The sequence below is a fragment of the Ceratotherium simum genome, chromosome 11, assembly GCF_057802395.1.
Source record: "Ceratotherium simum simum isolate JZ-2026a chromosome 11, ASM5780239v1, whole genome shotgun sequence".
In the NCBI taxonomy this organism is placed as follows: Eukaryota; Metazoa; Chordata; class Mammalia; order Perissodactyla; family Rhinocerotidae; genus Ceratotherium; species Ceratotherium simum.
In genome coordinates, this window is record NC_141910.1 from 34926209 (window position 1) to 35039762 (window position 113554).

Genomic DNA, 113554 nt, shown 5'->3' on the forward strand with positions numbered 1-113554 from the left:
GGAAAGGAAAAGTAATCATAGTACATTATATGACTCAGCTACCAACAGCATTTGAGTAATCATAATAAAGTATGTAATGAACACTGACCTAATCAAAATTTTGATGTAACTAGTTTGAAGAGAAGACAGGAAAATAGAAAGTACATATGTGTATGTGAGTGGTAGGGAGGGGAAGGCAGATGAAACAGAGGCAAATCCTCATCTTCTAACGGTGAAGTCAATTGATAATGCCAACAGGAAAAGCAAACATAACATGCAATTTGAAACTATGGAGATAGATACCAAAACAGTGAAAGTGGTTTTCTCTTGGAGCATGAAAAGGGGGGTAGGATCAGGGGACTGTTTTTGTTTTGCCTTGTTTTGTTTTTTCTTTGTAATAGGTATTTTAGAACAGCTTGACTCAAACTAAGTTCATAACTTTGGTAAAAATACAGACATTTAATAAAAAAAGTTACAGACTCCATGTATTATCTCTCACTTGCTGCCCTGAGACAAGCCCAGGGCAAGATGGATAACATAGGACAGTATGATCACTTTGTTGTCTCACTAGCAGGCCGTTAAGTCCTCAAGGGCAGCCAGCATATCTGTTTATCCCAATCTCCTCAGCACTGAGCACACAGCCAAAGCCCGGCACATATTTGCTGAAGGAATGACCAAGTGGGTTAGCCAGATTTAGAGGTCAGTGCTCACCATCCTCACAAAGGTATGCATAATTGAAGTATTTACAGGTGAAATGACCCAATGTCTGAGAATTGCCTGAAATACTCCAGGAAAAGAAAGAAGTGTAGGAAAAAGATTGACAAGATTGGCAAAATGTGCATAATAAGTGATGGGACATAAGGGTTTCTACTAGTCTCTCTACTTTTGTGTATGTTAGAAAATTCCCTTAAAAACAGAAAAATAACAACACCATGGCACAAATATATTTAATTCAGAATTTGGTAGTTAGGAAGGTTTGTATAACAGGGAATAAGTAAAAAAAAAAAAACGAAGAAAGAAGAAGAAATGAAGAAGAAAAAAAGCACGTCAAAGGCCAACATTGTGCCAGGGCCATTAGCCCAAGAAGCTAACTAAAAGCCGACTGAAAACAGGGTTAAGGGGCATATGTCTTAATGAAAACACGGAAAGTTGAATGAAGTGCTGGAGTTACTGAGAAATTTAATATTTTATCCTTCAAATATATGGTAACTGCAGGAATAGAACTGAATGCCCTCAGTGTAAAAGGCTCACACTACAGTAGTGAATAATCCAGACTCTGGAATCAGACTAGCCTGGATTTGAATCCTGGCTCACATGTACTGGCTGTATGATCGTGGACAAGTTGCTTAGCCCCTCATAGCCTTAGTTTTCTGTCTGTAAAATGGGGATAGTAATAGCACCAGTGAGACACAGTTAATGGAGGTTTAAATGAAATAATACATGTCAAGTCTTACCCATGCCTGACTTACGGTCAATGGTTAACAACGATGGTTATTATATGCCTTGGGAAGGGATTCTGCCAAGAGAGCAACAATCCTAGCAGTTAAGTTAGAAGGAACAATTTTGCCAGGGAACAAACTGCACCCTCTACAGTCCTGTCCCTCAGCTGTCCCTCAGCCCTAGGAAACCTCCCAGGATGCACTGACCCTTACAGAATGGCCAAGCAGTCCACAAGTACACCTGTGGGTCTGTGGGGCCAGAGCCTTGCAGGGCACTAGGGGCGGCTGGTCGGGGAGCTCTGGCAGGTCACAGCTGGTGGGAGATACAAGTCTCAGCCACCAAAGCAGAGAGGGAAGCAATCCCAAGATTCATGTTGTCTCCAAGAGAAAAACAGGCCCATCACTCAGGAGAAGTGAAACTTTTCCTGATCCGGAGGTCTGAGGGTTTTCATAAAGGTGGAGGGAGAGTTCACTGGGGGGGTGGAAAGGAATGAGGAGAAAGTGAGTGAAGGTCAGCTGTACGTGTCTCCCATGTACACACTACTACTGGACCGTGCCCAGCAGGCGCTGAGGAGCCATGGTGAAGGCTTTCCATCAGGAAAATGGCTCTGCTGAGATAGGTTTTAGAAAATGGTCTGGTAAAACGGGTAGGAGGTCTGGAGTACAGGAAGACGAGATGTCTGGACAACAGGTAGCCAGGGCTCAATTCAAGAAGTAAGGAGAGGTTAGAATTGAGAGATACTGCAAAGGCAGGAAGATTCAATAAGACAAGATAACCACTGAGACGTGCGAGGCGAGGAGGAATCAGAGGTGACTCCTAGGTCTCCAGCTAAGTCACAACTAGGTGGAAGCTAGCTGTTCCTCCCTTGGTCTTCCCTCTCGGGCAAGTTTGTTCAGGCCAAAATCCTTAGCTTCATTTTTGACCCCTCTCTTTCTCTCACACTCCACATCCCGTCCAATCAACATTCATTCAACAAATAGTCACTGAATGCCAGGCAGGGCTCTAAGTTCAAGGACAGCAGTGAACAAACCAGATGAAGGCCTGCCTTCATGGAGCTCTATCTTCTGGAGGTGGAGACAAGCAATAAATAAGATAAATCCACAAAACATATTGTCGGTTGGATTAAGATAAGTAGAAGGAGTAAAATAAAGCAGAGAAGAGTAGTAGGAGTGTAGGCGGAAGGAGTTGCAATTTTGGATAAATCTGTCAGCAAATCCTATCGACTCCATCCTCAAAATAAATGCAGAAACAGACTTCACACAACATCCACTGCCACCAGCCGGTCCAGGCCGCCATCATGTCTCCACAGCCTCCTATTGTTGCAGTGGCCTTCTAACTGGTCTCTGCTTCTACCCTTGCTCCCCTACAATCAATTCTCAAGATAGCGGCCAACAGTTCCATTAAAACACAAGTCAGATGATGTCACTCTTTTGTTCAAAATCCTCCAAAAAAGGAATAGAAATAATAGACTAGAAATGCCAAAAGGGGTGTCACAGAACACGGAAATGCCAAGGCCTGGCAGGGGCTGGACACCCTGAGTTTATGGTGGAGTTGGTTGATGTTTCCATCACAGTGCCTGGGGGCCTAGGCACAGGTGCAGTGAGAACAGCTGGTTCAGTGACAGAGAATTGGAAATGAGCAGGTCACAGAAAACAGAAAGGGCAAAGGGGCTGGGGACTTGAAGGGCCAGGAAAAATGGGACTGAGCTGACTCACCCAGAGATCCCCAGGCAGGATCCAAACACTTTCCTTACTGTGAGGACTGGGCATCACAGCCAGAGTCTCTCTCTATGGCAGACAGCCGAGGACATGCGCAGAGGCCAAGGACTGCACAGGGGAGCTTTATTCAGGTGAACCAGAATAACGCATTTTGGAAGGTGACTAGCAACTGCCTAGAGAAGAGGCTCAAGGGAGATGGAGCTGCGGTGGGGAGGAAGGGCTTTCAGGAACATCTCAACTAATCTGAGGACTTGGACGGGGGGTGAAATGGGTCTGTGCAAGCAACTCACTCAGAAGAAGGGAGCAATATATTTAGGACCTTGGGAATGGGGGTGCTGGGAGAGACACCACTGAGGTATACATTGAAATGACACAATGTTTATGAAATAAACCCAGGGGAGCCTGAAAGGGCTCAGGGCCCTTGCTTGAAGGATGGTTACAGGTTCCTCTCAAGGCAAAACTCAAAGCCTTATAAAGGATTAACCATATGATTTATTCCAATTTGGGGAATTAGAAAGATTATATCTAAGTCAATTGGGATTTGGTAAATTGTGTAAAGCATACTTTAATAGGTTTCAGTTTCCTTTATCAAATTTTCATAGAGAGACTGAAAGTTTGATATAAGTACGAATTTATTGACATCAATTTCTTAAGCTATTATTCCAACACAGAGAGGATGCTGAAGAGCTGAAGACAATGATAATAAACCCACAAGATCTGAAGTTTGCAAGGCCCACTCCCTCCATGAGAGAGCGAGCGAGGGAATATATGAATAAGTCTTCAAAAAGAATCTGGAGACTGCTTTCAATTATAGCAAGAAGTAATGACAGTTTGACAATTTAAGCATTTTATCCAGAAACATATGTCTATTTCATAGATACCAAATCAATTACCATATAATTGAGTTTGAAAATATACAAAATATTTGTTGTTCTTACATACTGAAATTAAAACCTAATTTGAAAAAGTGCACAGTAAAAACAGCGTAAGGAAACCTACGATATCCATGGTATGTGTATTGTTTTCCATTTTACTGTCAACATCAAATTCTGTATTTGCCTTACTGGTTACAAATATATTTTAAATGTTTCAAGGCCATTTACAACACTGACTACTTTACTAGGTCCGACAACACTCCAGCTTCCTGAAGGCGGCCAGCACTGGACGTGGAGTCTCGGCCCTGCAGCAGCAGCAGCTCTGGAAAGAAGTCGCCCACCAGTATGTGTCAACTATCGACTCTTGTTCTTTTTAGAATTTCCCTGTGCAAAGAAAAATATCAACAATAAGAACAAAAACTTCTAGAAAAATCATTCACACAGTTTAGAGACCAAGCTGTCTGGAAGCCATATTTCACTTACGAAAACTTTAGCTTCCAAGAGGGAGAATAGCTGATAAGCTTGCATGGCTAACTTTTATTCGTAATCACAATTCAGTTTGTTAGTTTTAACTCTCCCCACTTTCTATGTCCGTGGACCTGGGGGCTGAGGAGAGCCAATAGAGAAAGAAAAGAAAGTTATCTTGGATTTATTAAACCTCAAACATTCATTTTGTTCCAAAGTCAAAGGAGTTTATAATTTCATGAAGCTGAAAAAAATTCTTTAGCCTAAACATGTTTCTGTGTTGTTTAAATAAGCACCTTTTAAAGGTCTTAATAGGTACTAATTTTGAATATGTGCCAAGTAACACCCCAATGGCAATGACTATCTGTCAAAAGAAGCTCAGATACTGGTTGAGAACCAGTTAGGGGAAGATGTCTTAACTGATTCCCAATTCCCTCACACATGGAGATCTGGGCTTTCCAGTTTTGTGTAACTTTCCTTCTTTCTGGAGAAGTTCACTTTTTAGGAAAACATTCTAATTACATTCTTATACTCAACTATTAGATACAAATACATTTTTTTCATGTAAGTGAGAAATGCTTGCAGAATACAAACATTAAGAGCAAGATAATAGCAAACCAATGGTTTCAGGATGTTTACTTAGTATCTAATGGAGACCATGTCAGCTCAGCCATAAGATGATGCTATAGCAATCTAAATTACTAATAAACGGGGGGGGGGGGGGGGGCAAAATATAGGGATCATAGAATGATCAAAGAAAGGTTAACAATATAAACTTCAAAGTAAAGAATAATCTCTGACTCAGTGTTTTTTTAAGGACAAGATTAAAAAGTTCTGAGAAGGCTTAAAAATTCCCTACTTCTAAAGTGGCTGCAATACAATTAATTACCTTCCTGACAATGAGCTTTGCTGTACTTGACGTTAACCCTTCTCAATTCAGAACCGAATGCCTCCTGAGCTCTGGAGTCTGAGAAGTTTCCCTATAATCACTGCTACTTCTTTTCAAATGCTAGCTGCTAAAGCAGGCTTTCTCATACCACTCACACTAATGTGTGTGCTTTCTACATGTGTTAGCTATTGCCCTGCTGGGATAGCAAGAGGCCAAAAGGGGTAAAGGAGGCGTTCTTCAAAAGGACCAACCTCCCATCCCCAACCTCCAAGCTCAAGTTTCCCAAAGCACAAATAACTGGAGAACCATAATCAGAACCACATTGGCTGGTTACAATCATCACGAGATGTCCCAGAAAAGCATCATGGACACTCTCTGAAGCAGCCAGACGCCAATCAATATCATAAAACTACACTGAGAAGCAAAATTATATAATGCAGATTCCAATGCATTAACATGATCTATTTTCCAAGGAGACACCAACGGAGCAGAATGCTGCTTTGCACCACCACTAGCAGATGCTAAAATAAAGCTCTGGTTTGTTCATCTCTATTACCTCCCCAGTGCTAGCACATAGCAGGAACTCAATGAACGCCTGCTGGATCAATAGGGGCAGCAGTGGATTTCAAAGCACGAGACTGGAGACAGTAAACCCAGGCTGGTGGTGGTACAGTACTGTCTGAGTTACCAGAATGTACCAAGCATCTGAGATGATGAATGGAATCAAGTCCCTGGCCTCCTGAAGCCCACCTTTCATGGTAAACGAGTATGTTTATTATTATTACAAAGAGACATGATACATAGATATGCATTTCAACATAAAAATACTACCAATATCTACTGACCACCGCCTGGACAAGCAGAGGCTTTACGGGAAATGAAATCAATGAAATTTTTGGAATTAAAAGGACAAGACATTCCTAGGTTATATGAATGTGTATGAGAATAAGTTTGCTAACGGTTATCCTTCAAAAGCAACATTTTAGATTCATATAAATAAAGAGTAATCCCCCTTATAAATAAACCCTCTAAGAGTCCCCCTAACTGATACAACAGTAGCAGAAAAGCCAAAAATGCCAAAAAGCAAGGGACACAGTATTAGGGTCTCAGAGGTCAGACCTTCTCTTAACTTATAACCCAAACAATCTTAATTTGACTTTGGATAAGAGGACAAGTGATATTAAGAAAAATGATTTATAAACACTTTAAATCTCTTAACCTTTTGCTCCTGAAATGCAGAACAATGAAATACCTTATATTAAATACATTATATATTAAATATTATGTTGCAGAGAGACTCCTCCCCCCCTCCATACCTTACTGGACATCTTGAGTGTGTCAATCTCTTCTCTCTGTTTAGATAACGTCTCATTCATGCTGCACAGGTGGTCACTCATCATACTTAACTGATCCTCATAACTCCTCTTGGTAGTTGTCAGTTCATCCTAAATGGCGAAAGAAAAGAGGAAAAAAAGAAATAAGAAAACTCAAAACCCCCTAGTCATACCACTCTAAAGCTTTTGTAATTTATAAAAAAAATTTTGCAAAAGCAACCTACCAATATGACCTATCTGATCAATTAACATGAAGGTTAAGCCACAGGCCCAACAAGAGAACAAAGCTAAAAGAAATGCGGAAAAAGTTTTTCTCAGCCTTCAAAATATGTTCTGAATTTCTTCATAAAAATGAGAGTTTTCTGGGCCGGCCTGGTGGCTTAGCGGTTAAGTGCACGCACTCCGCTACTGGCGCCCCGGGTTAGGATCCTGGGCGTGCACCGACGCACCACTTCTCCGGCGGTGATGAGGCCACGTCCCACATACAGCAACTAGAGGGATGTGCGGCTATGACATACAACTATCTACTGGGGCTTTGGGGGAAAAAAAAAAAGGAGGAGGATTGGCAATAGATGTTAGCTCAGAGCTGGTCTTCCTCAGCAAAAAGAAGAGAATTAGCATGGATGTTAGCTCAGGGCTTATCTTCCTCACACACACACACACAAAAATGAGAGTTTCCTTCTATGCCAGGTATAGAATTGTCACAAAAAACAAGAGGGCTACATGATCTTTCCAAATCCCCTCAGGTTTCCAAGCCTTTGGTGATGTGGGGAAGTCTGTCTCTGGCACAATCCCACCATCCCAACACCTCATGGCCCACGGCCCTCAGGGCAGGACCCTCCCTGGAAGAATTTGTCTCTCTTTCCATCTCTCACACACTCTGGCCTCTTAATATCTAATCCTGTGCTCTTAGCTAATCTGATAAACTAATCTGAAACTAGGAAGAAGTGCGTGGTGCTGTGCTAATGTACTTTTTCTTTGCCTGTAGCATGTTTATATTTAATAGAGGCTTTCTGGAAACGAGGCTTTAAAACAAAGCAGTAAGTAGGAATATTTTGCAGCCCTACCTTTCAGTTTAGGTCAGTTGTATGAATCAGTAAAGAGAAGGAACAGAGCACTGGGAATAGAATAAGCCCTACAGCCCCCCATGATGGAGAATAACAGGGAGGAGGAGAAAAAAGGAAGGACTATGGGTAAGTGTTATTTAAGGAAATGCTGACTACAAAACTATTTAAAATTAAAATCAAGTCAGAAAACAAACAATACAACCACTTTTTGCCTGACATCTTTAAAATGAGTTAGAAATAAAGTGGTTAGAAAAATGTATGTCTAGAGGTCAATGCCACTACTTAGAAAGGAAATGCTCACTTTGCTGCCCAAGAATTCTTAATGACATAAAAACATACTAATTTCAAAAACACATTAAAACTGCTAAGGTAACACTCATGAACTCACCTGAAGTCTGCTGATGTTCTGACTGGCGACTTTCATCTCTTCTGTCAGTGCCTCTTTAGACTTCTCAGCCAAGGCCAGTCTTTTAGAGAGTGCTCGGCACTGTTAAATCAGAAAACATCCCATTATCCCAGGCAGCATTTCCCAAAGGCAAATTTACCAGAAAACAATCCCCAAAGCCAAAAGCCTGTCTTCCCTCTCTCCCTTCCTCCACAAATATCTCTTGAATACCTACAAGCCTTGTCCCACACATTAGCGTACACATAAGGAAGACATGGTCTCCACTCTCATCATTTTAACAAGGAAAAAAAAAAGTCTACTAACCCAAACTCATCATTATTTTTTTTTCCTAGCTCTAGCCTGATGACCAGCAGTTACAAAAACATAAGTTTTCACATTTACCCAGGATTCATTTACACTCACTCCGAATGAGAAAGGAAATGGTTATTTCAAAAGTTAGCAGTGGCTTCTGACCATGCAACATGGATCCTAAGATACTTTTCTGGTGTTTTAAGTCCTTTATTAGAGACCACATTCATCACAGGAACGATTAGAGCTTGACAGTCCTACTCTACAGATTATGCTCTCTCTACAAGAAAAAAAAGTAAGTGTAGGACTATGAAGCTTCCAGCTGCTTTCTCTGGGGGTTCCACCAAACCTTGACCATACGGAGACAGAGTAGATCAAGAACAAAAAAGAAAAATTCTATTTCACACTGTTGTTCAAAGAGGGTATGCCATTAAAAGGATCACTAAACTTTCTGATAAGGCCATGAGACTGACAAGGAGGATCCGTTGAGACATATGTGAATGCTGTGTTGACATCAGAGGCTCAGAGTAACCATTCCAGTAAAGCTGTACAGGGGGTCACCACTTCCTGTTTACAGACAAGGAAAAACTAGGACAACTTATAAATTCTTGCATCACAATTGTGCTGAAGACATTTACTAAGATAAGCAAATCTCTTGGAAATAAAACAGCCTCAAAAAATCCCCTGTTGCTCATTTCATTCCTCACAAGAGAATTTCAGGAAAGTTCAGCCAACCAAATCAACTACCCTCGATTAACCAAACATCTACTGTGTGTTCAGCACTGAACCTGAAAAAGAGGGAGAGAGTTTATAAGGCATGGGTCCTCATGAAGAGGACAGTCAAGTCTGGGGCATAACTCAGAAGGCAGTTAGGGATCCAAACAAGTACACGATTCTGTGCTGCACCGCGGGGCTCAGATGACACGTACCACAGCGGTTGCACTGCAGGTCATCCTGGCTGTCCCCCCATTCTCTACAGCCCAACGAGCTGTCACTGTCAATCAACTATCAAACACGTAAGCAATGGCTGCTTGTGAACAACGCTGAGCTGGTCACATCATTTATCTTAGCAGGGAAGAAGCAGCAAAGCTTCTAGCAACTGGCCTCCTCTCAACCCCTCCATCTCCCAGTACAGGAGGAGACCACAAAGTCAGGTCCCAGTAAGTGTGTTGTCTTTTCTTTTTCAATTTCTTCAACAATTTTAAGCATTATAATTCTCCATCTGCCATCTATAACTGACCTTTTCATATAAAGTTTCAAATCAGAGACCATACAGGTATTCTTAAACGTTGGGCGATATCCATTCTATCTTATCATTTGTTTCTTACTCTTTGATAGCTGTACTTTCTTCCTCCATTTTCTCCCCTTCTAATCTATGAATTACGTATAATTTAATTGATTATCTTGCATAGTGTTTTTCTAATTCTCTTAAGAAAATGAATTGTTTCGTGAAGGAAGAAGAAAATGTAACAAAAAGTAAGATTTTATATCTTTTAAAAGTCGAAAAAGGTTAATTTTTCATTTTATCATTTACAGGAATTCATTTTCACAAACTGTCATTTAGAGACTTTTTTTTTTTTAAAAAAAAGGCATATTTTGCTTTCTCATTTCCCTACATGAAAATTCCTTGACTTATGAATGTCTACCTGTCTATAACTCTCTAAAACAAGTATGTAATTTGTAATAATAATGCTCCAAAACATATGTTATGTGACCACAGGAAAGGCTACCTATTAGTCTCTCAACATCTTTCAATAACTTGGAAATGACAAATCGGTCCTATATTTATTGAAATGAAGATTTTTAGTTGGTATATAGATCAATCAATATGAGCTCCAAACAAATTCATATGCACGCACAGATACTGACTTCTCTCTTCTAGTGAATAGCACGAGACCAGGACAGTGACCTAATTCCTAAAGGGGTTAGGAAAAAACCACTAAATCTAATTAACTCTCCACTCACCTCAGCATAAAAATGCACTGACTTACTGTCAGCCAGTTGCAGTTGAGATGTCAGTTCCACTATCCTCGCCATGTAGTGATTTTTAATTAAGTCTTCACGAGATTCCACATCTGGAATCTAAATAGACACACATAACTAAATAAATAAATGCTAGTAAGATGAAGCAGTTCCAGAAAACAACATTAACATCACTTTAGAAAAAAGAAAGACAACATTTTGTACATTTTCATTTGAAATTGGATGGGAAATCATAGTTTTCCTACCCCTTTAAGAAACCTCAGACAGGCAGGTAAATGTATATTCCAAATTTCTTTTATTCAGCATCCTGCCCATCTCAGAGTGAAGCTGTGGCTTTAAGAGAACAGAGCAGACGTGAAGTACTAGGAAGTACCACTGGGGCCATGTCCCTCTGTCTTGCTTTTTTTTTTTTTTTTTTTTAAAGATTTTATTTATTTATTTTTCCCCCAAAGCCCCAGTACATAGTTGTCTGTCATAGCTGCACATCCTTCTAGTTGCTGTATGTGGGATGCGGCCTCAGCATGGCTGGAGGAGTGTCTCGGTGCGCACCCGGGATCCGAACCCGGGCCGCCGGCAGCGGAGAGCACGCACTTAACCGCTAAGCCACGGGGCCGGCCCTCTCCGTCTTGCTTTTATTAGCCACAAATCTGACTTTCAAAATCTCCATCTGTCTGACTCCTGTGTCCTCCTCTGATTAGAAGAGGGCAGAGGAAAAGGGAGCATTTACTGGAACCCCTAAAATCTGAACATTCTTTTTGCCCTAAATTATCTTAAGAGAGCTCTAATGCTCTTAAACATACTAACAAATTAAACTATTTCTGTAATGAACAGTTTATGACCCTTGTGCCAGACTAGTATTTCTTCTAGTTACTCTAGCAATGACACACTATTGAGTTTAGTTTAAAAATATATGCAGAAATTCAAGATTACCTAAAGTGTAAGGCCAATAAAGACTCAAAAAATTTACCAACCTACTTGAACTATATTTACCAGCTCGCCATACTGAGTGGTAAACTGAATGACTTCAGTGTTCTCTGAATGTTTATAAAATTACATCTTATAATATTTCAAAACTCAAATGTGCAAACCTATCTGACAAGCCAAATCCAACCTGGGTTCACTCACTCGAGGGCTGGAAAGAACTAGCAAGCACACTGTTCGTCAAGGCCCTGAAAAGCCCTGCTTTCCCAGCCTGCCCACTGGGAGGGCTAACGGCTCTCAGCCTCACGCGGCATGCCAGCGAGCTGATTGCCGAGCTCACGCCACACCTTGTCAAACTGCCAAGTCAGGTTATTCAACAAGGCAATTATAAAAACAGGCTATAATTTGTTGGTGACAGTTAAAATAGAACCAGAGAGAAAAGCAACATGGATCCACTGATGGAGGGGGAAAACACTGGCTCCACATTGCTAGAATTGTCCGAAAACACAATTAGACTTTTGCAGGACTTTGTTAACAAACGTGCAGCCAGATATTTACTAACAAACAACATGATGCCAAGCACACATTACCTCACTGTCAGATGTCCTGGTTAAAATCCCAATCTAGAACATAACGGAAAAAAATCTTTAGAACAGACTGTTTACACTTCAAACACAATAGTTTAAACACTTGTAATATTTTCTCTTCTCAGTTCATACTGTTTTTTTTAGCCTGACAAGTTTTTTGTCCAGTGCAGTGGCCCTCTTCTGATTCCTGTTTTGTTTTGTTTCTTTTTTTGGTGAGGAAGATTGTCACTGAGCTAACATCTGTGTCAGCCTTCCTCTATTTTGTATTCAGGACACTGCCACAGCATGGCTTGATGAGTGGTGTGTAGGTCCACGCCTGGGATTGGAACCCGTGAACCCCGGGCCACTGAGGCGGAGCATGCGAACTTAACTACTACACCACCGGGCTGGCCCCTCTGTTCATACTGTTTTAAAGCTCACCAGGAGTGGAGTAATAGAAGAGCACCCTCTGATGGTCTTTTACTACAAGAAAGCGGTACCTGCGGATGGTAACTACATTCGCTATTTCTGCCATGAGGCAGTAATGGATAATGGCCATCACTATTTCCTCTATCAAAATGCTGTTAACCATTTTCACTGAAATCCAACAAATTGTCTGGGGAGAGAGAGGAAGAACAGCTTTTGACGCATCTTGTCATTTCCACACCTATTTCCAAAGCAGTAGACATGAAGGGGTAAAGATAGTTTTATAGTGACCATAATAACTAATAACCAAGCATTCCAAACAGAATACACAAATAAATACTTTGGCTGAAAATTCAAAAAGAGATAGAAGAAATATACCTTTGATACAATGTTATTATGACATTAGTAAGTATGAATTTCAGATTTAAATTAATGAAAAAGAATATAATTTTAGACACATTAAAGGCTGTCAGGTTTTTAAAGCTTGCCTTTGTGGATTAAGATTTCAAAAATCTTAATGAATCCTGAAATCTTTCATGAATACTGATTTCAGAATTGTTCAAGGTGGCTGGGCACAACAACTTAAAAAAACTATCGGAAACTCAGTTTCAATGGACTCTGTTAATCAGAGATGATGCCCCATAAACAGTTTTCACAGATTCTAAAAAGTATCCTCAAGAGTATTACTCTGAACAGTGAGCAGTATATCAACTGAATGTGTGCTAATGAATGTTATGCCCACCTAAGCTGTAAAAGAATCTTTCATAAGACTTTTTTTGTAGAAGAGCCATAATTTTCTACTCAATGAAGCAGGAGTAGCAATTAGTCTTGCTCTTTCAGTTAAAAACTGTTTACAGTAACATGGCCATCATTTGATTTTATATATTCAAACATGACTACATTTGGCATCTATTCTGCCTCCCCACCCTCACCTCACTTCTGGGTTACGGTTTGAGAATGTGGGACAGCACACAGCTCCTCTGTACAGATGTCTATCCAAGCTCTTCTTTCATTACATTGAAAGCAACTAAGGGAGGGAATAGATTCCACTATAGAGATTAGACTGTGAAAATGAAAGGAGGCCGAGCACGTCTTGGGTCTCTGATCCCGACCATCAAAGACAATGCCCGAAACGGGGGTTCACGGAAAACGTGGCAAATGTGGCATTTCAACTATACTTTAAATGAGAAGGGATAAAAAGAAAGGCTGAAAAGTGCAAACATCAAGAAGGCAGAAAATGCCATCTCTTTTTATCTCTATTGTCTCCAGGTCATTTTTGGCAAGAATCTACTGTGTGTAGAAGGGAAGGAGAGTTATGTGGTGAGACCCTTCTCTCAGCCTGAAATACTCTTCTCCTGCCTTAGACTGCTGCTCACTTTTGAAACACACTCATGGTACCTCTTCTATGATGTCCTCCTCGAGCCCTCCAGGGACCTTCTCTGAGATCCCACAGCACTCTGTACAGGGGTCACTATAGGATCATCCTGTGAGCATGGTGTCCATTCAAACTCTGAGAAGTTTGGTTTATGTTTTTCGCTGTTCTAAAAATTTTAATTCTTTTTCTTCCTCCCCTATATTTTATTACAAAAATTTTCAAACATACAGAAAGTTGGGGAAAAAATACAATAAACATCTGTATATCCACAATCTACATTCAATACTTAACATTTTGCTACATTTGCTTTATTTATCTGTATGTATACATTTTTTCTGAACAATCTGAAAGTAAACTGTAGACATTATGATACCTCACCCTAAGTACTTTGGCATTTATTGCCAAAAATTAAGATATTCTCCTAAATAATCAGAATACCATTATCACACCTAGGAAAATTAACAATAATCCAAGTTTCTGACCCTGTTAAGGTGCAATAAGGTCTGTATACGTCTTGAAAATAAAAGTTGGCTTGTATATTTTACCACCAGGTATGTTCTGAATCAGATGCAAGGTAAATATGAGAAGAACCATGACTTGCTCTTCAATAGCATCAGTGAGCTACAGGGATAAAGTCGCATGCCTTAGGACAAGACCTTCAAGAAGTGCTATGGCTCTCCTCAAGTTCCTTGAGAAGTGCTTGGAAAAATACACCTAACGAGACCCTTCTGATTATGAGAGGTTTGTTTTTCCTTCCTGATTTCTCTTTTCCTAGATTTTCTAATTTTTTTTTACAGTGGGCCAACTATAATTAGAAAACTTTTCTCAAAGTACTTTGAATTCTATAACTCCAATGGAGATGTTTCTTCACCTTCTAAGTCACTACAGTTAAATATAAAGTTGCAAGATAACCTGCCAGTATACTGCCTTACGAGATATAATTAGCCTGATGGGTTTCTTGTATTATATGTATGTCATAAAGCTTTATACTACCTAGGAATATACCACATAATTGGTTAAAAATGGTATTTGTGGTCATTTCTATAAAAAGTTAGGCATTTAGCCCTTGGTCAGAAAAATAATCCCATATTATAAATGCTTTTAAGGAAAAACAGAATCATCTTTAATTTGACTTACTATATCTCCTCCAGGAACACAGCCCTCAGGGGAAGGGTACTCAGATAAAATCAAAAGGAATTTAATGGAGTTGCTTCTCCCCGCCCCGCCCCAAAGCCCCAGTAGATAGTTGTATGTCATAGTTGCACATCCTTCTAGTTGCTGTATGTGGGACTCGGCCTCAGCATGGCCAGAGAAGCGGCGCATCGGTGCACGCTCAGGATCTGAACCCGGGCCGCCAGTAGTGGAGCACACGCACTTAACTGCTAAGCCACGGGGCCGGCCCTGGAGATGCTTTTTGAAGGAGGCATCCTGCTTACCAACCTGCTTTTTCTAGAGCACGTGGATTATTCCTGTTATAAACTGATGTGTAATTTAGATGCTTAACATTGAACACTAGGTTAGATCCTCACCAATTAGCAGTGAAAAAAGAAGACACTTACCAGACTGGTGCTGTGGATGGGCTCCAGCACAGACTTGGCTGAGGCTTCCTCCTGGCCCACAGCATTCAGCACGGTGGCGTTTTCCTGGGCCAGCCCAACCACTTGCCCACCACTTGTACTCTTCAGCTTGTCTGCAATTCGCTGGTTTTCTTTTTCCAGCTTGATTTTGGCTAATTGTGCTTCCAACATCCAATGTTCTTTTTCCTGCTCCAGTTTAGAAATCTTCTCCAAACTCTGCTGAACCTTGAAAGCAACAGAGAGTTCTGCACCTTAGAGGATGATGCAGACAGAACTTAGCGGCCAAAAAATACTTTACAGAATATAAACCAAAAGTACTTCACAGAAGTGAAAACGAAAAAGCTTGACCCTGGAATAGGGAAAGATTTATTAAATGGGATATAAAAAGCATAACCACATATTGAGAAATTGACCTACAGTAAAATCAAAAATCTCTATTCATGGTATCATTAAAAGAGTGAAAAGGAAAGCCATAAAATGGAAGAAGAAGCCTGTATCCAACAGAAGACTAATATCCAGAACATTCTCTACAAATGAATAAGAAAAAGATAGACAACCCAATAGGGAAATAGAAAAAAACAAAAAAAGAAGAAGACTTGAACAGGCACTTGAACAAGACTATAAACATAAAAAGAAAGGTACTCAATGTCGCTATTTATCAAGGAAAAGCAATTTAAAACCCACCCAAACGACTAAAATAAAAAAGAAAGTACAAAGGTGGGCATGTTTGTGGAGCAACTGGAACTATCATATAGTGCTGAGAGGAGTGGAATTTGGGACAAACACTTGGAAAAACTATTTGGCAGGATCTTTTAAAACTGAGCATATCATATCCTATGACCCAGCAATTCCACTTCCAGGTATATACCCAGTAGAAATGCATGCATGTTTACCAAGACATGGTAAATAAGAATAAATAAGAATGCTCATAACAGCACTAGGATAGCCAAACACTTGAAACTACCCAAATCCTCATAAGCAGTAAGAATGGATAAATAATGTATATTCACACAATACACTACTCAACTGCAATGAAAACAGATTACGACTACATATAAATGGATGAATATTACAAATATAATGTTGAATGAAAGAAGCCAGGCCTGAAAGAGTATATACTGCCTAACCTCATTTAATAAAAAGTTCAGTATCAGGCAACAAAACTAATCTATAGTGTTAGAATGCAGGATAGTGGTTCTCTCGGGGGGAGAGGAGAGTAGTAACTGGAAAGGGGCATGAGGAAGGCTTCTGGGGGCCCAATAATTGTTTTAAAGGTATACATTACATAAAAAAATGTTCTTTTTGGGGCCGGCCCCATGGGTTAGCGGTTAAGTGCGCGCGCTCCGCTGCTGGCGGCCTGGGTTTGGATCCCAGGCGTGCACCGACACACCACTTGTCCGGCCATGCTGAGACAGCGTCCCACATACAGCAACTAGAAGGATGTGCAACTATGACATGCAACTGTCTACTAGGGCTTTGGGGAGAAAAAGGGGGGAAAAAGGAGGAGGATTGGCATGGATGTTAGCTCAGGGCTGATCTTCCTCACAAAAAAAAAAAAATGTTCTTTTTTTTAAAATTTTATCTCAGTGCTCGTTACACTACTGTGTTTACTTATGAAAATTCATTGGGCTATATATTAATGATTTGAATATTTTTCCTTAAGTATGCTATACTTCAATAAGAAGTTAAAAAAACTAATGCTCAGGGCAAATAAAAGCTTGAGAATTACATAAAAATAAAATCTTACAGTGAATTCCAAATGCTTTACTATCATTGTTGAGTAATTACCATGTACCACACACTGTTCATGGTACTTTCCTCTCATTATCCCACTGAAGCCTCCTAATAATCCTACAATCCTCAAATCTCAAAGAAGAGAACTAAAGCTCCCAGCAGCTCAACCACCTGCTATGCTAGCAAATGGCAAAACCAAGACCTGGGACCCCATCTGTCTAGCTCACAAGTCTGACTCTTTTCACTATATCACACTGCCTCGCATTGGCTTAATTCCTTACACAACCCTGAAAGGTAGATGTTATCCTCACCATAGAGAGGCAGCAAGTGAGACCCAGAGTGTTTATCAGACTAGCCTGCAGCTGGTCCATGGCAGGGGGGGAAAAGCAATAGCTTTGAAGTCAGACAATTCTGCCACTTACTAGCTACTTAGGGTAAAACCTGCTTAATTTGTTTGAGCCTTACTTTCCTCACATAAAATAAGAAGAAAATCCAAAATCAATTTTTAAGGTATTCCACATTTTATTGTTTATCTCAGGAATTTTGTTTTTCAGGAATTATTCTGTGGATTAAATTTTTAGTTCCAACATCCTAGTACATTAATGTCAAAAAGATAAGTGATATGTGTCCAATGAAAATAAGATGAGCACGGACAAAATATTGTCTCAGATGAATTTATTTGTGTTCTCCTTCAAATAAATATTTCTAAAACTAAAAGCAAGCCAGGTGTTGAAGTGAATAAATCTCTGACAAAAGCTAAACTGGTGTCAGTTTGTACCAATTTCTGAAAAAGATAGTACCCCCTACCACCACCTGCCCCCCAAATTCAATTGACCAATTGAATATTAGAAATTTTTCATTCCTGCTCATTTAAGAAATAAAAATAACTCACTGAGTCTTTAGCCCCTCCCCCTTTTTTGCCTTGTTATTTCAGATATTTAAATCTAGTGCCTAAAGGGGAATTAATTAATCATCATGGCCAAAGTGTGTTGATATTACTTTAGTGGCAATTATAACACCAACTGAATCAAAAGGACTTATTTAGAGTATCAATACATGTTTTTGAATGAATTACGTTTATGGTGCTTTTTAGCATGTGTTAAATAATTAATTTTACACGTTTACTTATATAGCCTTTTAAATCACTCCACGTATGTTAAAACCCTTCTCCAGGGGATTTAACATTTATGCTCTTTAACAGTACCGTGATTCTCCAGAGGCCATACCTGCTGTGCAAGCCCTTCTCGACTTTCAGTAGAGCTGAGAAGGACCCGGCGGTTTGCCAGTGCTTCTTCATAAGGCACAGACTCCAAGAGGGGCTATGGAAAAAGCATCATAAGAATTAAAGAAAAAGATCGTGTCATTCCCCTGATCCTACACACGCAAATAAGAATGCTAAATGGAGTTCAATAATAAATTCAGATGTATGCCAACATAGACTCTTTCCTTTAATATATGTGAAAAGGAACTTTTTTAAAAGAAAAATAATGAAGAGGGACTTGTTATTCCAGTTATAAGCTACACTAAAACCATATGGACTTGCACCAAAATAGACAGATGAAAGAAGAAGACAGAAAAACTAGAAACAGACAAAAACATACACAAAAATGTATTATGTGATGAATGTTGCATTTTTTAAGTCAATGGAGAAAGGATAAACTGGATAAATGGTGTAAAGATAACCAGCTAATAATTTAGAAAAATAACTATTTAGATCCTTATTTCACACTTTATTTATTTTTTTCCCCCCGAGCCCCAGTAGATAGTTGTATGTCATAGTTGCACAGCCTTCTAGTTGCTGTATGTGGGACGCGGCCTCAGCATGGCTGGAGAAGCGGTGCCTCGGTGCGCGCCCAGATCCGAACCCAGATCCGAACCCAGGCCGCCACCAGGGGAGTGCGAGCACTTAACCACTAAGCCACGGGGCCAGCCCATTATTTCACACTTTATATCAGAATAAAAAAATTCAAGATGGATTAAAGATTTGAAGCTAAAAATTTAGAACACAAAAATACTGGAAAAAATATATGTGAACCTTTCTATAATCTTGGAAAGTATCCCAGCCTACAAATCACCACCATAAAGAAAAAGACTAGAGGCGGAGTCAAGATGGTGGCGTAGGCAGACTCTGAACTCACCTCCTCCCGTCGACACAGCCAATTTACAACTACTCGTGGAAAAATTACCCCTGAGACAGAACTGAAAACTGGATAAGAGGAACTCCTGCAACAACGGACAATCCTAACTGGGGTAGAAGAGGCAGAGACTCCCTTCCGGAGAGGAAAAACGCTGCCTTCACAAGCCGCCAGCTTCACGGCCGCCGGGAGCAGCTCACAGATACGCACCCTCCCTGGAGGCGCGGGGTCCTGAGCCGGGGAGCGCCCCCGCTGTGGGCATTTTGTGGACCCAGCACAATCGACACCAGGGGCATAATATCTGACTTTGCTGCTACTAAAGCATTGAGTAGCACCCCCAGAAAACCCGGTTCACAAAGAAACTAAAACTGGCTCTTAAAGGGCCCGCGCACAAACTCACCCGTTTCAGAGAGCATCCTAAAATCACCAGAAAGAAAGGTGCACAGTGCTTTGGTGACAAGAGACTCACCTAATAGGCCCTGAGTGCATCTCGGTGAGGGGTGAGACCTCTCCAGGGACTGGGACATTGGCGGCGGCCATTGTTGTGGCCTGGTGTGGGCGTGCTGACACAGACACCATTGGAGTTCTCCCTGAGGCCTGCTACCCCAGGGTCTGCTCCACCCGCTAGAGCACCGATTTAATCCAGCTCAGCCAGGACAGGCAGCCCACCCTAGAGACTGGCCCCACCCAACAACAAGCCCTCAGGCAACGTGTGGGCCTGCATAGATTCGTGACTGGATTCTCTGCAGCCTGGCAACTGAGCCGACTTGAGCAGGGCAGGGTGTGCACAAGGAGCGGTTGGAGAGTGTGGGGCGGTGGCGGAGCGTGTGGGGCTCCCGCCGTGGAGAGACTGGGTCCACTTGGGGAGGTCAGGGAGCTCACACGGGGCAGGACTGTGTTGACTGTGTGTGTGGACCTGTGGGCGGCAGGGCTTGTCAGCTGCAGAAGACTTGTGCTTCTCAAAGACCCACATAGGAGGTTTGCCCCACCTTCCAAAGCCTGAAACAATCGGGTGCTCCTGTGCCTGAGGCCAGCCCCACCCAGCTGCAATCCTCAGAGAGCTGACAAGAGACATAATAGGCTAGAGGCTTACTGCAATTGTAAGGCCCTGAGCCTAACAACCTGCCATGCTGGGGGCCTACTCAGTTAAAAGAAATACTGCAACACACATGTGGTATTAGAACTTACAGCCAACTGTGCTGGGGTGCCCCACACCTGATAAAGAGACCGAAGGGCCCACAACAACTACAAGCAGCTGAGCATTACAACAGCTGGCCAGGAGCATAACTCAGCCTCCCTGGGCGCCTATAGGGAGAGCTAACAGGCCACAATAGAAGGACACACGTAGCCCACATAGGGGCCACCCCTGGAACATTGAGAACTGAGGGAAGCACACTGGAAGCCTCCTAAGGCATCACTTACATAAGGTCACCTATCCAAGAGCAGGAGATGTAGCTGACCTACATAATATGTAGACACAAGCACAGGGAAAGAGGCAAAATGAGGAGGCAAAAGAATACATTCCAAATAAGGGAACAGGACAAAACCCCAGAAAAGGAACTAAGTGAAACAGAAATGAGCAACCTATCCGACAGAGAGTTCAAACTAAGAGTGTTAAGGATGCTCACTGATCTGGGGAGAAGAATAGATGAACTCAGTGAGAATGTCAACAAAGAAATGGAAGATATAAAAAAGAACCAATCAGAAATGAAGAATACAATACTGGAAATGAAAAATTCACTAGAGGGACTCAAAAGCAGAGTAGAGGATACAGAAGAACGGATCTGTGAGCTGGAAGAAAGACTAGAAGAAATTACCCAAGGTGAACAGGTAAAAGAGAAAAGAATTAAAAAGAGTGAGGACAGTCTAAGGGACCTCTGGGACAACATCAAGCGCACTAACATCCGTGTTATAGGTGTCCCGGAAGGAGAAGAGCGAGACAAGGGGGCAGAGAATCTATTTCAAGAAATAATAGATGAAAACTTCCCTAACCTAAGGAAGGAAACAGGCATCCAGGTACAGGAAGCACAGAGAGCCCCAAACAAGATAAACCCAAAGAGGCCCACACCAAGACACATCATAATCAAAATGTCCAGAATTAAAGATAAAGAGAGAATCCTAAAAGCTGCAAGAGAATGTCAAGTTACGTACAAAGGAAACCCCATAAGGCTATCAGCTGACTTCTCAGCAGAAACCTTACAGGCTAGAAGAGAGTGGCACGATATATTTAAAGTGCTAAAAGGAAAAAACTTACAGCCAAGAATACTCTACCCAGCAAGGTCATCGTTCAAAATGGAAGGAGAGATCAAAATTTTCCCAGATAAGCAAAAATTAAAGGAGTTTGTCACCAAGAAACCAGTGCTACAAGAAATGTTAAAGGGACTGATTTAAGGGGAAAAGAGAAGATCACAAATAGGAAAAATTATCTATTTCCATGATTAGAATGTAATGGATACAAATGCACAAAAAAGAGGTTAGATATGATATTAAAAACATAAAAGGAGGGAGGAGGGGAGTTAAAGAGTACAGCTTTCAGACAGAGGTCAAACTAAAGTGACCATCAATTCTGTAAAGAAGTAAGGAACAGAGAAGGTCTACTAAAACACTGAGGAAAAAAAAAAAAAACAGTTAAAAAATGGCAGTAAGTACATACTTATCAATAGCTACTTTAAACGTCAACGGACTAAATGCTCCCATTAAAAGGCATAGGGTGGCTGACTGGATAAAAAAACAAGACCCATATATATGCTGCATACAAGAGACACACTTCAGACCTAAAGACACTCACAAACTGAAAGTGAAGGGATGGAAAAAGATACTCCACGCAAATGGCAATGAAAAGAAAGCTGGGGTAGCAGTACTCATATCAGACAAAATAGACTTTAAAACAAAAACTGTAAAAAGACACAAAGAAGGGCATTACATAATGATCAAGGGAACAATCCAACAAGAGGATGTAACACTTGTAAATATCTACGCACCCAATGTAGGTGCACCTAAATATATAAAGCAATTATTAACAGACATAAAAACGGAAATAGACTGTAACACAATAATAGTAGGGGACTTTAACACTCCACTTACACCAACGGATAGATCATCCAAACAGAAGATCAATAAGGAAACATTGGCCTTAAATGACACACTAGAACAGATGGACCTAGTAGATATATACAGAGCATTCCATCCAAAAACCGAAGAATACACGTTCTTTTCAAATGCACATGGAACATTCTCCAGGATTGATCACATATTAGGCCACAAAACAAGTCTCCATAAATTTAAGAAGATTGAAATAATACCAAGCATCTTTTCTGACCACAACGGTATGAAACTAGAAATCAACTATAGGAAGAAAATCAGAAAAGCCACAAATACATGGAGATTAAACAAAATGCTACTGAACAACGACTGGGTTAACGAAGAAATCAAAGAAGAAATCAAAAAATACCTGGAGACAAATGAAAATGAAAATACGACATGCCAGAATTTATGGGATACAGCAAAAGCGATTCTAAGAGGGAAGTTTATAGCAATACAGGCCTATCTCAACAAACAAGAAAAATCTCAAATAAACAATCTAACAATGCACCTAAAGGAACTGGAAAAAGAAGAACAAACAAAGCCCAAAATCAGTAGAAGAAGGGAAATAATAAAAATCAGAGCAGAAATAGATGAACTAGAGACCAAAAAAACAATAGAAAAAATTAATAAAACCAAGAGCTGGTTCTTTGAAAAGATCAACAAAATTGACAAACCTTTAGCTAGACTCACCAAGAAAAAAGAGAGAAGGCACAAATAAGTAAAATCAGAAATGAAAGAGGAGAGGTTACAACAGACACCTCAGAAATACAAAAGATTATAAGAGAATACTATGAAAAGCTATATGCCAACCAATTCGACAATCTGGAAGAAATGGATAAATTCTTAGAATCATACAACCTTCCAAAACTGGATCAAGAAGAAGTAGAGAATTTGAATAGACCAATCACCAGTAAGGAGATCGAAACAGTAATCAAAAACCTCCCCAAAAATAAAAGTCCAGGACCAGACGGCTTCCCTGGTGAATTCTACCAAACATTCAAAGAAGACTTAATACCTATCCTTCTCAAACTCTTCCAACAAATTGAGGAGGGGGGGAAGCTCCCTAACTCATTCTACGAAGCTGACATTACCCTGATACCAAAACCAGACAAGGACAACACAAAAAAAATTACAGGCCGATATCACTGATGAACATCGATGCGAAAATCCTCAACAAAATACTAGCAAATCGCATACAACAATACGTTAAAAAGATTATACACCATGATCAAGTGGGATTTATTCCAGGGATGCAGGGATGGTTTAATATTCGCAAATCAATCAACGTAATACACCACATTAATAAAATGAAGAACAAAAATCACATGATCATCTCAATAGATGCAGAGAAAGCATTTGACAAGATACAGCATCCATTTATGATAAAAACTCTGAATAAAATGGGTATAGAAGGAAAGTACCTCAACATAATAAAGACCATATATGAGAAACCCACAGCTAATATCATCCTCAATGGTGAAAAACTGAAAGCTATCCCTCTAAGAACAGGAACCAGACAAGGATGCCCACTGTCACCACTCCTATTTAACATAGTATTGGAAGTCCTAGCCAGAGCAATCAGGCAAGAGAAAGAAATAAAAGGGATCCAAATTGGAAAGGAAGAAGTGAAACTGTCACTATTTGCAGATGACATGATTTTATATATAGAAAACCCTAAAGAATCCACCAGAAAACTTTTAGAAGTAATAAACGAATATGGTAAAGTTGCAGGATACAAAATCAACATACAAAAATCAGTTGCATTTCTGTACACTAACAACGAAGTAGCAGAAAGAGAAATTAAGAATACAACCCCATTTACAATTGCAACAAAAACAATAAAATACCTAGGAATAAACTTAACCAAAGAGGTGAAAGATCTGTACACCAAAAACTATAAAACATTGCTGAAAGAAATTGAAGAAGACACAAAAAAATGGAAAGATATTCCGTGCTCTTGGATTGGAAGAATTAACATAGTTAAGATGTCCATACTTCCTAAAGCCATCTATAGATTCAATGTAATCCCTATCAAAGTTCCAACAACATTTTTCACAGAAATAGAACAAAGAATCCTAAAATTTATATGGAACAACAAAAGACCCCGAATAGCTAAAGGAATCCTGAGAAAAAAGAACAAAGCTGGCGGTATCACACTCCCTGATTTCAAAATATACTACAAAGCTATAGTAACCAAAACAGCATGGTACTGGCACAAAAACAGACACACAGATCAATGGAATAGAATAGAAAGCCCAGAAATAAACCCACACGTCTATGGACAGCTAATCTTTGACAAAAGAGCCAAGAACATCCAATGGGGAAAAGAAAGTCTCTTCAACAAATGGTGTTGGGAAAACTGGACAGCCACATGCAAAAAAATGAAAGTAGACCCTTACCTTACACCATACACAAAAATTAGCTCCAAATGGATTAAAGACTTGAATGTAAGACCTGAAACTATGAAACTTCTAGAAGAAAACATAGGCAGTACGCTCTTCGACATCGGTCTTAGCAACATCTTTTCAAACACCACATCTGACCGGGCAAGAGAAACAATAGAAAAAATAAACAAATGGGACTACATCAAACTAAAAAGCTTCTGCACAGCAAAGGAAACCATCAACAAAACGAAAAGACAACCTAACAATTGGGAGAAGATATTTGCAAACCATACATCTGATAAGGGCTTAATCTCCAAAATATATAAAGAACTCATGCATCTCAACAACAAAAAAACTAACAACCCAATTAAAAAATGGGCAAAAGATCTGAACAGACATTTCTCCAAAGAAGATATACAGACGGCCAATAGACACATGAAAAGATGTTCAAAATCACTAACTATCAGGGAAATGCAAATCAAAACTACAATGAGATATCACCTCACGCCCGTCAGAATGGCTATAATTAACAAGACAGGAAACAACATGTGTTGGAGAGGATGTGGAGAGAAGGGAACTCTCATACACTGCTGGTGGGAGTGCAAACTGGTCCAGCCTCTCTGGAAAACAGTATGGAGATTCCTCAAAAAATCAAGGATAGAACTACCATATGATCCAGCTATTCCACTGCTGGGTATTTATCCAAAGAACTTGAAAACACCAATTTGCAAAGGTACATGCACCCCTGTGTTCATTGCAGCCTTATTCACGATAGCCAAGACTTGGAAGCAACCTAAGTGCCCATCGAGGGACGAATGGATAAAGAAGCTGTGGTATATATACACAATGGAATACTACTCAGCCATAAGAAACGATAAAATCCAGCCATTTGTGACAACATGGATGGACATTGAGGGTATAATGCAAAGTGAAATAAGTCAGAGGGAGAAGGTCAAATACCGTATGATTTCCTTCATTAAGTAGTAGATAATAACAACAATAAACAAACACATAGGGACAGAGATTGGATTGGTGGTTACCAGAGGGGAAGGGGGCAGGGAGGAGGGTGAAAGGGATAATTCGGTACATGTGTGTGGTGATGGGTTGTAATTAGTATTTTGGTGGTGAACATGATGTAATCTATGCAGAAATAGAAGTACAATGATGTACACCTGAAATTTTTACAATGTTATAAACCAATGTTACTGCAATAAACAAAAAATTAAAAAAAAAAAAAAAAAGACTAGCTTAGTGATATAAAAATTAAAACCTCTGTTTTGAAAAAATACTACAGCAAACTGGGGGAAAAATACTTCCAACACAGACACCGGATTAAAATTCTTAATATACAGGGAGCTCTTTCCACCCGAATTAGGAACATTGATTTAAAAATAGGTAAATGACTTGCACAGCAAATTGACAGAATAAATACAAATGATAACGTTATGAAAGGATGTTCCACTTCAACAGTAAGCAAAAAAATGCAAATTAAAATAACAATAATAAATCTCTTGTCTCTGAGATTGAGAAATACTAAATTGATGGGTTTAATTTATACTTCTATGACTGGTAAACTATAAATAGGTAACCTTCCTGAAATGTAGTCTGGAAAAATGTGTTAAAATTTGAAACATTCACAGACTTTGAACCAGCAATTCCATTTTGGGGAATTAATCTTAAAGATATCATTAAAACAATCAGACAAATATAAGGAGATAAGTAGCCTTACACATTGCTAGAAGTGTAAAATAGTACAGCCACTCTTAAGGGAAATTTGCAGTAAATATTAATATTTAAAATGTGCAAACCACAATATCCAGAACATTCCACTTCTCAATTTTCCACTCATGTGCCCAAGGAAGCATTTACAAAGCTATTCATTGTAGTATTATTGTAACAGTAAAAAACTGGAATCAACCTAAATGAGGTAAGACTTAAATGAACCATGGAATAACTATACTATAGAATTCTATGCCATATTTAAAAGGAATATAGTAGGCACCATGTGTAATGATATAGACAGATCTCTAAAATATATTTTAAATGAAAAAAACAAGTTGCACAATGCATTTAGGTAAAAAAAAGAAAAGAAAATTCTATATGTTGTATATTGTCTATAGATTTATATAGATGCATATAAATGCTCCAAAAGAGTCTGGAAGGTTACACAACAAACTGATAACTATAGTTACCTCTGGGGAGGAACTGGAATTAGGCATTGTAATTTACCTGTAAGATTTTAATGTAATACAAGAATGTATTTATGCATTATGTGTAATTAAAGTTAAAAAGAAATAGGAGAAAAAGGTAAAAACAAATGCACAAGGTTGCATGTGCAAGAATAGCCACTGTAGCACTGCATATAACAGTGAAAATGGGAAACCTAAATATCCACCAGCAATAGATTAATTAAATTATTACACATTTACAGAATGAAAAACTATAGATGAAATATTATAGAGGCACTAAAATGACAGCAATTTACATTTACAGATATATAAAGATATCTACAATTCATTAAGAGGAAAAAACTAGATTCTAAAACAGTATATGTATCCAGATATACTTTGCTCTTTAGAGCATATATATGTGTGTGTTTGCGTGTGTGTGAGTGCGCAAGCGCGCACACGCATTAAAATTTTTTTCGATATAGATATACTTGAATAAAGTTAAGAATAGCTACCTTTGGGTGGTGTGATTTGGGGTGACCATAATTTTCTTCTTCATGTACTGCTGTATCTTCTGATTTCTTTTTGCAATGACTGTATATTCTTATTATATTCAGAAAAAAATTATAAATGTATTTCAATTTTTTTTCTGTTTCTATAAGTTTAAGATTTCCGAAGTTTAACCTACTGGTTGCCTGGCTGCCTCACCCCATACACTGTATCAAGCACTGTGGACATGAGTCCAACAAGGCCTATGCATATATCATATAATAGGTGACATCTGGGTCTCTGTCACCTCCTCCTCTCCAAAGACCCCCCCTTGACTTCCACCAACCACCTCTGTCCCCAGTTGTATAAAATCTAAACAATATGAACTGTAGAAACACTCTTGCCATTCTCTAAAATTATTCCTGATTTTTCCTCTGATTTAAATGTTAACAGCAGCTCACAAACCTTTCTCAACGCCTTCATATAGGCAGCAGCTTTTTTCTTGTATTGTAGCATGCATTCGGCTGAAAGAGGATGAATGAATCCACTCGCTGACTTAGGCCCATAGCTCAGTGAAGCAATGAAATAGTCCACATTGTTGCTGAAGAAAGATGCAATCTAAACAAAGTGTAACAAAAGATAGATTTTTGTTTTCCAATAATATATCTAAAATATATATATCTAATAGTTTTTGAAGTAAAGTTAAAGATGCTGAGAATGAAAGTGAAATTTCAACACCTGCCCAAAAGCCCACATTTATTTATTTGAGTAGAATACCTAGGGCAATAATTTATAATAAAAAGATGATACCAGCACAAATATTGAGACCAGACCTCTGACATGTCCTAATATAGACACTTCCTATTCTTCCTAAAAACCAAGACTAATTCTGATTTATTCTGTAGACGATGTTCATAAGTTGTTTACTTCATTAATTTCTGCCACTGCTCTCAAAATATCCATGTTTGGACTTATACATTCCATTCAAATTTCACCTTTGAATGTTTCATATTCCAATGTGAGACAAGCATCTTGACAAGCATTCCAATGACAGAAGCATCTTGAATATGTTATCTCCACTTAAATTTAATTCTGTAAATCCCAATTTGTGGGATTTGTAATTTGTGAATTACAAATATAATAGAAAAAAGACAGAAAATTCAAGAGGTCCTTGTCATTTACAGATTTAACATTTGTTAAATCTATGTAAGAAGCCACAAAGATCCATGACTGTAATTTTCCTGAGCCACGATTTTGAATCTACAGTGCTATATAAAATGGTAATATAAATAAAAATGTCTGAGGTTATAAGCCAGAAAAATTAAAGTCTTGGATACATTAAAGAATACCCTATTTTGATAAAGAAGAAGAAGTAACTTGTGAAACAAAGTATTCTACCTCGGCAAAAATTGCTTAAAAATGAAGCAATTAATCACTAATGGTCTGAAAGGTTATATTTTTCACTAATATTTTACCATGTCAAATGAAATTCTCTAATGTATTTAAGAAAATGAGGAGTCTAAACATCCTGAGCTTTATAGTTCTTGTGAATGACATGGATAATCATACACCTGGTGTTAGCATTTAGGTCATGGTAGTATATAATGAGGTTTATGTTCTTTCTTCTAATAGGTCTACATTTTCCAAGCATTCTTTAATATGTAAATGTTACACATTCCTACTGGTTTTTTTTTAAATTACAAACTGTAAAATTTAATCTAATCATCACACTAGCTAAGTATTAAGCTCTCACCAACTAACATTAGTTCAGATACTTATTTTAGTTAAAAACTGTATATAAAAATTTCAGAATGAAGATCAAATACCTTTCCTTGAGACAACATTTTAAAGTTTCAGGCAAAGTACACCTAAAATAAGCTATGAAGGATCCAAGTATTTAATATTTCAGAGTTCTCATAAAAGGTGGCAGAGACTCTTGTAAAATACTAACGTTCTCTTCTTCCAGAATTTTTTCTTAATTAAATCAAAGTTAAAATTATCCTCAGGAAGCTTCTGGCATGCCTGTAGATGAAAGCATTCAAGAGGGGGCTGTGGGGATGGTCTTCTGACTCAGGAATCCTGTAAGCACAGATCTGGGAGCTGACAGAACCTAAAGATAACACCTTTTAATTATGGCCTCAAACTACAGCAAAGTGTCACAAAGACCAGTCTAAGTTTGGGAAAGATGACATTCAATATCTAACATGATCTATGATCATTTCTTATTAACTTAAACCTCTTTAAAAAAATTTGTTCCTATTATGGTCAAGCTATCAGAAAAATAATAGTATATAAACACAGATAGAGACTAGCATTTCCTTGAGAAATTATGTTGAGTCTGCTGAAATAAATGGGCTAAGACAGTCCTGAATACAGTCCTTTTGGTTTTACATATATGGGTAGTTCTCAGAGAAATCTTAGTCATTAATGATGACAGCCACAGGAGCACACATTCTGAGAATGTGACATCTCCTGAAACCAGAATATCCAAGATAAGATTTTTAAAGAAACTGTACTTTGGTCAGTGTATAATAATAATTAAGTGCTTAATGATCCAAATGATTATTATTTAATATTAAGTGTTTAATGAAAAAACACATCTTGAAGTCACTTTAAAAGAATTTGTTAACATATAAGTGTTACCAATGAACAAACAAAAGACTAGGAGAGAAAAAAAATATTAATGGAGGTTTTGGTTTTTTTTCTTTTTATGTATATTCCCAATTTCTATATAGCAGACCTTTGTACACAAGAATCTATACTGAGACAACATAGAATCTTCAAATTATCAAATATCAAAAAATAAATAAATAAATAGTGAGTGATCCACTTACTCTCATAAATGCTAGTCACTACCATATTGTTTTAAATATTGGGTAGGAAAGAGGAAAAGGGAGACAACTTTATTTTACAAGAAAGCCTGATATTCCAAAATCCTCTCATAGATCAATTTTCTTACGTCATTCAAGAAAAAAAAGGGAGCATATTTAAGAATTGAATTTAATCTCAATATAAACCAGAGAAAAATTACCTTTCCTGCTCCATTTGTTAATGCCACTACTGATGACAGGATACAGTCATTGGTTGTTATCAGCTTCTGTGTTGCTGTTGGAAGTTCATGTTCTATTGTAGCTTTTTGACTATAATGTTTGGAGATATCTATAGAAGCAATCAAATGAAAACTCATTACTATCTATATACAAGTTGCATACAGATAACCAGCCCGTTAACTTCTTATATCTACTCTTACAGATTTACAAAGTAAATCTGACAAAAAATGGTCCCAAATATAAGGATTATGGTGAACACCAATTAGGTCACAAATCCATGTGGAAAGAACAGAGAGAAGTGAGGGTCTCTTAATACCATCCTGGTGTCTCTATTACAGCCACCAGCTTGTGGGTCTGATTCTCCCTCATTTGAGAGCTAGCTCTTGTTCTAGTGTTGGGTAAATGACCAGTATTTACCAGTTAAAAATCCTGTTTTGGGGCCGGCCCCGTGGCCTAGTGGTTAAGTTCGGCATGCTCCACTTCGGGGGCCCGGGTTCAGTTCCCACACGTGGACCTACACCACTCAGTGGCAGCCATGCTATGGCAGCAACCCACATACAAAATAGAGGAAGATCGGCACAGATGTTAGCTCAGGGCGAACCTTCCTCAAGCAAAAAGAGGAAGATTGGCAACAGATGTTAGCTTAGGGCGAATCTTCAGCAAAAAAAAAAAAATCCTGTTTTGATAGTCCAGCAGGAACAAAAGAGAATTTATCTTGTACTTATATAAGGAAGCCATGAGGCTGGAACAGAACAGCCAACATAGGCAGATGTCCCACAATCTTTATTGGACCTTCGCTAGGTTGCTAGTACAAACCCCAACTAACAATGAGAAATGTCTACACAACCAAATAAGGATTGGATCCTCTAGTGTCTGGCTTCACGTGCCACTGCCTCCAGACCAAGAATATTACAACAAAGGCCTGTGGTTAGAAAAGCACAGAAGAGAGGTTTAGATATAAAACTGTTTAACAGAGAAACTGCAGTAGATGAAACTGGCCAAACGGCTAAGCTTGGGGTTTTCTGGGTCTCTGAGAAGTACGATTTTGTCCTGAAAATAAGGGAAAATGGGAGAATTACTAAGAAGGAAGAGTAATTATATTTTTAAATAATGAAGTGTTTACAATACCATATCCTTTGAATTTTTTACAATACTTCAGTTACAACAGCATGAATTATCATTACCAAAAAGCTAAAAATAAATCACAAAACATGGAAATTAACTTTTATAGCAAGTGTGCCTACAGAGCATTTCATTTATTCAGAATAAAGAAATATAGTTGACTTTAGACTATAGATAATTAAAAGAAGACAATTTAGAAAGAAATGGTATTTGAGATTTAACCTGATATGATCATGATATTTTAACACAAATTTACTGTTTTATGAATGAGATTATTTTTAATAATATTTTAAAACTAGGGAATTGTTTAATTTATATATTTTATATACATATATATACACTTTTAATTTAAGATAGTTTTAGATTTACAGAAAAGTTACAGAGTGTCTATATACCCTTTAGCCAGTTTTCCCTACTATTAACATCTTACATTACTATGGCACAGTTGTCACAGTGAAGGAACCAACTAATTGGTAAATTACGTTTTATATGTATACACACACACACACACACACATATATATATATATATATTTTTTTTTTTTGCTGACGAAGATTTGCCCTGAGCTAATATCTGTTGCCAATCTTCCTCTTTTTGCTTGAGGAAGATTTTTCCCTGAGCTAACACCTATGGCAGTCTTCCTCTATTTTGTATGTGGGTCGCCGCCACAGCATGGCTGCTGACAAGTGGTGTAGGTCCGCACCTGGAAACCAAACCTGGGCCACCAAAGTGGAGTGCGCTGAACTTAACCCACTAGGCCACAGGGCTGGCCCCTGAATATATTTTCTTAAATAGATGATTATCCTCTATATATTCATAAGATATCCAAGTGAATAAAAATTCAATTGGAATGCTGAACATTTTTTGTATACTGAACTTCCTAGCCTCTAAAGCAGACATTTTCTTTCTACACAACACAGAAAGTTTATTCACTATTTTACTGTAAGTATAAAATGCTATCACACAACTTGGTTGGTAGGCAATCTTGGTTGATTGGTAGGTGACTGACATACTTATGAATGACGTACAAGACCAAGAACACTTACGTGGCTTCTAATGCATCAATGCTACTGTAGTTTGACTATAATAATTCTCCTAATCCAATTGTTTACTCTTTATTGAGTCCAAATATTTTAATTATTTAGGATGTTCCTTGACATTATTAACTCCAAAAAGAACAAAGAAATCATGTGACCTAGAACAGAGATTTATTTTTCTTTTATGTTTCCTATGACTCTACTTGCTTTAGACCTGAGACTAAAGATAAACAATTCTTGGGGCTGGCCCCATAGTCTAGAGATTGAGTTTGGCATGCTCCGCTTTGGCAGCCCAGGTTCAGTTCTTGGGCGCAGACCTGTACCACTCGTCAGTGGCCATGCTGTGGCAGCGACCCACATACAAAATAGAGGAAGATTGGCACAGATGTTAGCTCAGGGTGAATCTTCCTCAAGGAAAAAAAGAGGAAGATTGGCAATGGATGTTAGCTCAGGGCAAATCTTCCTCAGCAAAAAAAAAAAAGGAGAGAGGAAGAAAAAAAGAGAAAGAAAGGAAACAATTCTCCTTTAGAATGCCACTTGTTAAAAGATTAATTCACTCCCATTTTAATTCCATGTAGGATACATATTTTATAAATCTCTATCTCTTTTCACACTGAGACCTGTCTGTCTACCTGCCTGCCTTCCTTTCTTCCTTCCTTCCAACTTAGATCAAGCAATATTCAGGGCAAAACAGGAAGGGAAGACGTTTGAATAAGAGTTCTCTTAAAAACAAAGTTTCTTCTGTTAATGCCAGTTAATGCTCACTCTGAGTTTTCATGAGAGATACACAACAGTCTTCCAAGCTAGGTAAGAAGACAGATTTGAAGTGTAAACCTGGCAACAGGACCCCGTAACTGCTTGCCAACCATCCTTCATGTTTCCCAATATTTTCCCTTTATATTATGTTCATTTCCAAGGACAGAAACAAGTGGAAGCACACAGGGGGCTCAAGGGGCCTCTGAGTCTCTCATAATCTCCATCAGCTCCTGCCAAATAATAACAGTAACATTCTTTGATTTGGACCACTTGACAGCTTCTCAATATTTTGTAATTTATGAACAAAAGCATCTTTAGAAAACTGTGTATATTATAGATTAATCAAAATAGAAATACAAATAAAATCAAGACTATAAATAAAATCAAGTTTTTTATGTAAATGAAGCTTTAAGATCCTTCTCAATGATAGCTCTAGTTCTAACCCCTCCTTTATAGAAATTCTGGAGAAAATACTAGCAGGAAAAAAATCATAATATCAGCATAGGAAAATCTAGAAAACAAAACCAAAAAACCTGTAGCCACAGAGCTACTTGTGGTTTCAGTGGCCTACTTTTAGGTTAAGCCAAGTCATGGAACAGGGGACTAGAGTTAAGCCTGAACTCCCCAAACCAAACACTGCAGAGGAAAAAGGTATCAGTCCCTTAGTTTTTCTAGAGACCAGACTAGGTTCTGCAGGGTTGGGGTTGACTGTTGTCACCAGCCACCATAACTGTCTATCCAAGCTGTAATTTCTGCAACCATAGCTACCTCCAGAAGTACAGTAACTGTTAAAGTTCCTTATAATTGAAGATAAACCCTAAGAAGGACCATTCTCCAGACTGAATGGTAGGTGATGCTGGATAATACTGCTGAAACAAAGAATGATTCCCAGTGCCATAGGTTACCCGCTAATTTATAGAAGAGCCCCCAATATACTCACCTTACTATTTTCTGTGAAACTAGTAATTGGTCACTAATTGTTAATTAACCACAATGAATAATCTAGGAACCTGGGCTATTTCCAATAGTCCTTAATAATTGCTCCCACTCTCTCTACCTTCCCTTACCCTGAGAGTCTTCAAAATGAAAAGAAAGAAGGAGAAAGCCTAGAAGCAATGCAGAGGTATAGAGAAGAAAGTCAGGACTCAGAATCACATGCTAAGAAGCATATAAAATGCCCTTCAGCAGACTATACTCTTAGGCAATTGAAAGCACAAGCAACTGAAAACTGACCAGGGCTTAACAACAGACCTTCATTTCTTAAGGCTCTGCTGAACAAAACAGGACTTAAAATGGGCACTTTAAATATAAAAATGCACAGGATGGTAGAAAGTTAGTGCATTCTTTCTGGGAACTTTAAACCTTGGTTTCCTCAAATCCTTTATGCTTGGGCTCTAACAAGTGCCGAGTATTTTGGTAAATACCTCCGAACAGCATGTCTGGTTTGATAAAATTCACACACCTGCCTTAAGTCAGTGTAATGTATTTTTGGCTCAAGTACTGTGCACAAGGGTTTCTCTTCAGCACTTTGTTTACTCTCAGAAATGAAGCAGATGGAAAAAGCAGAAGGCAGTGAGCTGTGCAATTCAATGTAAGCCAAATGCTACTAAGCCTTTATCTGGGGTCTATTAGCCTTGGGAATATTTGTTTAAATCTCATTCAGGCAGATCTGAGAAAGTGGGATGAAGGTTTTAAGTTTATTTATGTTCTTTTTCAAGCCTCACCTTTCATGACATCATGAAGTCCATGCAGAGCAGCACCAACATTTGTTAAGACGGAACCGTAGTTTGTCCGAAGGAGTCCATCTGGCTCCGTACCTAGGAAACCAAAATCACAAACCTAAGCATTTTCCCAGAAGACTTCGCCTGAAAAAATGACAGCCCACCATCTCTCTCTACTTTTGGGAAAAGAGAAATGAAGACTGCTCATGATATGTCGAAAATAATGGCTCTTAAAATTATTGAAGACACATTCAGATAACAATGGTGATAAATATAGACACATCTAATTGATTTGCATCTCCCATGTACACAAATATTTTTAATGGTTAAGAATCAAAATTAAATTGCTAAGCAAGACTATGTCTTTCATGATTCTTTTTGAAATAAAAGTCTTTGTGAATTTTCACCTTGTTACTATATAACACATTTCTCATTTTATTCTTTCCCTACTCGTTATTATTTGCTGAACATCACTAAAAACACTATTATTCAAACATCACCGAGTTCTACTTCTGGCATGACAGCATAAGCAGCTCCAAAGATCTGCTCCTCAGCAAAATTGGTGAAAATTATTTAAAAACAATCATTTAAAACTCTGGTAATGATCCTAAGGGTATATAGCAAATGAAGAAACATTTATTCATGACAATCTTTAACAACTAGGTAAGAACAGTAAGAATCTGTAGTATTTGAACAGAGACCCACTCCTTCCCTCTGCCCCCCAGCTCAAGTGAGCTGGAAATCCCAGTCTAGACTGGTGCAGCCAAGAACATAGGATTCCTTCTCCCCTAATTCCCAGTTGGAGGGCTGCATTTCTCATCCTGGCCCCAGCTACCTGTTGCTGAGGCTAGTTCTGGGTAAGTATGACCCAGAGGTGGGGGCTCTCTTCTTCCACCCAGCCCCGATTCACGGGATGGACATGGTGCTGCTGAGAATCTTGGGCCCTGATCACCCTTGCCCTGGCTCATCAACAGGAGTTCCATGCCAAAAAAAGCAAGCCAAGGAGACCTGGGCTGTGGTCCTATCACCTCCACGGAGCCCCCAGCTACTAATGCAGGGGTGTCACTCTGAGAGAAGTACATCATTGTCCTCACCCCGAGAACCATGGCTCAGAGATTTAGCCCAAGGGAGAAACAATTCTTAAAACAGAAAACTCTGAATCTCTTCCCAAAGGAACTGGCTTAATTCGTAACAGAACACAAAAAAGTTTAAGCCTAAAGGTGCTCTCAAAAATAATGGAATTTGTGCTAAAAGCAAAGAGAAAATTGGTAGATTCATTAGAGATATAAGTTCAACTGTAGGCTGATTGGTTTATCATAGAGAACCAGAGAAAGAAACAGCTAAGAGCCCTCCTGGGGTCAGAACAAATCTCAAACACTGATCTCAAAAACTATACCTGCTAGGTATATGCTAAGTCTATAACTATACCCATAAAGGAGCCCAAATTTAATTGGATCAGTCTGTGGAGCAATTTATGCCCCCATTGTTGAAAACAAGACAGCCATCAGCCAGCAACTAGTAGAGCTAAAACCTGGACGTGATTAGGAAAGGAGACAGTGACAGACAGCCCTGCCAAAACCACTGTCATCCCAGGGTGACTGTTTCCATGCCCAAGGCTGAACCCTTTGAGAAGCAGCATCAGGGTGCAAAACTTATACTCCAAGGGGCTGGCCTGGTGGCGTAGCGGTTAAGTTCGTGCGCTCCACTTCTGGCGGCCCAGGGTCCGCAGGTTCAGATCCTGGGTGTGGACCTACGCACTGTTCATCAAGCCATGCTGTGGCAGCATCCCACATAAAGTAGAGGAAGATGGGGACAGATGTTAGCCCAGGGCCAATCTTCCTCAGCAAAAAAGAGGAGGATTGGCAACAGGTGTTAGCTCAGGGCTAATCTTCCTCACAAAAAAAAAAAAAACTTATACTCTGAAAACTACAAAATAACATTTAAAGAAATTAAAGAAGATCTACATAGATGGAAAACTACACCACGTTCACAGATCAGAAAACTTAATACTGTTAGGATGGCAATACTCCCTGTATTAGTTTCCTAAGGCTGCTGTAACAGAGTATTACAAATGGGGCGGCTTAAAACAACAGAAATTTATTCTCTCACAATTCTGGAGGCCAGAAGTCTGAAATCAAGGTGTTGACGGGGCCCCACTCTCTCTAAAGCCTCTTGAGGAAAATTCTTCCTTGCCTCTTCCAGCTTCTCTTGGCCCCATGTGTTCCTCGGCTTATGGCAGCATAACTCCAATCCTTGCCTCTGTCTTCATATGGCCTTCTCCTCTGTGTCACTCCTGTGTCTCTCCCTCCAAATCGCTCCTGATAAGGATACCAGTCATTGGACTGGTTGGGCTCTCCCAAAACCAGTATGACTTCATCTTAACCTGATTACATCTGCAGAGATCTTATTTCCAAATAAGGTCACACATACAGAGGGTATATTCTAACAAGGGTTAGAACTCCACATATCTTTTGGGAGACACAATTCAAACCACAAAACTCCCCAAACTAATCTACAGATTCAAAGAAATCTCCATCAGAATCCCAGCTGACTTCGTTGTAGAAACTGACAAGCTGATTCTAAAATTCACATGGAATTGTAAGGGACCAAGAATCACCAAAATGATCTTGAAAAAGAAGAACAAAGTAAGAGGACTCTCACTTCCTGATCTCAAAACTTACTACAAAACAACAGTCATCAAGATAGTGTGGTACTGGCATAGGATAGGCAAGTAGACCAATAGAATAGACCTGAGAATCCAGGAATAAATCCACACATCTATGGTCAACTGATTCTTAATAAAGGTGCCAAGGCCATTCAATAGGAAAGGAATAGTCTTTTCAATGAATGGTGCTGAGATAACTTGATAGCCACATGCAAAAGATGAAGTTGGACCTTTACTTCACACCACATATAAAAATTAACTCAAAATGGATCAAAGATCTAAATGTAAGAGCTGAAACTATAAAACTCTTAGAAGAAAACATAAGGGTAAGCATTCATGACCTCATATTTGACAACAGATTCTTAAATATGACCAAATGCATGAGTAACAAAAATAAATAAATTTGACTTCACCAAAACTAAAAACTTTTGTGCTTCAAAGGATACCATCAAGAAAATGAAAAGATAACCTGCAAAATGGAAGAAAATCTTGCAAATCATATATCCGATAAGGGATTTTTATCTAGAAAATATAAAGAACTCTTACAACTCAATAATAAAAAGACAACCCAATTAAAAAATGGAGAAAAGATCTGAATAAACGTATCTCTAAAGAAGATATACAAATGACCAATAAGGACTTGAAAAGATACTAGACATCACGGAAATGCAAATCAAAACTGCAATGAGATACCACCTCAAAAAGTCAGATGATAACACTAGGATGGCTAAATCCAAAAAGTCAGATAATAACAAGCATTAGTGAGAATACGGAGAAATCAGAACGCTCCTATACTGCTCATGGGAATGTAAAATGGTACAGTCACCTTGGAAAACAGTCTGGCAGGTCCTCCAACAGTTAAACATAGAGTTACTATATAACCCAGCAATTCCACTCGTAGGCATATACTCAAGAGAAATGAAAAGATATGTCCACTCAAAAACTTTTTCACAGTCTATAGCATCATTGTTCACAAGAGCTAAAAGATGGAAACAACCCAAATGTCCATCCACTGATGCGTAAATAAAATGTGGTATTCCATACAATGGACTATTATTCTGCAATAAAAAGGCATGAAATACTGATACATGCTACAACTTGGATGAATATTTAAAACATTATGCTAAGTGAAAGAAAGCAGTCACAAAAGACCACATATTATATGGTTCCATTTATACGAAATGTTCAGAATAGGCAAATCTACAGACAGAAAATGGTGGCTTGGTGCTGGGGAGGAGTGGAACAGAGGAATAAGAGGGTGTTAACTAAAGTACACAGGGTTTTTTCTTGAGGTGATGAAAATATTCCAAAATTGTCTGTAGTGGTGCACATATCTGTGACTATAGTATAAGCCATTGAATTGTACACTTTAAGTGGGTAAACTGTAAGGTATATAAATTATATCACATTAAAGCTGTTAAAAAAACAAACAAATCACTACCAGGAAAATCATAGCATCCTTAAAAACATCATTTAAACTGAGGTCCATTCAATTACCTGAAAATACTCTTTCAAATTAGACCAAAGAGAAATAAATAGCATTTTCACTATTAAACCTCCCCTATGCTACTTGTTGAAAGGTTGCTACAAATTCTTATGCTTTGCTCCTCTCCATTTAAAAATGAGGAAGGAGAGAAAGGGAATTAACATTGAATGCATGTCTTCAATGCCTGATATTGTACATTCTTAACTTAATAATCACGTTTATCTCCATGTTATAAATGGGATAACAGGCACAAAGAAGTAATGTGATTTTCCCAAGGTCATAAACATATAAGAGGCTGGAGAATTTAAATTCAAGTTTTTCTGATTCCAGATCCTAGACTCTTCTCATTCAACCAAGCTAAACCATCTCCCTTCCCCAGCCTCTTGTACTCTAAGTTCTTCGAGTTGAAGCTTGACCAACAAACACACTTACTTGGCAAGGCAAGAAGCCTGATGTAAGTCTGCAGCTTCTCAAAAACAGCTGTCATCTTCTTCATGTCCTGAGACAGCTCTAGATTCCTGGCTCTTAACGCAGTTGTGCAAAGAGAAGATTCACATTCTTCTTCTAAACTAGGAATGGGCAGATTTTTTTAAAAGTGAGCATCTTGAGCGATTTTGAATTAGCTATAAAAAATCATCTAAATTCTTAAACAACTATATCCAAAAAGAGACTTTGCAAAAAAAGGAATTTGATCTCATTTACAAGGTTCCATAATACATACACCTGCTTGCTGCAAATGCCAATGGAACAGAGGACTAAATGCCCACTATCTTTCCACTCTGAGAGCAGCACAAAACTGTTTCCCTTAAAAATACTTTTAAGAGGGCCGGCCCTGTGGCTTGGTGGTTAAGTGCGCGCGCTGCAATGCTGGTGGCCCGGGTTCGGATCCCGGGTGCGCATCGAGGCACCACTTCTCCGTCCATCCTGAGGCCGAGTCCCACATACAGCAACTAGAAGGATGTGCAGCTATGACATACAACTATCTACTGGGGCTTTGGGGGGAAAAATTAAATAAATAAAATCTTTAAAAAAAAAAAAAATACTTTTAAGAGAAAAACATTTCATAGACTGAATTCCTAAACAGAATTAATTAAATAGGAACTAGCAGACAGAATCACTAAGAAATCTTTTTCAACATATGTAGTTTCAAAAGCCAAACAGATTGGACAAAACAATCTATAGGCTCAAATCTAAAAGTAAATGCTTAACACTCATAAAATACTTTGTCATTTTCAATTTTAAATGGTACTTGGGAAAACTTAATTATAAGGTTAAAAAAAACATGTGGACTCAACAGTGTTTATTAAAAATGTGCAGGTAATCAAGTAAAATGCTTTTTACACAAAGCTGGAAAAGTTATTAGCACAAGAATGTTAATAATATCTCTTGACCTTGCCCCTCTCCTCTTCTACTTTATTTACAGCAGACAGCTCCATTGAATACTAAGCCCATTTACTACTAAGGAACATGTCATCTGTCAATTAAAGTGGTATTTAAACCAATGACCAAAACATTGCCTAAAAACATGAATACCTGATGAGGTAGGGCTGAAAGCATATGGGACAGAACATTCCAAGAATAGGAATCTTAGATCAACAAAGGACTTATCCAGTGTTTCTAAAAATGTAATAGTGAAAAAATAAATTAAGATAAAATAAAAATGTATAATTATTTCAAGTAGTAAATACCACTTTTGCAATGATTCTTAAACAGATTCTTTTTAATATAAGCCAAATCAATAAGGTATGTTCGGAGCCGGCTGGGTGGTGCAAGTGGTTAAGTGCGTGCACTCCGCTGCAGCGGCCCGGGGTTCGCTGGTTTGGATCCCAGGCGTGCACCGACACACCACTTGGCAAGCCATGCTGTGGCGGCATCCCATATAAAGTGGAGGAAGATGGGCATGGATGTTAGCCCAGGGCCAGTCTTCCTCAGCAAAAAGAGAAGGATTGGCAGATGTTAGCTCAGGACCGATCTTCCTCACAAAAAAGAAATAAGGTATGTTCAATTTAGGGTTAAACTTCTAGACTCAATTTTAAAAAAAACTTTAATTATATTGAACTGTAACATGTAAGGATCTGAATGAAACTATAATTCATAATTATGAGTTTAAGTCATAATTCCCTGATTCCTAAAACTCTGTCATATGCACAAATCATAGAATTCCATTACTGAAATACTTTGTTAGGGTAGACTTAGGAAATAAGATGGCCCTTAACACATACTAATTTTTTTTTAAAATAATGAAACTTTACATTTTCCTAAATGGTTTTGTTTGTTTTGTTTTGTTTTGTTTTGTTTTGTTGAGGAAGATTGGCCCTGAACTAACATCTGTTGCCAATCTTCCTCTTTTTGCTTGAGGAAGATTGTCACTGAGCTAACATCTGTGCCAATCTTTCTCTATTTTGTATGTGGGATGCTGCCACAGCATGGCTTGATGACCGGTGTGTAGGTCTACACCCAGGATCTGAACCCACGAGTCCTGGGCCACAAAGCAGAGTGCACGAACTTATCCAATAGGCCACAGGGCCAGCCCAAAACTTTAAATTTTTGAAAAGCTAAAACCTACTACTTTAGTTTTACAAGGACTTACAAACTATAATTACTTATATATTTTCAATATCTGTAAGTTATTCATCGACATATTTTCTAAACCTTATTTTGCAAAATACTATAATACGTATATGTTCTTATCTCTCTTATGTTCAGTTGTATTATTCTTTGATTATTTTTTTTTAAAGGCTAACTCTTAGGATGAAAAATTTAGATGAATTAGGAGTCTTGGTAGTTGTAGACCAAAAGTATCAAAACGTACAAGCAGTATTATCAAATTTCCAGTTACATAAATTATTTTCTCTTGTCTTCCCAGGAATATTTAAGGTTACTAAATGACATATCTTATGAGGACTGGAAGAGATAAAGTGTTTAGCTTATAATTTAAATAAATCATCAATAATAAAAACAACAATATACCATTTAAAAGAAACCTAAGAATTACAGATTCAAATGTAGAAGTTAACTATTATAACCCCCATATAGTTGTTTACAGCAAAAGAATAATAAATAACCCAAAACTGAAATATTTCTTTCAAATAAATGTGTCATTCAGAATCACTGAAAACCCAGGTTCATAGCATTATGTGGTTATGGTAGTAAACACTGTACAGAGAAGTACTGAAAAAACCCTAGCTGAGAGACTACAATTCAATTTTCTTAAATATGAGTTTATGCTGCTCAAGTCTTGATTTTCCTTTTTCAGAAAAGTCTAAATTGGTTGTGGTACAGAAAGGTCAGGCAGATCACTAGAGGCACATGTTACTACTTTATTAACTCCAGTGCAGGCTAGATGACACCCCACAATTCCCCAAGCTCCTTGGCCTCGAGGGGTAAGTACCTTTTTAACTGATAAGGAAGAATCTTCCTAAGAAAACATATGTAAGAGGTTAAATGCTCTGAAAAAGTTTTCAATTTCACAGTTGTCTCCTGGAAAAGAAAAACAATTTCAAGGTTAACAGTGTCATTTGACAAAGAAGAGCTCCTGCTTCCAGAAGTAAAACACAGAAGAAAATTACCAGGACAGTCACAGTATCCTCAGTAATACTTTCAAATAAATGAAGCATTCCTTCCTCAAGAGGGCGGACATAGGACGCATTTTCATGAAGGTATTGTGAGAACTAAATAGAAGGAAAGGAATTATGAGTTAAATCACAGGAAAATAACAAAAATCAACACATTTGTAAATGGACTCACTAAATTATAAACCTAAATTCTTTTGGAAACATTTTTTGGGAAGTTTGGCTTTTACACAAAGATGCTCCCCACTAACAATCCCAGGTCCTATCTCGAAGTCCCCATTCCACTGCAAAACCAGGAACTAGAAGAGAGGCGACATAGTCAACAACCAGGCATGGGAGGAAACGGGGAGGAGATATTACATTACAAGCCAGCACCAACAGGCCTTCTTCCCTAAACATTTGCTTCTCCACAGGGGTCTCAGTTAAAAATAAAAATTTTGAAAATCGAAACTGTGTGTGACAGATTTTTGTGTTATATACCAAATTTTTTTCAGTTTTATTAAGATATAATAGATATACAGCACTATAAAAGTTTAGAGTGTACAGCATGATGACTCGACATACATATATTGTGAAATGATTACCACAATAAGTTTAGTTAACATCCATCACCTCATGTAGTTACAAAAAAAATTTTCTTTTTCCTTGTGATGAGAACTTTTAGGATCTACTCTCCTAACAACTTTCAAATATACCATACAGCAGCATTAACTATATACAATGTTCAAGGTTAACAAATTCCAGAAATGTAATTATCATCAAAATGAGGACACAAAAACTTTTTATAACTGTCACTGATACTTTAGTATTTACAAAGGACTAACTGAGTATGAAGAATAGATCCAGAAAAAGATCCTAAAGGTATTTAGACAATTTAGAGGCAAAAAGTTAATTTTCACTAAATATGAATATCTCAATTATCTAAGTATTATATAATGGCCCAAACTGCGATTCTCAGTATAGAAATGTAACATCTCATTTTGCAGAAATGTGATTCAACTGGCCCTATTGCAAACTACACAAATATATGGCCCTGGGCAACTTACTTAACCTCTCTGGGCTTTGATCTTTAGAGCTGTAAAATAAGACGAACTCTAAGCTTACAGGTGTAAACACCTACTTTATGATTCTATGAACACATCTAAACACTCTGGTCATCTTTTAATAAATGGTTTCTGAATATCCTTAAATATTACAGATTTAGAAAAATCACATAGGGCCTTTCATAGGCCAAAACACCAAAGGTAAAATATTGAGAAATAAATGAACTCTTCAAAGTAATGAAGTGTTTCAGAGAAGTTAAGATTAACATAATTGATTCTCACCACGTGGCGATAATATGGCAACAAGCTAAAATAAAATTTCAGTAATGGACAAAGAACCATTATTGAGTAGAAAATATTTTTTGATATTATAGGAAGTGTAAAAGAAAATATAACTACATTAAAATGCTGCAGGACTGTTTTTTCTACCCAGGACTTCTGAACACTTTTTCCCACAGTGATATTAAAGAGCATTTCAAAGGCCCGAAGTTGAATTTTTACAAACTTCAATAGATTTGTGGAGTGAGATCAAAAGTGACTGATAAAAACAAGCACCTACTGAGGGCTTCCTATGTGAAAGGCATAATGATGATGATGGATAAGAGCTACCTTCATTGAGCGCGTCCTGCATGCGGGCACTGCTCTTAGTGCTTTACACGTAGTATCTCATTTAATCCTCAAACATACCTGTGAGTACACATACCTGTGAGGTGGGTACTCTATCCCTCATTTTAAAAATAAGGAAACTGAAGCACAGAGAGGTGAAATAAATTGCTCAAGAGAACACAGAAAGTGGCAGAACTAGGCTGGGACCCCAGAAGTCCGACTCAAGTCCTTTGTCATACTAATAGGCACTTACGAGATCTGTGGCCATAAACACTATTCAAACTCTGGAAATACTGCATGATGCACAAAAACAAGTTGGGAAGAAGAATCAAGTAAGTAGGAAGAGAGACATGAGTCATTTCAGATTGCCACATTATGGGGCACTTTGAGCACACATCTATAGCAAGATCCCTTAATTTCCTCCCTGAGGGAGCCAGCCTTCAAGACGGCCCCAATGATCCCTGCCTCATGAAATTCTTGACTCTGTGTAGTACCCTTGCACATTGTTTCAGGGTTGGTTTGTGTGACCAATACAATACAGTAGAAATGATTGTATGTGACTACTCAGGCTAAGTCATAACAGGCATTGTGGCTTCCTCTTTGCTCTCTGTTGAATCACTGGCTCCGGGGGAAGTTAACTGCTGTGTCTTGAAGACACTCAAGCAGGCCTATGGCAAGGTGCAGGCAACGAGAAACTGAGGCTTCCAGCCAACAAGCAGCACTAGCTCACCAGGCATGAGAGTGAGCTGCCTTGGAAACCCCAGTCAAGTCTTCAGATGAATGCAGCCTCGGCTGACATCTTGACTGAAACCTTATGAGAGACCATGAGCCAGAAGCCCCTAGCTAATTTTCTCCTGAATTCCTGACCCACAGAAACTGTGTGAGATAATACAATTTTGGTGTTTAACCTACTACTAAGTTTTAGAGTAATTTATTACAGAGCAATACATAACCAATACACTCACTAATATTTACTTTATCCTTTTCAGTTAAATGTGCTTTTGCAAGCTACCTAAAATTCTTTTAACTAGCTGGGGAGAAAAAAGGAGGAAGGAGCAAAATTTGCCCAGCCCCAAAAGAGCACATGGACTGAAGGAAGTGACACTTAACCCCCTTCTTATTCTTTGTCTAAACCTCACAAACCCTGAAAATGCCCTCGAAGCTCAACTGAATAAGCAGTTTCACTCCCACTCCACACCCCAGCAGGAAGGAAAAAGGTCTACTACACAGATTTTTTGCTTATAACATAACCAATGATAAAAGTGACACAGTGAGTACAAACAGAAAGGGAGAAAAATGACGGCAAATTAACCTTTCCAACAATAACATGGCACTTTTCATTATGCTGCACCCTGGTCAAAAAGCTACAGAAAACCTCAATCCTATATACAAAGTGCAGGTCTGTGCCTTGGCCTGCCCCAGGGGCCCTCCACAGCCTGGAGCCATTTTTCCTCTTTTCATCCCTACCTCCCATTCCTGCCCTTTGAAGGCTTCCCACTCGACCAAAACACTCGGCTCACTGTCCCCACCCCAACCCCTGCCACCCCCGAACACACACTCTCTACGCTTTCCTGCTCTGTGATTTTGCTCATGTCTTTCCCTCTTCTGAGGGGAAAAATCACCTATCCTGCTTCTCTCCTCCTATTCAAGTTTTGCTCCTTTTTCAAAGCCCATTCAAATCCCCAAAGAATCCTCCCCCGACACTACCACCGACAGTAGTCTCCCTTCCTTGATGACCTCACATTGCTTACTGACCAAACCACTCACTCACACTAAGGTCTTTTAACAACTCCCCTAGTGTTTAATTTCTTAAGAATCTCCACGTTTGCCATATTTTATCTTCAGGGTAAAGACTGTGACTTATAGTTTTTTTTTCCATGTCCTCCACAGTACTTGGCTGATGCACAGAAAGCAGTCTGAAAATAAATGTCTCCCTACTTGTTCAGGGCAACGAAAGGTATCCTGAGTTAAATTTACCTTCTGATTCAAAGGGGATATAGTGTCAATGGCAGAATCAACAGGAAAAATCTGAATCCTCTGTTCCGTATAGGTGTGAAAGTTCAGAAGAGCCGTCACAAGATCCTGAACCAAAGCCAGGGCCTGCCCAGCAACGTCCCGCATCTTCAGCTTCAAAATGACAGGCATACAAGTTCAAGTCAACTATCAAACTGTTATTCTCAAACAACATTATTAGGTCTGCATTTGGAGAAAACATTTGAATTCTGGTACAAGTATTCCTTAATTTAAATTCATTTGCTCCCCCACTTGGATTTTAATATTCCCATCTCAGTAAATTAGAAAGCCGCCAGTGTTGGCAAATACAACTCCTCCACTTAACCTAGACCATTTAAATGCAGGTCCACCAGCCCAGAAGAAAGGTGAGGCTCACGAAATTAGTGCACCCCATAATTTAGTTCTAATGTTATCAGAAGAGAGAGAGAAAGAAAATCTATATTACTTACGAATTCAATAAACAGCAAGTTATACAATTTTTTAAAAATGTATGAGCAAGTCAAGCAAAAGTTAAACACAACGGTTTGGTGCACTAAACAGAGGCCCAAACAACAAATTCTGGTTTCTGAAAAGTTTGACATGCACATCGCTAAAAATAAAAACATGTACTTCATCTTTACCTGATGTCTCCTATTGTGGAGTGGAACATTCAGAGCGTTATACTGACTATATTCTACAAAACAAAAACGGATGTACATTAAGTTTCTCATTTTACATTTACAGAAAAACAGCTTAACTGCAAAATAATGCTGCAAAATTAGCTTTACATAAGAATTTAAAATGATCAAAGCTACAATCACAGTACAGGAGAATAAGTGAATTTACATAGAATCAGTTATTTTTCAAAGTAATATTTCTAATTATTTTTACCTTCAGGAACCAAAAACAAACAATCAAACCCTGAGTTTGCTTCTAAGAAATCATTTCAAAAACTTCTTTGGGGCCCATCAAGATTACTTAGAAAGGCTCATGATGTTCTTGCTATCTTCAGTCATTCCCCCTTCTAAAATAACCCTGTACACAGCTGCCACACTAATCCAAAAATACCACTGTTTTCATGACACCACAATATTTGAAAATCTATCCCTGTCTGCTACTGCTGACCCCAACGACTCAATCCTAACTTTTCTGGGTTGGTTTCCATACCTTTCTCACAGTCCTCTCGTCTCCGCTAGGATCCGGTTATCAACCTCTGATTGCTTCCCAACACCTGGCCTCACAATTCTTTGACTTCCGCATTTTAATAACCTTCATCTCTGCACACCACTTCAGCCACTCAAACCTTCCCTCCACTGCCTTGGTCAGAAAGACCCCATTGCCAAAATCTGATTCAGAAAGTCCCTATGCCATTCTCATCCAATTCTCTCATGTCCCCATTTCTATTACATCAGCTTGGTCTCCCATCCATCAACGTCTCTCTATTCTCCTCTCAGCCCGCGTTGAACCATGCTTGTTTTCCTTCCCAGCCTGGTCCATCATTTTCAACAATGCTCTTGCTAACCCAAAACTAGATCAGGGTCCACAATATATTCTACCTAACTTACAGGGGGCTTCAACGCTACTCAGCAATCCATGATTTCATTGCTGGGTCCCTATCACACTTCCCATAACATCTACTCCAAACCTTTTCCATTTTAAGCTCCTAATACCATTCCTCATTGCCTCCCCTGCCTCATGGATGGGTTGGCCTCCCCCTACAATGCCAAGAAGACCAGAGCCAAAGCACAAGGGGTTCTTACACTCTCCACCCTCCATCTCAGAGTCTATGGCTTCACATATCCTTCCCTCAGCTAAGCTTCCTCCTGGGCCCCTACTAATAGCTCCTTCTGACTCCTGCAGGGCCTGGTCCCTCGATCACCCCCTCCTTGTTACACCTTCAAAATTACCTCATTACAAAAAAAGCATTTGTTGCAGCTTCTTGAACTCTATCTCCACAGTGACTTCTTCCCCTTTACTTATCTCACACTTAATTCTCTGCCCTCACTCGTCCCCTGCGCAAACAACCTTTTCTTTTACTCTGCTGGAGTGTTGAGCTCTCATCCTTTCTCATCTCCTTCATTCTCACTGCTCAAAAAACAGCATGTCTCTGCCTGTTTCCTCAGCATCCACTCACCTCTAACTCTTATGCTAGCAATCTGGTGTCCACCTCTACCCTGCATGGAAGCACTTCTCTGAGAGGTCACTAGTCCTCTAGAAGTCACCAAATCCAGTCACCAAACCCAGTTGCCTTTACTGTCATCACTCTCTCTGACCTCTCCACAGTAATGCACAGAACTGACCAGCAACACCAGGCTGAACACTCCCTTCCCTGGCTTCTCTCTCACCCTATTTCCCCAACTCCTCTCTATCTCAGCCCCTCCCCTTCCTGATCACTGCGATGGAGAACTCTCCAAGGACCCTGCACAGGCCTCTCTGCACTTTGTACCCCTCATTCCCACCACTCCCAACAGGTGGGCTCATCCATCCCCAGAGAGTCAATGTCAGTTTCCCTCTGGAGGTCTAGGCTTTTATTTATAAATGCATACACCAATAGGTAAATAGATACACACCAATCTATCTGTCAGAATATTAAACAACAACAAAGGTAACCTCACCATTTTTCCTATAAACCTGTTCCTCATCTGCTTCTTTGGTTTCTGTCAACTGCACCACATCTTTCCAGCACACTGCCTCCTCCCTCTCCCTCGCCCTCCCTCTCTTGCCTCCTTGCATCTCCCTGACAACTCAGGCTCAAGGCTCCATAATAGCACACCAGGATTGTCATCACAATAGTTTCAGCACCCCTTCCCTATTCCAGGGTAGTCTACATTCTTGCCAGATTAACTTTGTGAGTACACAAATCTCATCATGACATTCCCTGGACCAAAAGCTTCTCCAACAACCCTACTGCCTTGTGAATTAAATTTCAAGTCCTTTTCCCAGAACTCTAGGGTCCAGTCCTACCCTCCCTTTCATAACTTACCTATCATTGACCTCTACCTTCCACCCACTCTAGCCTCCTGTCATACTTAACTAATGACTACTTGTCAGGCCACAACAGCATCTTTTCTACTACCTACCACACTCCACACAATTCCCTGGCTCGCTCTCCCTCATCTCTGCCCAATAAAACCTATTCACACATCCAGGCCCAGCTTAAAGCACACTTCTTCCAAAAGGCTTCCCCAAACAACCCTACCAACAGTAATCTGTCCTGCCTCTGAAACCCCACGAGGTTCTTTATGGAACAGTTTAGCTTATATTTTAGATATTTCTATATATTATCTCTCCTCTACTGGACTATAAATTCCTTAAGGGTAGACATTTTTGTCATGAATTTTTGCATCCCCTACGCTCCCTACCCATCTGGATACTCAGCAAATGATCTCTAAATATTTTGGAACTAAAAGAAGTAAGTCAGCCCTGGTGGTCTAGTGGTTAAGATTTGGCACTCTCACCACCGCAGCTCGGGTTCGTTTCCTGGTCAGGGAACCACACCACCTGTCTGTCAGTTGTCATACTGTGGTGGCCGCATGTTGCTGTGATACTGAAAGCTATGCCACTAGTACTGCAAATACCATCAGGGTCACCCATGGTGGACAGGTTTCAGCAGAGCTCCCAGACTAAACAGACTAGGAAGAAGGATGTGGCCACCCACTTCTGAAAAAATCAGCCATGAAAACCCTATGAATAGCAGTGGAGCACTGACTGATACAATGCTGGAAGGTGAGAAGATGGTGCAAAAAGGCCAGGCAAGGGTCGGTAGGAGTCGGAATCAACTCCATGGCACTAACAACAACAAAGAAGTAACCCACATTGACATGCTAAAGATCTAAAGCAGGGTGACAACTAGTATTGGAAAAGGAAGCATAAATCCAAAAGAGAATCAGAAGGAAGTTATTAGAACCTGATGACTAATTGATACAAGGATTAAAGGGAAAATGAAATGCCAAAGTTTCAAGTCTCGTGGATCAAAGTATGCTCGTGCTATTTACATTATGTAGAAACCAGAAACAGGTGTTTGTTTTCAGAGGAATTGAGGTTTTTGATATAATAATGACACATGCTGATTTTACTGTTAGATCAAACTGCTGTTTTTCTTTGGTGCCTTTTCTTTCCTCTTTTTTAGGTCTTCCCTAAGAAAAATTTAGGAGAAGTAAAAAATTCATTTCAATCATGATTGTAAAAAAAGAAATGCGTACTTATGTGAATGTGAGTTTCAATACTTTCTTTATTTTCAAGGTTTTGATTTAATTCTTGTCTAAATGTTACAAAATTGGCACCTATTATACATCTAAGTTGATTTTTTTTTAAGTTCTTTTTGTTGTTCTTAGCTGTGTAAATTACCAGACCATTCGCAGAGTGAACAGGAAGCAGGACTTATCCCAGTCAGCTCCCCAACTATCACTGGGGATTGTCCAAGCGCTCCCAGGCTGAGAAGATCCACTTCCCACTTCCCCCGCCCCACCATGAACAACAACTTTTCTTGTACAAGTTTTCAGGTACTTTATGTGCAGGTTGGTTTTTACCTTGGGGTATGCTAAATATGTGCAATTTAAAAAATGTGGATTTGGGCTTCTTCCAAGAATGCTGGCTTTGGAGTAGTTACCTCACAATTTAAAATCTCCCTATGAAATATGAGGGCCAAAGCTGATCAAAAGAACAAAAAGAAAGCAACCCTCTGTTGGACCAATGAAGTTTTTTTGCCAAATAGATTAGAAATTATTTTAATTAGTTAGCTACTACAGAGAGGTTCAAAGTTGCGAATAATAGAAAACCATACATAATACCTACTTGTATCATTAAAAGGTACTTTTTCATTGATGATTGATAAGGATTCCTCTAATCTACCTGACAAATCTTCATGAAGATTCTTTAACTGTAATTGACTGAAAGAAAAAAATACAAAACCACATTACCACCAGACAGTGGATCCTCATCTGCTTGTTACCTCAACAGCTGGTATCAGGCTTTCAGAGAACTGTGCCTGACATCTGGGATACTCTTGGTGGTAGAGAGTAGTTAAATGATGAGGATAAGAAAAATACTTGCCTCGATTCAAAAGCCCCTGAGACTTCTGTTGAATGATGTTCGAGTTTGAAAGAATTTATCACAGTCCCAGTATCTTTTATTTCCCCAAGCTCAAAGTAATCTTCAAGCCATTTCAAAATCATAAATTTTTTCTTTACGACACATAAATGTTTGTTCACATATTACAGTATTTTAAGTATATCAGATTTTTCTTCCCTCAAGCTCAAAATCTGACAAATTTTCTGGTTTTGATTCAATTATGAGCATAGGTACACATCTAAACCATGAATGTAATTCTACCCATACAACTAAATTGAAATAAGAAATTCACTTGATTGATCCTATTAAAACCTAAACTATTATATCATGTATCAAATAAAAGGTGGAATATGCTTTTACCAGCCATCGATAAGTAATATTTTAATTTATCTCCAAATTAGATCACATAACCTCATTTTAATCAAAACGTATAATTAAAAGGTTGGCACAGTGATGATTAGTCAGTTTTCCTGCCTGGGACTATCAGAAGGCCCTCTCTTTAGTGTAGTCTGAAACAGCAAGTACCCTATCCTCAGTACAAAGCCCCAGGACGCTATCTGCCACAGCCCAAAACACGTGCAGGCTGGGGACTAATGCACAAGCCGCTCTACCAAGAAGGCACAAGGCCCCAGAGATAACAGGACCCTGAAGATTACCTACTCCTATCTCATTTCACGTGTGAGAAAATTAAGACAGAGGAGCTGCTAAACCAAAACTCAGGTCTTCTGATTCTTACTTCAGGGCCCCTTGGAACTCACGTTTCACATACCATTCTTCTGTTCGAAGCCGACATTCCTTGGCCTCCTTTTCTAGAGTCTGAGATTTTACCTGAAGTTTAGAAGAAAAAGAAAAGCAGATGGCGCAGGCTACAGATGACAGCATGCTCAGGAGACACTGCAGGCAACAGTCTCACCTTGAAGGACTAACTCTGTGTACTATCAAGTGCTCGGAAGGTTTACAAAAGTCTGGACTATCTCCTAACATGCTCTCACCAACAGTGGGGCTTACTTCTAGTTTGGCCTTGTCGTTCTGCAGCTTCTCGATGGTTTCCATGTACTTCCGCGTCAGGCCGTCGACCACGGCCTGGTGCTGGGATGCCTCCATCTCCAGAGTGGCCAGCCGACTCCTCAGCTCTGCTTCCACATGCTTGTGCTGCTCATCAGCTTCAAAAAACTGAAAGAAAAGATCATTTCCTCTTCTCACAATGTCCTAATATATACAAATGAAGAGAAAAACAACAGCGGTGACTATTCATTGAGCAACTTCCATATGGTTCCATATGCTCACTATGCAAAACCTACATGGGCCTGATCTCACTGAATCCTCACAGTACGTCAGAGGTAGTGCTATTGCTATCCCTCCTTTACAGAAGGGGAAACCGAAGCTTAAAGGGGCTACATAACTTGTCAAATGTCTCACAGCCAAAATATAATAGAAATGAGATTTGACCACAGGAGATCGACTCCAAAGCCCACACCTCCTTCCTCTCAGTCTCATGAATTTCTATTTCAATTTCTGGCACACAGAGAATTCAACTGACCAGGGTATAACTTTCCTACTACTCTAACTTCCACAATTAAATAATCAAAATTGAAATAGATGTTATTCCTCAAACAGGTAAAGCTCTTTTCCTTAACGAGAATCCAATACTAATTACGAATTATGAATACTTAATACAAATGCCAGCCCTTGTAGTCTAGTGGTTAAGATTCAGCGCTCTCACCGCCATGGCCCAGGTTCGTTTCTGGTCAGGGAACCACACCACCCGTGTGTCGGCTGTCATGGTGGCTGTGTGTTGCTGTGATGCTGAAAGCTATGCCATCGGTATTTCAAATAACAGCAGTGTCATCCACAGTGGACAGGTTTCAGCGGAGTTTTCAGACTAACACAGACTAGGAAGAAGGACCTGGCCACCCACTTCCAAAAAAATAGGCCATGAAAACCCTATGAATAGCAGCGGAGCATTGTCTGATACAGCGCAGGAAGGTGAGAGGATGGCGCACAAAGACCAGGCAGGGTTCCGCTCTGCTGTACACAGGGTGGCTAGGAGTCGGAATTGACTCGACGGCACTAACAACAACAACACAAAATGCACTGAGCTCAAAAATTCATTTTTTTAACATTCTCAACACTGAGAATTAATGCATATTTATTTTCCACCATTTCACTATTCTCACCATTTCACAAAAAAAATCAGGAGCCATAGTTGGGTACACTACACTATGACTCTTACAATATGGTAAATATTTGGAGGCAGACATTGATTATTCAATAGTCAATAAACATTTGGGGGCCTGCCACGAGTGAGGCCCTGTCCTAAGGCTGGGCATACAAATCCACATAGTCTGTACCCTAACAGAACTTACAGACTAACAGGTGAACAGATAAAAACCAACTAAACAGTAATAAATTAAAAAGTAAACATTACTTATTGATAAGCCCTCATCTAAATGATCCATCCACCCATTTCCTTTAGAAAATGAATTGTGCCCAGTATATTTCTGTATTGTTAAGTTATGTTATTCTGCTGCCCTCTAAACAAATGCATACTTCAAAGCATATGCTCATTTTAAGGTACGAATGAGATTTAAGAAACGAATAAATGACATTGACATATATACCTAACAACCACAGGAGACATTAAAACACCCACACATACACAAAACATTCTATCTTGCGTTGGTTTTTCCACATTCCAGATCATCCAGGCCATTTTTTAATTCATATAGAAAAAAAGAAATATTTTCTCACTTGTATATGCAACCGTTCATTCTCTTCTATCTTCTTTTGCAGATCTTCATCAAAGACGCTCTTCTGCTCTTGACTCAACTGAGAAGATTCTCCACTTTTCTGATGGAAAGAATAAGTTATGTCCACATAACTTTCATCCTTTAGAGAAACATCCTAAGGTACACAGATTCTCTATCACCTTAGTAGCTTGTCTCTTCTACGTGTTCACCATTCTCAACAGTCCTGCAGAGGGTATACAGTCCATCATTTAACTTTTCCTAAGTGACACAAGTTGCAACTGCAAATATTGCAATGAGCAGGAAAGCTTAAAAAAGAAAAAAAAGGAACAGATACGGCTCACTGTTCTTTGCAGATGAATTCAGGAGTAGTTCTGCTGGAAGACAGAGCAAACCCAGAAAGCTAGCAATATAAATATGCTAATAAATATTTCAATTTGATCTTTCGGTTTGGGAAATGACAGTTTCAGCAATTTCATGAGTCTGAGTTGTTAAATTTCTTTAAGAAACTGTAATAAATTACTTAACAGCATTCACAAAGATACATTTATACAAAAGTTCATATAATTTCTAATTTAAAAAAATATATAACGTATAAAACAAAGCTATTATAAATAAACAGAAAGAAAAAGCTCAAAGATTATGAAAAATACCTTACTTTTGCTTTTTTATCAATATTAACTTTTTCTACATAGAATAGCACTATTTAAAAGAGCCAATAATGAACATTTGTTTTCATGGAATACCAGAACTGAGACTATCGGACAGTCTAACAATGAAACTGTTCAGACATCAGTCACTACCCTTCTCTAGCTTGCTTGTTACCCTCACTCTTCACTGAAAATGAAGTCATCTACTGATCCAATGTGAACCAATGATTAAAAAGCCCTTCGAAAATGAAGTAGCTATTTTTAAAAAAACATTAAATATCCATCGTGTTTGGGACATAAGAGGTGCATAAGGAACACTGCTGAATGACGTATTCTGGGTCCTTAGTGCTTCCAAATCTGGAAAGCTTTAATTAACAGTAATTCAGAAGAGTTACACTCCAACCTCTGCTAAAGCAGCCCAGGAGAAGACCTTACTAACCTGGGGAGCATGGTTATTCGTTCCCCAAGAGTTTTTCAGAATTTCCAGAGCACATGTATTTTGACAAAGTTTCCCAAGTGATTCTAATGCATACCTGTTTTGCCCTCTCTGTTCCCCACTTATTCGAAAATTACTACTCTAGAGAATTCTTCCGTGTAGGGGAAATGCATATGGAAAGGTATTAAGACATAATTATGTCAACTGCCCAACATATGGTAAATACAATCCTAGGCACTTTTGCATGATCCCATTTAATTCTGACAACAAACCTGAGAGTATCATCCCCACTTTATTGATGAAGAAACTGAGGCTGCAAGGCTAAAAAATTTGCCTACAGTCATAGAACTATAAATGGCAGACAAAGAATTCAAGCCTGGGCTTAACTCCAAAGCCTTCCTCCACACTGCTTTTCCCTCCACACAGTGCTGCTTCAGAGTTACTGTGGGCCTTCTTCCTCCCTCCTGTCATTCTATTATTACTGCCTCAATCCACACATTTGTGGGGTGCTGTTCCATATACATACACAAGACTTAAAGACTCAATTTCCTAATCATAGAACATTCAAAAGTACCAGATCATCCATCTTAGAGCAGTAAGAATCTTGCTTCACTATATAAAACCATAAGGAAAAAAATTTATTTTTACATCTCAGGACAAAAATACCAAACTGGCCTCATAAGAATAAACACTAAGAAAATATAACTGCAGCAAACTTATAAGCCTAAGGTATGAGTATTCCAACTGCTATCTCACGTGAGCAGTTCCACTTTGACAGTGCTTCTCATTTTATTTTCCCTACCTCGGGTTACCGGCAACTTGGTATAACTAACAGATATTAATAATTTTGACCAATGTGAGATATTCCATTCACTTTTCTCAGTCACTAAATCAACTATGTACATGTTTGCTCCTAATAAATTCTATAAAACTCCCTTTCATATGAAAATGCCTCTAATACTTCATATATATTAATAGTAAATGTCTGCTTTCTTGACCCAATTTCCAGGTGTAATAATGAAACATGAGAGAATTTGGAGGTGGGGTCTTCTGTTAAAACCATGATGGCCTGCAGATGTCTGTACCTAATGACAAGGCCACACTAACGTGCTTTTCCTTGACCTACCTTGTTTTTCTTGCCTCGGGGTTCACTGAGCGCCAGCTCATCTTGAAGCAGTTCTACCCTCTTGGCAAGCTGCAGATTTCGAAAAGTTAAACTGTCCATTTCCTGCTGTAGTTTCCTCAGTGACTGATCCTTCATTTTCATTTGTTCCTACATCAAAGTGAAAACAGACCACTCCTTATAATTTAGCCTTAAGGTTTAAAAATAATGAAAAAAAATTTTTCGTTTCATCAAAATATAATCAAAACCTCCGGCTTTAGGGAACTCAAGTTGTATGTTTATTATTCCAGTTCTTATGTTTTTAGCTCTGTTTTGTAACAAAATCATTTTTTGGCCAAGTAAGTAAATTTAAACATAAAATAAAAAGAATATATATATACTGAAGTAACAGATAGTCATTAACTTAAAGTAAAATATCCGCAACTATATGTTGTTAAACAATGCTGTTATATATGTCTGACAGTGAACAGACACAAAGCCCAAAACCACAAATTTATAAACTTGAATTTTTAAAGAGAATCTCAGACTCACTGATGAGGCCCTTCTGTGAGCAAGAATGGGAAGAAATATATTTGTATTTGTCTTTTTCTATAAATCTTCCCTGAATTTAAGTCAGTCAAAATGAAGTCTTTTCAACACATTTTACTTTAAACTATTCTGATTTGTTAAAGATAAAAATCAATATCATCCTAACACAAGAATATTTTCTTGTCAGATGCTGTTCTACATCAATTCACTTTACAGTTAAGCAAAAATAGAAACAAAATCTAAAATCTAAACAACACACCTTCTGCTGACCATTCTGTACTGTTTACACCATTATGGGGTAAGAAAATGGAAAACTAAAGAAATAGTTTTATTCTATTTAAAAAATATATTATTCTAAATATATCTTACGATGTTCTGACAAATTTGTATTCACTGGTAATCAAACACAGATGGCCATAAACTAGTGTGTATTTAAAGAACTGTACTTTTATTACCGTATTTTCATTATTCACTGAAAAACCACTGTAAAGCTAGGAGGTCAAGTTTTAATGATAGGTAATTTAAGTATATTGAAACAGCAACCTGAAAACCACAGGCTAGTGTCTGCAATCTACTGACCTTATCTTCACGCTGAGAGGAAGGCTGCAGGGATAGAATAATATGCCTCCATTAAGCAGAAAAACATTTTTCTTTTCTGTCGTTTGTTTGGTAAGCCCTTAATTTTTACTTGAACTTCAAAGGTAAACTTAGGCCCAGCCCATGTCCAAATTATCATATATTTAAAATTAAAAGAAATTCAAATCAATGAATATATACTGTATTTAACAATTCACTGAAGAGGCAAACCCAATATAATCAAAAGCCTACCATAACAGAGGACATGCTCACATTCCCATCGAGCAAACCAGCAAATTGTCATCTTACTGTAATTATAATAACCAGTACAATAAACAGTAAAACAAAAAGTAATCTCTTTATATCCTTATAATTAGTTAATCACTAGCTGACTAATGTTCTGTCTCCATTAAACAATCATTAATTTCACAAGACATCTATCCCAACCTCTCTATAAACCCCAGTTTCTGCAATGGGGATGATGATAACGTTATCCGCCCTCATAGAGTTGTTCTGAAAACTAAAGGAGATAATGGATGTGAGGGGTAGCAGAATACGCCACCCCACAATATGCCATTATGGCATACTGATTATTTTGAATTAAAGTTATTTAAGAAACAGCCAGTACAAGAAGGGCACTCTGACCCTCCTTTGTCCCCCTGAAAGCAGGAAATAAATTTCCCATGTGAAGGGTACTCTCCCTGCACCTGGAGGATAGAAGGCATCTTTGTCACCAGAGACAGGGAATTCAAGGCCGAGAAGGCTGTATAAACAAACCTTGTCACTTCTTCACTAATTTACTACCGCAAGCCCAAACCCCTTTTCTTGCCAATTCTTTGCAAATTTATTGTTTCTTTGTCTAAAAGGCATAAAAGCTGCCAGCTTTCGTCACTTCTTGCAGCCTCATATCTTTGGGGTTCCCATACGTACGAATTTTTTTTTCTCCTGTTAACCTATCTTATGTCAATTCAATAATTAGACAGGCCAAAGAACCTAGAAGAGAGAAGGGAAAAGTTTTCCTCCCCTACAGATGTAATGTACTTAGCACAATGCCTGACACACGGTGAGTGCTCAATAAATGGAACCTGCTGTCACCATCACCACTGTTGCCAACATCACAGAGTTAATCAAATACAACCAACAACAGGAGGGTGTTCAAACACCAGAGCTGGCTACTAAAACAAGCTAGCAAATACTTTCCCGAGTAATAGATTTTAAACATCATTAAGAGACAGAATGATCATTTCTTCAATGATTCAGGCAAAATAATAACTTGACTAACAAATTCTGACTATAAAGCATCTTTTTAATAATCTTGGCTTGGGTGCAGAGAGCTTAGGAAGTATGAGTTAAGGTGTTCTGAATGATCTCAGCCCTGAGTCTGTAAGAACAGCACCAGAAGGGGGGGCGCTCTCAAGAGACAGAGTTCTCTACTGTTGGGTCCAACACTGGCTAAGTAAAAGGACATATTTCTGGATCTTGGTTACCCGAGTAGAACCACCTAGTATATGTTACTGGTTCGGGGCTTCTCCAAAAAGAGATAATAGTAAAGTGAATCCTAATCTATTTTATCTAAAGAGGGAGTAAGGGAGAGAGTGAAAGAATGAGCAAGGCAGTATATTTAACTGACACTTGGCCAAGAAGGAATCCATATCCTAGAATGAATTTATCCAATTAAAAATATCATTAAGCAATATTTATTACACACCTACTAGAATGAGGTAGAAACAAATTCCTTCATCTCCTATCATATTTCTCCCCTGAGTCAACAAAGGTGCTGATGGTAAAATGTATCACTCAGAGTATCCTGATTAACACAAGTTATTACCATTAAATAGTCAACCCCAAAGCAAGATTAATGGACTAAATGATTCACACTTTCAAATCCATTTATTAGGGGACAACCATCTGCTGAATGCTAGGGATATAAATACGAACATGACAGAGCCCCCCTCAGAGTGCTGTCTAGTGATAAAGACAGCTAAGAAGCCCCATGAATCCAGACGAATTTAGCTAAACAAAGGCCTTGAGGTATAAGAGAATGCATTAAAGTCGAATAATACTTTTTTCTAATTTTTAGCAAGGAAATCAAAACACATCACATTCATACCTAAGCAAGTAGGAGAGTTAAACATAAAAAACTATATTACTTTCCCCTATCCCTTGTGAATCGGTGTCAGAGTTGGCACTTTAACCTAGAAAACCAGCTGAATTCCCCACTTGGAACATCACCAAACACTAACTTAACCCTCACAATACAAAGAGACTGTTGCATACCTTTTTTTTTTTTTTAAAAGATTTTATTTATTTATTTTTCCCCGCAAAGCCCCAGTAGATAGTTGTATGTCATAGCTGCACATCCTTCTAGTTGCTGTACGTGGGACGCCACCTCAGCATGGCAGGAGAAGTGGTGCGTCGGTGCTCGCCCGGGATCCGAACCTGGGCCACAAGCAGCGGAGCGCACGCACTTAACCGCTAAGCCACGGGGCTGGCCCTGTTGCATACCTTTAAAGCAGCAGAATTTGCTTGTTCATCCACAACACCTTTTTTCAGGACCTGATTCTGAGCCCGAAGCTGAAAACAGAGGATGCAATAATTAATTTTTTATATAAAACAATCACTTATAGCAAGGAAATCACCATTACTTTACAGGAATCATTACACTGAGTAAATATCTTCTCACATATATATGAGAATAAAAATATTAGCCCCAAAAAGGATTGCAGATATCATCATTCTGCCATTTTACAGAGAAGGACACAGCGGCTGAGCTGCCCTATGACATGAAACTAATCAGCAGCAAAACTGAGACTAAAATCTACATCTCCTGACTTCCAGTACATGGTTCTTTCTATGAAACCAAGTCACCTCCTTACATAAAAACTAATACAATAAATAAACTGAATATGCCATATTCCTTGAAACTCTGACACACCATCCATTTGTAAAATACATACAATTGGACTAATTATGGAATAAGAATTGTACAGAAAATCAAAGTGTAGGGCATCAACATATCCAACGGGACACTGTGCCTAATATTAGTTATGCAAATGTCATCAGCGACAACGGCCTTGGGAGTGGTAGACTTGTTATCAGGCATCAGCTGAGGCAATGTACAAGAGCAACTAAGCAGCAGGCTCAATTCAGAAATTAACAATAAGGGCCAGCCCGTGGCTTAGCAGTTAAGTGCATGCGCTCCGCTGCTGGCAGCCCGGGTTCGGATCCCGGGCGTGCACCGACGCACCGCTTCTCCAGCCATGCTGAGGCCGCGTCCCACATACAGCAACTAGAAGGCTGTGCAACTATGACATACAACTATCTACTGGGGCTTTGGGGGGAAAAATAAATAAATAAAAATTTTAAAAAAAAGAAATTAATAATAATAGCAGCTAACATCTGAGTGCTCATTACATACCAGGCACTGTCCTAAGTGCTTTTCATGTATTATCTCATCTAATCCTCACAACCCTGTGAAGTAGGTACTATAATTATCACCATTTTACAGATGAGCAAATGTGGTACAGAGAAGGTAAGTGGCAATGCTGAGATTCAGATCCCAGCAGTTTTTTTGTGTGTGTATGAGGAAGATCAGCCCTGAGCTAACATCCATGCTAATCCTCCTCTTTTTGCTGAGGAAGACCAGCTCTGAGTGAACATCTATTGCCAATCCTCTTTTTTTTTTTTTCCCCCCAAAGCCCTAGTAGATAGTTGTACGTCATAGTTGCACATCCTTCTAGTTGCTGTATGTGGGACTCGGCCTCAGCATGGCCGGAGAAGCGGAGCGTCGGTGTGCGCCCGGGATCCGAACCCGGGCCTCCAGTAGCGGAACGTGAGCACTTAACCGCTAAGCCACCAGGCCGGCCCCCCAGACCCCAGCAGTTTTGATTTCAGAATCGTGATGGCATTAGACAATATTGGCTACTATTTTATAAGCTACCTATAAATGAGAAAAGCAGTGCACTGGAGAGGTGGGGGAAGCCTTTAAAGAGGTAGGACTTGGGCTTTTTCTTCCATAGTTAACTTTTTTAAATTGAGGTATAACTTTATTTTAAATAAAGTATACAAATAAAAAGCATACAGCTTGATGAATTTTTACTTATGTATACATCTGTATAACAACCAGTGGCAGAGTTTTAAAAGGCGAAATCTACTTCTGTAGTAAGAGGAAAGTTCTCCACAAGGAGAATACACAGCTTCTAAGTATAAATATATAAGTCCAAGGTAACTGAAAAAAAAGGTTAACAGACTAATATTCTGAGGGCTAAGTACAGAGAGCATGAAAGATCAGGTTCTTCTCTGAGAAACTGAATGAATGGAATGACTATATATCTATGAGCTTTAAAAACATATCTATTTCTAATTCTGCATAGCTCAGATCTGTCTCCTGAGAACAGAAACAACTCTTTGGTGCCACGAGTCGGAATATTTGAATACTAAATTTTAAACTGAGTATTTGAACTCAATAAAAATTTAGGTAAGATTCTAAGAAGAAAAGCAGGAATACTGCAGGCTATTCAACAGTTTGAGCAAAAGACAGACTAAAATGATGAGCTGCTTCTATTTTTAGAAAGTTAAAGATCACAGTTCACTACCACAACACAAAGAAGACTCAAATCTTGCTCTGTCATTTGCTAGACAACATAAACTTGAGAAATTCACTTGACCTTTCTGTGTCTGAGTTATATGTTCTATAAAACGGGTTAATATATCTACCCTATCTTCCTTCTTCTGAGGTTGCTGTGAGAATCAGATAAGAAACCTACGTCAAAGCACTTTCTAAACCATAAATTGCTCCACAAATGGAAACAGAACTCTTATTACTAGAATAGAATCAAAGGGACAACAGATATATTTATTATAGTTTGCCTAGTGTAAGGCATTGTGCTAAATGATATGGGGGAGAAAGAAGTAAAAGAAGTGGTCCCTGTTTTCAAAGAACTTATAATTTAAAAGGGAAGATAAAAGATAACTAGCAATACTGGTATTTCCTGCTATTAAAAAAAAAAGCAGGGGCCAGTCCAATGGTTTAGTGGTTAAGTTTGCACACTCTGCTTCAGTGGCCCAGGGTTCACAGGTTCAGATCCCGAGAGTGGACCTACACACCACTCATCAAGCCACACTGTGGCAGCATCCCATAAACAAAATAGAGGAAGATTGGCACAGATGTTAGCTCAGGGAAAATCTTCCTCAAGCAAAAAGAGGAAGATTGGCAACAGATGTTAGCTCAGAGCCAATCTTCCTCACCAAAAATAAATAAATAAATAAAAAGTAGTACAGACATTAAATTCTCTAGAACAAGGGCGGGCAAACTAAGGCTGGTGGGCCAGATTGGCCTGCTATCTACTTTTTCACTAAAGTTTTACTGACCACAGTCACATTTATTATTTATGTATTGTCTATGGTTGCTTCTGAGCTCCAATGACAGAGATGAGTAGCTGCCAACAGAAACAGTATGGCCCCACGCCTAAAACATTTACTATTAGGCTTGTTAAAGAAAAGTTTGGGGATTTCTGCTCTAGAAGTTCAGAAGAGAGAAATACCACTTTAATGTTGACTTCCATCATGTAGTATTTTGCTTTTTAAGCATTAGCAACTTACTCTTGGATAAGGCGCTACCCAAGAAACAGAATTCAATAAATACTTTCAAACCCATATAGCCAAAAGATAGCAATACTACTTTAGTCTTTGGGTTTCATCTCATGCCCCGGTCCTAACTTTGATCTATGATCTCTCACATGTCTTCTTTGTGTGGGATTTAGAAGCTCCTAAGGACTGCTTCAATGCAGATGAAGCTTGAAATCTGCTGAACTGATAATTTTCTGTAGAACCAGAACCACAGCGATTTAAAAAAAAAAGAACTTCACCTTTCATTTCTAAGGCACACTTAAAAGCTACTTAAAGCAAACTGAACAGCCTACTTCAGCAGAAAGCAAAACAAAATTTTCAAATTACTACTGTTTGGAATTTGATTATAATGAAAACTGATTTAGATTTTCCTCTGGAAAATACTGTTTGCTAAACTGATAATTCAAACATGGTTTCAATAAAACTGCTTAACAAAAAATGCAGCTCTCTTAGAAATATTTATCTAAAATACCTTTCTGTTATTTAGTAGGTAGAAAAGGATGACAATGACAAGCTCGGCATACTCCATTGTCGTGTTAACTACACTTTGTGGCATTTGGCATTTTCCTGCATTTCAGCATCTTTATTGCCACACTTCTGTGTTACTAAACCAACAGCTTGTCAAATGCTGACACTGCTGTGATCAGTCTGGTCTTTTAGAATCTATCTTTCTCCTCACCAGCACTCACCACAGAGAGGAGGCAAATGCACCGTGTTTCTGTTTTAGAAATAGCTACAAGGTCACCAGATGGTCACTAATGCCCCTAGGAGACAAGTATGGAGAATCCGATGCACATGGACGTAACAGAAACCATTGCCCTGAAGTCTCCATGAGGACAGAAAAACTCTCCACAAGGCAGTATAGCCTATTTCCAGCAGCTGGGCACCAAGCTCTTCTGTTCCATTCAGTAGAGGAACAGTACCTCTGAATCCCAACTATGAAGCCCTCTTAGTCCTTTTAAACCTCATTTTTCATTGTCTTGGAATCTTCTGTTTAGTTTTACCTTTACTTTGAAAGCACAGCCCATCCTCACTTTGACCACCCAAATCCCAGTTATTCTTCTAGAAGCCTACTTCCTATCTCTGGTCCTACTTCCCCCTATAAATTTTTCCTAACCACTCCCTATGGTCCATAGTGAGCTTGCCCCTCAGTTCCTCTGGCACTTGACAGTAACAAAGACATCTTATTAAACCATCCAGTTTTAGTTATACTTTTTAAAGTAGTGAATTTTACATTTACTAATTTATGTATGATTTATGATTAATTTACGATTTCTGTACGCATCTCCCACCTGCTAACTAAACTGTCCTTCAAGGTAGAGACTACAGTACGCTTCCTTGTAGCTCCTGCCTACAATGAAAGATCAATGCTATGGATAGAGAAAGCACTTAATAAATTTGTAGTTAATTAATCAAATTAAATACTGCATGTAAAAGGTGTTTAAATATAATGCATCATACAACTATATAAGAGACTGTCATCACTTTAATAGTACCTCTCTAAGACCCTTCTCCAAATGATTTGAACCTCATGGTCCTATTGGGCACCAAGAATCCTCAAAAGCCCTGAGCCTAACTCTCTACGACCAGTGTGCAGACCCTGCTCTATGTAACCCTGGTTCTGGTACAGCCCAGTCTCGCTCAGGCCTATCACAAAGCTGTTTCCCTAGGCGCAGAGAGTGGAGGTGAGCCGACTATCCTCTCTCTCACACCACTCTGACAAACTGTGATAGACTATTTGGCCCAAGATCAGGGATTTACTACCTTCCATCACAAGCTGTTAGAAAGGTTTGTGGGGAAAGAGAGATGAGTCACCCACATTCATTTTCTCATCTAATCCTCAACAATCTTCTGTGTCAGAAGTTTCATAGCTGTTTTCACGCAATGGACATTTTGACATTTATACATGTTTTACAACCCTGTAAAACAAATCTTTAAACACATAGCTTTCCTTCATTACAAAGTAACATGTGCAATAGACAACCCGAAGCCTATCCCTAAGCCTCACCAAAACCCTGACCAAAGCTTCAGAACACTGAAGACATCTGCAGATCCCGGCTTCAGTATCCCCGGCCTGGATGGTCCCTAAAACTCCTTCCAGTTCCAACATTTTAAGTATTCTAAAGCGCTGGGAATACCACTTAGTCTTTCTCTCCACCTACTTACTTGTTCCTCACCCTGGAAAGGGATGAAGTGTCTGTAGGCTGTCTGGTACTATGTGGGGTTATTTTGTCACTGAAGCAGGGACAAAAACCTTCTCCTCTCAGACCCGCCCTCAAATGGAACCCCTTCTCCTGCTCCTGCTCTGCTGTGGGGAAACTCATTAGGACAAAACCCCACCCCCAACTCTTGCAGTCTAGCTGCCTCATCACTGACTGGATGGGTAGGTCAGTTGAATTATAGAGGAAGAGTAGGACACCGCTTGTCTTTCCAAGGCTTTGCTAGGCAGTGTGGTCGGCTGACAGCTGCAACAGCATCACCTGGGAGCAGAATCTGAGGCCCCACCTCAGACCCACTGAACCAGAATCCGCAGTTTAACAAGGTCCTCAGGTGAATCACATAAATATTTACTTTTGTGATGCACTGATCTAGGGGCTAAGCCAGCACTGTTCAACAGAGTAGCCAACAGCCACATGTGTCTATTTAAATTATTTAAAATTAAATAAAATATGAAATTTAGTTCCTCAGTTGCGCTAGCCACATTTCAAGTGCTCAACATCCCCACATGGCTAGTGGTTACCTACTGGATAGTACAGATATAGCATATTTTCATTCTCATGGAAAGTTCTATGGGATAGCACTGAACACAAAGCCGTTTTCCAATCCAACTTTAGTAGTCAACCCTACACATCAGGGTAAAAAAAACCTGATACTCGATTTTAATCCAACCTCTCTCCAGAGTCTGTTTCTCTTATAGGAGGGGGTGATTAATCAGGTTCCACCCGGCCCTGCTACCTGGAAAGCAAACACACAGAATCAAAACTGACCCTTTCCCAATATGAATAGCTCTATACCAAGAGTGTAAGTCTGAAAGTTCCCAAAGGCAATCTCCTTCGTGACTAAAAGAAGCATCAACTGCAAAGTAAGCTGTTAGAGAAATAATGGATTTTGGCTTTCCCACTGGTTTCTATTGCCTTGATAAGAGTTTTAAAAAGATTATCCTTATCTGAGCAAAAACTACCATACCAATACCATTCCTTGAGCAATGGTTCTTAAACTCTGGTGTGCATCCAAATCACTGGAGACATTTGTTACAACACAGATTGCTGGGTCTGACCACCAGTATCAGATTCAGTAAGTCCGGGGTAGACTCAAAAATTTGTATTTCTAACTCGTTCCCAGATGCTGATGATGCTGATCTGCAGGCCACACCTTTTTTTTTTTTTTTTTGGTGAGGAAGATCAGCCCTGAGCTAACATCCATGCCAATCCTCTTTTTTTTTTTTTTGCTGAGGAAGACCGGCCCTGAGCTAACATCTATTGCCAATCCTCCTCCTTTTTTTTTGCCCTTTGTCTCCCCAAAGCCCCAGTAGATAGTTGTATGCCATAGTTGCACATCCTTCTAGTTGCTATATGTGGGACGCGGCCTCAGCAAGGCCGGAGAAGCGGTGCGTCAGTGCGCACCCGGGATCCGAACCAGGGCCACCAGTAGCAGAGTGCACTCACTCAACCGCTAAGCCACGGGGCTGGCCCCCCAGGGGCCACACTTTAAGAACCACTGACCTACAGTAACACAAACATTGGAAAGACAGTTATAACTTGAAACTTGCTTATACACATAACATGGTGCCAAAGAAGAGTGCAAGAGCTCCAGCAAAGAAAGCAGCTGAAATCAAATGAGCCAGGACTGAGTGCTCTTCACGTCTCTTCTCCATAATGAGATACCACAGTATCACATGCAGGGCAGGCCACGGATGAAACACCAAGTAAGAAATGGTCTTTGATTCTTAATCTATAGTGTAGTAAATGAGGCCTTGATTAGCTTTCCCTCACATCTCAAAGAGGTAGCTTGCACCTATTACCTATTAACTTCATAAACCTCTGAAAACCAGCCTCTACACACCTTTCTCCTCCCCCAAACTCTATTAAACCTGAAATCTTAAAAGCCTCCAATGATCTCCAAATTGCCCAAACCAGCAGTCTTAATCTCCAATTTTACTGACCTTTCCATAACACTTGATATTTTAGCAACCTGTCTGCTTCAAAAATTCTCATCTGCTTTGGCCTCCATGGTTCATCTGTTATCTAACTCAACCCTCAAGTCTCTTTAATGGGAGCTCCTCAGACCATTTTTCTCCTTCTCAGGAGGAAAGAAGATTATGACTGCAGTTCTTAGCAAGAAACAGTCCCCTTCCGGGAACACAGGCTGAGATCTGCAGTAAATAAGGATGAGAAGAGTCTACAAATGTCCTTGGTTTAGGGGTTATACTTGCTGCTCTCTTGATATGTAGGCCTCCTTCTACAGATTAAGAGGAAATTTTTCTTCGTTGTATCCTAAACAAGGAGAAAGAAAGATGTATCTGGATTTCAACATCAGCCCACAACTTCTGCATCAAGGAAGGTAATAAAAAGATAGAATACCTCTTCTATAGGCACAGGGCTGAAGGTAGCATAGATCTTATCTATAAATCGCTTGGCACTAGAATTGACAGGGAATAAAAAGCACATGAAATCTTTTGACCAATTTCTGTTCTCTTGTGTTCTGAAATTTCCATCACATTGCAATTAAAAGGATGAAAAATGGTCTAGCCCAACAGGGGAGATAACCTTAAGTCTGGCAAACCTCCTGCAGTCTCCTCAGCGTCTCCTCCTCCTCCTGCCACACCCTTCCCACAGGTGTTCCCCAAAGAGTCCACCCAAAGTGTTCTACCCTGATTAACTCTCACAGTTCAACTACTGTCTTTACGGGAATTATTCCAAAAGCTCTGACCTTTGTCCTGACTTTTAGCCAGACCGTGTCTTCTAGAAATGTTCAGCAATTACCTCAACATCACCTCAAGCTCCTCTGTGAATAAGATAACTTGAACGTGCCTTCCAACCCTAAAAGTCTATTATTGCATCTCACCTTTAATACACTCCTTCACTCCAAACTGCCTCACCTTCTTGCCCGCCATCCTGTCAGCGGCAGTCATGTCCCCTCACCTCAGAACTTCAGGGTCAACTCCCAGTCTTCCCTTGCTCATCAAGTCCCGCAGAATGAATGAGACACAAGGATGAGTGCCTCAGACACTCTTTATATCCTTCATGAGTTAAGTGCTACGTACAAAGCAGGCGCTCAAAAAAGAGGTAAGCTGAGACGTATTTTTTAACCATAATTCCTAAATCTAGGCCGCCCTCTCCATCTCAACAGTCACTAACTTTATTTAATCCTACATTACTCTCCCCTATTCTAAGAGCCTACAGTCTGGCCTTCTCTTCACCAATCTTCCCCTATTTCAATCCATCCTCCCACACACTTACCAGTTTCCTTCCTAAAAGCAATGTACTTCTCCTGTTTAAAAACTTTTGACATGTCTCCATTACTCAAAAGATCAAGTTCAAACTTGCTATTTGACAACCCCAAGTCTTCATGATCCAGTCCAAATTACCTCTCCAACCCTATTTCACCACTCTCTGCCATGTATCTTACCATGCTTTCCTGTCAGCAAACATAGCCTGTTCCCTTTGCCTGGAGTGCTACCAGCCCTCCCTCCCTCTTCCCTACTCCCCAATCTGAGTAACTTCTACCCTTACCCTCCCTCTCTTCTGTGCTCCTACTCAATTAACACTTGTCATACTGTATCATAATTATGTACAGTGTTCGAACATTCTATTAAAGCCTTCTCCTTCAGCTGGAACTCTGCCTCACTCAACAGACCCTGGCAGACTATTCACAGGGGGCACATAATAAGTATCTGTTGAACAAAAGAGCTTACATATACAAAGAATAAAATCTTTCAAAGTTTTTATTACTTTTGGGAAGCTATACAATTAATTCAGCAATGCAGTCACTACTCAAAACATTGTTGGAACTCTCCTTTGCCATTTGGAATTGCCTTCTGAGCTTGTTTACTCTCCGGAGAAGAAAATCAGTCTTCTTACCTTACACTCATGAAACATTTTCACCCAAAAACAGTAGAGCCAAGTTTGAGTAGTGCCATCCTCTACCCACCTCACTTTATCATATGGATTTGTTCCAAACAACTTTTGGCCCTTTCAAAGAAGAAAACATTCCTTCAGAAGATGAAAACTTGCCATCACTGACAGTGTGCCACAGTCTCTTAAGGTAATTTCAAATGGAAATGCAAGTTTGCCAATGGTAGCACCACTGGAAAGTGTAGTATCTCAAAACGCTCCCATTTGATGGTGAAAAGACTTAAGTGTGTATATTTAGGCACAAGTTTTATTTTTCAAAGATATTTCATTTCACCTTGCTGAATTTAACAATGAAATCATAAGAAAAAAGTCTCAGTTTCTCCAAATTGTAAAAAGGGAACAAGTCTTCCCGTTGCCCCCTTGAATGCCAAGATCATTGAAAACTAAGCTTGATGACTGTTGAATCGATTTCCAAAGATGTAAGATTCCGCTTTTATAACTTCATTAGAATATTCTTCAGGCAGAACCACCCTACCCAGCAGCAGCACCGCCCTTTTCCAAGAAAAGAGTTCCATCATTTAAAAGACTGATGCCATAAACACGACAAAGGAGCAGGTCCCCATTTTGCTGAATTCAACATGTCCTGAGCACCTGCTGGGTGTTCTGCCCCACTCCAGGTGACCGAGGGAAAAGAGAGAGAAAAGGACACAGCCCTAGCACTCAAGCTTTCAAAAACATTTCCAGACAACATCTTGCCGAAGCACTGAATACATTCGTAACCACCCATCCCCGGTGAAGCAGTTTACACGCATGACGCTCTTTATCCTCCCGAATTGACTGCGGGCAGGCATATCTCTTCACCCTCATATCACCCCCCCGGGAAGGGAGCAAGCTTGATCTTTTCCGTCACTGAGCTGGAAAAACTGAGGAAGCAGCAGCGGAGGAGTGGTCCTCACCTTTCCCTTCCCCTCCCCACAAGCACCAGAGGCACCAGCCAGGATTTCTGACATCCCAGTCCCAAGCCTGCTGGTTCAGGCAGAAGACTCAAACTCCAGCTGCTTCCCGCAGAAACGCACACGGACCCAGACACCGCCCGGCCCCATCTCCTGGGAGCCGCAGGTGGAGGCACGGTAATGGTGGACAGAAGACGCGGAGGACAGAGGAGGGGCGCGCTCGCGTGCCCCCTCCGCCGTCCCCCGTCCGTCGCGACAAGTCGCTGCCAAGGCAACCCGAGGCCGCAGGGCCGGGGACCCCCGACTCCCCGCCCACGATGGGTACCTTCGAGTACTCCTGAGCCAGCTTCTGGTACTTCCCCTGCAACTCTGCCGAGGCCATGGCCTCCCCCGCCCCGTCCAGGCCAGGCTGCCCAGGAGCTCAGCCCCGCCCCCCTCCCCCACCCCCAGACACGCTCCGAGGCACAGCTCCACCAGCTGCTGCCCGCTTGGCCGCCGCCGCCGTGCCTCCTCCTCCACTTCCGGGTTGGCCCGGTGGGAGGAAGGCGGAGTGGGACCAGAGGCGGAGCGACTACCAGGGGCGGGGCGACGTCTTGACGTCACTGCCCCACCCTCCCGCGCCCGAGCACGTGCGCGCGCAGCCCTGCTGGCGCGCCTGGGCTCTGCCGCTGAGACCAGGGGGCGCCATCTTGACGCATGGTCCAAGATGGCGACCTAGAACGGAGAAGGAGAATCAAGAAGGGAAGAGGATGATGAAAGCCCACAGAATGGGCGGGGGACCAAGGAGAGGGCGGTGGTTGCGAAGAGCGGAGGACCGGAAGAAGAAACATTCTAAGCGCGTCAAGAATTCTGGCCGACTCCGTCCCCCTACCCTGCTGGTTCCCATGGTAACCGTCTGGCGTTTGATGGTTACATCTTTCAGAACGCGCGCCAGGAGAAAGACTTCTGTATTCCGCTTTCTTGTTATCTGGATGTGGTAGGACCGGACTTGCCCTGCATTGTAAACTCTCAGACGTCTCCGAAATTTATAACGCTTGCTGCTGCCACTCTCCTCTGCTCCAGACCAGAAAAATCTTCACTGTCTTATATTTTGACATTGAGATTTCTTTGTGTCCATTCTCAACCCACTCTATCTGCCCACCCCTGCCCCCATACGCACACTGCAGCGGAGCTTTTTTCAGTGGATTGGGTAAAAAGCCGTTAGGAAATTTCAGAGAATGACTCCTGCCACGCATGCAGATAGGGTGGACTTTAACGGCAAATAACTGGAGAATTGAAGCAAAAAATAGTCTGCCTGAGATATTTTATGCCACTTTTGCTTGAATTAAAGGCTTGCCTCCAATCATTAAATATTTTTTGAGGACCTATTATATGTTAGATATTGTTCTAGTCATTGTATTTATTGCAACGTTGAAATGTTCACTGACTGAGGAAAGAAGAAATTTAAGAGTATGTTTGCCATAAATTACAACACAGGAGTTAAATGACCTAGATCTATATAGATCTGCATATATCTGTATATATCAACATGACAAAACACTATGTTGAATATAAAAAGCAAGTAGTATACTGTGCCATGAAAAGATACATTGAAAAAATATGAAGCAATACTTGTATTGTTCACGGACACGTGAACATGTACTAAAAGTAGGGAAACAAGAACTGGAAGGATACACATCAAATTCTGGATAGTGGTAGTCTCTAGTGAGAAAGGGAGAAAGGAATGAAAAGGAGAACAAAGGAACATAGTTTATTTAATTTTTAAAAGTAAATATGACAGGATGTTAACATTTATATCGGGGTAGTAGGTATAAGGATGTTAGCTATATTGGCATTTTAGAATGCTTGAAATTTCTCATGATTAAAAAAACAATTTGGGCTATCCTGGTTTCTTGTTTGGCTATGAGTAAGCCTGGGATTTTATACTGAAAGGCTGAGCCCATGTGCATTTTTCAGCCATTGTAATGTGTAAGAGAATTACACACTTTTCAAAATGTTGTTTATATTTTTCATTTTGCTAATAGCCAAGTCCCACTTTCCAGCAAACTTGCAGAACAATAGTTTTTAAAATTATTATTATTAGTTTTCCATGGCACCACCAAGCGGCAGAATTAAATATTGTAAGTATATTTCTGTAGTTTGTAACGTAATAGAATTTTCAATCATTTAAGAATAAAATGCCAGGGGCTGACCCCGTGGCGTAGCGGTTAAGTGCATGCACTCTGCTGCTGGCGGCCGGGGTTCGGATCCCGGGTGCGCACCGATGCACTGCTTGTCAGGCCATGCTGTGGCGGCATCCCACATAAAGTGGAGGAAGATCGGCAGGGATGTTAGGCCAGGGCCAGTCTTCTTCGGCAAAAAGAGGAGGCTTGGCGTGGATGTTAGCTCAGAGCTGATTTTCCTCACACAAAAATAATAATAATAATAATAAAATAAAAATAAAATGCCATCTCAGAAATAACGTTCCAAAGAAAGAATATGCAGCTTTGTCTAGAAAGCCTAAGTTCATTTCACTGAATTGAGAAATTTATATTTCCACTGCTTAATCTAGTTGTTCTGTCAGATGCATTGTTTTCAATTCCCAATTGATGTCTGAATATATTAAAGTTAAGAATCTCTTCCTCGTAAGACACCATTAAGTGAGTGGAAAGGCAAGCCACAGAGAGGAAGAAGGTGTTTGTAACATATCTATCCAACAGAGGTCTCTTATGTAAATATGTAAAGAGCTCTTAGAAATCAATAAGGAAAAAGACCAGCAACCAGATAGAAAAATGGGCAAGAAATGTCAACAGGCAGTTCACAGAAGAAGATCTACAAACAGCCATTAAAGGTGAGAAAAGGTGGTCAGCTTCATTAGTAATCAGGAGGAAATGAAATTAAAACCACAGTGAGATACCATGCACACCCACACAAATGGCTAAGATTAAAAAGACTGTCATGTTAGTGAGGTTATGGAACAAGAGGAACTCTCATAAAATGCTGGTAGGAATGTAAACTGCAGCAGTCATTTAGGAAAAGAATTTGGTATTATCTACTCACCTGCAAAGATACATATTCGTGATCTAGCAATTCTAACATATACACTCAAAAAAAAAGTGTGCATGTATACACCAAGAATATTCATAGCAGTATTATTCATAATAACCAAAAAAAAACTCGACAGAATAGAAATATACATGATTGTAAATTCATATTATGAAATATTAAACAGCAATTAAAAAAACTGAACAATGGCTACAGTTAACTACTGGATGAATGAATCTCAAAAAATAATCCAGAACAAAAGAAGCCAGATCCCCCCAAAAGTATATTGTATGACTTCTTTTATATAACATTAAAAAAATGACAGAATTCAACTATAAGGTTCAGGGATACATGCTTGGGTAATGAGACTAGAAGAAAAATAAGGAAATGGTAATCCTAAAAGTCAGGAGCTTTATTACTTTGCAGTGGGAAGAGGATGGTAACTATGGGGAGGGGGCATGAGATGGGCTTCCGGGGTGTTGGCAATGTGATAGTTGCACAGGTGTTAACTTTGTGATAATTCCTCGTAAGGTACATTTTTGTTTTGTGCACTTTTTTGTATAGGTGTTACATTTCACAACAACAACATTTTTTTAAATCTCTATTGTCTCATGTGCTTGCCAGCAATGGTTCCCAACCTGTAAACATAGTCTACTTGTGGGCATGGTGTAAATGAAGTTGCTTGGAATTATTGTAAATATGCAAGTGCTGTGATGATCATTAAAACATTTAAAAGCATACCGTTTTAGGATTCCTTTTTCAGTTGCAAGTGTCAGAAACTGAACTCAAACTAGCCTGGACTCAAGGGAGGAATTTACCAGAAGGATGTGTGGATAGCTCACAGAACAATAGGAAGAAAAGAGGAGCAGCAGGACCTCGAGTACAACTTAGACCAGGGATCTGAATGCTTATGCAACTCGCATACTCTGTCTGTGCTCTTTCCCTCAGGTCTACTACCTCTACTTCTGTGAGGTAGCAAAACAAAGGCTTACACAGGTCCTAAGCCTCCCATCTCACAACTTTGCCTCAAGACAGGAACTAGGTAGCTTAGTTCCAGTTTGAAAAAGAAGGAAGTTCTCTGACTGGCCCAGCCTGGGTGAGGTGCCCATCCCTGGGTCAGTCAGCTCTGGCATGAGGTCTCAGTCACATAGGATGGGCAGGTCAGCTGGGAGAACCCCTAGGCCTTTACCAAGCCAAGAAAGACTAGATCACTCTTTCCCCAAATGAAGACTTCTGTGGCAGATGCCAGCAGGGTAAGGAAGGGACACACCAACATAGAGGCCAGGGTGGGCCAGGCAGCAACACCAGAACCCCCTTGATGCAGATCCAAGGTCCCCAGCCCTGCCCTTAAGGGCACAGTGTGCTTTCTAAACACCCAGAAGCCATCTTGGGAGGTGAGAGGGAGGACTCACCTCTCCCTCTCACTTCCTGAAAGGAGGGACTGTTGTAAAGCAAAAGCAAATGATTTTGATTGAAGAGACTGGGAAATTTTATTAACTGCTGAATTAGGCTTTCCTCTTCCAGTGGAGAGGAGACTGTGAGGAAGACCAGATCTGTCATAAAGAAAGGAAAGGCTCCATTTTCTCTGCACATCTAAGCATAGTATGAGACGATTGTAGTCACACAGCATGGGGAAGAAAAAGTTTTGGTTTGTGTCATTCATACTCCATGCTGAACAATAAAAGATCTGGCATAAAACAAGACTTGAGGACTTCCTTACACATCGTAAAGGGATAATGATGGAGAACAGCGCTGTTGGCCACTAGTTCAATGTTGATGAATCAACGATATATATTAAATAAGTTGTCTTTCAACAGAAATACACTTAAAATAAGGTTATTGATCGGTTGATGAAAATGTTGTGACCAGAGGTTCGCAGGAACCTAACCCTGTATTTTCCCTAGGAGCAATGTTCACTACTTCAGTGTTTGGGGTGGTTTAGAACACAACTACTGCAAATAATGGAAATCAACTGTATATAGATTTAAAACAGTATGAAACTTCCCTTGGTCATACAGACAGTGACCAATTATGCCATTGGGTTATTTAGATGATATTGTCACTCTCTGAGTGAACATTATTTCATGGTACAATAGAGTCATATGTTTTCCATGTTTGCATACATCTGAAAATCAAGAACTTCTTTCAACCTTCAAAGCTCTGTCATTTGAAGTCACACATTCTGCTTCACGATAACGTGCTGTTTGAAGCAGCCACTACAGTGACATTGGAAGACCCGCTAGTGCCACCAGCACCTCCCCCATACAATCCTTAAAATAACTAAAGAAAGATTTGCCCTGGCCTGGTTTCATAATCCCTATGGCTGGTCACCACACTTGATTACTCAGATAATGGACAACAGAGTGCTTATATGCATGGATATAAGGAAAAGATCAAAGAAAGCTACTTGTGGGCCTTTTATTATGACATATTGTCCATGTTGTTGCTTATATTTTTAATCCAGTGGGAAAATGCATATCACTCTACCATGAAATTAAAAGAAAGAGTGAGGGAGGGGGAGGGGAGAAAGAAAGGAACTTTCCTCCACGTGATTTTCTCTTGAGCAGCTAGCTCCAAAGTTCAGGTTTTGTAATGAATGCTCGGTGAGGCAACATCTGAACAGAATCTGATGATTTGCAACTTTGAGGAGCGCTACCAAAAATAGGAATTCTGGACTTCGAAGTTTTGCAACTCCTTCCTTTGGTTGTGCCCTAATGCTTTGCCTCTCTCAGTCACGGCGAGACAGAAGAATGACAGAATAAGCACACAGTCCTGACAGATCTTGTCCAAATCACATGGCAGACACTAGCAGAATCAAAACTAGAACCCAGGTCCTTTGCCTGTACTGCAGGCTGTATTTTCTCCAAGTTAGGATAAGTGCCCACGTGTGAGAGACCCTTTACTATTTAGCTTAAATGATCAGAAGGTGAATGAGTCCTAGATTAGGGGTCAGGATGCCAAAGGGTGCATTATACTCCTTGGAGAAAAGGAAGACTTTGATGTTAAAGTCTTGCATTTTCTTAAGCGTGGGGCCTTCCATTTCTCCATTCTTCTGCCCTTAAATTCTGATTTTGCCCTTTCTATCCAAGGGTTGGCCCCATACACTGGCTGTGAAACAAAGATGTGCATTGAGGAACAATAGGTGATAAGATTTGACGTGGGAGGACAGGATGTACTGGCTTTTAAGTTTGGCCTTTTGGCAGGGGGCGGGGGGAGGTAGAAGAGGTGGAGAGTAAAGATTTAACTTTTACATTTCCGGAAGTCCACTCCTGAATTCTACGGTATGGGCATCCTCAGTCTGTGTGTGTGTTTATGCAGTAAAATACGCATAACATAAAATTGACCATTTTAACCATTTTTAGGTGCCCAGTTCAGTGGCATTAAGCACATTCACGTGTTTATGCGATCGTCACCACCATCCATCTCCAGAACTTTTTCATCTTTTCAAACGGAAACTCCGAATCGTTAAGCACTAACCCCCCACTCTCCACTCTCCCCAGCCCCTGGCAACCACCATTCTATTTTCTGTTTCTATAAATTTGAGTGCTTTAGTACCTTACATAAGTGGAATCATACAATCTTTGTCCTTTTGTGTCTGGCTTATTTCACTTGGCATAACGTCTCCAAGGTTCATCCATGTTGTAGCATGTGTCAGAATTTCCTTCCATTTTAAGGCTGAATAATGCACCACATTTTATTTAGCCATTCATGCATAAATGGACATTTTTTAAAATAATAGCCTTCCTAATGGGTGCAAAGTGGTATCTCACTGTGGCTTTGATTTGCATTTCCTAATGACGTGTGACATTGAACATCCTTTCATGTGCTTATTGGTGTCCTTAATTTTTAAAGATGATTTACCATTGCCCATTGTTTATTTGCTTACTGTATTGCAAATTTCACCATGTTATTCCTTGCCGGTATCACCCAGAGGGGCAGAGTAAGAGCACAGGCCTCTCTGACTCTGTAAGTGGCCCTTTTGGGACAGGCTCGCACTGCCTTTCTCTACAGTTCTACAACAGTATCAGTCATCAGGCCTCACCTGATGCAACTGATCTATCTACAAATAGCTTCCAAACTGTCCTCCCTGACTCCAGGCCTACAGATTGCCAGCTTCATAGATTAAAAACAGCTTTCAGGGCCAGCCCCGTGGCTTAGTGGTTAAGTGCACGCGCTCCGCTGCTGGCGGCCCGGGTTCAGATCCTGGGTGCGCACCGACGCACTGACTATGCTGTGGCGGCCTCCCACATAAAGTGGAGGAAGATGGACACAGATTTTAGCTCAGGGCCAGTCTTCCTCGGCAAAAAGAGGAGGATTGACATGGATGTTAGCTCAGGGCTGATCTTCCTCAAACACACACAAAAAAAACAAAAAACAAAAAACAAAAAACAGCTTCCTACTCCTGTAAGAAAACACCTGAATTCCTGGGCCCCGCTCACCTTTTCCAGACTCTGCTTCACTGGTTGTGATTGTCAATCAGCTTCCCCAGCACGCCCCTGTCTTTGTGCACACTGCCTTGCTCCAAATGGCTGCCCTGCTCCCTGCCACACCTGAACCAATGCTTCTCAGCATTAACTCCTCTTCTCTCTCAGTCATCCTTTCTCTGATGTCCTTTAGCATTTTAAAAATCTGGACCATTATTGGCACTTACTTTCTTTATGTTGTTAATTTTCTATTACACCACGTTTAGACACATGCCTTAACTAAACTGCAAGATCTTTAGGATGAGAACTGTATCTTAGTGGGCCCTTTATATTCGATGATGCCCAAGAGCAAACACACTTCCAGCCTGGTGCCTAGTTGTGCCTGCAGCGTCTGGAGGGGTGTTCAGGGCAGTCCAGCATCAGAAGGAAAGCAGACTCATCACACCCCCACAGACACAGAGCGTTTCTTTACTTTTCCCATTGCATTTCTGCTCAATCATCTTGGATGGGTTTCCAGCTTTGCCTTCTCCCTTTGGGCCCTCTTCCTCTCCTCTCTTTTCTTCATTGCCCTTTCCCATATTTCCACACCTTCCTCTCTCCCACGGCTCTTGGTTCCATTCTAGAGGCCCATCGCATTGGAGCAGTGGTCCCTTCCGTGAGCCCAGTGGAGTCTTTTGGCCTCTCAGATCCTTCAGAGTGGAGTACATATAAGACAATCGATTTCTTCTTTTTTAAAAAAAATTTTTGCTAATGTTGACTGTATCTCAAAACATAACTTCAGTACTTTTCAGGCTACCAAGACAGAGACTTGGAGGGGTTTTCTCTTTACTTTCACTTGCCAAGAATCCCCCCTCTACACCAAGGAAGAAGAAGGAAAGACAATGGCACAGAAAAAAATACTGACTTGCCACATATATAATACAAGTATTTATATAGTCCTGCCTTTCAAGGAAGAAGATTGTTTACTATTTCCTTCCCAAGACAATCCATTAGCAGGACTCAAATCTCTCCACTAGTTTCCATCTCCATTGCTATCATCTCTTGTCCAGATGCCTAAAAATCTCCTAAATGGCCTCCTTGCTTCCATTCTTGCCCAGTGACAACCTTTTCTCCACACAGCACCCAGAGTGATCTTTTAAAGCATACCACTCTTCTTAAAACCCTCATGATCCCCCAGAGCACTTAGAACAAAATCCAAATTCCTTGTCTTGCTAATTAGCCTTTGCACGATCCGGTCCCTGCGACCTCCCCGCTTCATGTAACAATTATCTATTGCTGCACAGCAAAGCACTCCAAAACTTGGTGACTTAAAACAATGATTCTTTATTATTTCTTATGATTCTGAGGTTTTTCTTCTGGTCTCACCTAAGATCGCTCATACAGCTGCAGTCATCTTGATGGTGCAACTCTGGCTGGAGGGTCCAAATGCCTCATTGACGTGTTGGGCAGTTGGTGTTCGCTGTTGGCTGGGTTCCTCAGTTTCTCCTTGTGGCCTGTTATCCTCCAGTAAGCTAGATGAGCTTCTTCTCAGCATGGTGGGGTTCCAAGAAGGCAATAGCAAAGCCTCGAGGCCTCTTAAGGTCTAGGCTCTGGAATTTGTACATCATTTCTGCCATATTCTATCGATCAAAGCAAATCACAGGCTAGACCAGATTCATGGGGGTGGAGAAACACACACTGCCTCTTTATGGAAGGAGCAGGAACATCAATTGCAAAGGGGTGTGGACAAAGGGAAGCCTACAGACTGGGGGCCATTGTGAGAACAATCTACCACCCTTCATCTCCTACACTGCCCTTCCTACTTGTTCCCGAACCCGCCAGTCTTCAGAAACTGTGTACTTGTTTTTCTTCAGTGGTGCTCCAGAGTTTCTCTGTAGGAAGAATTTAGGAAGATAGATCTGGTTGGAAGAGGCAACTGGGTTGGAGACTTATTTAAAGTTCAGTTTGGATAGTGAACACACTGTTTGTACTTATTTGGGATGATCTGAAGGAGCCTAACCCCAAGCCCACCAGCTCTTCCTTGGTGTTGCTGCCCATTTTATTTGGCCTTGCCATTCCCAGATCTGGGCATGGCTGCCTCCTTCTCATCATTCAGGCCTTAACCCACACATCACCACTTCAGAGAGACCTTCCCTGACCATCTACTAAAATACCTCCTTTCCCCATCTCTCTCTCTGCCCTATTGTTTTCTTCATAATACTTATTGCCACCTGAAATTACCTGAGGCAAATCAGCAGCTTTCGTGGATCCTCCTTGTATCTCACCTTCTAGGACTTTAAGTACCTTCTTCAGAAGGGCCTCTCAGGGTGCTGTCTGTGCAGACCCAGCTGCAGATATCTTTCAATACCCTTGTGTTAGACATAATAATGGCCTCCCAAAGATATCCACGTTCTAGTCTCCGGCACCTACATATACGTTAGGTTACACGGCAAAGGGGAATTAAGGTTGCACATCGGATTAAGGTTGCTAATCAGCTCTCCAAAAAAGAGAACCAGAGAGATGGCAGTGTGACAAGGAATCTGCCTAACATTGCTGGCTTTGAAGACGGAGAAAGGAGGCCACAAGCCAAGGAATGTAGGTGGCCTCTAGAAGCTGGTGAAAGAAAAAGGATTCTCCCCTAGAGCCTCCAAAAGAAACACAGCCGTGCCAACATACAGATTTTAGCTCAGTGTGACCCCTTTCTGACTTCTGACCTCCAGAACTGTTAGATAATAAATTTGTGTTGTTTTAAACCACTAAGTGTGGGGCAATTTGTTACACCAGTAACAGGAAACTAATAACTCCCATAGTTGAGATAAGAAAATAACTCATAATGCTACACCCAGCTCCTTTCTTCCACTGTGTCCTGAGGCCATTGAACATTCCTAGCTCAGAGTGTCATCCTAGCCACATTATTGCAAGTCCCCAGCCACATATTGTATGTTGCAGTGGCTACACGGCAATATTGCAATGGGTATAAACAGTGGTGTGCTGGAGGAGGCTCATACTGGCTCGTGAGAGCTAACTGTTAAATTTTTAGGAATTGTGCAGGCTAGTTATTAAACACAGCCATCATTAAAAATTTAATTATAGGGGCCGGCACGGTGCTGTAGCGGTTAAGTTCGCACGCTCTGCTTCGGTGGCCTGGGGTTCACTGGTTCGGATCCTGGGCGCGGACCTACGCACCGCTCAACAAGCCATGCTGAGGTGGTGTCCTACATAGAAGAACCAGAACAATGTACAACTAGGATATACAACTATGAACTGGGCTTTGGGGAGAGAAAAAAAGGAAAAAAAATTAAATTATATAAAATTATAATTAAATAAGTTATATTACCAAGACAGATACTTAGAACTAATCACTTCCTTATTTTACTATATTTACCATATTTAACTATTATCTATGCTCTTCAGGTTATTTACTTGTATTGTATCTGTCTGATGGAGATGATATATAGTGGTGTGCTACACATCTTTGTAACTCTTCATTCCCTGACATCACGTTGGTAGCTTGAAATTGGCTATGGTGGGAGTATTTACAGTGTGGACGTAGGCAAATGCTACAAATCTGGGCTTACCCCCGACCCCGGAGTGGGTTGTACATTTGCCACTTGTGTATAGGACAGGTGATATCTGACTTCGGAGTGTTGCCTACAGCTTCAGGGGGTTCTTCGTATGTCCCACAACAGAGGCCATAAATGTCTGTGCAAGGCAAGTCCCAGGAACTACTGAGGCAAAATTCATCTGCTGGGCCCCTAGAGGCCTCACAGGGTCTGGGTCTATTCATCTTTGTTTTCCCAGTGGAGTGAGTGCTCAACAAATGCTAACTGAATAAAGAGATGAATCCATGGTTCCTTCAAGTAATAGTGAGACCTAACTTGAATAAGGCCCTTCGGGTTGCACAATGACTAGCACTCTTATTTTCTCTATGACTATTAAGTTATCATGAAAAGAATTTAAATTTGATTATTAGCTAAGTAATTTAAATCAATAGGAAATGTTCCATAAATGTTAGGAGCTATTATCATTGCAATTATTACTATTTAGCCCACAGTCTACCCAAGTCCATTGACATATCAATGTTCTTCTATATTAGGTATCTTTTTCTTAAAGGAAGGTGAGGGAATTCTTATATTTACATTTTGAGTGATACTTGATTGTGAGAGCTTTTCTTGTCTTAACCTTTTAAAAAGTTTCTAACAATCAATAAGCCAAATTAAAATTTTCCACTAGCAAATTAAAGACAAATAGTTAAGTATTTTTCCTGCCTTTCCTATATGATAATGAGGGAAAGTTCCTTCTTTACAGAAGAAATCCACATAATAAAGTTGGAGGGATGATAGAACTTTAAAAAATCACCATTTTGCAATTCCTGATAAAATTCAAGGCAATGATCATCTGAAACCATTAGCTGAAGGGTTGATGGGGAAGGGTACGCTGGGGGATCAGGCAGCTACCCCCTGGATCTACTGATAGTCTTAGTGTCTTAAGACTGGGACAACTGCACCACGTACATGCTTTCCAATGAGATATAAGACGGACTGTACAGCGCCACTTCTGAAGCATCCTTGCCAAAGTACGTAAATCTCATCCAGGTTTTAGACCACCCTTCTAGTTTACAGGAGACCCAGGGGTCAGAAAGACAAGTTAAGCAACACCACAAGGAAGTTGATGGACATGTGCAGAGTGTAGAACTATTGGACAACTGGAAAAGTGGGAGAGCAGGGAGTGCTTGTGAGAAGAGACTTTGGATTTTCCTACAAAGTTAAACACACACTTTCACTGTGACCAGTTATTCCGCTCTAGGGCATTTACCCAAGACAAATGAAAACATATGTCCACAAAAATATTTATACAAAAATATTCATAGCAGCTTTTTTCCTACTAGCCCAAATTGGAAAAATTCAGATGCCAAGCCACAGGAGTGTGCATAAGCAAATTGTGGTACATGCATACAAGGGAACACGACTCACAATAAAAAAAACATGCAACGACATGGATGAACTTCAAAAACCATTATGCTGAGCGCGAGAAGCTATACACGAAAAGGTGCATACTGTACGTTTCCGTTTTATATGAACTTCTAGAACAGGCACAACTTATCCGTGGTGAAAGAAATCAGAGCAGTGGTTGGAAGTAAGGGAAGAGTTGACTGTGAAGGCACAGGAGAAAACTCTCTGAGGTGATGGAAATAGTCTCTGTCTTGATAAGGATGTGGGTTACCAGGTGTATGCATTTATCAAAACTCACCCAACTGTGTGTGTAATACCTGTGCATTTTACTGTATATAAGGATAAGTCAATTAAGAAGGAAGGAGGGAGAGAGAGAAACAACCAAACAGTCAAATGCAATGTGTGGACTTGGATTCACAGACAACTGCAAAAAGACAGTTTTATATTCAAGGAAACTTAAATGTAGACCATTTGTATGGGCATTTAGATGACTCCAAGGGATTATGAATTTTTAGATGTGATAATGGCATGTGGTCACGTAAGAAAATGCCCAGTTTTCAGAAATGCATACTGAAGTATTTAGGGTAAAATGACACGATGTCTGGGTTATAATATTTAAGGGGAAAAAAGCAAAGAAAAAAACTAATAAGATATATGAAGGGAGGGTGACAAAATCTTGCTAACTCCAGAACCTGGGTGCTAAGTATATGAGATTAATTGTTCTCTTTTCTCTATTTTGTGTATATTTGAAAACGTTTGAAATTTAAAAAATTGAACTGTCCTAGGTAAACAAAGAGAGAATATATACCCACAATGTAAAAGCAGAAAGTATATGGAAGCTCTCAAAGTTATATTCTCTTTCCTTATCAGACCAGAGATGAATTTTCCCTTCTTTTTGATTTGGCAGATTTTTCACTGTTTAGTTTTTTGTTTTTTGTTTTTTTGTGAGGAAGATCAGCCCTGAGCTAACATCCATGCTAATCCTCCTCTTTTTGCTGAGCAAGATCGGCTCTGAGCTAACATCCATTGCCAAGCCTCCTCCTTCCCCCCACCCCCCAAAGCCCCAGTAGGTAGTTGTACGTCATAGTTGCACATCCTTCTAGTTGCTGCATGTGGGACGCGGCCTCAGCATGGCCGGAGAAGCGGTGCGTGGGTGCGCGCCCGGGATCCGAACCCTGGCTGCCAGTAAGCGGAGCACACACGCTTAATCGCGAAGCCACAGGGCTGGCCCTCACTGTTGTTTAGAACTCACATTCCAAGATCATAATTACGAAAGGATTATACCAATCACTTTTATTTCATATTTCAATCAACAAACATTTATTGAGAAACACCCGTGAATACGTCCGGAAGAGAACGTTCCAAAAGCATCAGCTACCCAGAGGACTCGCTCGCTCAGCATAACGCTTCTTTCTGCCTGGTGTAATGTCGTGTAACCACCAGGGGGCGCGCCCTCACCGAATTTGCTTTAGGAAAGATAAGATCAAACCGACCTCTGAGCAGCTGGTTACCAGTCTCTTGGCGCGCCCAGGACCAGTGTTTGTAATTGTTTAGGCACGTCTCTGGTGACCTCATCCCACTACACCTGAATCTTTTTGAGGAAACAATTATCCTGTTTGAACAGAACAGCTAAGGCAAATTAGTAACTGGAAAATTACTAAGTCGTTCTACAGGATGTGTTGGGACATCCTGTATTCGCTTGAGGCTTAGAGTTAGGGTGTGGACCCTTCTTCCTCCCTGGATGGCTAGGAAACGAGACAAGTCACCCCTCTCCGCTGGGCGCAGCCCCTTCTTTGTCCTGAGTAGGCTGGCTGGTCAGAGCAGGAGCGGAGCTGGCCTTCATGGACAGGGGCTTGACCAGGACAGATGACACGCCCTTCGGTTCCCAGCTTTGGGGCCGTGAGATACAGTCTGCAGAAGCCTCTGTGGTGGGGAAGACCCCAAAGCGGTGGGGGACTGCTCCAAATTGCCATGTGCTCTGCAAACCCCAGGAGCTGATTCTGCTGGGCCCTCCCGTTCTGTCTGGCCACATGCTGAGAGATCAGTGGGTTCCAGGCCACGTTCCTACTCCATGTGCAAGGCCTCGGAGGACACAGGTCTTGAGGGAGAGGATGAGAAAAGAAGGGCTCTCTCTCTCATCTGCAGATTCCATCCTGCTAGTCCTCACTCAAGTAAACCCTTCAGAGAGAGTGGGAAGTTTTGATGGCTCCCTGTGGCTTTTAGGGTAAGGAACAGATCCTTGTCATGGCCTACAAGTCCTGCACCGTCGGCCCCTTCCCATGTCCTCAGTCTCATCCTGACTACTCTCCCCGTGTTCCCTGCAGTCCAGTGGGCGTGGCCTCGCGTTCCTGGGCTGCCCCGAGCTGCCCACTACGCTGCTTCTCTGCCTGAAACTCTCCCCTGCCCCCTCTCCCTCACGTTCCCAGCTGGGTGCCTCCTGTAAGATTCTTCCCAGACCCCAAGCTCTTCCTGCAACGCTTTTGCCACAAACCATAATCTCGTGCTTCTGAGTCCCCCACTAGACTCTAAGCAACAGATAAACGATTTCCATAAAACTTTTTGAAAAATTAAAAACGTTTCACACACCCATCACTACCCCAGTGGTGAACCAGGAAGTGAAGATACTGTAGGTTCCACCCACCCCACACCCCAACCAGGTATCTGAGGCTTTGCAAGAAGACGCCAAGGAAAGTGGCACCAGGGTAAAGAAGGTGTTTGGGAACAAGGAACCTTCCTGGAGCCCCCAGATCATACCACCGAGGCAGCTGTCTGTGCACAAAGCTGACCCTAGCTTGGGATCCAGGAATGTCAGAGCTATGAAAGGCAGGAGTAATGGCTGAGGAGATCGAGTTCGAGGAGCATAATAGAGAGAAATAATAACCAGCCTGCTCAGAGGCCAGAGTACAAGAGGACACCCTTTTGCTCTCCACATTCAATGCTGCTTCTCACTCCACGATAGGTCCCAATCTCTCCCTGCCTCAGGCCTTCCCAGCAGAACCATCACCAGAGGGGACCTCCAGATGAGAAGAGGAATCCATGTGAGAATTACTTTCTGGTTACCATTCATTTATACGTTCATGTGTTCATTTAACAGACACCAATGGGGGTTGTGTGTGCCAGGCACCAGGATAGGTATTGGAGACACCTTTGAAGAGCCCACTGACAGCCATCTGGTGGGGAAGGCAAGCACCTTCTCTGTGCCAGGCACTGTTCCAGGTACTGGCACGCATCAGTGAAGACAACAATCCAAAATCCCTGCCCTCATGGAGGTGGCATTCTCGTGGAGGGACACAGAGCATAAATAATTAATATAATCAATAAGCAAATTCTATAGCAGGTTAGAATGCTATGGGGGGGAATAGAACAGCTGGGGAGGGGGTAGAATTTATGGTGAGGCGGTCAGGTAAGCCTCATGGAGAAGGTCACCCTTGAAGAAGGACTTCCAGGAAGAGGAGGAACAAGCAGCCCCTGGGGACAGTTACGTGGGGGAGGGTTCCAGGCCCAGGGAGCAGCCAGGGCCACCCCTGAAGTGCGAGTGTGCTGGCATGTCTGAGGGCAGCAAGGGGGCCGGTGTGGCTGGAGCAGAGGGGAGGGACATGGAGATGAGGTGGGATTGCAGAGGGCCTGGGGCAGTCACGACGCCTTTGACTTTTACTCTGAGAGAAGGAGTCACCCCTGGAGCAGCAGAGGGCTGGTAAACTAGGTCTCAAAAAAAGAAGCCCGAGTTTGTAGCATTTGCCAATTTCTGTGGTGTAAATACTCCCACTGCGGCCTGTGCCAAGCTACAATGTGACACCCCTGAACACAGAGCAGAGAAGGCACGTGCAGGATTAGCTCTCCCAGCCAGGACAAGCCACTCCAGCCCACCACTGCTTTGGAGGGATTGGAGCAGAGGCATGATATGATCTAACTTGTGTTTTAAGAAGGTCACTCAGGCTGCTGTGTTGATCGGACCATGTGTGGGCTGGAGGGCAGGGGCAGAAGCAGGGAGCCATTTAGGAAGCTGGTGCTGTGAGAGAGGACGGTCTTGGAGGTGAGTAGTAGTGGACAGTGAGTCCTAGACAGACGTCTAATCTGCGTGTATTCTGAAGGAGGTATATTGAAAGCCACCTGGAGTTCTTGGCAGACTGGATGTGGGGTGTGAGAGAAAGAGAACAGTACAGGATGGCTCTGAGGTTTAGTGGAAGGTTTTGGGGGGAATGAGAGGAAAGGCATTCCAGGCACAGGGAACAGTATGTGAAAGCCATGTTTGTAAGCGCACATGGTATTTGGGAAAAAGAAACAAGGGGGTGTGGCTAGTGAGCCAGTTACGTGGGCAGAGACAGCAGACAGGGCTGGAGACAAGCGTCCTGGCGAGGTGCTCCACAGGGAGGAGCCAGGACTCGGGCCGTGGCCAGTGGAGAGCCGCTAATGGGGTTTTAGCAGAGAAGTATATGATTAAATTCATAATATTAAAAAATAATGAGAGAAGCTAGAGGTGGGGAAACCACTTAGGAGGCTGTAGCGTTGGCCCAGGAGAGAGAGCCTCTCCAGGACAGTGGTGGTGTGGCTGGAGAGAAGAGGAAGAGAAGAAAGGGAGCCTGAGGGTCATGGTACCAGTTCCAAGGCCAACCTTGCACATCAATCATGAAACATAGTGGGCACTCCATACATGTTTGTGCAATAAATTAATCAGCTAATTGAGGTGAGTCTTATCCTTACAAACCTCCTCCCATCCCCCACTTATCTCCCCATCTAAAATGTCTTTTCCAGAAGAGAAGTAAATTTATTATATGGTTTAAACGCACATGCCCCTGTGATGAGCTGGAGGTGTTCTCACTCTCAGTCTAGGTGGTGGCTGCATGGGCGTGCCTATGAATGATGCTTCACGCTGATCAAGGCAGACTTGTGCACCTCACTGGATGAATGTATATACGTCTCAGCTGGCCGTGATTCACTCTACCAGATAAACGACAGAGCACAGAGCCCTTCCTCAGACCAAGCCCTCATCTCCAGGAGGGAGAAGAGGCCAGAGGGTTGGGCTAGGACAGAGAGAGGAAAGCGGGAGCAGACAGAGCACAACAGACTGTAAACTTTACCCACTTGTTTGCTGTTGAAAATTCACACGGCTGGGGTTATCTGTAACACCCACGTCTTTCAACTTAAGGAACACCTTAGTTCAAGTTTGTGTGATGGGAGGAGAAAGGACTGGGTCGCTACATGACAGCTGGCACAACAACAAGAGACACATGGAGCCCAAATTTGTCCCTTACCAAAGCTGTGCGGGACGACCCCAAGAGGCCATTTTTTATAGCCTCGTAAAACCCCCGTCATCAGCCTCCTGGTCCACCTATCCCAGAGGAAGCTGACTTTTTCTGTCCTTCAAATCGCTTCCCACCCCACGAATGGCTTCTCTTCTCCTCCAAGTCCAGGGCACATATGTACCTCTTCCACTAAGCCTTTCTGCACAGCTCTTGCAGCCACAGACTGTTCCAGAAGTCCCAAACCCACCTACACTGCAGCATCCGATTATTACTTACTCAAGTGCAGTCTTGGGTCGTTTTCCATACTGATAAGGTTTGTTTCCCCAGTTAGCCTGGAAGTGTGCATTCAGGGGCTGACCTAGCCAGGGCTGGACTCTCAGAGGCTCTAAGGGATATTTACTGTTCTCAGATAATGACCCACACCCCAAAAAGCAAAAAAAACAGATGACCACCTTTCATGCTCAGACTCTGAAGAGAGTATTCATCCGTCTCCACCAGAGTGGGACTCTCCGTAAAAGATTGGAAGAATGTGTGTGTGTACGTGCCTGTTTGTAGCTGTGTGTCTATTTTTGAGGGTATAAATATATTAATAACTATCATTTATTAGATGCCAACTGAGCACCAAGAACTTAATATTCTCCTTGCATCCTCACAACAGCCCAGTGAGGAAAATGTTATTGTGGTATCTCTGATTAATAAATTTGTTACAAGCTAGTCGTGGGTGTGACATGAGACTTTCTGATTCATTTTCTCTTTGGAGATGTTTGGTGATTTTAACAGCTAGGATAACACTTGACCACTTTTATGAGATTACACTGTAATTCAGACTAAGTGATGCATGATGACCAAACTTACTAAGAAAAATACAAATGCATTTCTGCATTTAAATATTTTTAATGAGTGGTAATATTACTCGTATGCAGCTCTAAGTCAAATGATTTTACTAAAAGAAAATGCTAACTTGAGTAACTGTTAGATCATGAAAAATAAATCTTGAGCAAAAAGCAAAATAATAAAAATAATAATCATGTTCGTTACAAATAGGTATTTGATGTGCTTTGGTAGCTTATCCTAAACTTTCCCTTAAGAACATAAGTTACTACATGCCTTGGTTGCTACACTAATACTCAAGGAAATAAAGAGACTTGCTCAGGGTCACACAAGCTCAGTCTCTTGACTCGCTTTGTCTACCTCTAGCCCGACAGAGAAAGTCGCTGCCCTCCGTGTGGGCCCGAGCTGGGGCCTGGGCTCCTTGCAATTCAGGTTGGAAATCCCCAGGAAACAGTCCTCATAAGTCAACCCTTAGCCAGGAGCAAATGAGGATGAATCTTTCAAAAGGAGATGCTATTCCAGAGCTCACATCAGGGCTGTTGCTGATTGACTCTCACTTCCTTTCTGGACCTGAGCACGTTTCACAACAAAGGATTCTCTAAGAGTGAAGATTCCAAAAAGTACCTGGAAAAGAGCCCCTGACAGTCACGGGGTGGTCACCAGGCGAACACTCCACCTACCACATCCTTAGAAATAATGACACCTCCGAGGTGTTTGGTTTCTGTTGTCCTGGCAACAGCCATCTCTAAGCAGTCCCTCTCCCGGCACATCTGAAAGAAGAGAAGTAAAGGGATGGGGTGAGAGGGTTGACCGAGATCTCTCCCCATCTGAAGTGAAAGTTGGTTGAGATTTATCTGGGGAGAAGGTGAAGATTTAAACCGCCCTGGAAGGACTGTTTATATTTGTTTGTTTTACATTCCTCTCATCCTCTAGGTGTTCAAGGAAGCAGGCACAGCCCCTGGTGCAGTTCTACCCACAGGGGAGGCATTCAAGCCACATCTGTGGATTGGATGGACTAGAGTGACATGATTTTAAGGAGGTTGCAAGATTTTTTTCCCTCAATTGTTTTACAGATGACGAAACAGACACAGAGAGGTTAAATTACTCTCCCAAAGTCACAAAGCAGCTTAACCACTGAGCCCCGTCCTCAAGCTCCTGACCGACGTCTGCTCCAGCGATCTTCCCAGGAAGAGCCTACTCGCCTGAGGGTTTGCACAGGGTCCTCTGTCCCCCTGCTTTGCCTGGGCCAGGCTCCACAGGAGACACTGCCGCTTTGTGTCACCCTCCTTGGCACAAGATGAAATCAGGTGGTCCCCATTCTTCCTGTTCCACTCTGCCAAGTCTATCCAAACATATTTCCTGTGCACAAAGCCAGCTCGCCAATTATCTGCTCCAATTAAGGAGTGTGAGCTGTGGTTAATTCAGTCACTCCAGCGGGGTGACCAAGGCGAACGGTGGGCTGGCCCTGCTGACTGCAGGCCCCTTGGTGGCCCCGGCCGTGCTCTTTCCTGTGGCATTCTTCCCCAGCCCCCAGGTGGCCACTGTGGTTTCTTCACCTCCCCTCTCCTTCCTTTCTGAGTCCCTGAAGTTCCAGAACGGCGCTTTGCCCTGCTTCCCCCTCGATCAACAGACAGTTCTGTCCTAATTCTGTGTCCTCTGATTAACTAATGTGTATAGAGTCATCGGTGGTAGATCATGGATTAACACTGAGCTCTCCCACAGATAGTAAGCTCTCAAATAACATCGCACATGAGGCATCTTCTGCATTTATGCCCAAAGCCAGGCTTGACACAGATGGATATAAAAATCATGCCTATTTTCCTTTAACACTCAGACTCCAAACACTCAGCCCTCTATTGCCAGTGCTTTCTGCCTCTTAGCACTAAAGCAAAGAAGGCAGACAAAGGCTGAATGTGTATTAGTCTGATCAGTTAGGGCAATGGACACTGTGAAGACCAATGCCCTCCTCCCCACTTTGTGGAACAAATATTATGGTCTCATGATGAAATGTATAGGTAATATAACCTACCTATACGTTCCTTCTCAGAAATAAAATCAGCATAATGTCTTGGCTGGAAAGACTCAAAGGAGAAATAAAAGGGAGGTAACTTATCATAAAGTGATATATATTTCAATATGGAATCCTTGGGCCCAACTACCTTAGAAGATAAAACCAAGGAAGCAAATGCTATAATTATTCATACACTCACCACGAATGGGACAACTATAAACGTGGATCAATACAGGTGTGTTATGTTGCATACAGCTGGTGTTGCCATTGGAGATGTAATTTTGCAAATGGTGAACAAATCCTGATAAGTTCTAAAAAAAAAAGTACAAGATTTTTTGTTTCACATGGCAGTTGCATTCCTGGAAAATTAATGTGTCTGAAACCGTGCAAAAAATACATCTTGTTTATATGTAATATATAGTTAGGTTTAAGGCAGCGGTAATTATAAACATTCTGTTGCTGTTGTTGTTGTTTTAAATCCACATGAACATCTGGGACCAGACATCCCAGGCTCTTGTCTACTAAATACAAGTAGTGTTCCCATTTATTGTGACAACAAAAAAATACAACCTCCTCCCAAAAAAATTTTCCAAAATGCTCCTAGAGGGTAGTACTGTGCCCTCCATCTCATAGAAAGTCGTTCCATTAGCAATTACCTTTGACCCCTACTCACAGAGTCTTCAAGTGACAGTAGCTTAAACAAGACAGGGGTTTGTTTTTCTCTCAAGTAAAATAAATCTGGAAGCAGGCAGTCTTGGGCTGCTTTGTCCAAGGCTCCTATCTTTTCTGCTCTAACATCCCTAGCATTGATTTCTGTCTTCAAGTTCATGGTCATGAAATGGCTGCTGGAGCTTCAGCTATTGTGCCTGTGATCTAGGTAAGGAGAAGAAAGAGCAGAGGGAGTTAGGAAGAGCAAAGCCACCTAATAGATGAATAAGGTTCCTTTAAGAGTGTTCCTGGAAGTTTCATTCAACAACTCCCTTTATATCTCATTGGCTACCCCTGTCCTTAAAGCCGGACTGGAAATGTAATTTTTTTAGTTAGTTGCATTGCTGTCTCTAATAGTATTGGGTTCTCTAGTGAAGAAGCAGAGTGAGTGAACATTGCAGAGACAGCCAGCCATCTCTACCACATTGTTTTATCCACTGACAATGTCCAGGGAACCTGCCGAAGCCCCAAATGCAAATTCAATACAGAGGTCCTAAGAGAGGTAAGCAATCTTTTGGGTTGTGTGACTCAGGGTCTCAAGCTTGTATGGGCTTCAACTTTTTGTCTGCTATTCCATGCAAGAGAGCAGAGTGAAGCCTCATCACAAGGCTAAATCTGGCACTGAACATCTGGGGACAGCAGACCAACCTGAGAAGAGGCTCAGAACCCCAAATCTGCCTGAGCGTCTAGAGTGAGAGATCAAGATGCCAATGGTTTAGCATTTGACATTAGTCATTCAAATGGTTGTATATGTGTGTGTTTTCCAGAGTTCATGCCCTCCCCCTAGAATTTTCCAAGGGGGTTCTGTTCAGTTTCACAAACGTGTATTTCATCTACTACATTTCTCCTCCTATGGGCCAGGATGCAAGATGAAGCCAGTAAAGGCCCTTCCCTGGAGAGCTTACAGTCTGGGCATGGCAGGTGAGAGGGGATGGAGGGGGCTGCAGCGATGGGCCACTGCACTCTAAAGTGGTCAGCGCAGTGGAAAGGGATGCGCTGGGCATTGTCTGTCCGCAAGAGCCAGCACAGTGCTGTACCCAGTCAGTGCTCAACAAATAGTTGTATTTTGACTTGTCATTCTTTTCTTTGATGTTGGAGAGCAATCTGTTCTCTTCCAAGCTGAGTCTTCCTGGGCAGAGGAGTTACTCACGGTGGCTTCTATTGCTGAATGCTCTGTTTTCCCTTCCGTTTCATTCAGTCAACTATGCCCTAGAAAAAGTTCCTGAAATACGTTTTTACTTTCAACCTTGCAGAAATCCTTCTTGGGTTGAAGCCATGCCAAAACTCTTGGAACTGGGAAATATCAGAGATATGCAAAGATCATAAAAATAATCTCTGTACTTGGAAATTCCTAATTCTTCCATAGCCTCAAAATCCCTCCAGAGGGCAATTTGGCAACAATTTTCAAAGTTTTAATGAAACTTTCATACCATATGACCCAGCAATTCTTTTTCCAAGAATTTACACCGAGAAAATAATGAAGGATATACACAAAGATATAAAAATAAGAATATTTGTCAGATGCTGGTTTATAATCCTGAAAGATTTGAAACCAACTAGATGTGGTTGTTTCCAGTGTTTTCTAACCAATAATAAGAGATCAATGAATAAGTATAGCACATTCCAAAGAACAACACATTGCATCCACTTGAAATGATTCATTGGACAATTGTATATTGATTACCTGCTCAGGCACTGTTGTAAATAGAAGGATACATTAGTGAATAAAACAGACAATGTGGATCTCACATTCTGGTTACGTGCCATAACTGTATTTATTGACATGAAAATATATTTAGGATATACATATCATTAAATGAAAAAAGGCAAGTTAAAAAATTATTATATTATTAATAACTAACATTTATATAGCATTTATTATGTGCCAAACATCATGCTAGAAGCTTTACATATATTAAGTCATTTTATCTGTATAAGAATCCAGTATGATCCAATACTGTTTAAAGATATTTTTTATATTCATTACTATTTTGTTGAACAAGACAGGCACAAGTATAATAATAAACAACTGTTTTCTTTCTCCCACATTTACTCCAAACCTCCTCTCTGGATTTGTCCTTTTCCCACCCCGGATGAAACCTTAGGCAAGTCTCCAAGCTTTTCTGCTCCCCTTCAGTCAGTTGGGCAGTCTTACTGCAATAATTAGAATGCCTGGTCCAATCTGAACTTCTTTCCACTTAGAGGGAATCTCCTCCTTCAGGCCAGTCTGCTGTGAGCTTGGAACCCTGAAAAGGTTAGTGGTTGCCGTCTTCCCTCTCATAACTCCTATTCTTCCTTCATCTCTGACCCCTCAAGCCTGGCCCCTGGGATGGGACTGGGGGAAGGGTGGTCTTCCTTTGCAGGCACAGTCCTGGACCACAGTCCTGGACCATCATTGGTTCCCGCGGGTGTGGCAGATGCACCTTTGCAGCCTCTTTCTCTGGCAGGTGCCTTTGCAGGTTGCTCCCAAGATTCTTTGTCAAGGATGCTGTCTCTCTTCCAGCTGGAAGGTTTCAGTTTTCCCCTCAGCCCATGGGGTTTCCAGCAGTCTCTCTTACACTAACCCTCTCCTTTGGGCCCTTTGCCCTTCCACTCAGGAGTCCTCTTGTGTGGTTCCCTTTTAAAATAACTCCCTCCTCGGATCTGCATGGCCCCTGGTGAAGCTCGTGCTTCTTTGCCCGCCACTGTGGAAGTGCAGCCCTTCCTTCTGCTGTCAGACGGGCTTAGGTCCAGCCACAGTCTCTCACCAGTGGGCCTCTCTTGGGAAAAGGCGAACACCAGTCCCCAAACTCCAGGAGGCACATGTCTAGCTCTCTGAATGGGTCTCTGAAGGCCTCTCACTTGGCTTGGGATGAGGGATGCACTTCCCCCTCTGCCTCTGGGAGGTGAGAGAGCCCACCAACAAGGCTTTCCACAAAATTATCTCTCACTACTCTTCAACCCTCATTTTATAAGCTGGAGGGGTGATTGCTTAATGCTGCCAGAGCCTGTTTCATAATCTCTCAGTCTACCCTGCATAGGAGGCATAGGAGTCATAGCACCTCAATTTAGATATTTAGGATGTGGGATCCTTGGGCACCTATTGTATTGTTATCAACCTGTAGGGCTTCAGCCAAAAGTAAGCAGAAAGAGTCCCATTTTAACATCCTGTTACATACATATATACATGCACATATCTGAAGGTTTCACTTCAAAATGTTATCAGTTATCTTCGGGTCATGGAGTTATTTTCCTCTTTTTTGTTCATCTGTACTTTATCTGTACCTGCATTGAACACATATTAAAAGAAAACCTATTCTTAAAAGGAAAATATTCTTCCTTAAAAAAAAAAAGAGTCTAGACACATACCTTGCACTCTTCACAAAAATTAACTTAAAATGGATCACAGATCTAAATGTAAAGCACAAACTGCAAAACTCCTGGAAGATAACATAGGAAAAAAGCTAGATGAGCGTGGCAATGACTTTTTACATAGAACATCAAAGGCACAATCCATGAAAGAAATAACTGATAAGCTGGACTGAATTAAAATTAAAATCTTCTGCTCTGTGAAAGACGATGTCAAGAGAATGAGAAGAAAAGCCACAGACTGGGAGAAAATATTTACAAAAGACACATCTGATAAAGAACTGTTATCCAAAATACACAAAGAACTCTTAAAACTCAACTATAAGAAAACAAACAACTTAATTAAAAACTGGGCACTTCAGCCCGGTGGTGTAGTAGTTAAGTTCACATGCTTCACTTTGGCGGCCCACAATTTGTGGGTTCAGATACCAGGCGCAGACCTACATACCACTCATCAATCCATGCTGTGGCGGCGTCCTACATACAAAATAGAGGAAGATTGGCACTGATGTTAGCTCAGGGACAATCTTCCTCAAGCAAAAAGAGGAAGATTGTCAATAGATGTTAGCTCAGGGCCAATCTTCCTCACCAAAAAAAAAAAAAAAAAAACAGAGGGCCCTTAACAGACACTTCACCAAAGAAGAAATACAGCCACGAGATACATTTGCCACATAAAATGGCAAATAAGCATATGAAAAGATGCTCCACATCATATGTCATTAGGGAAATGCAAATTAAAACAAGATACCAATACACCCCTATTAGAATGGCCAAAATCTGGAACATTGACATCAAATGCTAGAGAGAATGTGCAGCAACAGGACCTTTCTTTCATCGCTGGTGGGAATGCAAAATGGTACTGCAACTTCGGAAGACAGTTTGCAGGTTTCTTACCAACCTAAACAAACAGTAACTATACGATCCAGCAATTGAGTTCCTTGGTATTTACCCAAAGGAGTTGAAAACTTATGTCCACACAAAAATCTGCACAAGAACATTTATAGCAACTTTATTCATAACTGCCAAAATTTGGAAGCAACCAAGATGTCCTTCAGCAGGTGAATGGATAAGTAAACTGTGGTACATCTAGACAATGGACTATTATTCAACACTAAAAAGAAATGAGCTATCAATCCATGAAAAGACATGGAGGAAGTTTAAGTGCATACTTCTAAGTGAAAGAAGCCAATCTGAAAAAGCTACATAGCTGTATGATTCCAACTATAATGCATTTTGGAAAGGCAAAACTATAGAGACAGTCAAAAGATCAGTGGTTGCCAGGGGTTGGTGTGGGGGGAAGGGATTAACAGGCAGAGCACAGAGGATTTTGAGGGCAGTGAAAATACTCTGTATGAATCTATAACAATGGATACATGTCATTATAAATTTGTCCAAACCCATAGAATGTACAACACCAAGAATGAACCCTAAAGTAAACTATGGACTTTGGGTGATTATGATGTGTCAACGTAGGTTCATCAACTGTTACAAACGTATCACTCTGTGGGGGATGTTGATAATGGGGAAAGCTATGCATGTGATGGGGCAGGGGCTATATGGGAAATCTCTGTTGCTTCCTCTCAATTTTGCTGTGAACCTAAAACTGCTCTAAAACAATAAAGTCTTTAAAAAAGGGAAAATATTCTTCAATAAAAAATGTTTATGTACACACATTTATTTTCTATTTTCTTCTTGAGTCAGTTTCAGTAATTCGTGTCTTTCTAGGAATGTGTATTTCATCTAAGTTATCTAATTAATGGCATGCTGTTGTTCAAGTATGTCTTTATAATTCTTTTAATTTCTGTAAGGTTGGTAGCAATGTCCCTATTTCACTCCTGATTTCAGTAATTTATGTCTTCTCTCTTTTTTTGTGTGGTCAGTCAAGCTAAAAGTTTGTCTATTTTCTTAATTTTTTCAAAGAGCCAACTTTTTATTTCATTGTTTTTCTCTATTGGTTTTCTATTTTATTTATTTCCACTCTTATTTTTATTATTTCATTTCTTCCACTTATTTTGGGTTTAGTTTGCTCTTCTTTTTCTAGTTTCTTAAGGTAGAAGTTTAGGTTATTGATTTGAATTCTCTCTTCTTTTGTAATATAGGCATTTAGCTATAAATTTCCCTCTTAGCACTGCCTTAGCTGCATCCTATAAGTTTTGGTACATTGAGTTTTTGTTTTATGCATTTATTTTCCTACTTTCACTTAAAAGTGAAACTTTTAAGGAAGCTTAGTTGATCACGCTCAAATTAATGTAACTGGAGGATATTCTATATTAAATCCACACAATAATGCCCTTTTGATAGTGTCCTATCCTGCCAGGATATTTTGGTTGTCCAGGCTCCCCTTAGGATTGGTTTGAACAATGGGTGCTGTTTTACATAGCTATTTGCTGCTTAAAATTGCTCTCAGGGAGGGCTTCAAACCCCCTTTCTGTTCACTGGTTCACATGGCTGTAGCAAGCTACCTCTTCAGTACTAAAATACAGGCAAATCTCCCATGTAACAAAAGCTTTAAAAACTTAAATGCATTTTTATGTACTTTCTTTTATTTTACCTTTTCATTCTTTCAGCAAATATTGAGTACCTACCATAGGCCAAGTAGCACACTAATCCCTAGAGAGACGAAACTCTCAAGATTGTTTTTTTGCTTTGTTTTGTTTTTAGGTTTTTTTTTTGTTTATTTTTAACATTAGGGACCATATTAAAATACTTTAATTAAATTCATGAACTTTAAATGTATAGCACATTGATCTATACTTGTAGAAATTTGGAAAAACTCTCCTTTAACCCTCATGCAGAGGATTCTCATAAGTTACAGACACCTCAGAAATTAGACAATTTGTCAGTTACTTTCCACATTTACTTTATTTGGGCTACACAAGGGTGAAAAGTTTCATTTAGAATTTTTCATAAGTAATCTCAACATTATAGATATATAAGGACATCACCTTCAGACTCGTGTACACCTATCCAATTTACAATAGTTAAATGCAAACTGTGAAGTGTACAGACCGGGAAACAGGCCACTATGTTGCAGTGTGATAGTGCCATAGTGCTAAGGGAGCACACAAGAGGGCTGCCTAGCTGGAGTTATCGAGTCAGAAAGGAAATGACATCTATTGAGATCTGAAAGTGGCTTGGACGTCAGCCCCTGGAAAAGGCCAGGGGTGTGCAGCATCCTCTTATGTGCCACAAAAAGTATCACCCAGAGACCAGCAACTGGACTTGTCTAAAAAATACAGACACTATTTTAGCTCACACGGTGGCTGAACCCGTTGGAGTCTCTGATCTTGCAGCACTTCTACCCTTATCCTGTAATCTCTGGAACTCCTGCCTACAGGTTCATCTCCACCACGTACTCTGGGGCCAACCATCCAAGGTCAAGGCATGGTGACCAGGAGTCCTGGGTCTGAGGGTGACTGATTCAGTGTGGAGTAGGCCTGGAAGCTGTCTTTTCTTTAATTTTATACTCTATGTTTCCCTGTGACCTAGTACTTGCTGATAAATGCAGTACCCTACAGCTTTTCAGCCCCAGCTCTGCAATCATCCCTTGCAAAACGAGTTCCTGATTCATGCTGGCTCATTCTCCTGGTATTTTTATCTACCCAGGTCTTGGCTAATTACTTGCCAATTGGTCCTCTAACCACCACTGTTCCCAGCTCAGCTAGGAGAGACCCTGTGGATCCTCATCTAGACCTGTGCCAGCACCTTTTTGTGGAGGTGAGTATAGGAGGAGCCATGACCTTCAACAAAGGACAGTCCTTAGAGGACAATTTGGATGACACTTGTGTTTTGTTAATCCTACCTTGTAAGTAACTGATCACTAATCTCATTTGGATGAATTGGCAGACACATTGCTATATGCCTGTCCCTCTCTCAACTAACTACTCCTACATGTCTATATGGATTCCTAGTCTTCACCTTCTCTAATCTGGCCCACCCCTCAACCCCCCATCCCAGTTTTGACAATTCCTGGGCCATCCCACAAGAGCCTATTTAACCACAGTTAAAGTCCTTAACTCAAGTACCAATAGTGTGGGTTTGTGTTTCAGGATCCTGAGAACAAGAGACCATGCAACAAAGATCTGAAACAAGGAAGAGGACAACAAAGATTTCTGTTCTCATTTACTGGTTGCAGGGTTAGCCAAAACAGCACATTTTAAAAAGAGGTGAATGTCATCATTGAATCCCTTTGATCATCCTCTTTGCATCCATATCTCACCTCTAACTGCCTCGCCCCAAAGAGCTGGAACCACAAGGTACCTCACTGTGCCATGCTCCCCAGACTTGCCCAATTCAAGTTGCCCACCCTTACTACCACCTCTCACATCTCCCAACAAGGCCCCCTATTCTCCAGTGCGTGGGATCCCTGCCCATTTTCAGGAGGACACTGGAGCCTCTCAACCCTCCTAAGGGTCTGCTATGTGCGAATATGGCGCTAGGCACTGGAGATGCAGAGGCAAACAGGACAAGCATCTGCCCTGCAGGAGGTTCAGTAGACGGTGGCACATTCCACTTGGCAGAACTGCTTGGATTTCCAATGGACCGTATCTGGGCAGTTTTGCAGGAGGTAAAGAGGCTTCCACCTGGTGGCCAGCCCTTTCTGGCGAGTCGGTCCCCTCAGTTGGCCTTCCTTTGCACAACTCTCTTCTTTGCCTCCCAAATGCACAGATTCTCTAAAAGCTCAAAGTTGTCCCCCTACTGTTCAGCAACAGAGGGCCCAGGCGTAAAGAAGCCCTTGTCTATGATTAAGTTGTTCATGGTTAATTATTTGTAAGGCCAAGCCTGCTCACGGAGCAAATTCAAATGTCATTTAACTAGCCTGGAGAATAGGTCACTATTCTGGAGATGTCTTGCTCCAGAAAAAACAAAACACAAAAAGAAAACCAAAGCCAGACTGGTCCTTGAACAATATCTCCTTTTCCTCACCAAGTGGCAACTACTCTCATGAGAGGACCTGATAACTGTGCATTTTTGGATTGTAACAGGGGACAAGGTCTGAAAACACCGCTTCTCAACAATTGTGAAAAGACTTTCATGGGATAATTGGGGACATTTGAACACTGTCTAGATATTTGTCCTTACCTTTTAGATATACATAATGAAGTATTTATGGATGGAATATGATGTCTGGAATTTGCTTTAAAATAATCCAGTGTGGGAGTAGGTAAAGAATGAGGGGGATATATCTGAGACAAGATTGGCCATATGTTAATCATTGAAGCTGGGTTATAAATATATGAAAATTCATTATCCTGTTTTGTTTTGTTTTTTGTTTTTTTTTTGGGTCTTATTTTTGTGTTTGTTTGAGGACTTTTATTATAAAAAAGTTAAATAGAGGGGCCGGCCCCGTGGTGCAAGCGGTTAAGTGCGCGCGCTCCGATGCAGCGGCCCCGGGTTCGCCAGTTCGGATCCTGGCCGCGCACCGACTCACTGCTTGGCAAGCCATGCTGTGGCAGCGTCCCACATAAAGTGGAGGAAGATGGGCATGGATGTTAGCCCAGGGCCAGTCTTCCTTGGCAAAAAAAGAGGAGGATTGGCAGATGTTAGCACAGGGCTGATCTCCTTACAAAAAAAAAAGTGAAATAGAAAAAGACCAGTGCTTCTCAAGCTTCCATTTAGGTACCCTGACCACAAAGGAGAGCAAGAATACACACACACCAGGAGGATTTGGGGGATATAGTGTGAAGTAGCCGCAAAGCTATAAAAATATTTCTTTGAATTTCTTATTTTACTTCAAAAATTGAGATGGATTTTCTTCTGCTAAATTGACATCTATTTTAAATGTAAAAAGTTTTAAATTACTTGGGTAGAAAGAGAAAATTGTCACAGCAAGCTGACAAAAGAGTTCCTCTCTTGTCTTGGCATATCCCTTGTTGGAACAGTTTCGTTGAAAAGATAAGGCTCTTATAAGGTTGCCGGATGGCCTAATGTGGACAGAGACATGGGTAAACTGCTCTCCCTGAGAAATGAGCAGTAACTTGGGGTCTTGGGAGCTTTGAATTAAGGAGGAAATTGGGGATCAAGGGAAGAGGAAAGGAGACCCAGAATCACAGCAGGAGGCTGGAGCTAAGTAGAAGTGATAAGATGTTCCCCAGTCTTGAAAATGGCCAACATGCGTTGGAAGGTAAGGAATTCTAATATTCAACGTTAAGTGCTTGTCTGTGTCTTATTCGGTGCAACCCCTCCTTTCCTCCAAACCTTTAATAAAGCCTGTTGTGGCCATTGCCTTGAGTCATAGTGGTATTTGGGAGAGTGGAGAGATTGGAAAGCAAAATATCTTGTTGGGTCACACAGTGTATAAAAGGGGAACAGGCGTGGGAGGCAAAACACAGAGTGGAGATCAAGGAAAATCAGTGGAACTTTGGAGATGGCAAAAATAAACATAAAAATAGCAAAATAAAAGCTTCCCTGCCCAACCTAGCATGGGCAAGGGGGGAAGGTGCAACCTATGTCATTAGTTAATAGGCAAGATCTGATGTATGAAAGTTATTGATTTTGGAAAATAGGGAAAAATTGAAGAGGTTCAACATGCAGGTAATTTCTCGTGTTCCCATAATATATTTTCAGGACCTAGACTCATAGAAATAGATTATTACAGATGAGATGTGTTTATTCTTTGCATTATTAGCTCTACTAGAGAAATGCTTAGAATACCACTAAAGAACTGATCCTGCCCTACTTTTCAAGCTACTCTTGAGAGATACCTTAGAAAATGTGTTTTCTTACTGGGAGATCAAATAATCTATTGTTATTAGTTTCTATGCTGCTATAACAAATTGCCACAAACTTAATGACTTAAAACAACACAAATTTATTACCTGGAGGTCATAAGTATGAAAGAGGTCACACTGGGCTAAAATCAAATTGTCAGCAGGGCTGTGTACCTTCTGGAGGCTCTAGGGGAGAATCCCTTTCCTTGCCCTTTCCAGCTTCTAGAGGCTGCCACACTCCTTGGCTCATGTCCCCCATCGTCTTCAAAGCCAGCAATGCCTGGTTAAGTCTTTCTCACATCATATCACCCTGATGCTCACTCTTCTGCCTCCCTTTTCCACATTTAAGGATCCTGTAATTACATTCAGCCCACCAGGATAATCCAGGATAATCTCCTTAGTTTAAAGTCAGCTGAGTAGTAAATTTAATTCTATCTGCTACCTTAATTCTCCTTTGTCATCTAATGGTAACATATTCACAGGTTCTGGGGATTAGAATATGGACATCTTTGGGGAAGCATTATTTTGCCTGCCACACCTATGTTTCATGACATACTCAAAGAGTCTCTAAATGCCTGGTTGGGCTTTCTTACCGTCTCTAGGTTCTAGGAAAAACTGATCAAAGAATTTTCTCAACAAGGAAAGATTGTTATTATTTTTAACCACTATTTTCATAATTTCAATGCATATACATATTCTAGGTATCTCATTACTCATAATCCCAACAATCAACTATTTCCATCCAACTCTTAAACTTAATTTTTAGTGTAGCAAATTTCCTGTAGAGTAAAATAATTCAATTTTGTTTTTCAGTTATTGACTGAGATAATGCATCCTTAAAAATATCTGCAAAATAAGCCAAATTTGTGAACAACTATTTTTTTTGTGGTTGTTAATAACTCCCTGTACTGTTCAGGACTTTGTTGTAAGAAATAGAACCCATGCTAACTGGCTTAAACAAAAAGAATTCATTACAGGATGTTAAATGACTTTAAAATCATTGGAAAAACTGAAGAAACGGAAAGAAATTTCAGGAAGAACTTTGAGGATCTCGGCTCAGAAGTGGGCCATCAAATGAGCTATTTCCTCTTCTTTTCTGTGTCCCTAAGAAGAAGGAATTAAGAAAAGGAAGAGAGAAAGCCAAAGATATTGGTATAATGACAATAGCGGAAATTAGTAGAAAAGTTAAAATTCGATCTCAAAAATTATATTTGATCTCAAAGGAGTAAGAGCAGGAAATATAGGAAAACTTTATCTAATAGTTTTATATATTTATCTATTTATGTATTCATCTATTTATTTTTCCATCTACCTGCCTATCTACCTACTTATCTGTTTACAAAAGAGATAATCTTATGTTTACCTCTTATACTCAGGTTAACATTCAAACAATACAGCATTGTATAAAGTACCTTCCTGTCTATTAAACTCACACCCAAGAGATAACCTCTGTAACTCACATCCAAGAGATAACCTCTGTTAACAATTTGTTAGGAATCCTTCAGACTTCTTAACATATATACAAACACATATATAAGCATATTTGTTTAATTTATATTAAATAAATATATTTTATATATATATGCTATATATTCTGTTCAATAATCTCCTTTTTGCACTTAACAATGGATCATGGATGTTTTTCAATGTCAATACGCATATATTATTCCTATTGAAAATTTTGTAGTATTTCATTGTAATCAATGTAGTTGATCTTAATAGTCCCAATGGATAGACAATAGGGTTATTTCCAAACTTCCTCTATTGTAAACTATGCTGTAATAAACTTTTAAAAATACTTGTACATTTTTGCACATTTATCCTATTATCTTCTTGGGATAAATTCCTTAAAATTGAATTTCTAGGTTAAATGTGAACATTCAAAAGTTGCATTGACAGCTCTCCAGAAAGGTTGTACCAATCTATATACCTACCAACAGCAAGCCAACATCAAGTTACATCAGCCTTGTAAATCTCTGCCAGTTTTATACTATTCTGGAGATTGATCTATAGCATTTTTGCGATGTTTTGCTGGTTTTGGTATCAGGGATTTAAAACTTTGTAAAATAAACTAAGACACTTTCCTTCCCTCTTCTCCCTATCCTTTGGAACAGTTGAAATAAGAGAGAAATTATTTACTCCTTAAAAGACTGGTAGAATTTACCTGTTAAACCATTGGACTGGTGTTTTTTTTGGGGGAATGGAGGTAAGGAGGTGCTTGACAAACTTTTCAATTGATTTATCGTAATTGGTCTATTTGGATTTTCAGTTTTTCTACTAAATTATTCATTTTACCTAAATCTTCAGATTTATTGGCATATGACTGCATATATTCTTATAAAAAATTTGTTGTGCCTATCATTGCCTCTCTTTTATACTTCTAACATTGTGTATTTGTGGTTTCACTTGTTTCCATAACCAAACTTGCAAGCAGTTTCTCTATTTCATTGACCTTCAAATCTCTTGGTTTTATATATTAAGCCTATTTTTGTTTTTCTAATAAGTTAGATTCTGGTTTTATCTTTTTATTAATTCTTACTTTCACCTTCATACTTCTTTCTACCTTAATTTATTTCAGTATTTTATACTTATTAATAAAAGCATTTAACTTTATGAATTTTCCCCTGAACATATCTTTTACTGTGTATTTTTATTTATTAATGTCTAAATTATCTATAATTTCAGATTTGCTTTCCTCTTTGACTTAAATTTATATGAATATTTCTAAGTAATTTAATTTCATGGAAGGGAAAGTTTCTTTTACTTACTAATTTCTTCTTTTATTTCACTGTGGTCAGAAACCGTGACAGTGTAATTTTTACCTTTCAAATATCTGTTTGACAAGGATAGAGATTTTTGTTGGATAGAAAATCCTACACGTACCTATTAATTCAAGCTTTCTAAGTGTGTATAATCTAAACTTTATCTTAGTTATTTTGTTCTTTGTACTCTATAAATTCAGAGGAATATTTACTAAAATTTACATTTTACTTGTGATTTTGTCAAATTCTCTTTGTCTTTCGAACAATTTTTTCTTTACTTATTTTGTCTCTAAATATTTACAACTGTTATAACATCTTCTTGGTGGACTATACTTTTGTCAAAATCAAATATCCCTCTTTATTCCACCTTTTTGCCTCAAATTCTGTCTTGTCTGATATTAATTTTACCACCTTACTTTTTTTTTTGCTTGTTTGATATGTTTGCCCAGACTTTTATTTTTAGTGTTTTGATTTTTGTTTAAGTATGTCTTGTTAACACACCTAATTTTGCTTTTCTAAAAAAATCACTTGAAAGTCTTTCACAGGGAATTTAGTACGCTCATATTTCTGTGGTCACTGTTTCTGTTACATTTTAAGTCCTCTGTGGGGACCTCCCTGCACGCGGGACCTTCTGTCTAACTAGGGAGATGGATAAGTACTGCAGATGATTTTAGCTCATAGAATGGTGGCCTTCAGAGTTCTTCTAATCCAATCTGGTCTTTGACAGATGAGGGAACAGACTGGTGCAAGGTCACACCGTTTAGTGACAAAGTTTAAACTAGCAGCTAAATTTGAACACAAGATTGTAACATTTAATATAATTTCATGAAGGGTTTGTTAGGATCGAATGAAATCAGCTATAGTCAGCACTGGCTTTTCCTCTTTTAGACAATCCATAGCATTGTTTAGAGCTCAATTATGTTTAATATCATTGCTCATTTAAAAACATTTTGTAATAGAGTATTTTCCAAAGAGTGGTACAATCATCACTGAAGGCTTGATATAATTTGAGGTGGCCCCAGATAAATGTTTTTTATTTTAACAGTTACATATTTATTTTGATGTAAATTAGGAAAAATACGTATCTAGCATACCCTTTAATCTAATGGGTATCACAACTTAGAATAACACTAAGATAAAAGTGGGGCCAATTTAAAGAAAAACATTGAAGAAATAATAGTACAGGTGATACTTAGATATGAAAAATGTGAATGACCGAAGTTTGGAAAATAATGGTTTTAAGATAAGGAAAGTTTTGAGAGACAGACAACTGTGGGTTCGTATCCTTGGTCTCCCTCTTGTGAGAGTAAATAAGATAAGATATATAAAATGCTTGGCTTAGTAAATCTTTGGCTGTGTTATTTCTCTAATTCATCTTGTTTTAGTCCTGTCTCCTTAATTAGATTGTCAAAACCTTCAATGACAAAAAAAAAAAAAAAAAAAAAATACACTTTGCAAAGCAGAAAAGCACCATAATACAGGATTTTTGTGTTCCAGAAGAAAAGTGGTCCCGATGAGCCAACCATAGCCTGTTTATTTGTAAACTGGATCTGAGTTTTATTTTTCCTACCTCAATATAGCCATAAGATTTATTAGCACCAATGCATTGAGGACAGATTTAATGACATTCGATAAGGCATATAGCAAGGTCAATGGAAATGATCTTTGCCCTCTACATGATTACAATCTAAATTAGTCTCCACATTGACCTAATTATAGGGAAACCTGCTACAATTTTTAACTAGATAGATAGATGAATTGGTTAGTTATTTGGGTCTCAGTTTCCTCAACTGCAAAATGAGTGTTGTATTAGTTAACCTGTATGTTTTCTGACAATTCTAATGTATATAACTCCCCTCTTGGATCCCAAGTGAATACCATTAACTAATTAATCAATTTATTCATTCATTCATGCAAAGATATATGTGTACTTACTATGCGTCAGGCACTGTCAGAGAACACATGGTACCTGCTGTCCTCAAGGAGTTCACTTAATAAGTGTCTGCTAATTGATTTACTATCTGACTAAAAAAATAATAAAGATTTCTTTTCTTAAGGAAATCATTATACTTATAACTGGGTGCAGAAAAATATGTTAAACTATTAGATTTCTCAAATTAACAAAAAATTAGCTTCATGAGAGAAATTCTAAAAGACATTTTTCTAGAAATAAACCACAACAATCTGAACGAGATGATTCTGGAAATCCAGTTTGGAAACAATACCACCAGTCCACACCTGGGTCTGTCCAGCCCTGTGCTAAATTCTCTAGCAGAGTCAAGTGAAAAAGAGGAGGGACAACCGTTCAGAACTTTCTGACTAGTTGGAAAAATAAGATGTATTGGTAGAGTCCCCCACCGAAGAGCTCATACAGCAACTTTATTTAAATTAGGAAAAAGCACCCCTTCCAGGAAGACAAATTACAAAATGGCACCCCATCAGGGAAACAAATTAGATAAAGATGCCTTTCTTCAGACTGCCAGAACAAGAGTGTGTCTTGCCACATGGAGCACAGGCTGATTTCAGCCCTACTCACTCCTGTGTAGTGTGACTTCGTGCAGGGCACAGACTACACACCTGTGTGACAGTGCGACTTATGGGGAGCAACTGAATAACAGTTCTAAACACATTGAGGAGATAATCACGTGGCTTAAACTGTGACCCTTGTGAAAAAGAGGTTTTAGAAATTTCTAACTTTACCAATCTTTCCAAACCAAGTCATGTCCTTAGTCTAAACAGGAAGTTTCCTCACATTGCCTTCAGAAACATAGCTTTAGAAAAAAGCGGCATTATTCATATTAGGCCTTTTGTCCAGCGATTACTGCCAAATCAGCAACAAGAAGCCCTGACAGCGTGAGGGTTAAATGTTTGAAAATTCTCTTCCACTGAAGGCTGGATCTTGTTGCCTAGTGACTGCTATGTTGCTTGCTGCTGTCACTCACCTTGTCTCCAGAGAGTTATCCCCCACTCTCATAAGGAAGGTTATGATTGGACAAAGGTGACATCATAGCACATAGAGGAACAGCATCTCTTTGTCAAGACAGCACCAATAAGATGACTCAAGAGTTGGTAGCAAAGTGTTTTGGTTCCTTTGTTTTGTTTCTTTAATATAGAGCTAACAAATCTGGTGAAACATTTTCTTCATTTCTTGCAGAGCCAATTTGCAGGTGTTAGTAGTGGATTTTCGCCTATAAAAATATTCCTTGACAGCATATGGACTATCTTCACATCCATTTAATCAACACTAGCCCAGCCAAAGCCTCTTCCCCCTCAAGCACTTGGTCAGCACTCCAGAAGCTGAATAGATTACAGGCAGAAAATGACCACCCCGCGGCTTATTATCACACCCTTGGTTGCAGAGTGGAATTTCACACAGAGCAGGTTCTTAGTGCTTATCTGAGAAGTACCTAAAGTGGTTCCAAAGCATCAGTTTCAAGGACAGCCCTATAATAAGCGTTCAGGGCACATACATAAGGCATCGATTGTTAAAAAAAAAAATCGATTAAAGTTGAAATCACATCTACTTTTAAAATCAAGCAGTTGGAGAAGTCTCACACATTTTAGATAATAAACCAACGTAAGCTCTTTGATTACTTTTGAAATTTATATCAAACGTGTTGGCACTGCTTTGAAAATCAAACCTGATAGTCTTTATTTTATTTTTTGCACTGACTTGGGCTATGTGTGTACACTTGAATATTTCAGCCATTGAAGACATTAGCTATGTGATTGGAGTGTGGCTTGCAGATTTATTATGCCAGGCTGCTATATTAAATCGTCTGTTAAATACATTCTTTTCTTGGTAAATATTCAGTATACAGCATAGTCACAGCTGGTGTAATTGGATAATTGCTTCCAATTAATGCTCTATTTCAAAAGCTGCAACTCCATATAAAGCTTATAGTTGAGCTGTAACAAAGGCAACCCCACCCCGGGAAACAGAAGAGAGAGTAAGAATTTCTTTCTGCAATTCTTCTGGAAAGCAATTAGAGAGAGAGAGTAGTAATAAATTATATATGGCCTCGCTTTTACCTCCACTGATAAAGAACCTGTAGTGTGTCAGCTGAAATGTGTAAGTACACCACTGCCTTTCCCAAGAGCTGGCTGCAAGTATTTGAATATTGCAATTTCTCATTTGAATAATCAACATTGTTCTTAAAGTGAATTAAAGCTGACCATACATTTCCTGGGGAAAATTCATCTAAAACAGGGGAAAGATAGTATTTACAGAGAATCAAGTTACAAGGAAACGAGTAGTCACAGAATTATCATCAAACACATTCAGGAAAAACCAATTTCATATATAATATAATTTCCCTTAAGAATTCAGATTAGTGTGCAAGTGAAAGCAGAAAGTCAGTGGGAGTTCTTTTAAATGAAATCTTAATAGCTATGAAGGGAAAGTTCTGCAGCTGACGTAGTTCTTGCTCATTTGACTAGAAAGATACCAAGCATCTGGGTTCTTAAAATGTTTGCTTAGTGGTAGTAAATTATGGTGTTGTAGAATTGCTAGTGCTATAATTTGATCAAGATTTAGTTTTATATTTACTTTTAATTTAATATTAAGAGATTTAATACTGTAAACAAGATTTTAAGGGAATGTTTGAATTACTTAATGAAACCTGTCAGATAGGCTAATTATAAAATTATTCTTCTCTATTCCCGTAATGCCCTAAAAAACTTGGATGGCTTAAATCCAATAACATTTAATAGTACTAAATATATATTTTAATAGGCTTTTTAATAATGTAGGCTGACCTTTATACTAATGAGAAGAGGTAAGATTTTTACCCTATGAAATAACCTGTTTTTTTTTAAGACTCAATAATTTTATTTTATTTTATTTTTTTTAATTTTTTGTTTATTGCAGTAACATTTGTTTATTTTTATTTTTTTATTTTTTATTTTTTTAAATTTTTTGTTTATTGCAGTAACATTGGTTTATAACATTGTAAAAATTTCCGGTGTACATCATTGTACTTCTATTTCTGCATGGACTACATCATGTTCACCACCAAAATACTAACTACAACCCATCACCACACACATGTGCCGAATTATCCCTTTCACCCTCCTCCCTCCCCCCTTCCCCTCTGGTAACCACCAATCCACTCTCTGTCCCTATGTGTTTGTTTATTGTTGTTATTATCTACCACTTAATGAAGGAAATCATACGGTATTTGACCTTCTCCCTCTGACTTATTTCACTTTGCGTTATACCCTCAATGTCCATCCATGTTGTCACAAATGGCTGGATTTCATCGTTTCTTATGGCTGAGTGAAATAACCTGTTAATAAGATACAGTAACATATGTACCAACTTAGAAAAACCATCCCTTCTTTATTAACTTTCTGGAATATACATTTCTTGGTTTTGGAGTTATTTTGGCTTGAAGGATAACTGTAACAGGTTATAGTGTACAAGAGGTACTGTTTTGTCAGAAGGTATTTGATTAAGTATAGGTATTTAAGATTTGCTATGAACAATCTCCAAATCTCAAGGTGTGATAGCAATTCTTGGAAAATGTACATTTGATTCCATTACTCCTGGATCTTGGATTCTAAGTTCTTCCCATGGTGCCCAGAGAGCTCTGCATGACATAGCCCATGCAACCTGCATAATTCTCAGGCCTCAGCTCCTACTGGCCTTTCCTCTGTGCAGGACGCTCCAGACACAATAGCTATTGCTCTTGCTAATGGTGTAAAAACATCCAAGGGCTGCAGCCTCTACCTTTGCCTTCACTGTTCCCTACCTAGAAGGCCCTTCCTCTGGATGTTTCTTTACCTCGCTCCTGCAAGTCATTCTAATCCCTGCTCACAGGCCACCTTGGTAAGTGGTCCTCCCTGTCCAATTGTTACCCCATCCTTGCCCTTCATCTGCTTTTCTTCATAGCACTTATCACTTCTGATATTTTATTGCAAATTTTTGTTTTGTCAGTCTCCTCCCACCAGAATGTAAGCTCCACAAGGGCAGAGACTCCCATCTGTTTGGCTCACTGCCAAACCACCAGGGCCTGGCACAGTGATCCGCATTTCATAAGAGCTCAGTGCCGATTTGTTGAATAAGAGGCCATACATTCTTCTTGTGCCTGGATATTCCTGTAACCCAGAGGCAGTAAAACCTGGTATTTAAGGCACAAATTTAGGAATCAGGCTTGATTTTTTAATCATTTACTAGCTACTGTAACCATGGGCAATTTAAGCTTTTGAGCGTGGATTTCTTTATCTATAAATGATAACATTTACCTCATTAACCTTGGAGAGTTGACGTGAAGATTAAATGAAATAGCAAACAATATCTAAATGCTTGGCTTAGTGCTCACCATGCCTGTCAAGTAGAAAACACTTAATAAGTAGTAGTTATAACATTTCAGATAATACCCTTCACAGATAACTAAATCAGATTCAGGGAGGGTTTTTTTTTGTGTGAGGAAGATCAGCCCTGAGCTAACATCCATGCCAATCCTCCTCTTATTTTGCTGAGGAAGACTGGCACTGAGCTAACATCTTTGCCCATCTTCCTCCACTTTATATGGGACGCCGCCACAACATGGCCTGACAAGCAGTGCATTGTTGCACGGCCGGGATCCGAACCCCGGGCTGCCAGCAACGGAGAGCACGCACTTAACCGCTACACCACGAGGCTGGCCCCTGATTCAGGTAGTTCTTAATTTAATTTTTAAAAAAGCCATTGAACTCCCAGCAACTGGTTTCCCACACCTACCCAACCGTCCTCAGAAACCTTTTAATATTGCTTTCTCTCCAGTCCATCTCCTAGTCTATACGGGAGCCATCAGTCTGACTGGAAGGTTTTTTATTCAACTCTCTGCTCTGAAAGTAATAGAAGCTATCGAATTTATTCCAACTTTTCATCTGCTCCTTACTAAGAAATTTTTATCATCTCCCTCACTCTGCAGTTCAAATAGGACAATTTATTTTATTTTGCAAAAAAGAAATTAGAATACCAAGCAGCTTTTCTCCCCTCTGTATATGGATGGTTCTCAGTCCTCCCCACTCTGCCCCCCGCCCCAATCACTGATCTGCTTCCTGACGCTATGGATTCCATTTGTCTTGTCTAAAATTCCATGTAAATGGAATCACATAGTGTGTATTCTTTTAAGACATGAGTATCAGGAGTTTGTTTCTTTTTATTTCTGAGTAGGGCTCTATCATAGGACTTCACCGTAATGTGTTTATTCACCTGTTGATGGACATTTAGGTTGTTTCCATTTTGGAGCAATTTTGAATATGACTGCTATGAACATTTGCTGCTATGAACATTCAGGAACAAATCTTTCATTTCTTTTGGGTAAATACCTAAGAGTGAAATTGCTGGGTGTTATGGGCTGAACTGTGTCCCCCTCCCCCTCAAATTCATATCTTAAAGCCCTAACCCCTGGTACTTCAGAAAGTGACCGGATTTGGAGACAGGGCCTTTAAGAGGATATTAAGTTAAGACGAGGCCGTTTAGGGTGGGCCCTAATCCAATCTGATAGGTGTTTTTGTTACAAGAGGAAATTTGGACAAAAAAGAGACACCAGGGATGCACATGCCCAAAGGGAAGGCCGTGTGAGGTACAGCGAGGAGGCAGGCTTCTGTGAGGCGAGGAGACAGGACTCAGAAGAAACCCAAACCTGCTGACACGTTGATCTTGGGCTTCCCACCTCCAGAACTGTGAGAAAATAAATTCTTGGTTTTTAAGCCATCCAGTCAGTGGCATTTTATTGTAGCAGTGCTAGCAAACTAATACACCAGGCTATATGATGATAAGTGTGTGTTTAACTTTATGAGAAACTGCCTGTTTTCCAAAGTGGTTGTGAGATTTTATATTCCCACAAGCAACATATGAGATTTATAATTGCTCCACATTCTAAAAACACTTGGTACTGTCCATCTTTTCAATTTTAGACATTGTGTTGGATGTGTAGTAGCCTCTTATTGGGGTTTTACTATGCATTTCTCTGATGACTAAAGATATGGAGCATCTTTCCATGGTCTTATTAGCTATTCATATATCTTCTTTGGAAAACTGTTCAAATCTTTTACCTGTTTCTTTACTGGGTTTATGTCTCCTTAATATTGAGTTGTAGAAGCTCTTCATATATTCTAAATATAATCCTTTGTCAAATATACACGCTGCGACGATTTTCTCCCAGTATGTTTTTTGCCTTTTCATTTTCTGAATGGTGTCTCTTAGAGAGCAAGAGTTTTTAATTTTGATGATCAGCTTATAAATTTTTTCTCTTACAGTTTATGCTTTGTGTGTTCTAAGAAATCTTTGCCTGCTCTGAGATCAAAAAGATTTTCTCGTATGTTTTCGTCTAAAAGTTTTACACTGTTGGCTTTAATATTTAGGTCTGATTGATTTCAAATAAATTTTTATGTACGATGAGAGGTAAGAGCCAAAGTTCGTCATTTTCCACGTGTATATCCAATTGTTCCAGCACCATTTGTTAAAAATATTATCCTTTATCCTCTGAGTTAACTTGGCACATTTGTCAAAAATCAACTGCTCGTACATGTGTGGATTTTATTTCTGGACTATTCTGTTTCATTAATCTCTGTATTTAAACTTATGTCAAATACCATACTGTTTAATTATTATAGCTTTATAGTAAATTTTGAAATCAGGTAGGATAAGTTATTCAACTATTTTTTTTTTAATTATTTTGGCTATTCTAAGTCATTTGCATTTCCATATAAATTTTAGAATCAGCCTGCCAATTTCCTCAAGAAAGCCTGCTCGATTTTGATTGGGATTGAATTGAATGTATAGATCAATTTGGAGTGACATCTTAATATTTTAGTCTTTGAATCTATGAACACAGTGTATCTTTCCATTTATTTAGATCTTAAGTTCTCTTAGCAACGTTTTCATTGCACAGGTCTTGCACACATTTTGTTAAATTTGCTGCTTTGTATTTCATTTTTGGTATACTACTGTAAATGGTATTGCTTTTTTTAAGTTTCATTTTCCAAAAGTTTGTTGTTAATATATTGAAGTACAATTGATTTTTAAAATATTGACCTAGTATCCTATAGCCTTGCTAAATTTATTAGTCCTAGTCACCTTTTGTAGATTCCCTAGGATTTTTTACACACACAATCATGTTGTCTGTGAATAAAGGCAGTTTTAGTTCTTCTTTCCAAGCATTTTTTGGCTTTTCTGAACTGGCCAGGATGCTCAATACAATATGAAATAGAAGTGGTGAGAGAGGACACCCTTGGCTTATTCATAATTAGGGGGAAAGCAATCAGCGTCTCACCATTCAGTATAATGGTAGCCATAGATTTTTCATAGATGCCTTTTATCAGGCAGAAGAATGTCAAAACCGTGAAGGATGTGAGCTTTTACAGTCCTTTCAAGCTAACAAATTAGCCTGCTACAGTTTCACGGCTGCTGGCAGAAAACATGCGACTCCTG

The 113554-nt window shown here is 40.0% G+C and overlaps 1 protein-coding gene across 4 annotated transcripts; it reads right to left on the reverse strand.

Annotated features, from left to right (window-relative positions):
• Positions 1–3751: 3751 nt before the first annotated feature.
• Positions 3752–70561, reverse strand: PPP1R21 (protein phosphatase 1 regulatory subunit 21). Of its 4 annotated transcripts, none has more exons than XM_004436664.3 (22): positions 70464–70561; positions 59989–60057; positions 56383–56529; positions 54175–54273; positions 52432–52596; positions 52193–52251; positions 51148–51242; positions 46995–47047; positions 46339–46488; positions 42710–42811; positions 42532–42620; positions 39573–39709; positions 34993–35085; positions 30335–30462; positions 27769–27921; positions 18270–18362; positions 15292–15534; positions 11956–11988; positions 10427–10543; positions 8156–8254; positions 6683–6811; positions 3752–4396 (listed from the first exon to the last, which is right to left on the reverse strand). In XM_004436664.3, exons 1-22 carry the CDS (start codon positions 70518–70520, stop codon positions 4367–4369), a joined length of 2340 nt encoding a protein of 779 aa, XP_004436721.1. In that variant the 5' UTR covers positions 70521–70561; the 3' UTR covers positions 3752–4366. The 4 variants fall into 4 exon arrangements, with proteins under 4 accessions (XP_004436721.1, XP_087292927.1, XP_087292930.1 ...); XM_087436801.1 differs by having other exon boundaries at positions 52432–52632; positions 70464–70540; XM_087436804.1 differs by lacking the exon at positions 18270–18362 and having other exon boundaries at positions 70464–70540.
• Positions 70562–113554: the final 42993 nt, after the last annotated feature.

Coding starts and splice junctions, on each gene's coding strand:
- PPP1R21 (XM_087436801.1), bottom strand. CDS start 70,520: ATGGCCTCGGCAGAGTTGCAGGGGAAGTACCAGAAGCTGGCTCAGGAG. Junction 27,922..30,334: donor TAACAAATGGAGCAGGAAAG/GTAATTTTTCTC, acceptor CACTTTGTTTAG/ATTGCATCTTTCTTCAGCAA. Junction 18,363..27,768: donor ATATGAAGGCGTTGAGAAAG/GTTTGTGAGCTG, acceptor CTTTTTCCATAG/CCCCTCTTGGAGTCTGTGCC.